Source organism: Canis lupus, chromosome 10, assembly GCF_048164855.1.
Source record: "Canis lupus baileyi chromosome 10, mCanLup2.hap1, whole genome shotgun sequence".
Lineage (NCBI taxonomy): Eukaryota > Metazoa > Chordata > Mammalia > Carnivora > Canidae > Canis > Canis lupus.
The window spans coordinates 28190792-28334970 of record NC_132847.1 but is presented as its reverse complement, the minus strand read 5'-3'; the positions used below and the strand labels follow the sequence as shown (position 1 = coordinate 28334970).

At 36.1% G+C, this 144179-nt stretch overlaps 2 protein-coding genes across 6 annotated transcripts; both read left to right on the top strand.

Moving 5' to 3' along the window:
* Positions 1-18053: 18053 nt before the first annotated feature.
* Positions 18054-22695, top strand: RANBP6 (RAN binding protein 6). 2 transcript variants are annotated; one of them, XM_072841272.1, is made up of 2 exons: positions 18054-18257; positions 19373-22695. In XM_072841272.1, the coding sequence occupies exons 1-2, from the start codon at positions 18122-18124 to the stop codon at positions 19441-19443; spliced, it is 207 nt and encodes a 68-aa protein (XP_072697373.1). In that variant the 5' UTR covers positions 18054-18121; the 3' UTR covers positions 19444-22695. The 2 variants fall into 2 exon arrangements, with proteins under 2 accessions (XP_072697373.1, XP_072697372.1); XM_072841271.1 differs by having other exon boundaries at positions 18057-22695.
* A 2825-nt stretch (positions 22696-25520) lies between these two features.
* On the top strand, positions 25521-141760 carry BRD10 (bromodomain containing 10). Of its 4 annotated transcripts, XM_072841267.1 has the most exons (8): positions 25521-26370; positions 51042-51242; positions 86795-88200; positions 96972-97051; positions 105824-105913; positions 120897-121012; positions 135849-136036; positions 137473-141760. In XM_072841267.1, exons 1-8 carry the CDS (start codon positions 25778-25780, stop codon positions 141111-141113), a joined length of 6315 nt encoding a protein of 2104 aa, XP_072697368.1. In that variant the 5' UTR covers positions 25521-25777; the 3' UTR covers positions 141114-141760. The 4 variants fall into 4 exon arrangements, with proteins under 4 accessions (XP_072697368.1, XP_072697370.1, XP_072697369.1 ...); XM_072841269.1 differs by lacking the exon at positions 51042-51242; XM_072841268.1 differs by lacking the exon at positions 105824-105913.
* Positions 141761-144179: the final 2419 nt, after the last annotated feature.

Sequence of the window (144179 nt, the reverse complement as noted above, 5' to 3'; positions counted from 1 at the left end):
ATCTTAGGATGATTTGTTCCAACTCTGTCCATGGTATTTCAATAGAGATTGCATTGAACGTGTAAATTGCCCTGGGTAGCATTGACATTTTCACAATATTAATTCTTCCAATCCATGAGCATGGAATATGTCTTCATCTCTTTATGTCTTCCTCAATTTCTTTCAGAAGTGTTCTGTAGTTTTTAGGGTATAGATCCTTTACCTCTTTGGTTAGGTTTATTCCTAGGTATCTTATGTTGCTTTTGGGTGCAATTGTACATGGGATTGACTCCTTAATTTGTCTTTCTTCAGTCTCATTGTTAGTGTACAGAAATGCCCTGATTTCTGGGCATTAATTTTGTATCCTGCCACATTGCTGAATTGCCATATGAGTTCTATGAATCTAGGGGTGGAGTCTTTTGGGTTTTCTATGTACAGTATCATGTCATCTGCGAAGAGGGAGAGTTTGACTTCTTCTTTGCCAATTTGAATGCCTTGTATTTCTTTTGGTTGTCTCATTGCTGAGACTAGGACTTCTAGTACTATGTTGAATAGCAGTGGTGAGTGTGGATATCATGTTCCTGATCTTGGGAAAGGCTCTTGGTTTTTCCCCACTGAGAATGATATTTGCTGTGGGCTTTTCATAAATGGCTTTTAAGATGCTGAGGAATGTTCCCTCTATTGCTACACTCTGAAGAGTTTTGATCAGGTGTGGATGCTGTATTTTGTCGAATGCTTTCTCTGCATCTATTGAGAGGATCATATGGTTCTTGTTTTTTCTCTTATTGATGTGATCCATTATGTTGATTGTTTAATGAGTGTTGAACCAACCTTGGATCCTGGGGATAAATCTCTCTTGGTCATAGTGAATAATCCTCTTAATGTATTGTTGGGTCCTATTGACTAGTATCTTGGTGAGAATTTTTGCATCCATATTCATCAGGGATGTTGGCCTATAATTCTTTTTGATGGGGTCTTTGTCTGGTTTTGGGATCAAAGTAATGCTGACCTCATAAAACAAGTTTGAGAGTATTCCCTCTTTTTCTATTCTTCAAAACAATTTTAGTACAATAGGTATTATTTCTTCTTTAAACGTGTGATAGAATGTTCAGGGAAGCCATCTGGCCTTGGACTTTTGTGTCTTGGAAGGTTTTTGATGACTGCTTCAATTTTCCTTGCTGGTTATTGGCCTGTTCAAGTTTTCTGTTTCTTCCTTCTCCAGTTTTGGTAACTTATGGGTTTCCAGAAATACATCCATTTCTTCTATATTGCCTAATTTGTTGGCTTATTCTTGCTTACAATACGTTTTTGAAATCATTTGTATTTCCTTGGTATTGGTTGTGATCTCCTTTTTTGTTTGTGATTTTATTGAGTCTTTTTTCTTTTTAATAAGACTGGCTAGGGGTTTATCTATCTTATTAATTCTTCTAAAGAACCAGCTCCTGGTTTTGTTGATCTGTTCTATAGTTCTTCTGGTCTCTATTTCATTGAGTCTTTATTATCTCTTTATTATTGAATCTTTATTATCTCTCTTCTTCTGCTTGGTTTAGGCTTTTTTGCTGTTCTTTCTTCGATTCCTTTAGGTGCGAGTTTAGTTTGTGTATTTGAGTCTTTTCCAATTTTTTGGAGGAAGGCCTATATTGCGATGTATTTCCCTCTTAGGACTGCTTTTGCTGTCTCCCAAAGATTTTGAACTGTTGTATTTTCATTTTCATCAATTTTCCATGAATCTTTTTAATTCTTCTCTAATTTCCTGGTTGACCCATTCATCTTTTTAGTAGGACCCTCTTTATCCTCCATGTGTTTAAGTTTCTTCTAAATTTCTTCTAGTGATTAAGTTCTAGTTTCAAAGCATTGTGGTCTGAAAATATGCAGGGGACAGCCCTACTCTTTTGGTATTGGTTGAGACCTGATTTGTGACCCAGTAAGTGGTCTATTCTGGAGAACATTCCATGTACATTTGAGAAGAATATGTATTCAGTAGCATTGGGATGGAATGTTCTGTATACATCTGTGAAATCTATTTGGTCCAGTGTATCTTTCAAGGCCCTTGTTTCTTTGGTGATGTTCTGCTTAGAGGACCTGCCATTTGCAGAAAGTGCCATGTTGAAGTCTCCCACTATTAGTATATTATTATCTGAGTATGTCTTTACTTTGGTTATTAATTAATTAATATACTTGGCAGCTCCCACATATGGGACATAAATATTCATAATTGTATGTCTTCTATTTGGATAGACCCTTTAAGTATGATATAGTGTCCCTCTTCATCTCTTATTACAGTCTTTGGTATAAACTCTAATTTACCTGATATGAAGATTTCTACCCCAGCTTTCTTTTAAAGACAATTTGAGTGATAAATGGTTCTCCACCCCTTCATTTTCAGGCTGGAGGTTTCCTTATGTCTAAAACGAGTCTCTTAGGGATCCCTGGGTGGCGCAGTGGTTTAGCGCCTGCCTTTGGCCCAGGGCGTGATCCTGGAGACCCAGGATCAAATCCCACATCGGGCTTCTGGTGCATGGAGCCTGCTTCTCCCTCTGCCTGTGTCTCTGCCTCTCTCTCTCTCTCTGTGACTATCATAAATAAATAAAAATTTAAAAATAAATAAATAAATAAATAAAACGAGTCTCTTGTAGACAGCATATAGATGAGTCTTGCTTTTTTGTCCAGTCTGATACCCTGCATTTTTTGATGGGATCATTTAGCCCATTCATGTTCAGAGTAACTATTGAAAGATATGAATTTAGTGTCACCGTATTACCTATTCAGTCCCTGTTTTTGTGGATTGTTTCTTTGGGCTCTCTCTTTCTTTTACAGGGTCCCCCTTAATATTTTTTGCAGAGCTGGTTTGGTGGTCACATATCCTTTCAGTTTCTGCCTATTTTGGAAGCTCTTTATCTCTCCTTCTATTCTGAATGAGAGCCTTGCTGGATAAAGTATTCTTGGTTGCATGTTCTTCTCATTCAGGATCTTGTATATATCATGCCAGCCTTCCAGGTCTCTGTAGAGAGGTCTGCTGTTAATCTGATATTTATTTCCATATAAATTAAGAATCTCTTGTCTGGAGCCGCTTGCAGAATTTTCTCTTTATCTTTGAAATTTACAAATTTCACTATTAAATGTCAAGTGTTTAAGCAGTTTTTATTGATTTTTTTGGGGGGGTCCTATCTATCTCTTGGATCTGAATGCCTGTTTCTTTCCCCAGGTTAGGGAAGTTCTCAGCTATGATTTGTTCAAATATATTTTGTGGTCCTCTCTCTCTCTCTCTCTCTCTCTCTGCCCCTCCTGGAATCTCAATTAGATGTATATTCTTCCTTCTAAAGTTATCATTTATTTCCCTAAGCCTTTCCTTGTGGGTTCTTAATTGCTTTTCTTTTTTCCTCCGCTTCTTTCCTTTCCATGAACTTGTCTTCTATGTCACTCACTCTCTCTTCCACCTCATTAACCCTAGCAGTTAGAACATCCAGTTTGGACTGCATCTCATTTAATCTATTTTAAATTTTGGCCTGATTAGATCTCAATTCTGTAGTAACAAAGTCTCTAGAGTCCTTTATGCTTTTTTCCAGAGCCACCAGGAACTTTATAATTGTATTTCTGAATTGAATTTCTGACTTCATATTTAAATCCATGTTTAGTAACTCTGTTGCAGAATATTGCTTCCTGTTCTTTCTTTTGGTGAATTTTTCCTTCTAGTCGTTTTGTCCTGTGCAGAGTGCTTGCATGAGTGAGTTGAGTCAAGAATTTCAACTACGACCTAAGTAAAATACACCCTAGATGATTCCAAGAGGTCAGAGACCAGAAAATAAAAGAAAAAGAAGAACAGAACAATATAAAACAAAAGGACCACAAAAGAGGAAAAACAAATTTTTTAAACAAAGTAGTAAAAATTAAAAAAGAAAAAACAAAGAAGAAGAAAAAGAAGGAGGGGTTCATGGTGAGGAAGTGGTAGTGGAAAGAGAACATAGTCTCCCCAAGGGGACCTAGAGAGTTATCCACCTGGTTCTGAGTGTATTTTGTTCTGTATCCTAGAGGATGCTCAATCCCAAATTTATTTTATTTTTTTAATAATAAATTTATTTTTTATTGGTGTTCAATTTGCCAACATACAGAATAACACCCAGTGCTCATCCCATCAAGTGCCCCCCTCAGTGCCTGCCACCCATTCACCCCCACACCCTGCCCTCCTCCCCTTCCACCACCCCTAGTTTGTTTCCCAGAGTTAGGAGTCTTTATGTTCTGTCTCTCTTTCTGATATTTCCTACCCATTTATTCTCCCTTCCCTTCTATTCCCTTTCACTATTATTTATATTATATATATATTATATTATATATATAATATATAATATTATATTATTTATATTCCCCAAATGAATGAGAACATCTCCATCAATCCCAAATTTATATAATCCCCAAAATTTATATGAAGACCCAACATTGACCACAAAGCATAAACAAAATAGAGAGGGGCAGAATGGCAAGGAAAAGAGAATATAATCTCAGAATGAACCAACGTGGTGTTCTACATGCTTCTGGGTGTATTCTGGTCTTTGTGTTAGAAGGTACTAACTTCCACCATTGTAAAACAAAATGAGACAGAAAAAACAAAAAACAAAAACCCATATCCCGTATATCTACCAAAATTAAATTGAATATGTTGAAGGGAATCCAAAAGTGAAAAACATATCTAAGACATGTAATTGTAGAAATATGAAAGTCAAAAAGGAAAAAGCTTAAAAACAAAAAGAGTTGGTAAAATATTGTAGTTAAGGTGGGAAAAGAGAAAAAATATTGGAAATTTTTAACCTGATATAAAAAGAAGTCATAATGAAAAAAAAGAAAAAAACACTTTCTACATACTATTTTCCCTCAGTCCTGGAGCTTTCCAGTGCTGTTTCTTTAATAAAATTTCTTTTCCCTTGTTCTTCCAGCAGTTCTTCTTGGGGGGAGGGGGTCTGCTGTGCTGATTCTCAGGTTCCTGGGTAGAGATATCCCACCCCTTGCCAGGTGCCAGGCTCAGTGTGAGCTGTTTATCCTGTGAGGCCTTTGTTCTCTAGAGGCCCCTCCTCCCCCAGGTGAAAGGTGAAAAGAAAAAAAATATTGGCAGTGGCCAGCCTTCCAGCTCTGGAGCCAAGAGCTCCCTGCAAGTACCAAACCACAGTCTCCCAGTCCACACTAGCCTAGATGCTCCTGGGTGCAGGTGTGGGTGCCCTGATCTGCACAGCTTGTGGGGCGCCCAGCAGCAGGAGAGTTCTCACTTTCCTGTGCCCTCCTCACTTCTGCCTGTCCCAGGGGGAATGGAGGATAAACGGCTTTGTCTACTTAGGCACCCTCTGATTATGGACCTGGACTCCTGGGGACCACCCATCCCTCCTGAAGGGAACAGAGGACAGCCGCCTCCATCTGTTGTTGGGCTCTAGGGTAAAGGAAGCCCCTGAGCCAGTCTGCATAACCAGCTGGCTTCTCTCAAATGCCCTGGAGGGTTGCAGCACTCCACTCCTTTACTGATATGGGACCTCAGTTTGCTGTGAGCTTTCTCCCGGGTGCCACTACTCTTATTGTGTCTCCAGGAATCTTGAGGTTTCATTGCTGCTCCTGCCATTCTGCCCAATTTCCTTGCTCAGCACTTTTCAGTCAGGGAAAACTCAGGCACGAATTTTCAAAGTTCTCCCTTGTCCAGGGCTGGGCTTTCAGGCCCCAGAGGCTTTCATGGCTCAGCTTTTGCCCAGCTTGTCACGGCTCCTCTCCCCTCCACTTACTTACTTACTCTATCATCTATCTATCTATCTATCTATCTATCTATCTATCTATCTATCATCTATCTACCTTCCTACCTTGTCAGAAGCAAAAACTTTTCTCTCTGTAGTGTTCCAGCAGTTCTCTCTTTATATCTCAGGTTGAACTCTTAGGTGTTCAGGATATTTTAAAAGTTATCTAGGTGAGTTTGTGGGATCAGATGAGTCAAGAACCCCTAGTCTTCTGCCATCTTGCCTCCTTCCAATAGTTCTCTTTTTTAGTGGAGTCTTGTCTGGTTTTGGATTTAGGGTAATGCTAGTCTCATAGAATGAATTTGGAATTTTTCCTTCCTTTTCTATTTTTTTGGAACAGTTTGAGAAGAATAGGTATTAAATTCTTTAAATATTTGGTAGAATTCCCCTGGGAAGCCATCTAGCCCTGGACTTTTGTTTGTTGAGAGATTTTTGATTACTGATTGGGTTTCTTTGCTGGTTATCAGTATTCTCAAGTTTTCTATTTCTTCCTCTTTCAGTGTTGGTAGTTTACATGTGTCTAGGAATTTATCCATTTCTTCTAAGTTATATATTTTGTTGTCATATAGTTTTTTATAATATTCTCTTATAATTGTATTTCTATAGTGTTAGTTGTTATTTCTTCTCTCTCATTGGTGATTTTATTTATTTGGGTCCTTTCTTTTCTATTTGATAAGTCTGGTCAGGGGGTTATTAATTTTATTATTTTTTTCCTCAAAGAACCAACCCCTAGTTTCATGGATCTGTTCTGCTGTTTTCTTAATTTCTATGTCATTTATTTCTGCTGTAATCTTTATTATTTCCCTTCTTTCATTGCTTTTAGACTTCACTTGTTTTTCTTTCCCTAGCTCCCTTAGGCGTAAGAGTGTAAAATTAGTTGGCTTATTTGAAGTTTTTCTTGCTTCTTGAGGTAGGCCTGTGTTATATGCTTATGATGCTTTTGCTGCATCCCAAAGGTTTTGGACTCTCCTGTTTTCATTTTCATTTTTTTCGTGTAGTTTTTAATTTCATCTTTGATTTCCTCATTGACCCATTTATTATTTGGTAGCATATTCTTTAACCTCCATGTGTTCATGGTCTTTCCAAATTTTTTCTTGTGGTCGACTTCAAGTTTCATAGCATTGTGTTTGGAAAATATGCATGGTGCGATCTTAATCTTTTTGTACTTGTTGAGGCCTGATTTGTGACTTAGTATATAATCTATTCTGGAAAATGTCCCATGTGCACTTGAAAAGAATATGTATCCTGCTGTTTTAGGATGGAATGTTTTGAATATATCTGTTAAGTAATCTCACCCAGTGTTTCATTCAAAGCCATTGTTCCCTTGTTGATTTTATTTGTAGATGGTCTCCTCATTGATGTAAGTAGGGTGTTAAAGTCCCTTACCACTATTGTATTATTTTTTTAAGATTTTATTTTTATTATTTATTCATGAGAGAGAGAGGCAGAGACACAGGCAGAGGGAGAAGCAGGCTCCATGCAGGGAGCCCGACGTGGGACTTGATCCCGGGTCTCCAGGATCAGGCCCTGGGCTGAAGGCAGCGCTAAACCGCTGAGCCACCTGGGCTGCCCCGACTATTGTATTATGACCAATGAGTTATTTTATGTTTGTTATTAGTTATTTTGTACATTTGGGTTCTCCCAAGTTGGACGCACAAATATTTACAATTGCTAGATCTTCTCATTGTACAATCCCCTTCTCCATCTCTTATTATAGTTTGGTTTAAAATCTAGTTTGTCTGGGGACACCTGGGTGGTGCAGTCATGTGTCCAACTCTTGGCTTTGGCTCATGTCACGATCTCAGGGTTATGAGGTTGGTTCCTCATTGGGCTCTGTGCTCAGTTTGGAGTCTGCTTAAGCCTCTCTGCCTCTCTCCCCTTAAATAAGTGGATAGATCTTTTTAAAAATCTAGTTTATCTGATATAATTTTTTGCTATATACTTTAGCTCTTTTGATTTCCACTTGTGTCATAAATGTTTCTCCATCTTCTCACTTTCATACTATAGCTGTTTTTAGGTCTTAAATTAGTCTTTTGTTGGCATTATATGGATGGATCTTCTTTTTTAAATCCATTCTGACACCCTATGACTTTTGATTGGAGCACTTAGTCCATTTACATTCAGTGTAACTATTGATAGATATGTATCTAATGCCATTTTATTACTTGTTTTGTTGTTGTTCCTGGAGATTTTCTCTGTTCCTTTCTATCTTTCTTTGTCACTTTCTTTCCCTCCCACTCAGAGTCCCATTTAATACTTCTCGCAAAACTAGTTTAGTGGTCACAAACTCCTTAGTTCCCCTACCCTGGGAAACTCTTTATCTCTCTTTCTATTCTGAATGATAGCCTTGATGGATAGTATTCTTGGCTGCAGATTTTTCCAATCCAGTATGTTGAATATATCATGCCAGTATCTTCTGGCTTGCCAAGTTTCTGTGGAGACATATGCAATTAGCGTTATTGGTCTTCCCTTGTAAGTTAGGGACTTCTTTTGTCTTGCTGCTTTTAGGATTTCTTTCTTTATCAATATATTTTCAAATTTAACTGCAATGTGTCTTGATGTTAGCCTGCTTTTGTTGATTTTGATAGGAGTTCTCTGTGCCTCCTGGATTTGGATGTCTATTTCCTTTCCCATATTAGGGAAGGTTTCAGCTATTATGTCCCAAAATAAACCTACTGCCCCTTTTTCTCTCTCCTTTTCCTCTGGGACTCATAGATACAAATGTTATTATATCTGATGTAGTCGTTGAGTTCCCTAAATCTATTTTCATGATCCACAATTTTTTATCTTTTGTTCAGCTTCATTATTTTCCATTATTCTATTCTCTTTATCACTTATTTGTTCCTCTGCTTCTTCCATCCTTGAGGTCATTACATCCAGTAGGTTTCAAATCTCAGTTAATGCATTTTTCATTCCTGAGTGTTTTTTAACTCTTTTTTCTCTGTAGTAAGGGTCTCTCTGATGTTTTCCATGCTTTTCTCTGGGTCAAGCATCTTGCTTATATCTGTTTTGACTAGATCCCTGGCATGACATGACCTTTTCTTGTTCATTCTTTTGGGATGAATTTCTCCATCTCGGCATTTTTGTCTAGGTCTATGTCTCTGTGTATTAGAAAAGTATGCTGTGTTTCCTGCTTCTGAGAGTAATGGCTTAATGAAGAAGAGGTCATATAGTGTTCAGTGCCCAGTGCTTTAGGGAATATTTCTGGTGTGTGCTGCATACACTCTGCTGCTGTGTTTTGGCTGCTCTATGTCTCAGGTGTGTTCTTGAAGAGTTTCTTCTTGCCTGTAGTTGGCAGTGTCTGGACCTTAGCTAGAGTGTGGTGAGTTTTAACTATGTATGCTCTGATCTGCTTGTTAAATGAGAGTGATGCTAGAACTGAAGACTGGAAGAACTCTCTGGTTAGTAGACATAGTCCTGTGGGGTCTCTACTGGTCTCCTGGGAAGAGGCCTCCTGTGCTGGTCCTTAGACACACTTTCCTGAGAAAAGCAATATTTGCAGAGCACAGGAGGGGAGTGTGGAGGGGTGGGGGTGTGTGTGGGATTTGATGTTAGGCAGCTAGTGGTATTGTCACAGTGCTGTTTACTGAAATTGGTTTATGCTAAAGAGCAGGGAGTAAAATGGTGCCCATCAGCTTCTTTGTCCCCAGAGAGTGGTCTTCAGACCCCTCTCTTTGCTTGCTGCTGTCAAGGAAGAACTCTCAGAAGAATGAATAATCCCCTTCGTGAAACTCAGGCATTTTAAAGGTTGCTTTTTCATGCTTTCTCCAGGTTGCTTCCCTGCCTGGAGCAGTACAGTGCACTTTGCTCTATCTAAGCCAAGCTTGCTGAATTTTAAAACTCCAAATTTTAGGGATATGATGTGGCAGGGGTTTGTGCTAGTCCTCTGAGGAGGGCCTTTCCACACTGGGATGGATGCAGGTTTGATTATAAAGGGCAGTTGCACCAGAGTGTAGGTGCATGGGATTCAGAACAAGGATGGCTAAAGAGCCAGTGTCCTTGTTAACCACCCTCAGTAGGTGTTTCTGCACCTTTGCTGAGGGGTTGAGGAGGGAAATGGAACCCACTGCCTCTTTTGTCTCTGGAGAGGCATCTCTGTGAACCCCACTTCTCACAGATACACTCGAAGAAAAGCAAGCGGTCTCTCCCTGTGTCTCTTAGGTGATCCTCAGATTGCCCCATCTGCCCCCAGGTTGCTTATATGCCTTCTCTCCAGGAGTAGGGCAGCACCCTCAAGGTTCTATCCCAGCCAAGCCTGGAACCTCTAAAACTCCAGTCTTTGCACCCAAGTGGTTGCAAAAACTCATGGAAATCAGCCCCTCTTGTTTTCCTAGCCAATGGCTTTGGGGAAGTGTTCTCTTTGTGTGATCCCCCTGTTCTCTCTCTCTCTCTCTCTCTCTCTCTCTCTCACACACACACACACACACACACACACACACACACACACACCTTTCTCTGCGCTGAGCATTTCTTCCCCCCTGCAATACTCACGATCTATTTCTCCCCCAAACCACATCTCCATACCTCTTACTTTCCACAATTTGGCCTCTTCTCTCCATCTAGTTATCCACAGGTCAATTTCTTGGGTATTCAAGAAATACGATTTGATAACTATCTAGCTGTGTTCATGGGACAAGGCAAGCCTAGGATCATTCTACTCTGCCACCATCTTAATTCCTATTCAGAATCTTATTAACAATGATTCTTCACAATAAATCTAGAAAAAAAAAGACCTACATTAATAAGTTGGATTATAGATGTTTCCTATTTACTTTAAAGGCAAAAGTAGAGCACTGAAAGGAGATGAGCTCATAACAAAACAGATATTAGCAGAATGAATGGCTGAAAAAACAAAAATAAATATCTTCACTAAGTTAACATTTTCAATGGGAGTGGTGATTTTATATCTTTTCTGTTTCTTTTATTCTGTAACAATTTTCCTTCCCTTTTTTGACGAGAAATTGGGTCATTATTACAAAAAACAGAATGATGGAAGAGTATAACTAGTTGGGTCAACACTTATCATAGAGCTACAGTAATTGAGACAGTCATTGTGATATTGGAGTAAGTATAGACATAGATAAATGAAACAGAATAAAAGGCTCAGAAATAGATCTATGTATATATGGTCAACTCAACAAGGGTATCAAGAGAATTCAGTGGGGGAAAAGTGGTGCAACTTTTAAGTCCATATGCAAAAAGAAATGAACCTCACAAGCCTCACTCCATCTACAAAAATCAACTTGAAATAGATCCCAGAATTAAATATAAAAAATAAAACTATAGAGTTATTGAAGAAAACATTAGAGAAAATCTTTGTCATCTTGGGTTGGGTAAAGATTTCTTAAATATGTTATAAAAAGCACAAACCTTAAAATTTTTAAATTGATAAATTAAACTTCATGAAAATTTAAAACTTTTGATTTTTCTAAAACATAATTAAGAAAAAGGAAGGGAGAAAATATTTGAAAATATGTATCTAGTAAAGGATTTGTATACAATACATATAAAGAACTCAACACCCAGTGTCAGCTCATCAGCCCCCGCCCCCAGGCCTCCCCCCCAAAAAATAACTCTCAAAACTCAAAAATAAGACAAAAAAATTTAGAATTTTAAAAATGGGCAAAGGAGGAGCTCCTAAGTGACTCAGTCAGTAGAGCATGTGACTCTTTAACTCAGGGTCATGAGTTTGAGCACCATATTGGGCATAGAGATTATTAAAAATAAAAATGGGCAAAAGTTTGAATAAACACCTAACCAAAGAAGATATACAACTGGGTACTCAAATAAGCTCATGAAAAGATGTCAACACTGTTAGTTCTTAAGAAAACGCAAGCTAGGGATGCCTAGGTGGCTCAGCAGTTGAGCATCTACCTTGGGCTCTGGGCATGATTCTGGGTCCAGGGATTGAGTCCTGCATCAGGTTCCCTGTGAGGAGCCGGCTTCTTCCTCTGCCTGTGTCTCTGCCCGTCTCTCTGTTTGTCTCTCATGAATAAATAAATAAAATCTTAAAAAAAAAAAAACCCGCAAGCTAAAATCACAGTCAGATTCCACTGCATACTCACTGGAATGACTAAAATTTAAAATACTGGGATCCCTGGGTGGTGCAGCAGTTTGGCGCCTGCCTTTGGCCCAGGGCGCGGTCCTGGAGACCCCGATCGAATCCCACGTCGGGCTCCCGGTGCATGGAGCCTGCTTCTCCCTCTGCCTATGTCTCTGCCTCTGTGTGTGTGTGTGTGACTATCATAAATAAATAAAAATTAAAATAAAATAAAATACTGACAATCCCAAGTGCTGACAATGATGTAGAATAACTGGCGCTTTCATACATTGCTGCTGGAATGCAAAATAGTACAACTACTTTGAAGAGCACTTCTTATCATTAAACCAAACAATTCCACTCCTAGTATTTGTCAAGCGAAATTAAAACATATTTTCACATAAAAACTTGTTCTAGTATGTTCATAGGACCTTTATTCATAATAACCTAAAATTGAGAACAATTCAAATGTCTCTTAGTTGATGAATGCACAAATTTTGGCAGATTCATATGATGGAATAAAAAGAAACAAATATGTAACAGAATGGATGAATGTCAAAAGCATTGTGCTAAGAGAGAGCAGCCAGACACAAAAAGCCACAAACTAAATGATTTCATTTATATGAAATTCTGGAAGAAACAAAGCCATAGCAACAGAAATCAGATCTGTAGTGGCTTGGAGCCAGGAGTAGGGGAAGGAGATTTTCTACTGAGGGACCCAAGGGAACTTTTTTGGGTAACAGAAATGTTATATATAATTGTGGTCATGGTTACTGGACTTGGTGAATTTTATTGCATATAAATTATATCTTAATAAACCTGATTTAAAATACAAATGCTTCATAGTTGGTTCAGTATACTTTCTATTGTATCACTTAATGCCTGGCATGAGTCAAGGTCTAGTTAGGAGAACAAATCACATCCCGGGTCTCTACTTCAAGAAGAGATTTTATTTAAGGGATTGGTTATACAGGTGTGGGAGATTTGAAAGAGTAAATCAATAGAATTGAGATAATCAAAAGATGATAGCTGAAAGAACTGTTAAAATCCCTAAAGTTGAGGGAACAAAATGGAACTGGTCTTGTTAAGCTCAGAGGAGGGACTTCCCAGAGCTGTGGGTGAAACTTCTGAGGAAGGGGTACCCGCCCCCCCCCAGACTACTGGTGGTATCTCTGCATAGATGAGAGAGATTAGATTTTCTGAGTGTTGCACGACGGAGGAAATGGTTGCCACCAGGAGGAAGGGCCATTGCTGGGACAATGACAAGAAAAGGAAAAACTGGAACGATTAATACTTTTTCTGTCCTTTTTTAAATCCTCCAAATCTCTAATGGCTCCTATGGGTGAAATCATCAGGAACTCGGCTATGGAAAATAATATTTTTGAAGATTTTTTATTTTAATATAATTTATTTATTTGAGAGAGAGAGAGAGAGTGTGTGTGTGTGTGTGTGTGAGAAAGAGAACATGAGCAGGGGAAGGGATAGAGGGAGAAGTAGATTCCCTGCTGAGCAGGGAGCCCTGTACAGAACTCAATAGCAGGACCCTGGGATAATGACCTGATCCTGACCTGAGCCAAAGGCAGACGCTTAACCGACTGAGCCACCCAGGCACCCAGAAAGAAAATATTTTTTTTTCAAGAGCCTAATCTCAGGATCAGAGAACAAATTATAGGAAGTATGGATGTGGAGCTGAAAGACAACAGGTCAATGACATGTCTGATTTATCCCACTTTAGTAATAAGATTAATCAGTAATTTCAGGTGATTTCAGCTTAATCCCTCTATTATTACATTCCCAATCATTGTTTCACTTAATGGTTTTAACATCTATTGGTTATTATTACCTAGATTCATGATTTCATTTGGGGTTACAACACAGAAATTTTCTGATTTTAGTATTATTTTCACCCTCATTAGCTGCAGTTCTGTAAAGAAGAATGTATTCTCATGAACAATTTGTTTATCCTAAAATACAATTTGTACAGGAAAGACAGGAAAAATCTTGATTATTTCTATTGATTTCATGGTGACCTAGCAACCTCTAAAAATAATCAATGAATTAGTGGCTTTTGTTAATATTAGAGACTCATCACTTTTGTTTATATACTTGATATTTTTAAATCCGTTATAGGCATTGTTCTTTTTAAAAAAAGATTTTATTCATGAGAGACACACAGAGAGAGAGAGAGAGAGAGAGAGAGAGAGGGAGGGAGAGACACAGGCAGAGGGAGAAGCCGGCCCCATGCTGGGAGCCTGAGGTGGGACTCTATCCCAGGTCTCCAGGATCATGCTCTGGGCTGAAGGTGGCGCTAAACCGCGGAGCCACCCGGGCTGCCTCAGCATTATTCTTTTTGTCATTCAGATTGTCCCATCTTAGGCCAGTGGGCGCCTTCCTGGTATTTTTGTTTGTTTGTTTCCTATATATTTATTCTAGGTTATTCTTTTTTTTTAAGATTTTATTTTTATTATTTATTCATGAGAGAGAGAGGCAGAGACACAGGCAGAGGGAGAAGCAGGCTCCACGCAGGGAGCCCGAAGTGGGACTCGATCCCGGGTCTCCAGGATCAGGCCCTGGGCGAAAGCAGCACTAAACCGCTGAGCCATCCCGGGCTGCCCTATTCTAGGTTATTCTTACAAAAATATCAACTATGTCCAATTTAATTCTGTCCCCTCTCCCATTTGACTCTAAATCTGTCAGATCTTGGAAGAAATTTGCAACTTATTTCGCACTTTTTCCACTTAGTAAGCTGCTAATAAACACTTGAATTGTCTGGTGTTGAGCTATCTTATGGAAACATTCTTAAGTGGCCTCTCAACAGTACAAACAATTTAAAAAGCCAACTTTAATTATAAAATTTAATAAAGTTTCTCAATTCTAACCAACTCTGCAAGTCTAGTCTTGAAATCTTGGCTATTATATGTGTTCCTGGGGCAGAAGTGGAGGGGGGGAAATAACAGAGCAACGAGTAAGTAGAAGAAAATTATACAACATAGAGAGGAAGTACTTTAAGATTTTAAATCAATGTGTGGTTTTTCTAAAATAAAAGATCATAAATTTCCTAAAATGGATTCAGTTTACCTCCTACTATTGAAATGATGACTGTCACTATAGCATGTGGAAGCAACTAGAGAACTCAATATAGATTCTGGGACTCAACTTTTTAAGGAAGCCTCTTTTTCATCTAGAGTTAGTCGTCTTTTGGTCCACATTAACACTTCTATCTATCAATGTATAGGTAAATAAATAGATAAATGTTAGTACCTCCAGCCATGCCCCGGTTAAAACTTGGGGGAAAATTTCCAAAGCTTCCCCTTCTCTAAGTGCCACTGACATTCTTTCTTAAAAACTCTTGAATCCTTGCCCTCTTTTTTTCCCCCTCCACATTGTTATAGTTTAGACTTTCAGCTTAACTGAACTATGTTAATTGGCCTCCTATTTGCCTCCAATCTTCACACTATTATCAAAGTAATCTTTCTGTAAATTGATTATATCACAGTCCTTGATTAAAATCCTTAAACAGCTTGTTGCCTTTAGAAAATAAATCCACATTTTTAAATAAAGATTTTATTTATTTATGAGACACACACACACACACACACACACACACACATACAGAGGCAGAGACACAGGCAGAGAGAGAAGCAGGCTCCACTCAGGGAGCCCCATCTGGGATTCGATCCCAGGACTCCAGGATCATGCCCTGGGCCAAAGGAAGGCACTCAACCGCTGAGCCACCCAGGCATCCCAAAATCTACATTTCATTTCTTAACACGGAATATAAGACCCTTCATGATGTGGCCTTTATTTAACTTTCTGTGTTCCTCCTTTCTGCCTCCTGTGGCATCTCAGGCCCCCTCAAGTCCTGTCCTCAGTGCTCCAGCAATTCTGAAATACTGGCAGAACATTTAACTACACCAGGCTCTAATGCCTCTCTGCCCTTAAATAAAGCTGTTTCCTCTATTTAGAACAACTTTCTTCTCTTTTTTTTCCCAAATAGTTAATGAAGATTCATCCTTCAAAAGAAGGCCCTGCTATCACTTCCTCTGGGAAGCCTTACCTGATCTCCTTCACACTCAGAGAAGATTAGTTGCCTCTACAATCTCATTTGGTTCCTTGGCCAACTTGGCATCCCCACAGTGATAACTATGCTAAGTGGCATTTACTGTCTCTCCTGAGCATCCTCATGTATTTAATATTTAACCCCAGCACCCAGCACCATGCTTGAGTATACCTCAATGAATGTTTGTTGAGAGATTGAATGAATAGTTGCATAATCTTAGCCCAGCATTTTCCAAACATTTTTTCAAAGTAGTTGTACCAATTTATACTACTACCAAAAACATAACTGAGTTCCTTGTTCCTCTGCATTGTCACCAACCATTGCTATTGTCAAATTTTAAAATTTAAAACATTGTGGTAGGTCTATGGTGATATTATTGTATTTTTAAATAAGTCTTTAATATACTAATAGATATGGTGTTAAGAGAAGCCTCCTCTCCTTCCCCGACCCTCATATAATTATTAACGTTTCCTAAAATAGCAAATGCAAAGGCCCTGCAGTTAAACTTATTTAAGAAACAGTAGGAAAACCAGTAATCTGGAGAAAGATATAAAATTGTAGTCAAGATCTTGGAATCAGAACCAGAACTAATCTAATCAGGGGTTCTCAAATTTTGGTGTAAAATGAAAACCCAGTATGTTGTTAAAATTAAACATTCTTGGGTTGCATTCCCCAGAAATTCTGCTTCAGTAGTTTAGATCTTGGGCCCTAATATGTATATTTAAAAGTAAGTACCTCAAGTGATTCTGATGCTGTCGGTTTTAAGTCCACAGAATGAGAAACAGTTTAGAGAGTAATACTTCTTCCTAAATGAGTATAGTATTGCATATTACAATGTAATTTATGAGACTGTTTTGTCTATCATCTGGCTAATCTTAAAGCTGGATCTTCTATCTCTGTGGGTATATGCAGTAGCATTTTACAAAATTAAAATTAAGCCCGCTTGGAGAAATTTACAATAGATTTTGCAATAAGTGAAGACCTCTGATCATTTGCAAAACCAAGAGCGATTATGGGGAAGTGGCATGGTGGAAGATCATTGGTGTTCCTTTCAGAAGTGGATTTGATATTCAGCTGTGCCATCTTAGGCAGGTCCCTTAACTTCTCTGAGTTTCTATTAATTACCTAAAATTAGTATTATATCCAGCCTACCAGATTTGCAAACCTGTGTAAGGTTCAAAATTACACAGTGGCAAAGTGCTAATACAAATACGATTTAATCATTGTTAGAGGAATGATCGTTGTTTTTGATTGATTCATCTGCTTAAAGAAATAATATTTAGCTTCAGGGGCATTTGTTTCTTGGAATAATCTCAGCATCTTCCTACTAAAAGGAAAACTGTAAAAGCATTTTAAGTTAGGCAATATACAAAGAAAACCTTGAGTGACATGACCACGGATACAAAATTAATATACAGATAAGACCAGGATTCAAGTCTTCTGATTACTAGCCCAGGTCACTGTCCACTATATTTAGTTGTCTTCCTCATTCTTTATTATCATCCATAGGCCAGGTGATTGACACACTAGAGTTTGAGCACCACTGTTCTTACTCATTAGATGTGGTAGTGGGATGGTAATCATTATCTTTTATCGCACTTACTTGATAAACGGATTTATTGAGGTATTATTATTCATACTATACAATTCACCAGTTTCAATTGTATAATGCAGTGATTTTAAGTATAATCACGGAGTTGTGCAACCATTACCACAATTAATTTTAGAACATTTCATTACTCCAAAAGAAACCCATTACCTGACAGCAGTCATTTTACATTCTCTCGTTCCCACTGCCTCTGGCAACCACTAATCTACTATATAGATTTGCCTTTTCAAGACCTTTACTATAAATGGAATCATACAATATTTGGCCTTTTGTGACTGGCTTTTCACCTGGGGAGTTTTCAAGATGTAATTATCGTTTTAAAATTATCAGGGTAACAACAGTTTAGAAATAAAGCCGGAAAAATCACCCATAATCCCATTCTAATACGTTCAATATCATAATTTTCTTTTTTTTCTCTCTCTCTCTTTCCGCAAGTGCTTTTTTTTTTTTTTTTAAATCTGATTGGCCAACAGCTGGAGGACGGCGGCCGCCCCCACCGCATCCTGCTATCCCCGGACGCCCGGCGGCCCACCCCCGCCGCGCAGCCAAACCGCCGGCCGCCTGGGCCAGCGGCCCCGCCCATCCCCGCCGGCGCTCCGCTGACGTCACCGCTTCTGGCCGCAGACCCCCTCTTTCCTTCCCGGTCGCGATTTCTCTGACAGAGCGCGATGGCGGCGGCCGTGTCTGCAGGGGGACCGGCTACTGTGTCGGGAAAGCAAGAGTTTTATCAGCTTCTGAAGAACTTGATCAATCCAAGCTGTATGGTGCGGAGGCAGGCAGAGGAAATCTATGAAAATATCCCAGGTCTGTGTAAGACTACATTCCTCTTAGATGCTGTCAGAAATAGAAGAGCAGGTTATGAGGTGAGACAAATGGCTGCCGCACTGCTACGACGGCTTTTGTCCTCTGGGTTTGAGGAAGTCTATCCAAATCTGCCTTCTGATGTTCAGAGGGACGTCAAGATTGAACTGATACTGGCTGTTAAGTTAGAAACACATGCTAGCATGAGGAAAAAACTTTGTGATATTTTTGCAGTGCTGGCCAGGAATTTGATAGATGAGGATGGCACTAACCACTGGCCCGAAGGTCTGAAGTTCCTTATCGATTCAATCTACTCTAAAAATGTAGTTCTATGGGAAGTTGCACTTCATGTTTTCTGGCACTTTCCTGGGATCTTTGGGAACCAAGAGCGGCACGATTTGGATATCATCAAACGGTTGTTGGACCAGTGCATTCAGGATCAAGAACATCCAGCAATCAGGACATTATCTGCTAGAGCTGCAGCTGCATTTGTACTTGCTAATGAGAATAATATTGCTCTTTTCAAAGACTTTTCAGACTTGCTTCCTGGAATCTTACAGGCTGTGAGTGACTCATGCTACCAGGATGATGATTCAGTGCTAGAATCCCTTGTTGAGATTGCAGATACTGTACCTAAATACTTGGGTCCTTATTTAGAAGACACTCTGCAGTTGAGTCTGAAGTTATGTGGAGACTCTAGACTTAGTAATCTGCAACGCCAGCTGGCCCTTGAAATAATAGTGACCTTGTCTGAAACTGCAACCCCAATGTTGAAAAAACATACAAATATAATTGCACAGGCAGTTCCTCATATATTAGCAATGATGGTTGATCTACAAGATGATGAGGACTGGGTAAATGCTGATGAGATGGAAGAAGATGATTTTGACAGCAATGCAGTTGCTGCTGAGAGTGCACTAGACAGACTGGCCTGTGGGCTCGGTGGAAAACTTGTTTTACCAATGACTAAGGAGCACATCATGCAGATGCTTCAGAGCCCTGACTGGAAATATCGACATGCTGGATTAATGGCCTTATCTGCCATTGGAGAAGGATGCCATCAGCAAATGGAATCAATTCTAGATGAAACAGTTAACTCTGTTTTGCTTTTTCTTCAGGATCCTCACCCAAGGGTGAGGGCTGCAGCCTGTACTACGCTTGGACAGATGGCTACAGATTTTGCGCCTAACTTCCAAAAGAAATTCCATGAAACAGTGATTGCAGCTCTGTTGCGTACCATGGAAAATCAAGGTAATCAGCGTGTGCAATCACATGCGGCTTCTGCACTTATTATTTTTATAGAAGACTGCCCCAAAGCATTGCTAGTTCTATATTTGGATAGTATGGTGAGAAATCTACATTCCATCTTGGTGATTAAACTTCAAGAGTTGATTCGGAATGGAACTAAATTGGCCTTGGAACAGCTTGTGACAACCATTGCCTCAGTTGCAGATACAATAGAAGAAAAATTTGTTCCATATTATGATATATTTATGCCATCACTAAAGCACATTGTTGAGCTTGCTATTCAAAAGGAACTCAAGCTTCTGAAAGGAAAAACTATTGAGTGCATTAGCCATGTTGGTCTTGCTGTTGGGAAGGAAAAATTTATGCAAGATGCATCAAATGTGATGCAGCTATTGTTGAAGACACAATCAGACTTAAATAATATGGAAGATGATGACCCTCAGACATCTTACATGGTTTCAGCATGGGCCAGAATGTGTAAAATTCTTGGAAGTGATTTTCAACAGTATCTTCCACTGGTTATTGAGCCTCTCATTAAGACTGCTTCAGCAAAACCTGATGTTGCTCTCTTAGACACACAAGATGTGGAAAATATGAGTGATGATGATGGATGGCAATTTGTAAATCTTGGAGACCAACAAAGTTTTGGAATTAAAACTTCAGGACTTGAAGCAAAAGCAACTGCTTGTCAAATGTTGGTTTACTATGCTAAGGAATTAGGGGAAGGATTTGTGGAATATACAGAACAAGTTGTAAAGCTTATGGTTCCTTTATTGAAATTTTATTTCCATGACAATGTTCGAGTGGCAGCAGCAGAGTCTATGCCTTTTCTCCTGGAATGTGCAAGAATTCGTGGCCCAGAGTATCTTGCACAGATGTGGCAATTCATATGTGATCCTTTAATCAAGGCTATTGGGACTGAACCTGATACAGATGTACTCTCAGAAGTAATGAATTCTTTTGCAAAATCCATTGAAGTAATGGGAGATGGGTGCCTTAATGATGAACACTTGGAAGAACTAGGAGAAATACTGAAAGCAAAACTTGAAGGGCATTTTAAAAACCAAGAATTGAGACAGGTTAAAAGACAGGAAGAAAACTATGACCAACAGGTTGAAATGTCTCTACAAGATGAGGATGAATGTGATGTTTATATTCTGACCAAAGTATCAGATATTTTGCACTCATTATTTAGTACTTATAAGGAAAAGATTTTACCGTGGTTTGAACAGCTGCTTCCATTAATTGTAAATCTAATTTGTTCAAGTAGGCCATGGCCAGACAGACAGTGGGGATTGTGCATTTTTGATGATATTATAGAGCACTGCAGTCCAACCTCATTTAAATATGTAGAATATTTTAGGTGGCCAATGCTACTAAATATGCGAGACAATAACCCTGAAGTCAGACAAGCTGCTGCTTATGGCCTGGGTGTTATGGCACAGTTTGGTGGAGATGATTATCGTTCTTTATGTTCGGAAGCTGTTCCACTGCTGGTAAAAGTTATTAAGTGTGCAAATTCCAAAACCAAAAAAAATGTCATTGCTACAGAGAACTGTATTTCAGCAGTAGGGAAGATTCTGAGGTTTAAGCCTAACTGTGTAAATGTAGATGAAGTTCTTCCACATTGGTTATCATGGCTTCCACTGCATGAGGATAAAGAGGAAGCTATTCAGTCTTTGAGTTTTCTCTGTGACTTAATTGAAAGTAATCATCCAGTTGTACTTGGTCCAAATAATTCCAATCTTCCCAAAATAATCAGTATAATTGCAGAAGGAAAAGTTAATGAGACTATTAACTATGAAGATCCTTGTGCCAAACGCCTAGCTAATGTTGTGCGTCAGGTACAGACTTCTGAAGAATTATGGTTGGAATGCATATCCCAACTTGATGATGAGCAGCAGGAAGCTTTACAGGAGCTGCTAAATTTTGCTTGATGCACTTTAATGTCACTTGACTGTCTTTTACCATAAAAGTAATTCTAAATAACTATTGTGAATGTATTCCATTATAATTGAGAGAACTGTTCTTTCCCTGCCAAACAGTTATATTCCTTTCCTATATGTTTCTCCAGAATTAGTCAGTGTTCTAGCCTGGTGTTCACCTTGCATGTTTTATCTCTTAAACACAGAACTTGGTGATAACCATGCTTCCATTGTCTTAGAATGTTTGTCAACTTTCCCCTAGTTGATGTGAAGTGTATAAATTGTTGCTGCTTGTATGAATTATTGATGCTGGGCAAACAATATACTTGTGTTAAGATGTCATGCTGCCTATCACAAGATGCTGAGAGCTTAACAAAGATAGGAGAACTTCCAGGACAAATATCTTTGGAATTGTGGATGAAAAATAGTGTCAAGCTTCTTCCTCCTTGATGATACTATCATGGTAATGGGAGGATGCTGAAATTGGGAGAGAGTTTTGAGATATTGCCATGGATGTAGGGAGTCTTCTCCATGTAGTATGTGAACTTTTTCATATTGTCCTCCAGGGAACGGGGTGAGGCATATTCATATTCTAGTCCCCCAGGTGTCCAGCTGAGAATTAAGAGAACTTTAAAATCTTAGCCTGACTGGTCTCTTATTTTTCAAGTTATTCAGGACTCTTAAGAACTATGTTTACTGAATAGGCTGTCCTGGTACATGTAACATTGGTAGCATGTAACACTATTACTCAGTGTTTACAAATAGTAATCAATATTTGTGGGAGTCTATCAATATTATGTGTTTGAGCAGAATATTACATTGTGTATGTATGCCATTTTCCCCATGCAAAGCAGCCCAACAAAAAGAGAAGCCCTGGTTCAAAATGGGGCTTAGATAGATTTCTATTTAGAAGTTCTTAATAGATACTATTGTATGATGAAAATGAAAGGGAAGCAAAATTAATTTTATCTTTAAGCATGAAAAAAAAGCTTTGAGATCATTTAGCAGTATATGTGCATTTTAAGAAAACTGTTCTATAAATCTAGAGTTAATTTTGTTAATTGGAATGTTGATCTTTAATGTCAAGCTTTTTATATGAAAGAAAAGCTTTCTAGTCAGCAAATCATTGATCCAAAACTTAAAAAGAAATATATGTCATGATTTCCTGAAGTTATTGTGAGTACTGTGTATGTAAAGTATTTAGCAAATATTTAAGACCAAGTAAGTGCTTAATAAATGGTACCTGTTAGTGCTGTTGTTTGTTTGTACCACTACTGTGTTTTTTTTATGGTTTAGAATTCCTTTTTCATTAGATTTTCCCTGATTCACTCCCTGCCAGTTAAACAGGCCATCTAGGCTGTTGTGGACTAAATATGAAGTTGAGGTTTTAGCTATGGAATTTCTGTCTATTTCTTGCAATGATTTATTGTTAATATGGGGAAAAAAGGAAAGGACATTAAGTATGGTATAGCCTTAATTTTATTTAAGATAGATAAAAGTATACATGAATAAATAGAAAAATCCTACCACAAAGTATTAATAGAAGTTTTCTCTGGATGGTGGGATTAAATGGCAATTTTCCTTCTAATCTATATTTTCTAATTTACCTACAACCAATGTATTTCTTGTATGATAGTCTTTTTTTTTTTTTTAAGTTTAAAGACCCAATCTTACTTTTGTAATAGCTAAGATCGCAATCATCTTGGCTTCTCCATGACTTATAGCTGATGTTCCTTCAACTCAAACCTATTTATCTTAATATTCTTTCAGAAGCCCTTGATCAAATTTCTAGCAATTCCCTACACTCTTGTGCATGAGGAACTGGAAATACTGCCAGATGACTTGGAATAAGACATCATAGAGAATTTTTAAGTATGATAGACGTAAATTTGAATTTGGCAAACTACTTTTTCAACCTAAGCATCAGTTATAGTTTCTACATCTGTAAGATAGGCATGATATCTAGGATTGTTGGGAGAATTAAAGGAGATAATCACATAAAGTGCTTGGTGGCACAGGGTTCAATAAATGCAATCTATATTATATAAAATAGGGTTGGTAGATAAAGATGAGGGGATTTGCTGGGGGAGGGTAGGTCCAGATTCTTGAGCTTTGTCAAAAGAAATGAGGGATGTCCAGTCAGACACATTTTTTTCTTTGCCTGTTGCTGAAGTTAGACTGGTCCCTGGCTTTGTTCCTGTGAGCTGAGATACATATAAGGGCTCTGAGGAGAGAGAATGCTGTAAATGCCTAATAAATTACGAATGTCTGATGAGAGACGACCTTGAAAACTGGATAATGGATGTGTCTATGGGAGTGTTCCCATTTAACTATTTTACCTAATATTGCTATTTAACTTATTGCCCCCCACCAAGCTTTGAAGTTTTGACTTTTATCAGTACTTTGAAAGTTCACAATAACTAAAAATTAAATATCCTGACCATTTGATTAGATAGCTTGTACTTATTTTTTTTTGTACTTATTTTATTTTAAAGATTTTATTTATTCATGAGAGACACAGAGAGGCAGAGATATAGAGGGAAAAGCAGGCTCCTCACAGGGAGCCCAATGTGGGATTCAATCTCCAGACGCAGGATTACACCTTGAGCCAAAGGCAGAGGCTCAACCACTGAGCCACCCAGGCGTCCCAGATAGCTTGTACTTTTAAAATGCTTGGTTTCTAGGACAGTTATTGCAGGTTTCAAGCTAGAACATTCTGTGTAAGTAGAAAGATATGTGCATCTTTCTAAAAGAACATGAGAAAATAGTAATACCTGCTTTATGGAACCATTAGCTCCTTTTTCTCCACTTACTTTAAGCAAATATAAATTAAAGTGAATGACAATTCCACTTATTAGACATTGTCTCAACAGTAATTTTTAAATGGGTAGTGACGTTTTAAGGCTAACGACTTGACTAAAGCTGTACAACTTAGACTTGAATTATTTGAAGACTGCTTTTAATCCCAAGGATTTTCAATAAGCTTCCATTCCCTTCATTTATTCTTAGCAAATCTCAAGAATCGAGGTGATAATAGGTTTTTAATTTTAACGCATGACATGATTTTACTTAAATAGGAACTGACTTTAAGAACCGGGAACCGGAGTTTTAGAAATTTGAGTTCTACAAATTATCTCGTTCTTTTGCATGTGAACGTAGGATTCAGCTGGTTGAGTCCTTGAACCTCCTAAACTTTTGAAAATTCTAGTTTCATATTAAAAATCTGGCAGTCACAAAGGGGACGGCGGGTGCAGAGGATATAAAATTTACAACAGGATAGGATTTACATTTTGTGCCTTCTCACCATTCATTTGCCCTTAAGGAGAGTTATCTAGCAAGTTCCTTCAGAATTAATCTTAGTTTTCAGGGCTAATTAGGTTCTCGCAAAAGAAAGAAGGGCTTGCGGTACACGTTTTTAAAAGCCCTTTTTGGCCTCTGGCAGCGACGAGTACAGCTGCGACCCTCTCCATTCCGTCCTTAACAGTCGTCTACAAACTGATGACATCATTCGGCTGCGCCACCTACCAAGCCTCGGGGCGGGCAGTTGAGCCGAAGCCTGTGCTTTCGCGAAGCCCGGCGGGACGCGAGAGGGTGGGTGGGGCTGTCCTACCACGCATGCGCACCACGGATGGCGACAGGGTCTCTTTATTTGCGTCTTTCCACAGCCTGCCCCAGAGCCCGGGAGTAGCTTGAGGGCCCTCCCCCTTCCCTCCTTGCCCCTCCCCTTCCTCCCCCGCCCCCCCGCCCCCGGCCCAGCGGGACTTCTAACTGACAGTTGCCGCCGGGCCGGGTCCGCGCGCCGCCTCCTCCTGCCCGGGTACCCCGCAGGTAGAGGGGCGGGAGAGGGTGTGAGGGAGAGGAGGAGCCCAGACGCCGCAGCCCAGTCCTGCGGCCCCCTCGGGGGCGGTGAGAGAAGAAGCCCCACTTCCTTTTCGCCCCCTCCCAGCCGTCCCGGAGGGGGTGGGGCGCCGAGGCCTCGGCCGCCTGGCCCTGCGGGGCCTGCGAAGAGCGGGCGGGCGGGCGGGCGGGAGGGGCGCGGAGGGGTGAGGCCAAGGAGGGCCTGGCGCGCGCCGCCGCCGGGGGGAGGGGGGGAGGGCACCTCGGCTCTCCTCTTCTCTCCCCCCTCCCCCGCGCGCCATGTAACCCCGCCCCGCCGGCCGCGAGCTCAGGACCCCCCCACTCCCCCCCACCCCACCCCCGGCGTAGTGAGCGGAGCGGGCGGCGGAGAGAGAACCCGATGCGGCTGGGGCTGCGCTGCACCACCGTGCCCTGAGGAGGCGGCCCGCGCTCACGCGTCCCCGGCGCCTCGAGCGGCGGCTCCACACCGCCCCACCTGATCCCGCTGGGGCCATGAGCGTGCCCAGGACGCCGGGGCAGATGGAGCCGGCCGGGGAGGAGGAGCGGCCGCCACCCGCGCCCGAGGAAGAGGACGGCGAGGAGGCGATGGCAGCGGCGGTCCCGGCCTCAGGGCCGGCCCAAGGGAGGAGTGCCTCGTCGCGGGAGAATGAGGGCGACCAGGAGGAGGAGGAAGAGGCGATGGTGGTCGGGGGCGGGGGCTGCAAGGAGCAGGAGCTGACCTATGAGCTGCAGCAGGGCTACCGCATCCTGGGCGAGTTCCTGCAGGAGAAGCACCGGGGCCTCACCGCCCCCTTCCTGCAGCCCTTGGGGGGCGTTGCCGCCGGGGAGGAGGAGGTGGCCGAGGGGCCGCGCAGCTGGGGCCGGGGCAGTCGCGCCCTCCCGCCGCAGCTCGGGCAGGGCATGTGTCTGCTGAAGATGGAGGAGAAGTTCGCCAGCGGCCTGTATGGGGGCATCACCGACTTCGTGGCGGACTTCAGGTTGATGCTGGAAACGTGCTACCGCCTGCATGGGGTGGACCATTGGATCTCCAAACAGGGCCAGAAGCTGGAGATGATGCTGGAGCAAAAGTTGGCGCTTCTCTCTCGGTAAGTGGGACTGATCCCCGTTGGGACTGATGGAGTGACACAAACTGCCTCGCACGTGTCCGAGGATGGGTTGGGCCAGGGGCCGGGGGCGTAGCTGATAGGTGCTGAGCTGGTGCCCGGGAGCCCGAGGAGGAGGAGCGGCTCTGATTGGGGGCCTTCAGGGCGGTGCTGGAGGTGGACACCCAGATGAAGACCGACCTGAAAGGGATTAGAGCCCTGAGCGCCGAAAAACAGGTCAAGTTTGTAGGTGTAAAGTGATGCCCACGGGAAGAATGACGGGGATAGGATAGGGTAGAGAAAAAGTTTTAGTGGGTTAGAAGATCACAACTTTTAGACAGTTTTCACATGACATTTAAAAAGTTTCTGGAATGAAATACTGTTAGAAAAATGTGTTTGGCTCATGTAAAAAGGTAGTCGTTTCAAACCACTCAAAAAATGTTTCACTACCTACGTCGGCCGTCGTAAATTTATGGATTGTTTTTAAATGATTAATAATTACTCTGGCGTGTTCCTGATCTTTTCCCCTAGCTTCATGTGAGCAGACTACAGTTTGGCCGTAATGGTGGATACATCAACAAAAAAATTTTAAGACGTTTAGACATTTGTGTTTATTCGACCAGAAATCATAGTCAATTCAGGTGGCACTGTGCTCTTGGTATTCTACACCCATATATTCAATTATTTTTCTTAACTGAGAGGAAGTAATGTAACACAAGAAGTACAAAATAAACGTATTTATAATTATATATTTGATGTGACCAAATTGATTTCTCAAGTGGAAATGCTTCAGGAATAGAAAAATAGAATAGAATAGAAAAATGATTCAATGTTGGAAATGGTAGTTGAAGTGGAATACTAGTTTGATTTTTTTTTTTTTTTAATGGGCTGAGTGAACTTGAGCAAGTCACTTTACCATTTTGGCTTCAGTTTCTTCTGTAAAATGAGGATAGTACCTCATGGGGTTTACTGTAGGATTAAATGAGGTAATAAATGTAAAGTCAACAGTGTCGATTCCATAGTCTCATATAAATTATAATCATGACAGTATTAGTAATAGTTGAATAAAGTGAATATTTTCCTCATATCTGAAACCGGGCATTATACCAGTACTTTTATGAATAGCTCCTGAGAACTTGTAGGTTTTTGCTCCTTAATTTATAATGGTAATTTAAAAGTAGTCTAATCTGTCACTGGCTTCCCATATGATGTTTGCAAGACTGTCAATGACGACTTTTACTGAAAACACTAGTTAACATCGTGCCTGACTCACTAGAGGGTCTCTATTTAAGGAATCCCTTCTTGAATTCTTTCATAAAGTAGAATTATTCAGTAATAATTATTCATGGGTTTTCTTTTAATATTTTATTTAGTGATGTTATATTTGTGGGTTTATTACTCTTGTCTCCACAGTCATTATAGTTATGACTCCTTTAAAAATTCCATTCACATGTCATTTTTTTAAAGTAGTAAGGTATACTCCAAATTGATGTCACAAGATTTTAGACCTGGAAAGCACCATAGAATTCATCTAGGCCCAGCATCCAGTTTTATAAGTGTGGAAACAGGGATATAGAATGAGAGAGAATGGTTGCTAAGAAGTAGCATATTGGTTTGGATGAATTACAGGTGTTTTCAGAGTCAATGTGTGTATAATAAATACGTCTTGAGTCTTACAAAAAGCAGGGGGATTATTTCTGTTCTTCATAAACTTAATTTCTGAATGCTTAGAATGATTCCTGGTGGCCAGTGCTCAGAATACTGTATTCCCATATGATCTAATAGTTAAATCCATACTTAGAAATTAAACTTAAGGGCAGCCCGGGTGGCTCAGCCGTTTAGCACTGCCTTCAGCCTAGGGTGTGATCCTGGAGACCCGGATCCAGTACCAGGCTCTCTGTAGGGAGCCTGCTTCTCCCTCTGCCTGTGTCTCTGCCTCTCTCTTTGTGTCTCTCATGAATAAATACATAAAACCTTAAAAAAAAAAAAAAGAAATTAAACTTAAAATGTTATGTTGTTTATAAATGTAATAATGTATTTCTGGCATTCTTAATTCAAGAGAGATAAAATTCTTGCAATTTAGTAGCAAAAAATAATATGATGGTCTCAGATTTAAGTTTTGAGTCCCTTGCTTTTATTGTATTTGATGTATGTAAACATTTTGTAAATAATAGGTTTGCTGGTCCACACTTGTAGATATTAGGAATTCATTTCTTTTTCTCCAAGAGCCTAAAATCTGAGTTATTACTAAATAAATACTTTGAATGGGCATAGCTTTGAGAAAAGCATTGTTTATAATGCAATTAAAATACATAGACATTCCAGAACAACATTCTATAGACTGGACACATGAGTATGATTTTCAGCAGTTGATTCAGATACTTTATTTGTAAATTATGTGGTGTTTTAGTAATTTAAAAAATCACTTAGATATAATTTTTCTTTTGTTTTATATATATTTGTGAAATACTGAATTCTTAGTTTTAGATTATTGTAAAGAGAACTTTACAGCTGCTTCATATACTGCTGAGCTTTTATGAGTATTTTATGAATAAGAAATGAGGTACATTAGAGAAGATGCCACATTATTATCATAGAGCAGCCCAATGGCATTAGTACCCTGGACTGGGGACACAGTGTTTAATTTGAATCTCAGTTCAGTCATTCATACTGTGAAAGTGTTAGGCTAGGTTAGTTAGTTAATTGTACAGATATGAGAGTATTTGCCAAAGGTAGACGTTCAAGTCCCTGAGATCAAAAGATAAGTCCCCTGCTCTAAAGTGATTTATAGTGAGTAGGGAAACAGAAACTTAAAAAGATAATGATTCTATAGTGGGCATATGAAAAGGTGCAAGGAGAATTTAAGAGGGAGACCTAAGTCTGAAACATGGGCATGGCAAATGAGAGGAGGAAATGAAAAAGGGGTAAAGAGATTAGGTAAAAGGTTTGGTAAAGAAGTTTATACGTGGGATGCCTGGTGGCTCAGCAATTGAGCCTCTGCCTTCGACTCAGGGCTTGATTCTAGAGTTCTGGAATCGAGACCCACATCAGGCTCCTGCAGGGAGTCGGCTTGCTTCTCCCTCTAGCTATGTCTCTGCCTCTCTCTCTGTGTCTCTCATAAATAAATCTTAAAAAAAAAAAAAAAGTTTATACGTGACCTGATTATTAAAGAAGTTGAAGATTGCTGCTGGATATTTTTTAGAGGGCTTGAGGGGGGCAGTCTACTAGAATGCTCAACTACAGTGAATGCAAGCTATGAAACAGTATAGTGTTTCTGGGAATTACAAGTACCTCTCTATGGCTACAGTGTGGTCTCTAGAGTAGTGTTTGCACCACAGCAGGTATACAGGATGATTGAATGATTGAGGTGAGAAAAGAAAATATTACAACTATAGTATAATGTTGTTTTTTAAATTCTTTTTAAATATCTATTTTTGTTTTGCCTTTCGTGTATATAATAGCATTACGTGTATAAAAATCTATGAATTTATAAATATAATTTTATATATAAATATAGCAATAAATAACAATATGTTTTATATGTATAATTTGTGATAGAACTAGGACTAAAACAACATAACTATTCTCAAAGTTCTATTTTAGAAGGGCTCTCATTCGTTTATTTGAAACAACTGAGAGAAATAGCAATTAGCATTAGAAATAGGGAGAAAGTCATCTACTAAGTGAAAGAGAATAAAAAATACTTAATAGAAAGTTATGTGCAGAGCTGTAGAAACTGTCAAATATGAATAAGAATTTTTGACTCCTCCAAATTTTAAATAATATATTTGAAAGCTTTTAAATTTTAAAATATTGTTGAAAGCTTTTTTTTTTTTTTTTTTTATTTAGACACAGGCAGAGGGAAAAACAGGCTGTCTGTGGGGAGCCTGATGTAGGACTTGATCCAGGGCACCCAGTATCATGCCCTGAGCTGAAGGCTGACACCCAACCACTGAGCCACCCAGGCATCCCAAAATATTGTTGAAATCTTTAAGAATATTGCTATGTAGCCAGAAGATGGCTTTTGTAGTTTTAAAAGGTTATAGCTGTAGAAGAGTTACCACCTGTGACCCTCCAACAGAGCTGAATTTAAATTTTTAATTTTGGCAACTTAAAATAATGTTTTGGCAAAACAAGCAAAAGTAAAAAAAAAAAAAGAGAGACAAACCAAGAAAGAGACTCTTAACTATATAGAACAAACTGATGGTTACTAGAGGGAGAAGTTGGGGAGGAATGGGTTAAATAGGTGATGGGGATTAAAAAGTATACTTATCCTGATGAGTACTAAGCAATGTAGAATTGCTGCATCACTGAATTGTACACCTGATATTAGTAGAATACTATATGTTAACTATACTGGAATTAAAATTTAAAAACTTAAAAAATAATATTTTGGTGAAAGTAATCTGTAATACTTCCTTGTTAAAATTATTTTTGATTTCTGAATTAACTTGCTGTTAAAAAATGGTACATGTAATGGACTTAAATGTTTTCTTAAAATATAGCTAAAGGTTATTAGTTTTGTGATTGCTTTTTGACAGAATGTTTTTCTTGGGGGTGAGAGTACAACAGCATCATCATAAACCTCAAAAATGTAAAAACACTAGAGGTTTCCAAGTACACAAACTGAAAAATAAATTTTATAGACCAATTTTAATTACTTCCTAGGTAAAATTTTGAATTTTGTTGACTTGCTTATTCTCAGTTGAGATCAAATTCCAGAAATTAATTGGGAATTTAGACAGGATATTTCTCTCCCTAGTAATCTAACTTCCCCCACCTCTACTGGATTCTGTAATTCTATCTTTTTAATGTAAATCTTTAAAAATTGGGGACCTTTGGTAATAGAACTTGGATTTACCTCATGTTCAGAACTATAGAATGTTAGACCTTGAAACTCCATGTAGTTCTATTTATTACAGTTGCATTCTAAAAAAATTACTGTGTTATTGAGAGAAGAGTCAGAAAATGTTTCATTTTTTTTTCATTTTTTTTAAATTATTATTTATTTATGATAGTCATACAGAGAGAGAGAGAGAGGCAGAGACACAGGCAGAGGGAGAAGCAGGCTCCATGCACCGGGAGCCCGATGTGGGATTCCATCTCGGGTCTCCAGGATCGCGCCCTGGGCCAAAGGCAGGCGCCAAACCGCTGCGCCACCCAGGGATCCCCAGAAAATGTTTAAGTGTACTGATGAAAGGATGAAGGATTTCAATTAATGAGACATTTATTGAGCACCTGTTGTGTGTTAGAATTTAGAGGACAGTTCCTGTCCCCAAAAGATTTACTTTTTTTTTAAGAATTTATTTATTTATTCATGAGAGACACAAAGAGAGGCAGAAACATAGGCATAGGGAGAAGCAGGGAGCCTGATGCAGGACTCGATCCCAGGACTCCAGAATCATGCCCTGAGCCAAAGGCAGACACTTAACCACAGAGCCACCCAGGCGTCCCGCCCAAAAGGTTTAAAAGGTGGTACATACACAGTTATAATAAAAGGTTAAATATGTTAAAACTGTGATTCTCTAACCTGTGCCATTGTCAGATCTGGAAGTATGGTACCATTTGCAGAACACTGAGAAATATTGATAAATTATGTTTAATTGTATTATGAGATTTTTTTGTTAGGGGATCCAAAAAGCTTAAACAGATTGTGGGATGAAACCCTTAATTGAAGAGATTCTATCTAGTACATTAGTTTTTTTCCCCCTACAAATGGGGAGAACATAATCACTTTTGGATTTTTGATGGCGTATAGTTTGAAGACTACTGTGAAGGAGGTGAAAGTGATCAAATGGCAAGCTGTTGGATGTGGGGTATGAAGGAAAGGATGATATACAAAGTGAACTTGAGCCCAGGTGATAGTAATGCTAAGGGAACATGAGGCATTCATTTGAAGATACGCAACTGAGAATTATTAGAAGGCTGCAGATAGAATTCAGCAGAGTGACTAGGGTTAGATTAGAGATGTTTAATTAGGAATTAATTTGGGCAACCCCAGTGGCTCAGCCGTTTAGCGCCGCCTTCAGCCCAGGATGTGATCCTGGAGACTCGGGATCGAGTCCCACATCAGGCTCCTGGCATGGAGCCTGCTTCTCCCTCTGCCTGTGTCTCTGCCTCTCTCTCTCTCTCTCTCTCTCTCTCTCTCTCTCTCTCTCCCCCCTCTCTCTGTGTCTCTCGTGAATAAATAAATAAAATCTTAAAAAAAAAAAAAGGAATTAATCTGTGGAAGGATAGTGGTTGAAGAAATGGAGTGATTAAAATTGCTGAGGGAAAAAAAATAAAATAAAATAAAATTGCTGAGGAGGGAATCTAGTAAAAATACAAGAGGACCAAAAACAGAACTTTGTGTGAGGATTGACTGTCTTCAAATTGGAAAGATGAGACATAAGAAGAATGCAATTAAAATCTGTATAACGTATACTAAAAGTTGAAATAATTAAGGATAGGCAATTAATAAAACTGAAGTGAGTTCACTCTGGAATAAGTAAAAGGTATTATTGGGAATATTGTAAACTTATAGTCTATTATTTTAGGAGATTTTGTTCCACTTGTTAATTTGAGAATGATTTAGGTTTAGTAGAATAAAAATCTTAATAGATTCAAATATGTTTTGCCTTTATGGCATGTTTCTCATTGTATTGTGTCTTTTTATTATTTTTCCTAAGGAAAAAAACTAGAGCAGGGAAAATTCATGTTTCAGAGAGATTGGATCCCTTTCATAGTTGTATTTCAACTTTCAAATCATCTCTAGGCTATCTCCATAAAATTATAGATGCCCATAGCAAATAATAGCTGTTTTCATTTCCAAGGAACTTGCATAGTAATATGAGTCTTTGAAATTATTTGAGGCTCTTCTTTTTTTAATTGGGAAAGACCAATAAACCCCAGTGGTAGTATTATCACCATGCTCTTTGTTATATCATCTTCCACTTGGGACCTCGGAGTGTTCCAGAATTAATTGTGCTTAAAAGTTAGTATATTAAGTATGTTCACTTTGAAAAAAGACTTAGGAACATGAACAAAGTGTTTATAGTGGTTATTGCTACGTAGCAAGATTCTGAATATTTTTCATTTTCTTCTTTTAACTTTTCTGTATGTCCTAGATTACCTGTAATAAATATATTACTTTCTGGTTAAAAAAATATTTTATTTAAAGGAAATTAGTATTTACAACTAGAAAAAGTGTGTAGGTTAAGAAATTAGATTAAAAATTTGTATCCCCAAAGTTGTAAGGTAGTATATACATGTAAAATGTCATAACTGGATAGTGGAACTGTGGGTGTTTTTAATTTTCCCTTCCATTCCTAATTTTGTTTGTTTATAATGAACATGTATTACTGTTGTTATTTTTGTACTACCATTCAAAATATAAAATATATAGATTTTGTAAGTATATTTTTAAGGAGTTGAAATAGTTAATGATAGTTCACCCCAGAATTTTATTTTAAAGCTTTGAGTATAGCCATCTATCTGAAAATATGTTCACAAAAATAACTTCTCCTATAGCTCTTTTATATCTCTTTAAATGTCTTAGCATATCTGGAAATATATACTTCCAAGTGAATTCAGGGGCTTTTCTCATGTTTGTTCTAAAAATAAGAACAGAGTCCACTTCATTTGCATTGAAAGAGAGGAACAGGTCATCTGAAAAACTTACAACATAGAAATGTTTTCCCATGGAAACAATTAGCCTATAAGCTTAAGTTTTTATTTTTGCTTTATTTTTTTTTTAAGATTTTATTTATTCGAGAGAGAGTGGGGGAGAGAGGGAGAGAGAAAGCACAAGCAAGGGAGCCAGGTGTGGGGCTCTATCTCAGGACCCTGGTCTTATATCATGACCTAAGGCAAAGGCAAATGTTTGACTGAGCCACCCAGGTGCCCCTAAGCTTAATTTTTAAAAATCTGAATTACTATAATTGGAAGGTAAAAATATTAGAATATAATCAATAAAATTGAAGATATATTTTATATTTGTCTTAAATACTTGTACTTGAGGAAAAGTAGGTTTAAATTTAGACCCTTCCTAGAGATAAACTCATTTCTCAACTTACTCACTTCTCTGATGCTACCTTATTTGCAGGTCTTTCCTAAGCATCCTAGTGGATGGAACTGGAGGTATTATGCTGAATGAAATAAGTCAACCAGAGAAGGACACTTATCGTATGGTTTCACTCATGTGGAATACAAGAAACAGGGCAGAGGATCATAGGGTCAGAGAGGAAAAACTGAATGGGAAGTCATCAGAAAGGGAGAAAAGCCATGAGAGACTCTTGACTCTCATAGACTTGCATTGACTAGTAGGAAACAAACTGAGGGTTGCTGGAAGGGAAGTGGGTAGGGGGTGGGATAATTTGGTGATGTGCATAATGGAAGACCCATGAAGTGATGAGCATGGGTGTTATAAACAACTGATGAATTATTGAACACTACATCTGAAACTAAGTATGTACTATATATTGGCCAGTTGAATTTAAATTAAAAAAAAATGTTCGTCTCCCTAGTCATTATCTATCCTCCTTAACTTTGTTTTCCTTCCTATGAAGGAAGCATTTATTGCAACGTAGCATTAAAATAGGATTTAATTACGTATATCTTTAAAAAAATTTTCTTAACTTAAATTCAATTTAGTTAACATTATAGTTTATTATTAGTTTCAGGAGTAATTACATGTACCTTTTTCTCCTCTCTTGCTAGAGTGTAAAATCTATGAGGGCAGGGACATTTTCTGCTTGGTTTGTTGCTGTTTGACTTCTATAAATGTTGGCTTGCAGTTAAGCAGTACATGGTTATAAGTCCTAAAGGTCATTTTCAAAGGTATTGGGGGCATATCCCTCAAAAGGTGTTTCCTAGATCCCCAACATAAGAATGGTGTTAAAAAGCAGATTTCCTAGCTGCAGAATAGCATATTTAAATCTGTTAACTGAGATTCTCAGAGTGGAGATAAGGAAATCTACCTTTTTAATAAGCTCCCTGAATGACTTTTATGCACAATGAAGTTTGAGGACTGTTACTTCAGGATGTAGTAACACTGTGTCATGTTTGATTTCTCCTCAGAATTTAGAGTTTTGGTTGAAGTATTTACTACTGCCTTTACCCTTGTCAGCCCTTATTTGCATTGCAGTTTGGATTATAGTTGGAATGAAGGGGAGGCAGGAGAGAAGTGAGAGGAGAATCCTATACTCATGTTTTCATGTGGAATAGTGTTTGCAGAAATAACTGGTAAAAAGTGAGTGTGTTGGGGATGGGGTGAGGAGACAATACTTGGTATTTGTATTATTCCTCTGAAAAAAAACTGAGAGACCTTGAAAGTCATGTTTGTCACAAATTATTACACAGAAGAATTTGATTTTAGATTTTTTCACATTGTGTTAAAACCTTTTATTAGAATATTTCTAATATACATGAAAGCAAAACAGAATGTTTGAACCCCTACATGCCTATTACTCAGTCCCCTATAGTATTTATTCGTGGCTGGTTCTGCCCCATCCATACCTTTTGTATACCTCCTTTCTGTATTGTTTTGAAGCAGATCATTGACAACAGATTATTCTGTAAATGCTTCAGTTTGTAACTTTTTGATTTAAAATGTAACTATAGTACCATAATAAGCCAAAAAAAATTTTCCTAATAGCAAAAATCACATTTCCAGTTTTTTCAAAAATTGTAATTTTTAAATTTTTGTATTCTTTCAACATGATTCAAACGGAAGTCCACACGTTTGTGATCGGTTTGTATGTCTCTTTATAGATTTCTCTTTCTTCCTTCTCTCTCTTATTTCTCCCCCACTCTTCCCCTTCATTCTTGCATTGGTTTTGTTGAAGAAACCAGGTTATTTGGAGTCGTCTTGGATTTTGCTGATAGCATTTCATTCTTTTGTTCTCTGTATTTCCTATAAATAGGTAGCTGGTTCTGGAAGCTCCATCAAATTTAGAATCAATTTTTTTTTTTTTTTTGAGGCAAGGGTCAAGATTACTTCCTGAGCTTATGATGAGTTTATCAGTTTCTAGTTTTGCCTTCTAAATCAGTTATGAATTTTTAGGGGAATCCTGGGTGGCTCAGCGGTTTGGTGCCTGCCTTCAGCTCAGGCTGTGATCCTGGAGTCCCAGGATCAAGTCCCACATCGGGCTCCCTGCATGGAGCCTGCTTTTCCCTCTGCCTGTGTTTCTGCCTCTCTCGCTCTGTGTGTGTGTGTGTCTCATAAATGAATAAATCTTTAAAAAAAATTATGAATTTTTAGATTTAGCGTGATGGCATAATGTAATTTGGCTGACTTTGCTAAAGGAGTATTATGAGTAGTGATTTTATGAGGTTTTTGGAGTTTTTTTCTTCATGTTTAAAATTAATCTATTGAACTTTATATGACAAGTAGTTTTTTCTCAGTTTCTTCCTCTAGTGGAGTTTAGAACATGAAAGTAATTTGAAGAGCAAGCTACTTTATATATAATCTGAGAAAATTTTTAACTTAGAATCATATTAAAACATTAATTCTAGGAGTAATTCCTTTTACTACATTGGGTTAATATTATCATGTTATGTTACTATAAAATAACATCAATATTTTTAAAAGTCTGAAGTTAAAGACTCTGGGTTTTATTCTCATCTGTTTATACCCATTTAAATTTGTTTGTATGATCTTATATATCACCTTTGGACATGAATACTATTCTTTGTGTTTCTCCTTTTATTTTTTTTTTAAGATTTTATTTATTTATGAGAGAGAGAGAGAGAGAGGCAGAGACATAGGCAGAGGGAGAAGCAGGCTCCATGCAGTGAGCCTGACGTGGGATTTGATCCTGGGTCTCCAGGATCATGCCCTGGGCTAAAGACAGGCACTTAACCGCTGAGCCACCCAGGAATCCCTCTTTGTGTTTCTTATATTATTTTTGGGAGCAGTGAAAGGAGATCCAAGGTTAGCTATTGTAGCATTGCTCTGCACTATATCAGGTAAAGTATTATATTAATTGACCTCATAGCCTTTTGGCTGATTTTTAAATTTTGTGTTTCTCTTTTGTTGTTCAGTATGAGTTCCGAGCCTTTATAAAATGTGAACTTTTTAACCGGAGTTCTACACACCCCCATCCCTCTATACAGTATGCAGAAGAGTGTGTGTATTTGTGTGTATATTTAAATTTTTCTAGGGAGAGAATGGAAAAAAAAAAAAAACTTTATTAGGTCAGCAGAGTCGCATAGACCAAGAAAGATTAAGAAGGATAGGTTTAAACCACAAAATTAGTAAGTATCCAGTAAGTTGTAATAATGTTTGGTTAAAGTGGAAAAAAATTCCAGTTAACTAAATGAAGGAAAAATTAGGCCTTTAACAGAAATAATACCCAAGTGTCTGAATTATACCCGAAGGTAAATATGTTTACATTATGCCCACATTTATACTATTAAGTGTTTAAAGAGACTTGTATAACTCTGACCTTTGAGTAATGTTTTACTATGCAGTTGAGTTAGAGGAAGAATGTCTTTAAAATAGTTTTCTTGATATTCTAGAATCTAGTGATAGTGAATGTATGACTTACTATACTAGAGATGTCATACCTTTGTGAGTAAAGTGAATTTAATTCTGGTTTTGCCACCGACACTTGTACTAAATTAGACATTGGTTTTCTCTAGAATTCCATTTATAGTCATTGACAATTAACTTTATCAAATTCAGAACAATTTCAAAACATCTAGAGTACCTTTTTTTAATTAGAAGTCTCTTTTTCCTATTCCTAATTATTATTTGAAACTCGGTTCAGATCTTAACACCTCCCCAAAGCCTGATACAGAATTAATTGCTCTTTCCCCTGTACTTTGTGATTCTTCGTTTTGCATCTGCTTGTATATAGCATGTAAGAAAATTGTTAGGGATATATCTGGCTATCTTATTGTACTCTCCAAGAGATCAGGGAATATGTTTTATTCACCATTGCATCTTCAGAGTCTAAGGCATATATAATAGTTGTTTGGTAGTTCTTTTTTTTTTTTTTTTTTTTTTTTTTTTTTAAATTTTATTTATTTATGATAGTCACATAGAGAGAGAGAGAGAGGCAGAGACACAGGCAGAGGGAGAAGCAGGCTCCATGCACCGGGAGCCCGACGTGGGACTCGATCCCGGGTCTCCAGGATCGCGCCCTGGGCCAAAGGCAGGCGCCAAACCGCTGCGCCACCCAGGGATCCCTGTTTGGTAGTTCTTAAATTGATGAAATAGATGAGCATATGGAAAAAAAAAAAGATCAAATGAAATATTCTGTTACATGAAGTCAAAATTCCTGCTTGTTCTTAAAGACTCAGCACAGTTGTCATCTCAAGAAAACTTCTTTGCCCATCTCTTCTCCTCTCTCTTCTTTTCAGCATGGGGTAGGTGTACTTCTCTGTTCTTACAGGGCATACCTTTTGGATTCATATGGTTTGTATTGAAGTTTTTGAATACCATGATACTGAAGTTGTCTGTTTGCATATATATTTGCCTCATTAAATTTTAAGATTATGTCATGCATTTTTGTATCGCTAGAAGCTGGCTCTTCAAGTACAGAGAAGTTCAGTAGATAATGGTTAAGTTTAATGCAGATAACCGTGTCTTCCCTTAGAGGATGGATATAGTATTTAAAAGCATAATAGAAGGTAGTGTATGTTAATGTATTAAGACAGTTAATTATATTCAACATGTATTTACAGTGCTTACTATTTGATAAGGCACTGTAGAGGGATTCAGAGATAAATATGGAAAGATAGGAGTTGATAAACTAAGTTGATGTGAAGGTCATTCAGTCAACAAGAATAGAATATTCAAAAGTATAAAGGCAAAAAAAGCCACCATATGCTAGGGAATGACCGCCATTTACTGGGAATGACCAGCAGTTTGGCTGGAGTGTAGTTATATATAGAAAAGTAGTGGCAGGTGTTATGCAGTGCAGATTATGGAGCCAGATCACATAGGGCCTAATGTGCTGTCCTAATACAGAGTTTGATATTCTAAATTAGTTATTAAAGCTTTTAAGGTGGAGAATTACAAAGGACACTTAAATGACATGAATTAGAAAAGAAAACTTACATTAATTTGATTGTTTTCTATCCCTTAATTTTTGGCTTCTCAATTTTAATTTTGCATTTGACTTTATTTCTCTTCAGTAGCAAGTTTGGTGGAGGATTATATAGAAATCTATCTGGAAAAATTTGTTTTATATTAAGAAATCCAAGAATAATGCTAGAAAGAAGAGAAAGAGTACTGTTTTTGCCAAATAATTTAGATTAGATGCTATATTTAAATATCTAAATAATGTTACGTTGGACTTTGGGTGTTTTTTAATTGAATAATTTCAGTCTTCTCCCAGTTCACAGGAAAGAAAAGGTAGGTACAATACAGAATTCTACCAATATGTCATTCTGTCTACCAAGTTTTATAAGTTATTTTCAACAATGTTGTTTGCCAGGAAGCAAAAAAAAAAAAGAATATGGCAAATATAATTAATAAATTGCAAATACACATCGACAGTATCAGCTAATTATGGTAATTTGACAGTTTTTATAGACCCAAATCTGTATGTGTAATGTAATCATAAGAATATAATCTCAAAAAAAAGAATATAATCTCAAATAACATGTTAAATAAAAGGTTTTAAGAAACAGTTAAATACGACAGTATTTCATGGTGATCCACAGAGTACTGAACAAGTAGAACCATTTATATCCTTCACTATAGGATAACTGAGATCTAGTTTAGTTTTTTTTTTTTTTAAGATTTTATTTATTTATTCATGAGACTGGGAGGTTGGTGCGGGGGGGGGGGGGGGGTGCGGCGCAGAGACACAGGCAGAGGGAAAAGCAGGCTCCATGCAGGGAGCCCGATGTGGGACTTGATCCTGGGTCTCCAGGATCACACCCTGGGCTGAAGCCGGTGCTAAACTGCTGAGCCACCGGGGCTGCCCTAGTTAAGTTTTTTAATAGCAGTTTAAATCTTTTTTCTCTAATAGTTCAAATTTATTCATTTCTTTCCATATTCTATAAATACTCTGCCAAGCATACTCTTTTTTGAAGAAGATTTGAAAAAAATAGAAAGTTGTCAAAAAATTAAAATAAAAAAATCACCCATCCCATCAGACAGAGGTAATCACTAATCACTTGGTAGCCTTTTTATCTCATCTGTATCATATGTATTATTTACTCACAAGTTGTTTTCCTTTTTTTTTTTTTTTTTTTTTAGAGACCCATTTTCTACTTAGCAGCCAGAGTGAACATTTAAAAATGTACAGTAAGGGAAGTCACTCTCCTGCTTAAATTACTTTATTGGCACTTAAACTATAGTGAGGAGTTTGGTTTTCTGTTGTACCTACCAGCCAATCCATTCCTCACCTGAAAGCCTTGATACTTATTCTTTCTTTTATCTAGAATGCTCTATCCTCAAGATTTTATTTATTTATTTTTTTTGGTTTGTTTTTGTCATGGCTGCTCCTCCTGTCAGTTCTTGACTGTCTTTGTTCTTGACCATTTTCCCAGAACTTACAGTATGTAACTTACAGTTAGAACTTATGTTTGTATGTATGTGTTTGTTTTCTCACTTTTTGTATATTATTTTGTATATTTTCAGTAAGGATAGGAATCTTGCCTTTGTTGATCTTGTGTTGCCAACACTTAGTCCACTACCTATAAGTAATTAATATCGAATGAAGGAATACATGAATGAACGAACAAATGAATGGATCTCTCTGGAATTTGTTTTGTTCAAGGAGTGAGGTTGAAATCCACCTTTATTTTCTCTCACGTTCAGCCAGTTGTTGCAGCGTTATTTTTTCCATTGTTTTGTTATACCATTTATATAATACATTGAATTCCTAGTGTGTTCCAATCTATTTTTTTATGTTTTTATGTAAATACCATTTAGTTAACATACAGTGTAATATTCGTTTCAGGTGTACAATATAGCAATTCAACACTTCCATACATTACTTGGTGCTCATTACAAGTGCCCTTGTTAATCCCTATCACCTACTATTTAACCCATCCCCCTGCCCATCTCTCCTCTGGTGACCATCAGTTTGTTCTCTACAGTGAAGAGTCTGTTTCTTGGTTTGCCTGTCTTTTTTCCTTTTGCTCATTTGTATTGTTTCTTAAATTCCACATATGAGTGAAATCATATGGTATTTATCTTTTTTGACTTAGTTCACTTAGCATAAAAACTCTCTAGCTCCATCTGTGTTGGTGCAAATGGCAAGATTTCATTCTTCTTTTATGTCTGAGTAATATTCCCATGTATATATATCCTACATCTTATTTATCGATTTATCAGTTGATGAACACTTGGGCTCTTTCCATAATTTGGCTATTGTATTGGGGTGCATGTATCCCTTTGAATTAGTATTTTTGTATTTGAGGGGTAAATACCTCGTAGTATAATTGTGGTTTATGATTTGTATTTCCCTGATGATCAGTGATGTTGAACTTAACAAAACTCAACACCCAAGAAATGAATAATCTAATTGAAAAGTAGGCAGATAACATGAATAGACATTTTTCCAAAGAGAGCTGTTTGCCTAAGGTCAGGAAGAAGACAGGGATGTCCACTCTTAGGACTTTAATTCAACATAGTCCTAGCCACAGCAATCAGACAATGAAAAGAAATAAAAGGAATCCAAGTCTATAAGAAAGAAGTCAACTTTCACTATTTGGAGATGACATGATACTATGTATAGAAAACCCTAAAGACTCCACCAAAACACTGTTAGAACTGGTACATAAATTCAGTAAAGTCGCTGGACACAAAATCCAACATAGAAATCTGTTGCATTTCTATACACCAGTAATGAACCAGCAGAAAGAAAAATTAAGGAATCAGTTCCATTTATAATTGCACCAAAACCGTAAGAGCCTAGGAATAAACCTAACTGAAGAGGTAAAAGACCTGCACTCTGAAAACTATAAAACAATGGTGAAAGAAATTGGACATGACACAAAGAAATGGAGAAGCAGTCTATGCTCATGAATTGGAAGAACAAATATTGTTAAAATGTCTATACCACCCAAAACTATCTACAGATTCAATGCAATCCCTTTCAAAATACCACCAGCATTTTTTACAGAGCTAGAACAAAGAATCCTAAAATTTGCACAGAACCACAGAAGACCTTAAATAGCCAAAGCAATCTTGCAAAAGAAAAGCAAAGCTGGAGGCATCACAATTCTGGATTTCAAGTTACATTATAAAGTTGTAGTGATCAAAACAGTATGGTGCTGTCACAAAAATAAACACATGGATAATAGGAAACCCAGAAGTGGACCCAAACTTACATGGCTAATTAAAGTAGGAAAGAATATCAACTGGGGAAAAATTAAATCTCTTTAACAAATGGTGTTGGGAAAACTGGACAGCAACATGCAAAAGAATGAAACCTGAACCATTTTCTGATACCATATAGAAAACTAAATTCAAAAGACCTAAATGTAAAATATGAAACTCTGAAAATCCTAGAACACAGGCACTAACTTCTTCAACATCAGCTGTAGCAACTTTTTTCTGAATATGTCTCATCAGGCAAAAGGAAAGAAAAACAAAAATATACTTATGGAACTATCTCAAAATAAAAGCTTCTGCACAGCAAAGGAAACTTCCATCAACAAAACTAAAAAGCAACCTACAGAATGGGAGAAGATACTTGGAAATGACATATCTGATAAATGGTCAGTATTGGATATATATAAAGAATTTGTGAAACAACACCAAAAAAATAAATAATCCAGTTAAAAATTGGGGAGGACATTTCTTCAAAGAAGACATACAGATGGTCAAAAGACACCTGAAGAGATGCTCAGCATTACTCATCATCAGAGAAATGCAAATCAAAACTACAGTAAGCTATCATCAGAAAGATTAAAATCAACAACACAAGAAACAAATGTTGGTGAGGATGTGGAAAAAAGGAACACTTGTGCACTCTTGGTAGGAATGCAAACTGATGCAGCCGTTCTGGAAAACAGTATTGAGTTTCCTCAAAAAGTTAAAAATAGAATGACTGTGATCCAGTAATTGAATTACTGAGTATTTAACCAAAGAATATAAGAACACTAATTCAGAGGGATACATGTGCCCCTATGTTTATACCAACATTGTCTACAATTTATGTAGATAATTATGGTGGAAGGAGGAATTATGGAGGAAGCCTAAGTGTCCATCAACTGAAAGATGAATAAAGAAATAGTGGCATGGATCTACAGTGGAATATTATTCAGCCATAAAAACGAATGAAATCTTGTCATTTGCAATGATATGGATGAAGCTATTAAAATAAGTCAGGAAAAGATAGATACTGGGATCCCTGGGTGCTCAGTGGTTTAGCGCCTGCTTTCAGCCCAGGGCATGATCCTGGAGTCCCAGGATCCGAGTCCCACATCGGGCTCCCTCTGCCTGTGTCTCTGCCCCCCCCTCTCTCTCTCTCTCTCTGCGTTTCTCATGAATAAATAAATAAAATATTTTTTAAAAAAAGATACTGTATGATTTCACTCATAGGTGGAATTTGAGAAATAAGACAAGCAAAGGAGGGGGAGAAGACAAAACAGAAACAGACTCTTAACTATAGAGAAACTGATAGTTATCGGGGGAGGTGGGTGGGGAATAGGTGAACTATGTGATGGGGATTACACAGTACACTTAGGATAATGAGCACTGAGTATGTATGGAATTGTTGAATCACTATTTCATACACCTAAAACTAATACAATAGTGTTTGGTAACTATAATGGAACTCAAAAAATTTCATTAAAATATTGTTTGAGGTTTAAAAATAGATCATTTGGAATAGTGATTTCAGTAAGTGCAGGCAAATGCCAGATTGGTATGTGAATGAAACATGAAATGGCAGAGAATTTAGATGTCACTCTTTTCAAGGGGAATGGTTTTTTTTTTCATTTAAAGATTTTATGTTAGCATGAGAACAAGAGCTGGAGGAGGGGCAAGGGAGAGGGAGAGAATCTCAATCTCAGGGCTCAATCTCATGCCCTGAGATCATGAACCTGAGCCAAAACCAAGAGTCAGATGCTTAACTGACTGAGTTGTCCCATCAAGGGGAATGGTGGTTTATTTTTTTGGGGGGGGCGGGGGGGAGGATGGTTTGTTTTTAAGATAAAGTTTTACATGTTTGTATGCTATAAAGACAGCTAGCATGTAGATGTTGAATTTGTAGAAGATAGTAAATGGAATATGAATTCTGAAAACTTGTGGTGGGATTAGCTTTTGGCAAGAGAATGAAGAGCACATTTTTTCACTGCAATTTAAAGTAACATTTAGATAATTTTGTTCAGTGAGAAGTAGGAAGTGGGAGCTCTTCCATAAAAACTTCAGGGCTTCTGGGTGGCTCAGTTGGTTAAGCGTCTGACTCTTGATATCAGGTCTTGATCTTAGGGTTATAAGTTCAAGCCCCGCATTGGGCTACATGCTGGGTATGGAGCCTACGTAAAGAAAAAGACAAAAAACCTTCCGTTCTCTCTATGAAACAAGTGGTGGGGAAAATCAGTTACTAAGTTTTATGATAGGTAATGGAGTGAAGTGTTTGATTATATTTTGAAATTGCTGTTTGAATAATAATTGTGTTTTTAAATTGCTGTTAAAAAAGTCCTCTTAGGTGGGGTTGAATTCAATTTAGGTTATACAGGCAACCAAGTACAAGGTGGTGATTTTTCCTGTAGTGCTTAGTGATTGGAGGTATTAGGAATGAAGGAGTTTTTGGCTGAGATGCAAGAAAGAGATGGAATGCCTGAGACAGATAATTGTTAAGAGAGGTAAGAGGTTTGTCTTAATGTTGGTCCCAATACTTGTCTATTTGAATGGCTAAAAGAGGCTGAATTATCATTAGAGCAAATGAAGGAATCGAATAAAGGATTGGAGGTCTGGATGACACGATGAGTTAAAAATGTAGGGGCAGAGGGGATGCCTGAGTGGTGGCAGTTGGTTAAGTCTGGGACTCTTGGTTTTGCTGAGGTTGTGATTTCATGATTGTGAGATGGAGCCTCCTGTGGGCTCTGTGCTCATTGTGGAATCTGCTTGAGACTTTCTCCCTCTGCCCCTTCTCCCCTGTGCTCTCTTGCTCTAAAATAAATAAAGCCTCTTTAAAAAAATGTGGGGGGGGGGATAAAAGTTAACTGGGAGAATAGAATGTAAAGAATATCAAGTGAAAATAAATTTCATAGTCTGATAAATGCAAAAATACTTTTTGTAGGTATGAAGACTTATTTTTTTCTGAAGACTTTTTTGAGTATTTGGTGCAGCTGAATCTGAGAGCAGTGATTTCCAAACTTTAATGATCTGGTTTCCAAAGAAGAAAATATTTTGACTATGTACCCTCAATTTTTCTATATTAATCATTTAATCATATTCTGTACTATTATGTTTTATATATTGTAAAGTGTTACAGTCTAGATACTTAAACATGAAAGTTTAAGCTTATTTTAAAAATAAGTTTTCACATTAATGTTACAAAACATTAGTATGGGTGAGAGCATTGTGATACTTCATTAGTTTTGAAAATCTTGGTTCAATAGTTGGCTATAAAGCTATTTGAAAGGTTTCTTTTAAGTTTATTTTGGTGCTTGGTTTTAATAGCTTTTGTAGTTCAGAACTCCTAAAGATGCATAAATCCAGGTAGAAGAAGGGCATTGTAAGCTGGGCTGACTACAGTGTGATGCTTATCAAACAGGCAAAAGTTTTTGTTGAAATTCACCAGTAGGAGTCCTGTCGTCCCTAATTTTAATTAGTTGCTCTTGAATACTGATGTGAAAGTTCTGTTTTGCTCGATAATTTTTATTTGTCCCTCCAAATCTATTCTCCATCTTTGTGCAATGTGCTCTGTGCTCCGTGTTCCAGAAGGTTGATTTCCAAGGACTGCATCAACCGGTCTGCCTGTGCTCTGGCATCTGATTGGGTTCAGTCGGTGGGAGGCACTGACAGGAGGACAGAGCAGGTTGGGGTATTCTAACAGCTTTCTCTTTGCTGGGCAACAAATTGTCAGTAACTGTGCTCCATCATTCTGTGGCCCTCTTCGATACTTATAGGATTCTTTGTTCCCTAACTATCCCTTCTCTTTCTCCTTTTGAGCATAGCTACCTACCTGGCCCAAGAGTGGCATCCCTTTCTAGTTTTTCCTTAACCTTGGCTATACATTTGTGAATAGTCTCTTCATTAAACATCACCTCCTTTTTTTTTTTTAAAGATTTTATTTATTTATGCATGAGAAACAGAGGCAGAGACATAGGCAGAGGGAGAAACAGACTCCACATGGGGAGCCCGATGTGGAACTCTGTCCCAGGACCCTGAGGATCATGACCTGAGCCGAAGGCAGACGCTTTACCACTGAGCCACCAGGCATCCCTAAGCATCGCCTACTTTTTAGTTTATCTTGCCAAGACCCTGAGGGCTATAGTTGTATTGAAAAAATGTTTAAGTAAATAGGTTACAAAAATGACTGAAACACTATAGTATTTTTAAACAGATTAGATAATTATTTCCAAGTTATAATTATGCAGATAGAATTTTTATAGGTGACAACAACAACAAAAAAATCACATAATGAAACCTTTTCAAACATCTGTTTTTAGTGGGGGAGGGTAGTGTTAGTACATACATTAACCATAAGTAAAGCTTAATATCAATTCACTTTCTTACTACTTTAATAATTTGAAACAGAATTAAGCCTCTGAATTCTGAAATTTGGAATGTATTAGCAACACAGAAAAGACATTTCATGCTTTGTGAAAAAGAAAAAGGATAACTAAAACTCAGTGAGTCAACTGTAATTATTGCTAAGCTTTTGCTAATAGTTAGCAATCTGTTATTTTCAAACTATTGTCAGACTGATTTTATAAAATAATTTTCCTAATAGGTAGGAAAACTTGAATTTTAGAAAAGGAGAGTTATTTTAGTGTAGTGTTTTGATTGTTAATTATCTGACAAGTATTATTTGGAGGTGAGACTTACTTATTTTTATCTTTCTGCATTTTATTCTCTGATAAATGAAGACTAGGTAGTTAGTAACAAATATTTAATAGGTATTTTACTATAGAGAAAATAGTTGACTGGAATTTTTCATCTTAAATTATGTATGTAAATTTAAAATGACGAATAAATTGCTTGTATCCTTCCAAATATTGCGTGTGGGGGTGTGTGTATGTGTATGTGTTTGAGGCTCTGAGGTTACATCCATTACAAACGAAATCTTTATCTTCTGGAACTTTCATTCTGGTAGGATCGAAAATTACCAAATAAATAGATAATTATACAGTATAATGTAGTGATAAACAGGGAAAAAAATAAATGAGTAAGGGAACAAAGAGGAGTGACAGGGAATCCTTTATTAGTTATGATGGTCAGGGAAGTCCTTTCAAATAAGCTGGCATTTGAACTGATTTGGAAGAAATGTTAATACCTAACCATACAGATATTTGGGAGAGGAGTGCCTTACATGAGGACAAGGGGAAAGGCAAAGCTGATGTTGGTGTGACTGAGAATAACACAAACATTTGTGGCCAGAATACAAAGCTGTAATGAACGGAGTGGTAGAAAGTGAAGTCTGAGGTAGATAAGGGTCATGTTACACTGGATCTTGTAGGTCTTCAGAACTATGGATTTTAAGTGTAACTGAAAGTCTTTGGAGGAGACAGAGTAGGGGAATGATATGATCTGATTACCTGGGTTGCTGCATGAAGAATAGATTGTAAGGAGATCAGAATAGAAGCCGGGATGCCTGTCATGAAGAGATTGCAATAGTCTAGGTGAGAGTTAGAACTTCAAACAAACACACATACTGCTTAGTGCCATATGTATGTTTACATTTACATATACTTATATATAATTCCTTTTGGGTTAAAAGATATATTCAGAAACTGTTTTGCATTCAGTAGTGTAATACACCTTTTACAGTGAGTATATACAGACTTCCTAATTCCTTTTGATGAATGGATGTTATTCCATATTATGGTATACATTGTTTAATCCATGTTGTATAAAAGGACATTTATGTTTACAGGTTGTTCTTTTTCAATAATACTCTGTGTGGGAGAAGAGGGGGCAGAGAAAGAGATTGCTCACAGTTGTGGAGATACGTCTGTAGGGTAAATTCTTAGGACTGTGATGGGTCAAAAAGATATGTGCACATTAAATCTTAATGATCATTACCAAATTGATTTCCAGAAATGCTGTGCCAATTTTATATATCCAATAATGTTTTATGAAAATTTTTCTTTTCATATTCTCCCCAACACTGAGTGATATATCTTTTTAATCTTTGCACGTTGATATGAAAGAGACATCATAGTTTTCTCTCTTGTATTTTAATCTTGAATGACAAATATCAAAATACATACATTTTTATTTCTGATGACAAGTGAAGGATATTAATTTCTCTTTGGTCTTTGTTCTGAGAAAATAACTATTTAAAAAAGTAGGAGTGAAGTTAAAGGATAAAGTTTCTGACTCATTTATTACATAATAATTTAGCCATGTGACTTAACTATTTCCCTCAACTCCTTTTATCCCCAGTGCTCTACATACACTGTGACCTTTGAGCTATCATGTTTCAATGCAATATTGTTCATTAATGTTCTCTTCCAATAGTATTGATGAAGAAGTAATTAAAATTACAGAACTAGGGATCCCTGGGTGGCGCAGCGGTTTGGCGCCTGCCTTTGGCCCAGGGCGCGATCCTGGAGACCCGGGATCGAATCCCACGTCGGGCTCCCGGTGCATGGAGCCTGCTTCTCCCTCTGCCTGTGTCTCTGCCTCTCTCTCTCTCTCTCTCTCTGTGTGACTATCATAAATTAAAAAAAAAAAAAATTACAGAACTAGTTAGTTCACCTTTAAAATGATCTCAAATATACTCATTCAGTGTCTGTTATTGCCAGTCAGCTTATTTTCTTTTGGCCCACATTCCTTTTGGCCCAGTTAGCCATCGTACAGATAGATATATGCTACTGTACATAAAAAAATCACAGCCTGAAACATTATTGCTCGATCAGCCCAGGTTCTTCAGGATTACTTGAAAACTAATTTAAAAGTTCATGTGTTACTTAAAGCTGAATTGGTTACAACATTATGTCCTTATAACAAAGAAAACATATAGCAGTGCCATAGTTCAAGAGCCTTGTTTTAGATGGCCTGAGACTGAGATTACTATAAAAGTTCTTCCTGGGGTAATAAACCACTGTGAACAAAGTCCAAGATGGAAAGGCATTTGATTGTGTTTCATGCTGTAAAGGTTTGTTTTGTTAAACCTTACCCTATTTTGTATTAGAAAAAGCCTACAGGAAAGCAGGAAAATTTGATTACAGGGTCAACTTTTAATTTACATACAATTCATCTAGCCTATTTAATACTTACTTGGGGTATTGACTTGACTTTGCCCTTGTAGAAACAACATGTTTAAAATCTTCAGATGTCATATGCCTGGGTAGCTCAGTGGTTGAGCATCTGCCTTAGGCTCAGGTCATGATCCTGGGGTCCTGGGATTGAGTCCCACATCAGGCTTCCCTCAGGGAGCCTGCTTCTCCCTCTGCCTATGTCTCTGCCTCTGTGTGTGTGTGTGTGTGTCTCATGAATAAATAAATAATCTTTTAAAAAGTGTATATACCATTAAAAAAAAAAACTTCAGATGTTCTGGCATATTTTACAAAGGTAGAAAAGCAGATGTTTTCCCTGATGCTTTTTTTATGATAAGCCCTTTTTATAGATGAAAGTTCAGAATCAGGTTTTGATTTAGACTAAAAAACTTGATAAGATTAATGTTTCCTTTTTAGTATAAATGTTTTTAATCAATTATTTCAAATTCACTAAGGGGATTTATGGATAATTAAACTACTGAGAAACTTTTCTATCAGTATTATTTTCAAGTATTAGATTAGTATCTTAGTGCATTAATAGAATGACTATTACAGGGTAGGGAGACATAGGTGTGACATTGAAGAGAGAATCCTGATTCCTAGATTCTTTTTATAGGTAAGTCAGGTTTCCAGATTTGCAATTACATATTATAATACTTAATATATTGTAGTACTTATTTGTTTATAATTTCTCCCAAGTGTTTATGTACCATGAATTTTCTTTTAAAATGTTTTGATAATATTCTACATTTTCCTATACTAATCATAGGTAGTATGAAATATATGAAGAAATGTATAGATAAGCTGCATTTAATTTTGCAAACAATAAACTTTTTTCCCTTAAGAGATAGTGTTTTAATCTTTAATTTTAATGTGAAAGATTTATATATTTCTTTTTTTTAAAGAAAGTTTTTTTAAAAAATTATTAGAGAGGGAGCACACACAGGGGAAGATACAGAGGGAGAGCGAGAGGGAAGAGCAGACTCCCCACTGAGCAGGGAGCCCACTTAGGGCTTGATCCCAGGATCCCAATATCATGACCTGAGCCAAAGTCAGACACCCAACCAACTGAGCCACCCAAGTGCACCAAGATTTGTGTATTTCTTAAATGTAGGGAAGGGACTGTCTCTTAGACTGATTTTTATGATATGGGTATAGAAAATTAGAAATTAAATATAGGGCAGATAAAAATCTTGAGTGTAGCGAAGTAGGGTTTAACTATATACTTTTTATACAGTTAGCAAAAGAGATTATTAAGATGCTGGTTAAGGGGACTTGTTGCTTACCCAGAAGATTTGACCTTATGAATTGACTTATTCTTCTCCAAGGCACTTGAGAGAAAAGACAACGATAGCAGTTACATCTAAAGGCTATTATGGATTGGAGGATGAAAAGGGAACTGCATGTACCTCAACGAGGCGTCGGTCAACACCACGAAGTTTGGCAGGCTTGACAAGTGGAGTTTTTGAATCTATAATGGTCCAAGTTTTGAGACAGGAAGAACAGCTGAGAGCAAAAGAAGAAAAAAGGTAAATGTTAACGAAAAAAAGTTTCATGTTTAGATTTCTAGGACTGGTTTTCAAAGAACAGCTATATAACCTTTGTGTGCTTGTATCAAATTTGGGTGCATTTTATAGTGTTGCAAAATATATTGCCACCCTAGTATGAATTCATAATGAAATTTGTTTAAAAATACAGTTTTAAATTTCAAACCAAATTACCTTGAAGCTATACAAAAATAATTTTTACAGAAGATTTCAGAATGCTTCCTAGATTTCTAGAAGTATTACTAAATGAATTATAAATGAATATAGAAGTGTTACCAAATTTTAAATTAGAAGAGTTTTATATAGATTTGTATATCTTTAGAATAGATTCACAATCTTTAAAATTAGAAACTTCAGAGATTATGTAGTTCAAAATGATGCATAAGTTCACCTCTCCCAGTTCCTCCATTGGATATTAACTTTCTGGCTAACTCAGCTTACCCTGGGCTCATCAGAAATGTTGTGCTTAATCAGTGTTACCTTCTACTGTCTGGAAGCATAGATTGATGGCATTTATATAACTATTTATAACAAAAGAGACTAGGGCCCTAAGAAGTAAGTGATTACTCAAAAATGATTGGTGATTTTCATACTAAATCAAATCTCAAACTCAAACTATAGTAGGAGTGATTGCTGATGTAATAGGGAACTGCTATTGCTACTCAAAGACAATTTATATGTCTTTGCTACTTTCATAATTTAGCTTGCTTTGATATTTGTATGATTAAAATTCAACCTTGAGACTTTATCCCCCATACTTTTTATTCTAGTGATTAATTCAGAACCCCTGGAAATCCTTTTTTTCCCCTTCTACAGAACCTCACAGAACTACTCCTGCTGTAGGAAAGGGGATCTTATGAAAAGGGATAATGATTAATCTGACAATAGTATATAATAGATTGGAATAGAGAGAAAATAGAGAAAAGGCCTGTAGGAAGAAAGCTATAGGAATCTAGATCTTCACTACTGATGACCAGAAATAGGGAGAGAGAGATCAGATTGTTGTGTAGTCAAGTAAAGACTTAGTACCTTCCTTAATACTAAGGGGGAACAAAGGAAGAGACAAAGATAAGTCAGGATATAGTTGTAATAATAGTTATAGCAGCAATAAGAAGATAAAAAGAATAGTTAATAGTTACGGAACATGATTATTTGCCAGGTTTAGCTCTAATGTACTTAACATTTACCCTGAAGCACAGAGAGATTCATTAACTTGCCCAAGGTCAGGCAACTTTTGAATGGTAATCAAGATTGGAACCCAGGCATTTTGGCTCTAAAGCTCGTGCTCCTAAGTAATACACTGTCCTTATGACTTACAAAGATGGAACCAGCAAAGAAAAGAGAAGAGCCTGAGTCTATAGTATGAGGAAAGATCAGTGAACTCTTTTCAGTAAGTTGTTTGAAGCAATGAGGGAAATATCTAGTAGGAAACTAGGAATCTAAGTCTTTTTCTTTTCTCCAGTTTTACATATGTTTGTGTGTCCTGTGCTTAATGTCAAACATAGGTGAATAAGATACAGGCAAAAATCCACTAAATATCTTAGGGTCTACAATAATTTCTTACAGTAATATGAATTAAACTTTTTATTTGGGTTTAGTGTTAACTTTTAAGTTTTATATTATAAATATTTTAAACATGAAGCAAGGAATAAATAAAATTGTAATAAAAGTCTGTGTACCTACTATTTAGTAATTTTCAAAGAAAGTAACATAGTTAAATCAGTATTCCCTACATTTTTCCTTTGTCCCCAGAAGAAACTACTCTAACTTTATCATTCCTGTGCATTTTATTATTGAATTTTAAGAATTCTTTTATATATTATGGATGTAAGTACTTTGTCAGATATATATTTATTCCAAATATTTTCTCCTAGTCTTTTGCCTGCCTTTTCATTTTCAGTGTTTTTTAAGAAACAGAACATTTTCACTTTAGATTTATTCTTTTTTTAATGTTTTGTGCTTTTTATGACCTAAGAAAGCTTACCTAAGATTATGAATTTTCTCCCTTTCTCCCCCAGAAATCTCTAAATTTTATTTTATTTTGATTGATTAATTTATACTTAGAAAGGGAGAGAGAGTAGGGGTAGGAGGGCCAGAGAGAGAATCTTAAGCAGGCTCCATGCCTAATACAGAGCCTGCATGGACTTCATCTCACAACCTGAGATCATGACCTGAGCCAAAATCAAGAGTTTGACAACCGACTGAGCCACCCAGGAGCACCTCTAAATTTTATTTTTTATGATTAGGCCTATGATTCATTTGAAGTTAATTTTTGTGTGTGGTTTGAAGTAAAGGTAAAAATTTATTTTTTTCCATATGGTTAGTCCATTTACTATAGCTTTATAGTAAGCTTTGAAATTTGATAATATAAGTCTTCCAGCATTGTATTTTGTTGTTTGTTTTCAAAATTATTAGGCTATACTAGGATTTTCTCATTTCTGTGTAATTTAGATCATATTATAAACTCCTACCAAAAAAAAAAAAAAAAAAACAGCCTGAGGAAATTTTGATTGAAATTGCATGGATTTTGTCTTTTATATATTATGGATGTAAGTACTTTGAATATAAGTTTCTGGATAATTGTAAATTTCAGTGATATTTTTTAGTATTCAGTGATTATATTTTCCACATATTTGGTTATCTTTATCCACATATTCATATTTTTGATGAAACTATAAATCATTTTTATATTCAGTTTACAATTTTTTGTTGCTAATATGTAGAACTACAATTGATTTTAGAGTATGGACCTTTGTCTCTTTGTCTTTGAATTCTGAAAGATTTTGCTTCATGTAGTTTGAAAGTCTGCTATTGCATGCATATCTTTTTATGATGTTTAACCCATCCCCCATTTTACTTTCCTTCTAAGTAACTCTCAGTATGTTCTCTGTAGTTGATAGTCTGTTTCTTGGTTTGTCTCTCTCTCTTTTTCTTTAACCTTTGCTTGTTTGTTTCTTAAATTCCACATATGAATAAAATCATAAGGTATTAGTCTTATTTTGACTGACTTATTTCATTTACTATTAATACTCTGTAGCTCTATCATGTCCTTGTAAATGGCAAGATTGTGTTCTTTTTTATGGCTGAGTAATATTCCCTTGTATATATACCCCACATCTTCTTTATCCATAAATTAGTCAGTAGACACTTGGGCTGTTTCCATAATTTGGCTATTGTAGATAATGGTGGTATAAACATGAGAGTGCATATGTCCCTTTGAATTGGTATTTTTGTATATTTCAGGTAAATACCTAGTAGTACAATTGCTGGATCATAAGGTAGTTCTATTTTTAACTTTTTGAGGAACCTCCATAATATTTTCCAGAGTGGCTGCACCAATTTGCATTCCCATCAACAGTGCAAGAGGGTTCCGTTTTCTCCACACCCTTGCCAACACCCGTTGTTTCTTGTTTTGTTTATTTTAGCTATTCTAACAGGTGTGAGGTAATATCTCATTGTAGTTTTGATTTGCATTTCCCTAATGATCAGTGATGCTAAGCATCTTTTCATGTGTCTGTTGGCCAATCTTAATGTCTTCTTTGGAAAAATGTCTTATTCGTGTCTTCTGTCATTCATGTCTTCATGTCATCCATATTTTAAATTGGATTATTTGTTTTTTGAGTGTGGAGTTTTATAAGTGCTTTATATATTTTGGATACTAGCTCTTTATCAGCTATGTCATTTCCAAATATCTTCTCCCATTCTGTAGGTTGCCTTTGAGTTTTGTTGATGGTTTCCTTCACTGTACACAGCTTTTTATTTTGGTGTAATCCTAGCAGTATATTTTCCCTTTTGTTTACCTAGCCTCAGTAGAAATAGCTAAAAAGAAGTTGCTATGGCTGATGTCAAAGAAGTTACTGCCGGTGTTCTCCTCTAGGATTTTTAAGGTTTCAGGTCTCACATATAGGTCTTTAATCCATTTTCAGTGTATTTTTGTATATGGTATAAGAAGGTGGTCCAGGTTCATTCTTTTGCATGTTACTGTCCAGTTTTCCCAATACCATTTGTTGAAGAGACTGCTTTTTCCCATATTCTTTCCTGCTTCTTTTGAAATTAATTGACCATATAATTGTAGATTCATTTCTGGGTTTTCTATTTTGTTCAATTGATCTGTCTGTTTTTATGCCAGTACCATACTGTCTTGATCACTGTAGCTTTGTAATGTAGCTTGAGGTCTGGAATTGTGACACCTCCATCTTTCCTTTTCTTCTTCAGGGTTGCTTTGGCTATTTGGGATAGGGGTCTTTCATGGTTCCATGCAAATTTTAGGATTCTTTGTTTTAGCTCTATGAAAAATGCTGCTGTTATTTTGATAGGGATTACATTGAATGTATAGTTAGTTTTGGGTAGTATAGACATTTTAACAAAATTTCTCTTCCCATCCAAGAGCATGGACTGTTTCTCCATTTCTTTGTGCATTTCCAATTTCTTTCACCATTGTTTTATAGTTTTCAACGTACAGGTTTTTTACCTCTTTGGTTAGGATTATTCCTAGGTATCATATGGGTTTTGGTGCAATTGTAAATGAAACGAATTCCACTTACTTAATTTCTTTTTCTGCTGCTTGATTGCTCGCATGTACAAATGTAATAGATTTCTGTATGTTGATTTTGTGTCCTACGACTTTACTGAGTTGGTCTGTTAGTTCTAGCCGTTTTTTGGTGACTCTTTTAGCTTTTCTGTATATAACATCAGCTCCTTTTCAGAGAGTGAAAGTTTGACTTCTTCCTTGCTGATTGGGATTCCTTTTATTTCTTTTCATTGTCTAAATGCTATGACTAGGACTTCTAATACTATGTTGAATAAAAGTAGTGAGACTGGACATCCCTGTCTTGTTTCTGATAATAGAGAAAAAGTTCTCCGTTTTTCCTCATCTAGGATATTGGTTGTGGATCTTTCATGTATAGTTTTTATTATGTTAGATTTGGAACACACTACTTTATTGTGGGCTTTTTATCATGAATGGAGGTTGTACTTTGTTGTATTTTGTCAAATGCTTTTCCTACATCTATTGAAATTATTGTATGCTTCTTATCCTCTTGTTGATGTGTTTTATCAAGTTGATTAATTTGTGAATATCAAACCACCTTTGCAACCTGAGAATAAATCCCACTTGATGGTGGGTGAATGATTTTTTTAGTGTATTGTTAAATTCCATTTGCTAGTATTTTATTGAGAATTTTTGCATCTGTCTTCATCAATGATAATGGCTTTAGTTCTCTTTTTAAATTATATCTATCTGGTTTTGGAACCAGGGTAATGCTAGCCTTATAGAATGAATTTGGAAGTTTTCTTTCCTTCTCTTATTTTTTGGTATCGTTTGAGAAGAAAAGGTATTAATTCTTCTTTAAATGGTTGGTAAAATTCCTCTGGGAAGCCGTCTGGCCCTGGACTTTTGTTTATTGGGAGTTCTTTGGGTAATGATTTGGTTTCTTTGCTGGTTATTGGTCTGTTCAAGCTTTGTATTTCTCCCTGTTTCACTTCTGGTAATTTATAAGTGTCGAGGAATTTATCCATTTCTTCTAGGTTGTCTAATTTGTTGAAATATAGTTTTTCATAATATTTTCTAAGAATTGTATTTCTCTGTTGTTGATTGCTATTGTATCTCCTCTCTCATTGGTGATTTTATTTATTTGGGTCCTTTCCCTTTTTTGATAAGTCTGGCTGGAGGTTTATTAATTTTTTCAAAGAAGCAGCTCCTGGTTTTTTCTATCTGTTCGGTTGTTTTTTAGTTTCTACATTATTTATTTCTGCCCTAATCTTTATTATTTCCTTCCTTCTACTGGCTCTAGACATCATTTATGGTTCTTTTCTAGCTCCTTTCAGTGTAAGGTTAGGTTGTTTATTTGAGATTTTCCCTGCTTCTTGAGGTAAACCTATATTGCTATATACTTTCTTCTTTGGACTGCTTTTGTTGCATCCGAACGATTCTGGACTTTTGTGTTTCAATTTTCATTTATTTCCACATGTTTTTAAATTTTTCTTTGAGTTCCTTGTTGACACATTCATTGTTTAGTAGCATGTGTTTAATCTCCATGTATTTGTGGTCTCTAAGTGTTTTCTTGTGGTTGATTTCTAGTTTCATAGTGTTGTCAGAAAAGGCGCATAGTATGACTTCAATCTTACTGTATTTGTTGAGGCCTGTTTTATAACCTAATATGTGATATATTGTAGAGGATGTTCCATGTGCACTTGAAAAAAATATGTATCTTGCTCTTTTAGGATGGAATGTTCTGAATATATCTGTTAAGACCATTTGGTCCATTGTGTCATTCAACACCATTGTTTTGTTGTTGATTATGTGTTATGATCTGTGCATTGAAACAAATGGGATGTTAAAGGCCCCTACTAATATAATTAATGAGTTCCTTTATGTTTGTTACTGTTTTATATATTGAGTGCTCCCATGTTGTGTGCATAAATATTTACAATTGTTATATCTTCCTGTTGGATTGTCTGCTTTATAATTATAGAGTGCTCTTCTTTGTCTCTTGTTACAGTCTTTATTTCAAAGTCTGGTTTGCCTGATACAAGTATTGCTATCTGGCTTTCTCTTGACTTCCATTTGCATAACTGTTTCTCCATCTTCTCACTTTCAATCTGCAATTTCTTTAGGTCTGATATGTGTCTATTTTAGACAACATAGAGTCGAGTCTTATTAGGAGTATTTAGTCCATTTACATTGAAAGTATCGATAGATAATATATTTATTGCCATTTTATTACTTGTTTTGTGGTTGTTCCTGGAAATTTTCTCTGATCCTTTTATATTTTGCTGATACTCTTTTTTTTTTTTTTTTTTTTTAAGATTTTACTTATTTATGCACGAGAGACACACACTGAGAGAGAGGCAGAGAGAGAGGCAGGCTTCCTGCAAGGAGCCTGATGTGGGACTCAATCCCGGATCCTGGGGATGTGGGACTTGATCCCAGGTCCTGGGATCACGCCCTGAGCCGAAGGCAGACGCTCAACTGCTAAGCCACCCAGGTGTCCCATTGCTGATACTCTTTAGTAATATATTTGGATTTCTTTTTCTTTATTCTTTGCATATTTATTAGTGGTTTTTGATATATAGTTACCATTAGGTTTGTATATAACTTCTTCTGCAAATAGCAGTCTACATTAAGTTGATGGTTGTTCAAGTTTGAATCTAATCTTCCCCTTGCCTCCCCACAACTTTGGTATATATTATATTCCATCTTTTTTTAAATGAGCTCCTTGACTGATTTTTACAGAAATACTCACTTTTACTGTTTTTATGTTTCCTTCCTTCTTACTGTCACTTTTGGTTTTTCCCTTCCACTCAAAGAATCCCCTTTAATATTTCTTATTTTTTTAAGATTTTATTTATTTATTCATTCATGAGAAACACAGAGAGTGAGAGGCAGAGGGAGAAGCAGGCTCCATGCAGGGAACCTGATGCAGGATTCGATCCTGGGACCATGCTGAGCCACTCAGACGTGCCCCCTTTAATATTTCTTGTAGGGCTGGTTTAGTGGTCACAAACTCCTTTAGCTTTTGTTTGTCTGGGAAATTCCTTATCTCCCCTTTTATTCTGACTGATAACCTTGCCTGATAAAATATTTTTGGCTGCAGATTTTTCCCTTTCAAGCCTATTGAATATTATATCATGCCACTCTCTTCTGGCTTGCCAAGTTTCTGTTGAGAAATCTACAAGTGGCCTTATGGATTTTGCCTTGGAAACTAAGGACTTCTTTTGTCTTGCTGCTTTTAAGATATTTTCTTTATCACTATATTTTACCAATTTAATTACAACGTGTCTTGGTGTGGGTCTGTGGTTGTTGATTTTGTTGGGAGTTATCTTTGCCTTCTGGATCTGGATGTCTGTTTCCTTCCTCAGACAAAGGAAGATTTCAGCAGTTATTTCTTCAGATAAATTTTCTGCTGTCTTTCTCTTGCTTAGGTTTCATTTTGTTTTCTGATGTATAGGCTTTCAATTTTCTCTGTGAAAGTTTTTAAATTTACCAGTTTTCTCTTCTGCAGTGTCTAATCCAGAGAACTTTTTCAGATTTGTATTTTTTTCAACTCTAGATACTTAGTTCTTTTTAAGAATATAGAAGTTCTCATCATTAAGTTTGGGTTTTAATGTCCTCCTCTGTTAGCTCCATTATCTTAGTTTTTTCTAGGTCTTCCTTTTGGCTAGTTTTTTTCCTGGTTATGTTTTCTCCTGGTTTCTGTTCTTGGCATGTACAGTGATTTTTTGTTTGTTTTTGTATTTTAATTGGAAGTTAGACAATATGAATGTTACCTTGGTGCATATCTGAAATTTTATTTTCTTTCTTTAAAGAGAATTGGGCTTGGGACACCTGGGTGGCTCAGCGGTTGAGCTTCTGCCTTCGGCTCAGGGCGTGATTCTGGTCTGGGGATCAAGTCCCAATCGGGCTTCCTATGAGGAGCCTGCTTCTCCCTTTGCCTATGTCTCTGCCCCTCTCTCTGTATCTCTATGAATAAATAAATTAAAAATCTTTAAAAAATAAAAAAGAGAATTGGGCTTTATTCTGGCAAGCAGTTAGCTTCTTTGTAGATCAGCTTGATGATCATTTCAAGTCCAGATTTTAAGTTCTATAGTGGATTTAGAATAGTATTCCCTCCAGTTTGGCCCTATTTACTAATGCATGACCTCTGGGGCTTCTCCACAGAATGCTCCCAAGGGATGAGGACTTTCTACTCCAGATGCTTTCCTCATTGTCTTTAAGCTTCTGTGCTTACAGTGTCCTGGTCATTCTTGTTAAACTTTTTGGAGTTTTACACTGTGTAGTCACAGGCTAGTACTCAGCAAACCTGAAGATCTTTGTGTAGATTTCTGAAGCTCTTTTCTGCATAGCTGCCTTCTTTTCAGAATTATCTCACAACTTCTAGGTGCCTTATTTTCCCCCAGTGCTCATTTCCATCTCTTTAGCTGAAATCCATTGGACTGTTTGGGTTGCCCTGTTCTTGTATTCAGAGTTTGGAAATTGTCTTTACTCAGAAAGCTTGTCAGTTGTAAGGATCACTTAATTTGCTTTATTTCTTGGAGATCACAGTCCTGAACTATTTAATATTCAGATCTGAAAACATTTGATTCATTCATATATATATATAAATTTTTATATATATAAAATATATAAATATATATTTATAATATAAAGTTTTTATTTTAATTCTAATTAGTTAACATACAGTGTTATATTAGTTGGGGGTATATAACATAGTAAGTTCACAGTGCCATACATTACCCTGTATTCATCACAAATGCTCTCCTTAATCCTCATCACCTAATTAGCCCATCCTCCCCCTCCCTCCCAACCATCAGATTGTTCTCTATAATTAAGAATCTATTCCTTGGTTTGACTCTCTCTTTCATCTTTCCTCTTTGTTTGTTTTGTTTCTTAAATTCCACATATGAGTGAAATTGTATGATTTTTGTCTTTCTCTGGCTGACTTATTTCACTTAGCTTAATATTCTAGCTCCATGCGTGTTGTTGCAAATGGCAAGATTTCATTATATTTTATGGCTGAATAATACTCTATTGCATGTATTAACACATCTCCTTTTTCCATTCATCAGTTGATGGGCACTTGGACTGCTTCGTAACCTTGCTAATGTAAATAGTGTTGCTATAAATGTAAATGTGTATATATCCCTTTAAATCAGTGTTTTTGTATTCTTTGGATAAATACCCAGTAGTGCGATTGGGATCATAAGTTAGTTCTATTTTTAACTTTTGGAGAAAGCTCCATACTGTTTTCCACTGTGGCTCCACCTCATATATTTTGTTCAGTTTTGTAATTGTTTATAGTCAGAAGGTAAGTTTGCTCCAGTTTACTCCTTCATGACCATAAAAAGAGGTCATTTCTATGCAGTTTTTGTTTTAAGCATATGTATGTATTTGTAGATAATATATAGCATTTTTTGCATGACTTAACTTTTATATAAATGATTTAACAGCTTTCTGTTTACATTGAACATTGTGTCTCAGATTTATCTGTGCTGAATTATTCATTCTAGTTTATTTCAAGTGCTACTATATTATGTTATTGACTGTATTATAGTTTACTTACCTGATGGGATGGATATTTTTTATTTTTTGTAGTGTTTTGTTCTTAGAGAATGCTACAATAGACATTTTTGTACATGTCTTCCTTAAGGATGAAGATAGAGATAGCAGTGTGTGTGTGTGTGTGTGTGTGTGAATTCATTATGTTTTTAATTAAATGTTGTAGCAAGTTCTTTAATATTTTAAGGAATGTTGCCATAATCATATACTTTTTTTTTAAGATTTTATTTATTTATTCATGAGAGACACAGAGAGGCAGAGACATAGGCAGAGGGAGAAGCAGGACTCCTGTGGGGAGCCTGACGTGGGACTTGATCCCAGGAGCCCGGGATCACGACCTGAGTCAAAGGCAGATGCTCAACCACTGAGCCACTCAGGTGCCCCACCATTATAATATACTCTTAAGGTTGTGAAGATAAAGTAGTTACCATCTTACTGGTTCTCTGTATAGTGTTTAATACACTATAGCAATAAAATGTCTCATTATGCATTGTTAATTTAGAAAGTAAATTTAATATACCTACTCCTTCCCAGCAACACATGAATCTTCCAACTTTTTAACTCCATTCACTTTCCCTTGGCCTTAAGTGTCATCCTTGTCCAATATTTTAGTTCCATCTAGTTCTTACTGCCCAAATGTTGCCAAATCTCAAGTTTTTGTTCAAGAGCTTTCCTTTTCTCATGTTTTACTTTCTTTGTAAGTGATCTCATCTATTCCTATATCACCTATTGCAGAAGACTCATAGATACATGTCTTTTGCCCAAATTTCTCCTCTAAGTTTCAGATCCAATTGCCTACTTCACACATTTTCTGGATGTGGGCTCTTTCAGTGCCAGTGTCTCTCATCTGTCTGGAAATAAGTGCCACATTCAACTTAAGATCATTTGAAGACGGTTTCTTTTCAGAGGTTGAAATATAGCAGAATGTTAGGAAATAACGCTATTAACCAGAATGAGGAAAAGGGAGTAGTTACTCATACCCAGAAGAGAGTTACAAAAAAGAGACTGTATTGAGATGACACCTCCTATTGAAGGACACAGCCCAAAACAGCCTCACAGAGAAGGAGCCAAGGGAATAACTATTTCACCCTACTTTCCTCTTGGATCATCTGCCGGGGTTCCCTTGACTGAACCAAAGGGAAGCTAGTGGGTAAGGTTGCCTGCTGACATGGATAAGCTATACAGAATATACAGATAAGCTATACAGAAGGATAGAGTGTAAAGCTGGTGGCAAAGAAAAGATACTGTAGGTATTCTCTTCAAAATGATTATGTCCAAAATTAAATAAGAAAGCATGATTTTCCCTGAAACTTTGTCCCACTGTAGTGTTCCCTACCTTGGCAGAAGGCACCACCATCTATTTGATCATTAAAGTTAGAAACCTGGGATGCATCCATGACACTTTCCTTTCCCTCACAAATCCATCCCCAAATCCTGACCATTTTATTTCTTAAATCTTTCTTGAATTTGCCCACTTTCCTCTCTGTTTTCTACCACCGTCTAGTTCCTTTATTTCTCACTTAAGACTGTGGTAATCTTCTCTTAATTGGTTTAACAGTGTCCATGCTTACATAATTCCAGGCTGTTTTTTACATTAAAGCTAGAGTGAATTTTCCCACATGCAAATTTGATGGTGCCACTTACCTATCCTAGTACCTATGATCTCCCCAAAACAAAGCAAGTACACACAAAAACTATTAATGGCTTAATATTATTAATAAGACCCTCTTTCACCTTTAAGTTTCACCATACCTGTCTAACCTCTTATCATTCTTTTCCTGATTCTTGCTTCCTAGCTGCAATGGCCTTTTGCCTTCTTTTCAGTGCCAAGAAATTATTAACTTATGTGGAACCAAATTGGAGTTCACATAAAAACACATGAATGATGAGACTTTTTTTAAACTCTGTTTTCTAAATTTTCTGACCTAAGCATGCTTTTCTTTCATAAATTAAACATAAAATAAATATTGAATTTGTAATGTGTCATACAGATAGTGGGATAGGCAGGTTTTTAAGGTTTTTTTAAGCCTATCCCAAGATTTGAGTCCTCAGAAGGGAAGTGTGACATTTAGGCAACAACATGTTGTATGATAACGTGGGAGTGCTAAACAAATCTTTCCTCCCCGTGTATAATTAACCTGCCACCTATCATGATACTTGACATTCTGTCACCCTTTTAATTCTTCTGTCAAACGGTCAGAGAGTGCCTGAGAATACTATAAAGTCAGTTCTAGACAGGGACTTTGAAATCCTCATAAGAAAGGGTCATATTGGGAGACATTGAAGTATGGAAAGATCATATGACTGTAGTTCTACTTTAGCCATGGGCTTAGGCGGTGGTGGTAGCTGCTGCTGCTGCTGCTTTTTTGTTCTTCCTTTTTTTTAATTTTTAAAAAATATTTTATTTATTTATTTATTTTTTTTTTTTTTTTAAAGATTTTATTTATTTATTCATGATAGTCACACAGAGAGAGAGAGACAGAGAGGCAGAGACACAGGCAGAGGGAGAAGCAGGCCCCATGCAGGGAGCCCGATGTGGGATTCGATCCCGGGTCTCCAGGATCGCGCCCTGGGCCAAAGGCAGGCGCCAAACCGCTGCGCCACCCAGGGATCCCATTTTATTTATTTATTCATGAGAGACAGAGAGAGAGAGAGAGAGAGAGAGAGGCAGAGACACAGGCAGAGGGAGAAGCAGGCCCCATGCAGGGAGCCCGATGTGGGACTCGATCCTGGGTCTCCAGGATCAGGCCCTGGGCTGAAGGCGGTGCTAAACCGCTGAGCCACCCGGGCTGCCCTTCTTTTTTTTTTTTTTTTTTTTTTTTTTTAAGTTTTATTTAAATTCATTTAGTATGAATTAAATTCACTGTATTAAATTCACTGTATGTTTACAGTGAATTATTAGTTTCAGAGGTACAGTTCAGTGATTCAAGAGTTATTTGTAATACCCAGTGCTCATTATATCATTATTGCCCTCCTTAATGTCCATCAGTGCTCGCTTCAGCAGCACATATACTTAATGCCCATCACCTAGTTACCTCATCCTCCCCAGCCCCTCCAGCAACTCTCAGCTTATTTCCTATGGTTAAGAGTCTCTTAGGGTTTATATCCCTCTCTGATTTTGTCTTTCTGGATAAAAGGAAAGATTTTTCCCTCCCTTCCTTTATGCTCCTCCGTTTTGTTTCTGAAATTCCTCATATGAGTGAAATCATGTAATATTCTTTCTCTGATTGACATATATCTCTTAGCGTAATACCTTCTAGTTCTATGTCGTTGCAAATGGTAAGATTTCATCTTTTTCATGGCTGAGTAATATTGTGTATATATGTGTATGTATGCATGTATATATGTATGTGTAAGTATATATATCTTTCATCAGATATTTATATATATATCAGATATTTATATATACATATATATATCACATTTATTTTCTTTATCCATTCATCTGTCCATGGACATCTGGGATCTTCCATTCTTTGGCTATGTGGACAGTGTTGCTATAAACATTAGGGTGCAGGTGTCCCTTTGGATCACTATATTTTATTTTTTGAGTAAATACCTACCTAGTAGTGCAATTGCTGGGTTGTAGGGTAGCTCTATTTTTAACTCTTTGAGGAACCTCCACACAGTTTTCTAGAGTGGCTGTACCAGTTTGCATTCCCACCAAGAGTACAAGAGGGTTCCCCTTTCTCCACATCCTCTCCAACATTGGTTGTTTCCTATCCTGTTAATTTTCACCATTCTGACTGGTGTGAGGTGGTATCTCATTGTGGTTTTGATTTGTATTTCCCTGATGTTGAGTGATATGGAGCATTTTTAATGTGTCCTTTGGGCATTTGTATGTCTTCTTTGAAGAAATGTCTGTTTATGCCCTCTGCCCGTTTCTTGATTGGATTATTTGTTTTTTTGCATGTGTTGAGTTTGGTAAGTTCTTTACAGATTTTGGATACTAGCCTTTTATGTAATGTGTCATTTGGAAATATCTTCTCCCATTCTGTCAGTTGTCTTTTGGTTTTGCCAACTGTTTCCTTTACTGTGCAAAAGCTTTTTATCTTTTTTTTTTAAAAGATTTATTTATTTATTCATGAGATACAGAGAGAGAGAGAGAGAGAGAGGCAGAGACATAGGCAGAGGGAGAAGCAGGCTCTCGAAGAGAGCCTGATGTGGGACTTGATCCTGGATCCCAGGGTCATGCCCTGACCAAAGGCACATGTTCAACCACTAAGTCACGCAGGCATCCCAAAAGCTTTTTATCTTGATGAAGTCCCAATAGTTGATTTTTGCATTTGTTTCTCTTGCCATTGGAGATGTATCTAGCAAGAAGTTGCTGTGGCTGAGGTGACAGAGGTTGCTCAACGCCTGTGTTCTTCTCTAGGATTTTGATGGATTCCTGTCTCAGTTTAGATGTTTTATCCATTTTGAGTTTATTTTTGTGTATGGTGTAAGAAAATGGTAGAGTTTCATTCTTCTGTATGTGGCTCTCCAATTTTCTCAACATCATTGTTGGAGAGACTGTCTTTTTTCCTTTGGATATTGTTTCCTACTTTGTGGAAGATGAGTTGGTGATAGACCTGAGGGTCCATTACTGGATTCTCTGTTTTGTTCCATTGATCTGTTATTTGTTTTTGTGCCAGTACTGTACTGTCTTGATGATTAAAGCTTTGTAATACAGCTTGCAGTCTGAGATTGTGATTCTACCGGCTTTGGTTTTCTTTTTCAGCTTTCCTTTGGCTACTTGGGGTCTTTTCTGGTTCCATACAAATTTTACAATTATTTGTTCCAGCTCTGTGGAAAAAGTTGATGGTATTTTGATAGGGATTGCATTGAATGTGTGGATTGTTCTGGGTTATGTAGACAGCTCCAATTCATGAATATGGAGTATTCTTAATATATCTGTGAAGTCCATTTGGTCCAGTGTGTCATTCAAAGCCTTTCTTTCCTTGTTGATTTTCTGGTTAGATAATCTGTCCATTGGTGTCAGTGGAGCGTTAAAGTCCCATACAATTATTTTATTATCAGTGTATTTCTTTAATTTTGTTATTAATTGGTTTATATATTTGGCTGCTTCCAAGTTAAGGGCATAAATATTTATAATTGTTAGACCTTCTTGTTGGTTAAACCCTTTTATTATGACATAATGTCCCTCTTCATCTCTTATTGTAGTCTTTGGTTTAAAATCTATTTTGTCTGATATAAGGTTGCTACCCCAGCTTTCTTTTGATGTCTAATAGCATGATAACTGGTTCTCTAACCCCTCACTTTCAATCTGGAGGTATCTTGAGTCTTGTTTTGATTTTGTTTTTGTTTTATCCACTCTGATACCCTGTTCCTTTTGACTGGAACATTTATCCCATTTATGTTCAGAATAATTATTGAAAGGTATGAATTTAGTGCCATTGTATTACTTGCACAGTCCCTGCTTCTGTATATTGTCTCTTTTCCCTTCTGGTCTGTGTTACTTTTGGGCTTTCTCTTTGCTTATAGGGTCTCCTTTACTATTTCTTGCAGAGCTGGTTTGATAGTCACAAATTCTTTTAGTTTCTGTTTGTCCTGGAAGTTCTTTATATTTTTGTATTCTGAATGACAGCCTTGCTGAATAAAGTATTCTTGGATTTGTATGTTTCACATTTAGCACCCCAAATATATCATGCCAGCCCTTTCTGGCCTGCCAGGTTTTTGTGGATAAGTCTGCTACCAGCCTTATGTTTCTAACTCTGTAGGTTAAGGCCCTCTTGTCCCAAACTGCTTTCAGGATTTTCTCTTTATTTCTGAAATTTGCAAGCTTTGCTATTATATGTCAAGGTGTTGACCTATTTTCATTGATTTTGAGGGGGAGTTCTCTGTGCCTCCTGGACTTGAATGCCTGTTTCCTTCCCCAGATCAGGGAAGTTCTCAGCTATAATTTGTTCAGATAAACTTTCTGCCCCTTTTCTCTTTCCTCTTCTGGGACCTCAATTATTCTAATATTGTTTTGCTTTATGGTTTTGCTGATGTCTTGAATCCCCCCCTGGTGATCCAGGAGTTATTTATCTCTCTTTTTCTCAGCTTCCTCATTCTCCATCATTTTGTTTTTTATATCACTCTCTCTTCTGCCTCATTCATCCTAGCAGTTAGAGCCTCCCTATTTGATTGCATTGTAGTAATTGCCTTTTTATTTTGACTTGATTAGGTTTTAGTTCTTTGATTTCTCCAGTAAGTGATTCTCCAGTGTCTTCTATGCTTTTTTCAAACCCAGCTAGTATCTTTATAATTGTTGCTTTGAATTCTAGTTCTGGCACCTTACTTATATCCATATTAATTAAATTTCTGGCATTGAGTACTGCCTGTTTTTTGGGATGAGTTCATCCAACTTGTCATTATGTCCAGAAAAGAGTAAATGCAAGAGAGGGAAAATAAAAAAAAATAATAATAACAACAGTGACACCAGGAAAATATATACTACACAAATCAGAAGAGAACAGAAACCCAAACAAAATCAAAACAAAAGGAAACAAAAAGGAAAAGAAAAAAGAAGAAAAGGAAAGAAAAGAAAGGAAAAATGAGAATAAAAACAAACAAGAAATTTTATAGAACAGAATAATAAACTAGATTTTGGGTGTATTTTGGCCTGTTAGAGGAAGCTAGAACCTAATATAGGTGTGTATGTGGATACAAAAATGAAGTTGAATCCAATGAAAGGAAGCCAAAAATGAAAATATGCGTATGTGTGTGTATGTACATATAAAACTGAAATATATATATATATATACACACACCATAACTGTAACAATAAAAATTTTAAAAGTCTTAAAAAATAATTGATAAAATAAGATGATTGCTGAAAAGGAAAATAAAATATAAAACTGGAGGATTAAAGACTAGTAAGAAAAAAAACATGAATGCTATGTAGGTCTTTACCCAGGAATTGGACTTTTACAATTCTGTATGATTGATAAACTTGGTATTAGCGAGAAGTTCCTGCTCTTCTTCTGGGAGAGGGGCCTTTTGTAGTGATTTTCAATTTTTTTTGCCCAAGCAGAATTTCACTGCCTTTGGCAGGGGGCTGAACTCAGTGTTTGTCTCTCTGGAACTGGTGTGGAGGATTGAAATGGCAGTGCCTCCATCTCTAGCCCTGGAATTGTAAGTTTGTGGCCCCCTTCTTCAGTGAGCCCTTGCAGAAAAGCAATAGCTCTTGTCTGCGTGGTTTCCATTGGAAATCTGTGTTCACCTATCCGTGACCCAGCGTTTTTTTTTTTCAGGCACAGGACCCCCTTTCAAGTCTCCAAACTTTATGGACTCTTCCAGCACTCCCCCTAACCACTCCTCCTGAAGGAAAGAGAAGATTCTCGCTGGGGTTCTGCCTCTTGCTGGCCCCCAGCTTGGAGAGTGGTTGCACAGGTGTACTGCGATTCATGGTTTATGGCAATACTGAGCAGAAAGGAGGTGCCTGGCCTCACTGCTTGCAGCTGGCTTCCCTACTTCAATGCCTGTAAACTCTCACTCTCAGGCACCCCCTTTCTTTTTGTGACTCTGGGGAGCCTGATATACCATGCTGTCCCACCTGGGATTCTGCCCTGCTTTGCCTCCTGAGTGTCTTTCAGGCAGACTTCTAATAGTTCTGATTTTGCTCTCTACTGCTTATAACACTTTCTGGTACCCAGCTTATGGAGGCTCCCTCCCTCCCTTGCGTGGCTTATCTTCTGATATATCTCCTCAGAACCACGTTTCCACACCTCCTACTTTGTAAAAAAGTGGTCACTTTTATATTTGTAGAATTGCAGCAATTCTTTTCTTAGATCTCAGGTTGATTTTGCAGGTGTTCAGAATGATTTGATGAGTATCTAGCTGATTGCTAGGAATCAGACGAAATTAGGCTCCTCTACTCCTCCACTATCTTACCTCTCTCCTAAATGTACATTCTTTTAAAAAAAGAAAATATTCATTGATGTATAGTTGACACAATGTTCTGTTTGTTTCAAGTGTATGACATAGTGATTGAACAATTCTGTATATTACTCAGCGCTTACTATGATAAGTACAGTCACCATTTGTTTACATTCAGTGTTATTACAGTATTACTGACAGTTCTGTACTGTACTTTTCATCTCTGACTTACTTATTTTATAACTGGAAGATTTTATCTCTTCATTCCCTTCAGCTATTTTCTCATTTTCCCACTCCCTCTCCTTTCAACCACCAGTTTATTCTCTTTTTTAGGATTCTGTTTCTGTTTTTGTGTTAATTCTTTTGTTTACTCTTTTAAATTCCACATTGTTAGTGAAATCATATGGTATTTGTCTTTCTCTGTCACACTTACTTCACTTAGCTCATACCCTCTAGATCCATTCTTGTTATTGCAAATGGAAAGATCTAATTCTTTTATGTAGCTGAATTTTATTCCTTTGTATATTAACTTGCCACATTTTCTATTTATTCAAACTCTACTTCAGTTGCTTTTATATCTTGGCTATTGTAAATAATCCTACAATAAAAATAGGGTGCATATATCTTTTCAAATTAGCGTTTTCATTTTCTTTGGGTAAATACCCAGTGGTGGAATTAGTAGATCACAGTACATTTTTTTTAATTTATTTTTTATTGGTGTTCAATTTGCCAACATATAGAATAACACCCAGTACTCATCCCATCAAGTGCCCCCCTCAGTGCCCGTCACCCATTCACCCCCATCCCCCCCACCTCCCTTTCTACCACCCCTTGTTCATTTCCCAGAGTTAGGAGTCTCTCATGTTCTGTCTCCTTTCTGACATTTCCCACTCATTTTTTCTCCTTTCCCCTTTATTCCCTTTCACTATTTTTTATATTCCCCAAATGAATGAGACCATATAATGTTTGTCCTTCTCCGATTGACTTATTTCACTCAGCATAACACCCTCCAGTTCCATCCACGTGGAAGCAAATGGTGGGTATTTGTTGTTTCTAATGGCTGAGTAATATTCCATTGTATACATAGACCACATCTTCTTTATCCCTTCATCTTTCGATGGACACCAAGGTTCCTTCCAGTTTGGCTATTGTGGACATTGCTGCTAGAAACACTGGGGTGCAGGTGTCCCAGCATTTCACTGCATCTATATCTTTGGGGTAAATCCCGAGCAGTGCAGTTGCTGGGTCATAGGGCAGATCTATTTTTAACTCTTTGAGGAACCTCCACACAGTTCTCCAGAGTGGCTGTACCAGTTCACATTCCCACCAACAGTGCAAGAGGGTTCCCCTTTCTCCACATCCTCTCCAACATTTGTTGTTTACTGTCTTGTTAATTTTCCCCCTTCTCACTGGTGTGAGGTGGTATCTCATTGTGGTTTTGATTTGTATTTCCCTGATGGCAAGTGATGCGGAGCATTTTCTCATGTGCTTTTTGACCATGTCTTTGTCTTCCTCGATCACAGTACATTTCTATTTAATTTTCTGAGGAGCCTCCATACTGTTTTCCACACTGATTGTACCAGTTTACATTCCCACTATCACCATTTATTTAAAAGATTATCTTTTCCTCATTGTAAATTCTTGCCTCCTTTGTTGTAGATTAATTGACGATGTAAGTCAATGTAAGTGTGGGTTTATTTCTGGGCTGTCTTGTTCTGTTGATCTATATGCCTGTTTTTTGCCAACGTAATATTGTTTTCATTACTGTAGCTTTATAGTATAGTATGAAATTGTGGGTCATGATTCCTCCAGCTTTCTTCTTTCTTAAGAGTATTTGGTTATTTAGGATCTTTGTGGTTCCATACAAATTTTAGGATTATTTGTTTTATATCTGTAAAAAAATAACTATTGGTATTTTGATAAGGCTTGCACTTAATCTATAGATTGCTTTGAGTAGGATGGACATTTTAACAATATTAATTACTGCAAACCATAAGCATAGTATATCTATTTCTGTTATCTTTAGTTTCTTTTATCAATGTCGTACAATATTTAAAGTATAGGTCTTTTACTTCCTTGGATAAATTTATTTACAAGGTTTTTTTTTTGGTGCAGATGTAAATGTGATTTTTTTCTTTAATTTCTCTTTCTGCTATTTTGTGATTACTGTATAGAAATGCAACAGATTTCTATGTTAATTTTATATTTTGAAACTTTACTGAATTCACTTATTCTAATAATTTTGTGGTGGATTCTTTAGGGTTTTCTATATATAGTATTACATCATTTGCAAATAGTAAAAGTTTTACTTCCTTACCAATTTGGATGCCTTTTAGTTTTTTCTCTTATTTGGTTGCTGTGGCTGGGACTTCCAATAGTATGTTGAATAAAAGTGGTGAGACTGAATATTCTTGCCTTGTATCGGATTTCACATTGATTATGATGTTAGCTGTGAGACTTTTTTCTTTCTTTTTTAATGGCCTTATTATGTTGAGGTATTTTCTCTCTAAAACCATATTATCGAGAGGTTTGTTTGTTTTTTTTCTATCATGAATGGACGTTATATTTTGTCAAATGCGTTTTGTACATCTATCAAGAGGATCATATGGTTTTCATCCTTCTTGTTAATATGATGTATATCACATTGATTTATTTGCAAATATTAAACGATCCTTGCATCCTAAAATAAATCCCACCTGTTGGTGGTGAATGATCCTTTTAATGTATTGATGAATTTGGTTTCCTAATATTTTGTCGATATTTTTCCATTCACAAGGTATATTGGCTTCTAGTTTTCTTTTTATATATATATATATATATACATTTTTATTGAAACTCGATTAGTCAACATATACTATGAAACCCAGTGCTCATCCTTTCAGGTGCCCTCCTCAGTGCCCATCACCCAGTCACCCCCATCCTCCCCCGCCTGCCTCCCCTTCCACAACTTGTTCATTTCCCAGAGTTAGGAGTCTCTCATGTTCTATCACCCTCCCTAATTTTTCCCTTTAATTTTCTTTTCTTTCCCTTATAATCCCTTTCACTATTTCTTATATTCCTCATTAGAGTGAAACCATATAATGATTGTCCTACTCTGATTGACTTATTTCACTCAGTATAATACCCTCCAATTCCATCCACGTTGAAGCAAATGGTGGGTATTTGTCGTTTCTAATGGCTGAGTAACATTCCATTGTATATATAGACCACATCTTCTTTATCCATTCATCATTCAGTAGACATCAAGACTCCTTCCACAGTTTGGCTATTGTGGACATTGCTGCAGTAAACATTGGAGTACAGGTGTCCTTCTGTTTCAGTGCATCTGTATCCTTGGGGTAAATCCCCAGCAGTGCAATTGCTGGGTCGTAGGGTAGTTCTAGTTTTAATTCTTTGAGGAACCTCCACACAGTTTTCCAGAGTGGCTGTACCAGTTCACATTCCCACCAACAGTGCAAGAGGGTTCCCCTTTCTCCACATCCTCTCCAACATTTGTTGTTTCCTGTCTTGTTAATTTTCCCCCCTCTCACTGGTGTGAGGTGGTATCTCATTGTGGTTTTGATTTGTATTTCCCTGATGGCCAGTGATGCGGAGGAGCATTTTCTCATGTGCTTGTTGGCCATGTCTATATCTTCCTCAATGAAATTTCTGTTCGTGTCTTTTGCCCATTTCATGATTGGATTGTTTGTTTCATTGCTGTTGGGTTTAATAAGTTCTTTATAGATCTTAGATATGAGCCCTTTATCTGATATGTCATATCTTCTCCCATTCTGTAGGTTGTCTTATATTTTTGTTGACTGTTTCTTTTACTGTGCAGAAGCTTTTTATCTTCATTAAGTCCCAATAATTCCTTTTTGCTTTTGTTTCCTTTGCCTTCTTAGATGTATCTTGCATGAAGTTGCTGTAGCCAAGTTCAAAAAGGGTGTTGCCTGTGTTCTCTAGGATTTTGATGGATTCTTGTCTCACATGTACATCTTTCATCCATTTTGAGTTTATCTTTGTGTATGGTGTAAGAGGTTGGTCTAGTTTCATTCTTCTGCACGTGGCTGTCCTATTTTCCCAGCACCATTTATTGAGGAGACTGTCCTTTTTCCAGTGGATAATCTTTCCTGCTTTGTCGAATATGAGTTGACCATAGAGTTGAGGACCCATTTCTGGCTTCTCAATTCTCTTCCATTGATCTAAGTGTCTGTTTTTGTGCTGGTGCCACACTGTCTTGATGACCACAGCTTTGTAGTACAACCTGAAATCTGGCATTGTGATGCCCCCAGCTATGGTTTTCTTTTTTAATATTCCCCTGGCTATTCAAGGTCTTTTCTGATTCCATATAAATCTTAAGATGATTTGTTCCAACTCTCTGAAGTAAGTACATGGTATTTTGACAGGGACTGCATTGAACGTGTAAATTTTCCTGGGTAGCATAGACATTTTCACAATATTCTTCCAATCCATGAGCATGGAATATTTTTCCATCTCTTTGTGTCTTCCTCAATTTCTTTCAGAAGTGTTCTATAGTTTTTAGGGTATAGATCCTTTACCTCTTTGGTTAGGTTTATTCCTAAGTATCTTATGCTTTTGGGTACAATTGTAAATGGGATTGACTCCTTAATTTCTCTCTTCAGTCTCATTGTTAGTGTATAGCAATGCCACTGATTTCTGGGCATTGATTTTGTATCCTGCCACACTGCCGAATTGCTGTATGAGTTCTAGCAATCTTGAGGTGGAGTCTTTTGGGTTTTCTATGTACAGTATCATGTCACCTGCAAAGAGGGAAAGTTTGACTTCTTCTTTGCCAATTTGAATTCCTTTTATTTCTTTTTGTTGCCTGATTGCTGAAGTTAGGACTTCTAGTATTCTGTTGAATAGCTGTGGTGAGAGTGGACATGACATCCCTGTCATGTTCCTAATCTTAGGGGAAAGGCTTCCAGTGTTTCCCCATTGAGAATGATATTTGCTGTGGGCTTTTCATAAATGGCTTTTAAGATGATGAGGAATGTTCCTAGAGGAGAACACAGGCAACACCCTTTTTGAACTTGGCCTCAGCAACTTCATGCAAGATACATCTAAGAAGGCAAGGGAAAACAAATGCAAAAATGAATTATTGGGACTTAATGAAGATGATAAAAAGCTTCTGCACAGCAAAAAAAAAAAAAAAACAGTCAACAAAAATATAAGACAGCCTACAGAATGGGAGAAGATATGACATATCAGATAAAGGGCTAGTATCCAAGATCTATAAAGAACTTATTAAACCCAACAGCAATGAAACAAACAATCCAATCATGAAATGGGCAAAAGACACGAACAGAAATTTCACCGAGGAAGATATAGACATGGCCAACAAGCACATGAGAAAGTGCTCCTCCGCATCACTGGCCATCAGGGAAATACAAATCAAAACCACAATCTCACACCAGTGAGAAGGGGGAAAATTAACAAGACAGGAAACAACAAATGTTGGAGAGGATGTGGAGAAAGGGGAACCCTCTTGCACTGTTGGTGGGATGTAAACTGGTACAGCCACTCTGGAAAACTGTGTGGAGGTCCCTCAAAGAATTAAAACTAGAACTACCCTATGACCCAGCAATTGCACTGCTGGGGCTTTACTGTCAAGAATCAGATGCAGTGAAACGCTGGAACACCTGCCCCCCAATGTTTATAGCAGCAATGTCCACAATAGCCAAACTTTGGAAGGAGTCTCGGTGTCCATTGAAAGATGAATGGATAAAGATGTAGTCTATATATACAATGAATTACTCAGCCATTAGAAACAACAAATACCCACCATTTGCTTCAATGTGGATGGAACTGAAGGGTATTATGCTGAGTGAAATAAGTGAATCGGAGAAGGACAAACATTATATGGTCTCATTCATTTGGGGAATATAAAAAATAGTGAAAGGGAATAAAGGGGAAAGAAGAGAAAATGAGTGGAAATATCAGTGAGAGTTAGGAGTCTCTCATGACAGAACATGAGAGACAAGAACTCTAACTGGGAAAAGAACTCTGGGAAAAGAACCAAGGGGTAGTGGAAAGTGAGATGGGCAGGGGTTTGGGGTGACTGGGTGACGGGCACTGAGGGGGGCACTTGATGGGATGAGCAGTGGGTGATACGCTATTCGTTAGCAAATTGAACTCCAATTAAAAAGTACTGTTGGATCCTATTGGCTAGTATCTTGTTCAGACTTTTTTGCATCTGTGTTCATTTTAGGGATATTGGTCTATAATTCTCTCTTTGGGTGGGGTCTGTGTCTGGTTTTGGAATCAAGGTGATACCTTGATAAGTTTGGAAGTATTCCAGCGGTCTCTATCCTTCAGAACAGCATTAGTAGAATAGATATTATTTCTTCCTTAAATGTTTATTAATCGAATTTCTCAGGGAAGCCATCTGTTCCTAGACTTTTATGTATTGGGAGGCCTTTGATGACTGCTTCAATTTCTTCCCTGGTTAATGGCCTGTTCAGGTTTTCTATTTCTTCCTGTTCCAGTTTTGGTAATTTGTGGTTTTCGAGAAATGCATCCATTTCTTCTAGATTGCCTAATATATTGGCATATAAGCTGCTCATAATACATTTTAAAAATCATTTGTACTTCCTTGTTATTGGCTGTGATCTCTCCACTTGCATTCATGATTTTATTAATTTGAGTCTTTTTTTCTTTTAACAAGGCTGGCTAATGGTTTATCTATCTTATTTTCTCAAAGAACCAGCTCCTAGTTTTGTTCATCTGTTCTACAGTTCTTCTGGTGTCCATTTCATTGAGTTCTGCTCAAATCTTTAGTAACTCTCTTCTTCTTGGTGTAGGTTTTACTTGCTGTTCTTTCTCCAATTCCTTTAGGTGTGAGGTTACCTTGTGTATTTGATTTTTTTCCAATTTTGTGAGGGAGGCTTGTATTACAATGTATTTCCCTCTTAGGACTGCTTCTGCTGTATCCCAAAGATTTTGAGCAGTTGTATCTTCATTTTCATTAGTTTCCATGAATCTTTTAAATTCTTCTCTAAGTTCCTGGTTGACCCATTCATCTTTTAGTAGGAAGCTGTTTAACCTCCATGTGTTTGAGTATCTTCCAAATTTCTTCTTGTGAGTTCTAGTTTCAAAGCATTGTGGTCTGAAAATATGCAGGGGACAATCCTAATCTTTTGGTATTGGTTGAGACCTGATTTGTGACCCAGAATGTGTTCTATTCTGGAGAAAGTCCATGCTCTTGAGAAGAATGTTTTCAGTTGCGTTCGGTTGGAAAGCTCTGTATATATCTTGAAATCCATTTGGTCCAGTGTGTCATTTAAGGCCTTTGTTTCTTTGATGATGTTGTGCTTAGAAAGTCTGTCTTTTGCAGAAAGTGCCATGTTGAAGTCTTCTAATAGTAGCACATTATTATCTACGTATGTCTTTACTTTGGTTATTAATTAATTCATATATTTGGCAGCTCCCTCATTAGAGGCATAAATATTCATGATTGTTAGGTCTTCTTGTTGGAAAACCCTTTAAGTATGATATAGTGTTCCTCTTCATCTCGTACTACAGTCTTTGGGATAAACTTATCTGATAGGATGGCTATCAGCTTTCTTTTGAGGACCATTTGGATGGTAAATGGTTTTCCACCCCTTCATTTTCAGGCTGGAGTTTCTTAGGTCTAAACTGAGTCTCTTGTAGAGAGCATATAGATGGATCTTGCTTTCTTTTTTAGATTAGATTTTTTTTTTAATTTTTATTTATTTATGATAGTCTCACAGAGAGAGAGAGAGAGAGAGAGGCAGAGACACAGGCAGAGAGAGAGGCAGGCTCCATGCACCGGGAGCCCGACATGGGATTCGATCCCGGGTCTCCAGGATCGCGCCCTGGGCCAAAGGCAGGCGCCAAACCACTACGCCACCCAGGGATCCCATGGATCTTGCTTTCTTATCCAGTCTGAAACCCTACGTCTTTTGGTGGGATCATTTAGCCCATTAACATTCAGAGTAACTATTGAAATTTAGTGTCATCCTATTACCTATTCAGTCCCTGTTTTTTGTGGATTATTTTTTGGGGGCTTCTCTTTCTTTTATAGGGTCCCCTTTACTCTTTCTTGCAGAGCTAGTTTAATGGTCACTTTTTCTTTCAATTTCTGCTTATCTTGGAAGCTCTTTGTCTCTCCTTCTGTTCTGAATGAGAGCCTTGCTGCATAAAGTATTTTTTGTTTCATGTTCTTCTCATTTAGTACCCCTAATAGATCATGCCAGCCCTTTCTGGCTTGCTGGGTCTGTATGGTAAGGTCTGCTGTTAATCTGGTATTTCTCACCATATAAGTTAAGACTTTCTTGTCTCTTGCTGCTTTAAGGATTTTCTCTTTATTTTTGGAATTTGCAAGTTTCACTATTAAAGGTGAATACGAAGTATTGAATGGTTTTCATTGATTTTGGTGAGGACCTCGCTAACTCCTGGATCTGAATGCCTGTTTCCTTCCCCAAAGTAGGGAAGTTCTCAACTATGATTTGTTCAAATATAGTTTCTGACCCTCTCTCCCCCTCAGTGTTTTCTGGTACCCCAATTATACATAGAATCTTTTTTCTCAGGCTATCATTTATGTCCCCTTAGCCTTTCCTCATGGTCTCTTGATTGTTTTTCTCTTTTTTCTTTCAGTTTCCTTCCCTTTTTTTTTTTTTTTGATTTTTTTGTTGTTGTTGTTGGAGTTCAATTGCCAACATAATGTATAACACCCAGTGCTCATCCCATCAAGTGCCCCCCTCAGTGCCCATCACCCAGTCACCCCATCTTGCTCAACTCCCCTTCCACTACCCCCTGTTCATTTCCCAGAGTTAGGAGTCTCTCATGCTTTGTCACCCTCTCTGATTTTTCCCACTCATTTTCTCTCCTTTCCCTCAACTTCCTTCCTTACCATCAACTTGTCTTCTATGTCACTCACTCTTTTTTACACTTCATTAACCCTCGTCGTTAGGACCTCCAGTTTGGATGGTATCTCATTTATTTGATTTTTAATTTCAGCCTGATTAGATCTAAATTCTCCAGTCATGAAGTCTCTAGAATCCTTTATGCTTTTTTTCCAGAGCCACCAGTAGCTTTATAATTGTGCTGCTGAATTGGCTTTCTGACATTGAATTGTAATCTATATTCTTTATCTCTGGCAGAGAGTACTGTTGCTGATTCTTTCTTTTGCGATGAATTTTTCCTTCTAGTCATTTTCTTCAGTGCAGAGTGGCTGTATGAGCGGGCTGAGTCAAGAATATCATCTATGACCTAAGTAAATTTTCCCCTAGATGATTTTGACGAGGTCAGAGCCTAGAAAATGAAATGCAGATCAGAACAAAATAAAACAAAAGGACCAAAAAGTGAAAAACAAACTTTAAAACAAATAGTAAGAAATAGAAGTCCAAGAATCCCAAAGAAGAAGGAAAAAAAGTAAAGTGGAAAAATAGAAATTACGAAAAAAAGGGAGGCGGTACTGGGAGATGGTGGTGGTGAAGAAGTTGTAGTGGAGGGAGAATGTAGTCTACCTGAGGGGTCCTAGAGGGTGATCTTGGTTCTGAGTGTATTAAGTTTTATATGTTAGAAGATGGTCAATCCTAAATTTATATAAACCAGCAATACTTGTAGAAAGCTGCAACATTGACCACCAAAATATAAATGACAAAAGAGGGGGGCAGAATGGGAATGAAGGGAGAATATAATCTCACAGAATGAACCAGCTTGGTATTCCACTTGGTGGTTCTGTGTGTATGATGGTCATGTTTTAGAAGTTACTAATCTCTGCCATTTTAGAAGAAAATGAGGCAGAGAAACAAAAGACTCAAAAAAACATATCTTGTATATCTCCCAAAATTGAATTGAGTACGTTGAAGGAAATCCAGAAGTGAAAAATATATCTAAGACATGTAATTGTAGAAATATGAAAGTCAAAAAGGAAGAAACTTAAAAATGAAGTGGTGGCAAAATATTGTAGTTAAGGTGGGAAAAGAGGGAAAATATTGGAAATTTTTAGTCTGATATAAAAACAAGTTGTAATGAGAAAAGGAAAAAAATTTTTTAAAAAGAGGGGGACGGACCCTCTAGTTCTATATACTATATTATTCCCTTAATATTCCCTTGGCCCTGGAGCTTTCCAGCTCTGCTTTGTCAAGAACTTGGCTCTTACCCTGTTCTTCCAGCTGGTCTTCTGCTATGCTGATTTTCAGGTATCTGTGCCTGGGCAAGGATGCCTGGCTCCCTGCTGGGTGCAGGGCTTAGCGTGAGCTGTTTATCCTATGAGGCCTTTGTTCCCTGGCAGCCCCGCCTCTCCAAGGTACACGTGAAACAAGGAAGGAAAACAACAATGGCTGCACCCAGATTTCCAGCTCTGGAGTCAGTCAGCTCCCTGCTAGTAACTAATGCAGTCTCCCAGTACTCACTGGCCTAGATGCTCCTGGCGGTGACGCAGGTGCACTGATCTGCACGGCTTATATGTCGCGCAGTTGCAGGAGAGTCCTTGCTGTCCCATGTCCTCCCCGCTTCTGCCTGTTCCAGGGGTAATGCAGGATCACCAGCTTTGTCTGCTAGGGGGGCGTGGCTCCCGAAGTCAGGAGACTCAGCCACTTCTGTCCAGAGCCGGCCCACCTAACCAATCGCCTTCAGGGCTGCAAGCACCAACCCTTTACCAAGATCCGTAGGCGGTTTGTGATGCACTTTCCTTTTTGCTCCCGTCCTCTAATAGTGACTCGGGAAATCTGGAGGCTTCACTGCCCCTCCTAAGATTTTGCCCGATTTCCCTAAGTACTTTTCCATCCAGGGAAAATTCCGGGACACATTTTTAAAGTTCCTGCCTCTCCAGGGCTGGGCTTGACTGCCCTGGAGGCTCTCGCCACTCTGCTTTCACCTGGGTCCTCAAGGTGGCCCTCCCCCACTTGATTTTTTATTTTTTTCCACCTTCCTACTTTGCTGGAAGTGAAAACGTTTCTGTAGTGTTCTGGCTGTTTTCTCTTTAAATCTAAGGTCAAATTCGTAGGTGTTCAGGAAGTTTTGAAAGTTGTCTAGGTAAGCTGGTGGGTCCAGGTGAGTTGAGGACCCCTATTCTTCTGCCATCTTGCCCCTCCCTCCCTCTTTCTTTAGTATTGTGCTTGAATTCCTTTATTTTTTTGTATGTCTATTACAGGTTTTTGTTTTATGGTTACCAGTGGATTCATATATTACATTTTGTGTGTATAGCAATCTATATTTAAGTTGATGGTCATTTAAGTTCAAACACATTCTAAAAGCACTAAGTTTTTATTTCTCCATGTAATGTCATATTTTACATCTTTTTATTTTGTGTATCTCTTGACTAATTTCTAGATATAATTTATTTTTCTACTTTTGTATTTTAGCCTCCATACTGGCTTTCTAAATGATTAATCTATTACCTTTACTATATGGTTGCATTTACCATTGAAATGTTTTCCTTTCATAATTTTCTTTCTTCTAGTTACGGTCTTTTCTTTCCACTTAAAGAATTCTGCTTAAATATTTCTTATAACACTGGTTTAATAGTGATGAACTCCTTTAGCATTTGTTTGGGGGATTTCTTATCTCTCTCAACCTTGTTGGATAGTTATTCTTGGTTGCAGGTTTTTTGCTTTCAGCACTTTGAATGTATCATGCTATTTTCTTCTGACCTGAAAAGTCTCTGCTGAAATAGCCTTATGGGTTTCCCTTACATGTAACTGTTTTTCTTCTGTTGCTTTTAGCAGTCTCTCTTTATCTTTAATTTTTGCCATTTTAATTATAATGCATTTTGATTGGACCTCTTTGGGTTCATCCTGTTTGGGCTTTTTTTGAATCCTGGACCTGGATGTCTGTTTTCTTTTCCAGATTAGGGAAGTTTTCAGCTATTATTTCTTCAATAAGTTTTTTGCCCCCTTTTTCCTCTTCTCCTTCTGGGATCCCTTATAATGTGAATGTTACTATATTTTATAATGTCAAAGAGGTCCCTTAACCTGCTCTCATTTTGTTTTTTTGGTAGATTGTTTCTGTTTGGTTGCGTTCAGTTACCCTGTCTTCCAGATTACTGATCTATTCTGCATCCTCTGACTTGCTTTTGACTCCCTCTAGTGTTTTTTTCATTTCACTGATTGTATTGTTCCTCTCTGACTGGCTTTTCTTTATATTTTCTATCTTGTTGAAGTTCTCATTGAGTTCATCCACTTTTTCTCAAGGCTAGTGAGTATCTTTATGACTATTACTTTGAACTCTATTAATCATTTTGCTTATATCTGTTCTGTTTAGCTGTTTTTCTGTTATTTTTATCTTGTTCTTTCATTTAGGACATGTTACTCTGTCCTTATTTTTTTTCAAACTCCCTGTGTGTCTTTGTACTAATTAAGTAAGTCAGCTGCACTTTCTGGCCTTGTAAGAAGTAGCTTCCTGAGGGGCGTCTAGCTGGCTCCGTCAGAAGAACAAGCAGCTTTTCATCTTGGAGTTGTGAGTTTGAGCCCCATGTTTGGTGTAGAGATTACTTAAATAAACTTTAAAAAATTTTAAAAGAAGTGGCCTCCTGTAGAGGTCCTGAGGGTACCCTGTAACACAATCCCCCCCCAGGCACCCAAACTAGGCGCTCCATCGTGTCCCCCATGTGGAGTGCACATTCCCTCCAGTTGTGACTGAGCCATTGCTGTGACAGCAGTGGTAGGAGCAGTGGGGCCCTAAACTAGCTGGCTGCAGTTAGCCTCTGTAACAGCTACAGGTGTATTGAAGATCAGGGCTTGCTCATTGTACAGCCAGCTAAGAGGTCTGGCTGCAGAAACTATGGACACTATGGACACACTGGCATATAGGGTTATCTCGTCCTCCACACATCCCTCACCCCCATCCAGGGAGTCGTTTGGAGTGGTGTCAGTCCCAGCTGGAACTGCCTAATGGTATGGCAGGGCAGGGGCTGTTTCGGAAGGTTGCATTCTTGTGTAGGCAGGTTGAGTGGCTTGGGTCTGCAGGGTAATGCCAGGGCAAGGCCCATTTTGCTAGAAGGACTGATGAAGAGTGATAGCACTACCTCTCTAACTGCATCTGACTATCTACACTGGGAGAGGGTAAGAAAAATGGTGCTTGGTAGAGCTTTTCTCCCTGGAGAAATCTACGTATCCTTGCCGTTCTGGCAAAGGTCCTAAGATTAGTCAATAAATCTTCCCAGGCACTTTTCAAAATACTACTTCTGTGCTGTGCCTTGGCCAAGCTATTTAGCATACTGGCTTTTAGGGGCAGGGACATGGTCTTGCTGTCACCTTCTTGCTCTCCTGGAGTTAAGCTCTGTTTATTTTTAAAACTCCTGGAGTTAAGCCTCACTAATTTTCAAAGCTAGCTAGATGTTACGGAGACTTGTCTTACCCATGTGGATCCCCAAGGCCAAGGTGTAGTGACTAATCCCCTCACTCCTCTGTCCTTGTGATATCCCTCCCATTTGTGGTTAGTTTTGCCAGGGCTTTGGTTCCTGATTGTGTGTCTGCCTCTCCTACCTTTTTCAATGGGTGGCCATTCAGTGACTACCTATAGAAATCTGTTCTGCCAGTCTTCATGTCATTTTCAGTTAGTTCCATGAGTTAGATGTAGTTGCCTTGGTGTCTAGGATGAGGTGAGCTCAGGATCCTCCTGCTCCACCATCTTAAATATATTCTTCATTTATAAATTTCCCTCAAAATACTGCTTTGGCTGCACCCCACCACTTTTGAATATTGTATTATTTTTTCTTCCATATTTCCATCTCTGCTACTCTGAATATCATAAAGTCTATTATTTTAGTAGTTACCCTAGAAATTTTCACATTCGTTATTTACTATCAAAGCCTAAAATCAATCTATCAATCCATATTTTTACCCTCTTTCTGATTAATGCAGAAACCTTGGAATACTTTTTTTTTTTTAAGATTTTATTTATTTATTCATGAGAGACACAAGGAGAGAGAGAAGCAGGCTCCCTGCGAGGAGCCTGATGTGGGACTCAATTCCAGGACTCCAGGATCATGCCCTGAGCCGAAGGCAGACACTCAACTGCTGAGCCACCCAGGCACCCTGGAATACTTTAATAGTTTTTTGCACAGTTTATTTCCTATTGTTATAATGTATTTTAATTCTATCTTCTTTTTAAAGTCTATAAACAGGGGCACCTGGGTGGCTCAGTCAGTTAATCTTCAGCTCCGGTTGTGATCCTGGGGTCCTAGGATTGAGCCCCATTTTGGGCTCTCTGCTCAGTGGGGATCCTGCCTCTCTCTCTCCCCATCCCTCTGCCCCCTCCTATTCATGTTCTTTATCATTGTCTCTGAAGTAAATAAAACCTTTTTTTAAAAAAGAAAGTCCACTAAACATTTTTATCATTATTTTATACCATGAGTATTTAGATTATATATCACCACTTTTTTGCTCTTTTCCTGTCTCTGATCTTTAGGCAGAGAGGCCTGTCTTCCCATCTGAAAAACATCTTTTAGAATTTCCTGGGATCCCTGGGTGGCGCAGCGGTTTGGCGCCTGCCTTTGGCCCAGGGCGGGATCCTGGAGACCCGGGATCAAATCCCACGTCGGGCTCCCGGTGCATGGAGCCTGCTTCTCCCTCTGCCTGTGTCTCTGCCTCTCTCTCTCTCTCTCTCTCTCTCTGTGTGTGTGACTATCATAAATAAATAAAGAAAAAAAAAATTAAAAAAAAAAAAGAATTTCCTATAGATGGGGTCTGTTCATCACAAATACTGAGTTTTTGTTTGTCTGAAATATTTTAATTTTGTCTTCCTTTTTGAAAGTTATTTTTACTCTGAATATGAATTTACATTGATAGTTATTTTTTAAGTATATTAACTATATTCCATTGTCTGTTGGCCTTCATTATGGCTATTGAAGAGTTAACTTTTTTCATTTTTTGTTTTTCATGTTTAGAAGTTCTCTTCAGTTTCTTTCCACAACTGCTTTGTTGTTTTTTGTAGTCTTTTTTCAACCATGTTTTCAGTTTCTTTTCACTAAACGTCGTATTTTGTATGTTCTATAATTCCTATATCTATAGTTTTGAGGGGCCATTATTTTTTTCGTGCCCTTCATAGTACCTTATTTCTTTTTATATTTTGTTAATCTTTGTGACCTACGTTTTTGTCACTATATCAGTGGGGATTTTTAAAGATCTAGGTGTAAGTTACACTTCCTTAGAGATTTTTTTTTTTTTCTGTTTGAGTACCAGACAACAAATTTGGCTGAGACCACATTAAACTTCTTTCTTAGTGTGATGTTTTTCTGAGCTCCCAGAAATGTGAATGGCAATAGATCCATGTGAGAATCAGCTTATAGTTACAATTTCTTAGGAGAGATTTTATTTTTTTCCATCTACCACATCTATTGTGAAGACAATTTTTCTTATAGCCCCTTAACTGGGGACGGGAAGGGGCTGTTGTTTCTGGTACAACCTTCTACTGATTGTATGGGGTTTCAGAGTCCCAGCTTTGTATTTAGGAAACCAGATTCTACCAGCCCACCAGCATCTCCATTTAGTAAAAGGTTTAAAGTCTTCAAAACTGTAAGTACATTTGAAAAAAAATTGAATTTTATGGAGATTATCTAACATTGATTGTTTAAATATAATCAGTACGCATAAATGTCCAATCACTTATGAAAGGTTTTTTTTTAATTGTTTAAAATAAACCAGGACTACTTGATAAGATAATTTGTTGTATCTGTAATACCAAGGTAGCTATAGTGTGATCCTTTAGCTAGAAGTATATAAGTAGGCTTGTTTTGTAAAAGAGAATGTTCTGATATTGCCAGAGGGGTATTCTTACTGTGTATTTGTTTTGCAGATAACACTGTGAGAGTACAGATGAATAGCCAGTGGTCAGATACCATGCCTATTATATTTTCCCTCCTTTGTTGTTGTTATTTCTCCTTCCCAAACTTTATGTTTTCTTTTTTTGGCAACTTTATTGAAATATAATTGATGCACCATACAATCACCTATTTTAAAGTATAAAATTCAGTTGCTTTTATTGTATGCACAGACTTGTTCACCCATGGCCACAGTCAGTGTTAAAACATTCATCACTGGAAAAAGAAAGACCACTAACAAGTCATTCTCAAAACAAAACCAAAATACCCATTTTCCATTTCCCTCAAGCTCTCCAATCTTAAGAAACTATGAACCTACATTCTATCTCCATAGATTTCTGGACATTTCGTGTAAATTAAATTATACAAATGTAGTCTTTTGTGGATGGCTTCTTTCACTTAGTATCATAGTATCAAGGTTCATCTATGTTGTAACATATATCAGCACTTTATTTTTCTTTTTAATTGCCAAATATTCTATTGTACAGATATGCCACATTTTATTTATTCATTGTGTAATTGATGGACATTTGGGGTGTTTCTATTCTTTGGCTATTGTGAGTAATCCTGCTATGAACATTCATATACAGGTTTTTGTGGGGATAGATCTTTTCATTTCTCTTGGGTATGTACGTCCCTTAGATCATGTGGCTACATAATAATAGCCAGCTTATTTCCCAGTTGTGTAATATAACTTCTTTCTTCCTTTCTTTCTTTATTTAAAAAGTTTTAAAATTTAAATTCAGTTTAGTTAACATATGATGTATTAGTTTCAGGGGTAGAATTTAGTGATTCATCAGTTGCACCAGTGCTCATTACATCAAGTGCCCTCCTTAATGCCCATCATCCAATTACTCCATCCCCTCACCCACCCACCCCCTACAACCAACCCTAACCCTGTTTGTTCCCTATAGTTAAGTCTCTTACGATTTGCCTCCCTCTCTGTTTTTATCTTATTTTATTTGATAAAATAAGTCCCTTCCCTTCCCCTATGTTCATCTGTTTTGTTTCTTAAACTCCACACGAGTGAAACCATATGTATTTGTCTTTCTCTGGCTTATTTCATATAGCATATAATACCCTCTAATTCCATCCCTGTCATTGCAAATGGCAATATTTCATTCTTTTTGATGGCTGAGTACTATTTCATTGTCTATCTGTCTCACATCTTCTTTATCCATTCATCTGTCAATGGACATCTGGGCTCTTTCCATACTTTGGCTATTGTGTACAGTGCTGCTATAAACATTGGGATGCATGTGCCCCCTCGAATCACTATTTTTGTGTCCTTTGGATAAATACCTAGTAGTGCAATTACTGGGTCATAGGGTAGTTCTATTTCTAATAGTACAACTTCTTTATAATTTTGCTTTTGTCATATGGTTAAAAGCTAACACTGACCAGTTAGCCCTGACAAATACAATCTTAGTATAATTTTCTAAGAGTGGAATTACGGAGTCGAAGGATGTAAATACCTTTTTAGCTCTTAAATGACAACATATTACTTTTAGAAAGTAATCTTTGCTTTTGTTTAATAAATATGCTTAAAATTTTTTTTCATTTATTTGGAAGTTTATACATATCATAAGGTGAAGAATTTTACTTTGGGTGGCAGTTATGTCAATGATAAAACCCAGGATCAAATTATATGTATATTTCGTCATCTAAAGACAAAGAGTGTACATCTTAATGGGACACTGTTCTGATGCTAAAAACTGGAACAGCTAGTTGCCTTGTTAACTGAAGATTAATGTTACACTAAAAACTTAGTATTTTTAGTATTTTCTATTTTAATAAGAGTATAATTTGTCAAATTTTCTTTAGGCTTCGGGAGCAGGAAAGAAAAGAAGCAGAAGAAGCTAGTCAAAAGGAAATGGAAGAATGGGAAAGAAAACTACTAGCTCAAGCAGCTCCAACTTGTATGGAGACCTTGTGGGAAATTCCAGCTATTGGGCATTTTCTTTGTTTAGCCCAGCAAATTCTAAATTTGCCAGAAATAGTCTTTTACGAACTGGAACGTTGTCTTCTAATGCCTCAGTGTAATGCTTTTCTTTCTAAAATAATGACTTCTCTGTTAAGTCCTCCTCATCGCAGACCTACCTTACATCGAAGACCTACTTTGCCTTATAGGACCTGGGAAGCAGCACTAAGGCAGAAAGTACAGCAGTGGTACACTGCTGTAGGGCAGACTGAAAATCCCGATAACTGTGCTGAAAAGCTTGGGTTATGTCCTCAGTTTTTTAAAGTTCTTGGAGAAGTTAATCCATTGGAAGAAAAACCTTTTCATGAACTGCCTTTTTACCAAAAAGTGTGGTTACTTAAGGGTCTCTGTGACTTTGTTTATGAAACACAAAAAGAAGTTCAAGATGCTGTACTTGGACAGCCTATTCATGAATGCAGGGAAGTTATCCTTGGTTATGATTATTTGGAAAATGCTTATGTGCATTTTCCACAGTTTTGTGGTGCAGATGTACGGATTTATAAACAGAGACCTTTTCAGGCCCCAGAATTTCCAATTCCACCCATTAAAATACAAAGAGTACCTCGGATCAAACTGGAGAAATTAAAGTGTGACTATGTCAGTACAAGCAATGGTGAACATAGGTGTAGTAGAGGTCTGTCCTCTGGCTTCAAAAAAGAGCAAGAACTTAATTTTGATGCAACTTGGGGTTCTACTAAAATGAACTTGGATAATCATGACATCTCTGATGAAATGGATGTGAAATCTAGCTGTGAAATTAGAATTCACAGGCCCTGTGAAATTAAAAAAACTGATTGTTATAAAGAAAATTTAGAGGAACCAGGGAGTCCAGGGGAAGTTACTGGCTTTGGAGAGCCTCTTAGTCCAGGTGAAATAAGGTTTATAGAAAATCAAGAAAAATATGGTGAAGCTTCCAGAGTAAAGCCTGAACCCAGTCCATTAAAAGAAAATGCTCTAAAATCTTGCCAAATACATGTAAATGGAAGTCACAGTGATCATCCAGAAATTAACTGCCACAAAGTTGTAAGGGACATTCTGTTAGAGCAGAGTCACAAGAAAATCAAGCTAACTAAAATGAGGGCAAAAAAGAAGAAAAAGAAAAAAAAGAAATTGAAAGATGTTTTAAATGAAAACTTACAGAGAAAGCGTGAAAGTCTTCATTCTCTGGCATTCAAATCTTACAAACCTGAGATCCAGAATAAGTTATTGATCATCAAAAAGAAAGCAAAACACAAGAAGCACAAATCCGGTAAGCTAACACAAATGGGTGAGGATTACATTTAAGCATACTTCATGTTGTTCTTTCAATTAGGCATCATGGAAGACTCTGATAGAATGAAAAGTGTGCGCGCGCGCGTGTGTGTGTGTGTGTGTGTGTGTGTGTATTTAAGGGGTGAAGTTTTATATTTTGCCACATGATTAAAACCCAGAGCAGAAGAGGTTTTGTATACTAAGAAAAAATACTAAGAAAAAATAAAACCACTTCTCATAAATGATAGGAACCAATACTTCAATGCTTGGTTGTTCTTTTCTTTACTCAGATGTTTTTGCTTTTCCTATTGCTTGCCTTTTAATCAGTTTATGTCTTGTTTGTCGAGAAGATATGTGAGATAAAAACAGATGATTAACTCCATGTATTAAAAAGTTACAAAAAGTTGTCTGGTTGGGAAAAACTTGAATTGTTCACTAAAATGAGTTTCGGTTTATCGTCATTATTTCTGGATTTCAGTTTTTATGTCTTTGCTCAGTAACAAAGATAATTCAATAATAAGTTGGCAAATGAAGGAGTGAATTTTGTTTAGCTGATGTAGTCACTGTTATATCTTAGTTATTTAAATAAATACAATCAAATATATTTTATAATATGTAATGTATCATTGATAAGGAAGCATAAAAGTACTATTAACAGGCTTAATTTGTTAAACTGAAAATCGCAAAGTGGTCTACATTGACCCAGGTGATGAAAAACTACAGTTGCTTAAAGTAACTTTCAGAAATAAGCCTTTTAACTTTTATAATAACCCATTAAGTTATATAAATTTAGTTTGATTTGGCAAGTTCTCTTTGAATTGTTAGCCTCTAAAATATTAAATAATTGTTTTAAATTAGAATTATTTTTCTAGTTCATACATAAGTATGCAATATTGTATTATTTATTACCATTGTCATCTGAAATCTTTTATTAAGTGTTTATTCATGACCTAAGGTGATTATGACTTACAGGGGTAGGTATTGATGTAATTCCTATACAGACTATACCAATATTAACTGCTAGGCATTGGATTAAAAGGAATTTATATTGTAAGCAATTAAAGTGTTACCACATTTTTTAAATGGAAGTTCAGAATATTTATAGATCAGAGAGAAAATTTGTGGGAGTTTCATGTCCAGTTTTAGAAGAGTGAATGAAAAAAAACTTGGAAGCAAATTCAGCAAGTTATTTATGTACCCTCTCTGAGCATGTTTATTTAGGTGGGTACAGAAGTCTTACAGGTATGAAATAAAATAATGCACTTGCCTCTACACTTTCTAATTTTATCTTCAGAGCAAATTTTAGAAAGTCTTCAGTAACAAAAATTCTTAAATCTGGCAAATACAGATTTGTATTTCTCTTCTGTTATAACAGTGTTACATAAAATGTTATGACAACAACAAAAGATTTGTTTTAGATCATTTTCTACACTTGTCTTTCTGAGGCTTTGCCCTGGGCTCCTTTATTAGTTGTGAGACATTGTGGCTTTTTACAGTCAGTTTTGGGCAAACCCTAATTCAGTGTTTCCTCTTTCAGTCTTTTTAAAAGTGGGCTCCATGGTGACAAGTTTGGAAAATGTGGAAATCCTCCTCTGATAAGTTCACTTTGTGCATTAGTACAGGTCCATGCACTTTACAAAACTCCTGTATCGGGTATGTTTTGGAATTCAGAAATCATTAGATTATAGAAGGATATTATGATGTATGTGTTTAGTAAGTAACATCTCCTGTTGAGTTTGGGTAGCACCTGTAAGTAAACATAATTTCTACAGAAAAATGTGTGAATAGATTAAATGAGATAAAGACGAGAAAGAACTGTAGAACAGTTTGTTCAGGTTTTGCTACCATACAAATTATTCTTAAAACTTTAGTTTTGAGAACCATTAAAAAACAAAAGATTTCATTTATTTATTCATGAGAGACACACAGAGAGAGAGAGAGAGAGAGAGAGAGGCAGACACATAGGCAGAGGGAGAAGCAGGCTACATGCAGGGAGCCCAATGCAGGACTTGATCCCAGTACTCCAGGATCACGCCCTGAGCCAAAGGCAGACACTCAACTGCTGAGCCACCCAGGTGTCCCAGTTTTGAGAACTCTTTGAACTTAAGAACTGTGGATAGGTGATTCTGGGCCTGTGTTTTAAGGACTGTGGGAAGTCTTCAAGAAAAGGAACTGTTTAGTTTTGTTTAACCTGGTATTTTTCAAGTTTATTTGAACATAGAACTTTTTTTTCAAGTAATAGCATTCTTGTAGAACATGCTATGGGTTAAGTTATGTCATCCACGAACCTTCACTTAGGATGAATCAAATTCTGTGTGTAGTTAATATCCATCTTACATTAATTACTACAGGCTTTAATTTTTGGTGGAATCTCTGCATTTAGTAGCTGGGAGATAATTTTTAATAGAAAGTACAAAGAAAAATCAATTGAGAATGATTGGATAATTTTAGAGCACTGTGAGGCAGTTTTGCAACTTTTAAGCATTTTTATCTATTTTTCAGAGTTTTCTTTCTAGTTCTTAATTTTTCAGTTCATTTTAATTTGGTTATTTAAGCCTGGTTTTTTTTTGGTATATGTTTTTATTGGAGTTCAATTTACCAACATATAGCATAACACCCAGTGCTCATCCTGCCAAGTGCCCCCCTCAGTGCCCATCACCCAGTCACCCCATCTCGCCGGCCACCTCCCCTTCCACTACCCCTTGTTTGTTTCCCAGAGTTAGGAGTTAGGAGTCTCTCATGTTCTGTCACCCTCACTGATATTTCCCACTCATTTCTCTCCTTTCCCCTATAATCCCTCTCACTATTCTTTATATTCCCCAAATGAATGAGACCAATGAAGCAAATGGTGGGTATTTGTCATTTCTAATGGCAATATTCCATTGTATACATAGACCACATCTTCTTTATCCATTCATCTTTCGATGGACACTGAGGCTCCTTCCACAGTTTGGCTATTGTGGACATTGCTACTATAAACATTGGGGTGCAGGTGTCCTGCCATTTCACTGCATCTGTATCTTTGGGGTAAATCCCCAGCAGTGCAATTGCTGGGTCGTAGGGTAGTTCTATTTTTAACTCTGAGGAACCTCCACACAGTTTTCCAGAGTGGCTGTACCAGTTCACATTCCCACCAACAGTGCAAGGGGGTTCCCCTTTCTCCACATCTTCCTGTCTTGTAATTTTCACCATTCTGACCGGTGTGAGGTGGTATCTCATTGTGGTTTTGATTTGTATTTCCCTGATGGCAAGTGTTTAAGCCTGTTTCTTACTCTTAGAAACATTATAGAAGAGAAAAACATTGGAATAGTTTCTGTTGTACATGCTTATAGCACCATATACTTCTACTTTATAAAATTTGTAAAATTTATTTATAATGGTTGCATTTATTTCTACATTATTTTGATCATTGTCTCTCTTATTTTATAACATTCTTGAGGACAGAAGGTTAGCACAACACATTGTTTAGGAATCTGTTGAATAAATACATGAATACACATAATATGGTTAACTCAGATACAACTAAGCTTAACCCCTTAATATGTCTTTTGTATCTTTTTAAGCATTTATATTTTTGAATAGGATTGGATTAATACATACCATTTTACAGTCTATTTTCTGCATAACAATATACTGTAAATATCTTTGTGTGATAAATAGATTTCTGTAGCATTTTAAATGATTGCATGGGATTCTGTTATGTGTGTTTTGTAGTTATTTAACCAACCTTTTGGTTGTTTTTGATGTTTTGTTATAGATTGTGTAGAGCAGGTAGAGTTGGCTGAAATCAAGTAGATTTTAAAAGTTAGAAAGCTTTTTATAAAATCTGAAAAAATAGGCAAAATGATTAAATATACATCAATTGTTAGAAAAAGCTTACTGTGTTTTAAGTTATTCATTTAAACCAATTTGGTTTGGAGGGTCTTTTCCCCCTCCTCACATGGTCATTATTTTTAATGAAATCATTTTGTGGTAGCTTCTCTAGACTGCTTAAAATAAGTAAGACAATTGGTGTTATTCTTTCATAAGTGTGTAAACTAAGGTTCAGAAATGGTGCCTGAACCATAGTGCCTGGCATGTGATTTGTTTTAATAATTGTTAAGTATATAATAAAAGATCAAGCAGAGGGTAAATCAGTGTGCTATCGTAGTCTCAGAAGGTTTCACGGAGGATAAAGGACTGAAAAATAATGGGGATGGGATAAATGAAAATTGGTTACTAATATGAGCAAAAGTGTGGAGGTATAATTAAGCTGGTGTCACTGAAAAAAAAACACAAAAAAAGCTTAAGGAAAAAGTTGCAAAGTTGAGGTTTTAGAAGCAGTTTGAATGATGAGAAGAATATGCCAATTTGGGGTGATCTCTTTTTGGGCAGGCAATGCTATTTTAAATAATTGCACCAGGTGCCCAGTGCAAGGAAATGAGCTTAAAATAAGACTTAATGTGCAAAAAGCAGTAAGCTTCTTTATGGGGAATAACTGAGACAGCAATGTAATCTGCAATATTTGATCACATCCAGGCCCATTACTATAAGAAATTTCACAGTATTTTGTTGATAAACATTATAGAACCTAACTACAGGTTCTATGTGGCTTTAGATACACATAGGAAAATTTTTAGAGGACCAACTTAAGGTGCCAAGATACAAGAGAATGAAAGAATTGATAGAACACCTTGTCCTTTTACTTTAATGCTTTGTGCTCTTTTCCTCTTCAAAAGCTAATACTTGTAATGCTAACTGTATACCAGGCAATAGTCTAAGCCTTTTATACATATTGTCTCATTTAATTTTCATAAAAACTCCGCTAAATGCTATTGTTATTCTCCAATATATAGATTTTATAGAATTAAAAAACTGAGGCACATCTTCATTTTTCTAGTTAAGAGGTGTATCCCCACATTCTGAAAGACTAGAATTCTGAGTCTAAGTTAAAATGTAAAATATATTTTTAGTTACATTGTTTTTCTGTCAAGTCAGGCTTCCTTACTATAGCGGTTATGGTTTTAAAAAGCTTCCTTACGCTGCATTGAACACTAATTACTAGGCCATATGTCAACTTGTGCCTGGAAAATAGATAAGGAAAACTTAATATGGCCTAGTAATTAGTGTTCAAGTGCAGCCTAAGGAAGCTTCTTAAAACTATATTGCCCATGTCTATGTGTTAGGCCCAAGGATTGTGTTGAAATTCTGTAAATGCTTTAAAGTGACTTCTGACTTTAGTACAATCCTAGATCTGAGAATTGTAATCTGTTTTATGGGACCAGGTGACTTAGGGCAGTGGAGGTGGGTAATATGATCAAGCTTTTGGTAGAGGAATGGAAGCCCACTGGGGGGCAGTATGTAACTTGCCTGTATATATCTTGCCATGGAATAAAAACAGATTACCAAATAAGGCTATGTGGTTTTGTAGTTTCCCATGCTCCATTTTAAAAGTAGTATAATAAAAAGGAAGAGCAGATTTTTACTGAAGAATACAGAAAATTTGTATTCAAATTCTTATGAGGGTAGAGAATGAAGATATTAATAGTATATGCATATCTTCTCACCAAAAGAGATGCTGTAAATCAATCAGAAGCAGATTATATTCCTGCAGAACATTTGAAGGAATACAGTATTTTATCATAAAAAGAGCACAGCTTTGAAGTGAGACAGATCTAGTGCAAATATATGTTCCAGTGCTTATTAGCTACAAGTCCTTTATCAGTTTATTTACCTTATTGGTAGTCTGTTTCTTTATCTGTGAAAAATGAGGTTAATACCTACCTTGCTACAATCATTAACAGAGATTAATTGGAATAGCAAATGCATACTACTAACATAGTGCCTGGCATGTGATAGGAATCAATAAATGGTAACCATGATTTTCAAGAGGTAAATTACATAATGGAAAGAACTTGGACTTTGGAGTTAGAATCCCTGGCTATGGTGCTAACTTACAGTGTCACAGTTGGGTGACTTGAGGAATATTTTTTATCTTCCCACATTAAATTTTGTTATCCCACATTAAAGTGAGGTATTGCATACCTTAGAAGATTGTTTTGAGAATTAACTGAGATAATTTACATAAATTATCTTGCTAAATGTCTGATATATAATAGGCTCTCAATAAATGTTAGTGTTCTTACTACCACTCCTAGATCATGTTATAAAACTCTTTGGTAAATTGTGTAAACTATTTATTGTCAGTGTTTTCTTTATTAAAAAATAATGGACTCAGATGGGCCCTAAGAATTATAGACAATTACCTGCTTTCCTTTTCCTATCTCCAGATTGGTGAAATTTCTGTTGAAATAGAAAAATAGGGTTATTCTATTTAAGGATCATTTCTCATAACTTCTTTAATGAAAAATGCTGTAAATACAAAATGAATAATGTGATTTCTGTTAATAATTCAGCCTAGTAAGAACGAGAAACACAAATCATTATAATACTGCATGATAAATGTACACTAATATACATACAAAGTAGAGTGGTAGCACAGAGGACATATGAGCAAGAAGGGCTAAGAGCAGGAGTAAGTTAGTAAAAGAATTTGAAGAAGGTTAAAGATAATATTTGGTTTAGACCTTTATCATCATGGCTTACCTAAGGGAGATAACAATTAACATTGACCACTTAACCATGTGATTAACAGTAGTCTAAGCTCTTTACATGTCTTAATTCCTTTAATTCTCATAAAGTAGGTGATATCATTATCTCTGTTTTCTAGATAAGAAACACACAAGAAACTACACAAGGAAATAAAGTAACTTGCAGCTAATAGTTGATTAGAACTGATATTCAAACTCAGGTAGTTTAGTTCCAAAACTCAAGCTTAAACCAGAATACTACTTCTGTTTACTTAATCACATTTAAATATACTAATGATATGGTGAAAGGAAATACCCAGTAACCATTTGATGTGCTTAATCCATTAAAATAAGAGTGACTTCTAGAATTAACTGAAAATGTACCTGATATTAGTGCCTATGGAGCTACAATATGGAATTTATTGGGAATATCAAGGGTGACCTCTTGTGCTTATGAATAAAAACAAAATCAAATGATTTTTAAAAAGCTAATTAGAACAGTGCTGTGGGGAGGAGGAAGGGAGGATAGGGAAGGATTTCATCTCCTTCAAATTGTTTTTATAACTTTCCCAGACTCAGGCAATTAAATCTTTTCCTATGAACTTTAAAATATTGTAGTTTATAGAGGAAAGGCATTCTTCTCTCTGGAGTCGTGAGATACCTTCAGAGGTATCTATTGCACCCAGTTTAGAAATTACTCTAGCTGTATTATAGAGATACCAGGAATTTAATCACTTCTCCCTAAATATTGGTTAAACAGACCACTCCCTAACCTAATTTTGTAGAAGTTTAATTTTGGTATAGGTTCTGTGTAAGCACAGAAACAAATAATAGTGATAAGGGTTATGAATATGACAGGTCATTTTAATTAAAAGTAAATGTTTGACAGCAGTTGATACTTATTAGAATAAGAGTAAAATCCATGTGAACCTCAGTAACTCAAAATTTGTAGTAGTTCGGACATAGTATACATGCATTTGATTGAGTCAAAAGTTAGAAATTATCAAATTATAGTTCTGTGATATGGTTAAAAAGGGAATACAGAAGAAAATACAATTATATTGTAAATGGAATTGTGCCTCCACGTTGAATAAAATGTTGCAATCAAAAGGACTGTTTGCATGACAGATCATAATCTATATAGAATACTTAGAAAGGAACAATAGGGGTTGTGTTGAGCAGTTACTTTGTGTACTCATTTTCCCTTCTGCAAAAAATAGTAACTTTTAAACTGGTTTTAGTTTACAAATGATTGTGGACTAAAATTAACTTTTAAGTGTTTCCGGTTAATTTTTTATTCCCATACATAGATTTTCATCTCCTGCAGTACAGGGTTTCCATTTTATAATTCTTTGTTTTCCCCATCAGTTGTCCAGTGCCCTGTATCTCATGTTTGTAGAATAATTAACAGCCAGTTTGTTATTGATTTTGCTAAATGCTAGTGGAAACAAAACATAATTTAAGATGTTCCTTTCAAAAAATAGAGATTATATGCATATAGTATCTCTTTTGTCATGTTAAATACACCAGAGTAGATATACTTCAGTATATGGTAATGAATTAGATTTCTTCAAGAATGTGGATTTATTTTCCCCAGTGTTTTCTGATTGCACAAATGAATAGTTGCACTTTTTAAAGGGATATTTTTACTTTGTTTTAAATCTGGTTATTGAATACTTTCAAAGGCAGCCCATTAGGTGAGTGCAGAGCTAAAGGGATAGAAAAATCTTGTTTCCTAAGCTGCTGAGAGGATTTTCACATTAGGTTGGCTTAAGACCATAGTCTTCAGAGTATAGTTTTATGCAAGTTTCCAACTGTGGAAGTCATTGTTAAAAGGTAAGTTTTTTTTTTTTCTTATGTAATCTCATTTTAAATTGTGAATTAGATTTTAACTAAGCAGTAGTAATGTGACATTTTTTTTGCCAAATCTTATTACAGTAAATTCTGATACTGTGCAAGTCATCGCAGATTTTGATAGTTTCATTCATATGTAAAGAAACCGTGTTTGTTAATATGTCTGTTACAGGTAGTTATAGTTTAATGTTTGCTTTTACTAGGACTTGTCTTGATTCATCATTTTTATTTGACTCACTAGCAACCATCTGTTATATTTTAACTTTCAAGGTTCTATGTAATTTGTTTTTTGTTAATGAAGTGCTATAAACAGTATTATGAAGCTTTTCTCTTTTAATCTTGAAAGGAAAAAAATCCATATCTAAAAAAGCAATCACAAAGAAGAGGAAAACTGTCACAAAGTCACCTACTGTACCAGAATTTCAGGTAATGTTTCAATTTTGTCTTAGCATTTTTTAGTTTAAATTTCTGTTTTAGTGTTTATATTGCTCCTCAAGAGATTGGCTAAATTCCACTGTAACTCACATACTTTCAATGAAATGTTTCCATCTTTGACTTTTTTCCCTTCAAGTGCAAGGCATAGCTAAGATTTAATCTTCAATATTTTTTACCTCTGTTTTTGTCCTTGATAGCCAAAAATTTCTTTGGTTTTTTTAATATGCTGTGTTGCTTTGTAGAAGTAGTTTAATAGAATATATATTATATATTATAAATTTTATACATTTATATATTTATATATTAAGTGTTTATATATATGAAAATAAATGTGTACATGAAACTCTTCAAGAACAAAGCGTAATTGTAAATAGGCAATTTACTTTTCATTTATTTGAACACTGTAGAAATGGTTAGATGTATTAGCTCAAAACAAATCTTTCAACTCTTAGCTATATATGAACTTCAAAGAGAATACTAAGTAACATTTAATTGAATGGTCTTTAAATATTTCTGCAAAAAGAAAACAGTATATTTGTTATATTATTATGTGAAGAGTTTTTCATTTGTAGCTGGTACTAGGATAAATAGAGAATCTAACTCTAAATAATACTTTTATTTCCTGTTTTATAAAAGATGTATTTTCTTCAAATGATTCTTTTTAAAAAATTTTGTATTACTGTGTCCAATCCAGTTCCAAAAGTTTTATAACCTAATACTTAATTGCCAAAAAATAAAAGTGATGTTAAAATTAATTTTTGTCGGTCTCAAAAAGAAAAATAAAGGAGTAATAACTATGAAAATATTGGTAATTTGTAATGTGAATTTAATATATTTATTAAAAAATGTAGACCTATTTTTCAGTAAAAATCTTATTTTTGGAAGTGTTTTTATAGAAGTTGATTAGTAAAAATTTAATATTTTTAAATAAGCAGTGAAAGAAAATAGACATTTTCTTTTAGTTTTTTATGATAGAATATTTTTAATGATCTTAGAATGAATTAAAAACATTTTTACAAAATCATTTTATATAATGTAACCTTGGTTACAGAATATTTAGTGAAAAATATGTATTTACTGTTTTACTGGGAGGCCTTTCTGTTGTTTGTATCTCTCATTCAGTACTTGAATAGTATATTGTCATTCTGTCACTGATATCATCATAGCCTCTGCTATGCTATTTTTCCCATTCACTATCCCTCTCAATCCCTTAAAATATTGGTCCAGGGATATAAATCTCAGAAGAGATCTGGCCTGCTGTTGATATTTGTCTCCATTCCTGTCTTAGTGAATGGACTTTCATATGTTATAAGTGGCATAGACAGTGTTAAAATGGCAAATGGTATTTATTAGTGAGGCATGAAATTAATCTAGTAGATTACATGACCAGCATTCCTTTTTTAAACTAACAGTTAAAATAGAAAAGAAATTATGAGTGTGTCAGATATAGCAAGGGTAATATTGTTTCATGAAAGTTTGGTTTTGATGTTGTGTTTATTGTACTGGCATGCAACGTAAAATATATTTTTGACCATGGGTCATGAGCAAAAAAATTAGAAAGGCACAATACTAAGTGATGCTTTGTCAGTTACTGACCATTTGCTTACCACTCTCAGAAACTTAAAGTGAAAGTATGTGTTTTGCCAAATTGAGGTGTTTAAAATAAATAAGTAAAATCCCCTTCCTGGTTCTTAAGGTGTCCTAGAGAGAGAGAGAGAGAGAGAGAGAGTGTGTGTGTGTGTGTGTGTGTGTGTGTGTGTGTGTGGTTAGGATGGGGAATAGACTCATGAGAACTGGTTCTTATGCCTAGTTTATATTACAAATACCATGGTATCACTCAAAAAAGAAAATTGACAGCTGTCTCCTAGGAAATACATCATTTGCTTCAAATAAAGAACAGGAGATAAGACAGTATTAGTTACTAGTAAACTTTGTTGTTATGGATGAAACCTACAGTTTTGCCTTTCAAAATAACTTTATATAGTTTGTTTCTTTGATTATTTGGAAATTCCCCACATGTAAAAAACTGATTATTATATAATAAAGAAGTGAATTTATTTCCTTCCCAAAAGCATTTCAGATTCTGCAAATTGTTCTTTTTTTTTTTCTTTTTTTTTTTTTTTTTTTTTTAATAGAGAAGGAGAGAGAGAAAGGTGTCGGGGAGGCTATGGGGCAGAGGGAAAGGGAGAGAGAGACAGTCTTAAGCAGGCTCCATGCCCAGCAAGGAGCCTGATGTGGGGCTTGATCTCACAACCCTGAGATCACGACATGAGCCGAAACCAAGAGTCGGACACTTAACCAACTGAGCCACCCAGGTGCCCCTGCAAATTATTCATTTTATCCAAGTTCTTTAAAGATCACATTTCTAGCATTAAATATAAAAACTTTATAGAAAAGTATTGCTGGAAGATTTTCTTTGTAGTATATATTCTAAACTATCTTATTGCTGAAAATAATGAAGCTGTTGGTGGGTAGATCTTAGATCCCCCTTGCAAAACCTGACTTATTTGCCAAAGGACTAGTACATCTTTAAATTGATTTAAACATGCTAAGAAAAAAAATTTTTTTAAAAACATGCTAAGAGATAAATGTGTTGAGGAATTAAATTGTGAAGTTTATTTTTGTTAAGTCCTAATGAGTGAATCCTGTTTTGGCCTCAATTACTTTTTTTTTTTTTTTAATTGGAGTTCAGTTTGCCAACATATAGCATAATACCCAGTGCTCATCCCGTCAAGTGCCCCCCTCAGTGCCCGTCACCTAGTCACCCTAACCCCTCAATTACTTTTTAATTTGGTAGTGTTTTTGTTGACTTTTTTTAAAGCTAGAAATTAACCTTGTCTGCCTATTTGCTTAGGAGGAATCCATGTTTACTTACATGTATACCTAATATCTGTATCTCAGTTTAAGAAGATAATTATCCCACCTTTATTTAAGGCATACACTATAGGTATTCAAATGGTGGATTGGATCTGTTTTTTTGTATTATAAAAGGACTAACCATATCTGTGCCATTTATTCCAAGAGTTATGTCAGTGATTCTCAAACTTTAGATAGCATAAAAATAATCTAATGCCTTTATTAAGAATGAAAATTCCTGGGTTTATCTTCCAAGATTCCATCCTTGATTTAGTGGATCTAGGTGGATACCAGTAATGTGCATAGTGGTTAAGCATATGGATTATGGGACCAGGCGATATAGGTTCTAATGCCAGCTTTACCACTAACTCTGTATCCTTAACCCCTTTGTGCCTCCAATTCCTTATCTGTATAGTCAGGTAATAATAGTACCTACTTCATAGGGTATTGTGAGGATTAAATGATAGAGCTTACTATTTTATTTATTCTTATTTTTTTCAAAAAAGCATGCAGGTGCTTCAGACATAAATAGTGTTATGAGTAGGAAAATCAACTAAGAACTGGCTTAAAAGCATCTATTATTGACCTTTAACACTTTTTTCAGCTACTTAAGACCTTGAAATCTTGAAGTTGGTCATGTTTCATAAATCATGAAATGTCATGATTAAGCCTACAAGAATTTGAAAAGTGACAAACCAAGTAATATTATTTGCATCATTATGTCTAATCAGAGGGAAAACTTATGCTTAGCCCTACTGTAGTGTTATAGTGGTTATATATTTGGCATGTAGGGGAATTTTTAGATTTTTTTTATTTAGTAGTAGTTGCAAAAAAATTTGGAAATATTTTTATTTTTAGTATTTAGCATGTTGGTGATTTAAGCTTTGATATCTTTAACAATTACGACTTTGTTAAATTGACTTTTTAAAATCAGTTTTATAAGACTGTTAAACTGAAAACTAAATATCAATTTTCTTCATAAAATTAATTTTTGCCAAAAGCCTTTTATTTTAATATTTAAAAGAGGAATCTAATATTATGTGAATTTTCATTTTGTATGCAATTGTTTCAAAGTCATAGAAAGTATTTTTAAAACTTAGTGTGCCAAGTCTCAATGAGGTCAGTTTCTAAAATAATGTGAGAGCCTTAGTTACCTTGACTTTGCTTTTCATTGGTAACCAAGATCTTTGAATGTAATGCATACTCGCTACTGTAGTATACGTATGATTTGCTGTAAAGCCTATTTTGCAGAGGAAATCCAGAATCCAGCTGCTAAGACTTATGTATTAGTATTGTTTTCAAACATAAGCATAAACTCACAGATCCTTGACATACCTCTGAAAAAAACTGTATTTCTCCATTTAACCAATGGCAAAACTAAAAGATATGAAATAGGGATGCCTGGGTGGCTCAGCAGTTGAGCCTCTAGCTTTGACTCGGGGCATGATCCCAGGGTCCAGGATCAAGTCCCTCATTGGGTTCCCTGCAGGAGCCTGCTTGTCCCTCTGCCTATGTCTCTGCTTCTCTCTCTGTGTCACTCATGAATAAATAAATAAAATCTTAAAAATAAAATAAAATGAAAGATATGAAATAAAGTAACAAATTGAGGCCCTCAGTGTAACAAAATGAGACCAAAATTAAAGTTGGAGTTCAACTACTTCACTGTGTTAAGGACCTTTTGATTATATTATTATTTTGAATTGCTACCTCTTAATGTAAATGTTTTCAGCTTCATCTTTTTCATTTCTAACAGGATGGGCTTTACTTCCCTTTTTAAATTCTTTCAATTTTTAAATATTGTGCATTGAGAGAAACGTATCTCATTAATAAATATAAAACATCTTGTTAATCAGACTTACTTTTCATATCACACAATACTGCATTTGCAGATTTTGAAGCAGTCATTCTCCTTGGTACGGTGATCATAAGGAATGAGAAGGAATTTTCCTGTCCTCATAGTTCTAAGATGTTAATGTAATTTTAGTTTAAATACAATATGAAATTTAAATTTATACCATGAATTTAATATTTTGCTTATAATTTTTATAATAAAGTGTAGGTTTGCTGTATTAGCATGATACTGAATGAGAGGTCCAGTTTGCACCTATTAATGTTGACTTCTACATTACTTTCCCTTCGTGTTTTAATATGATTTGCTCTATTGCTCTAGTTTTGTATGCTACCTATGTCCTTTTTGGAACAAATGAAGTAAATATCTCTCAGATCTATTGAGTATAAACCCTAAGAGCACAATTTCTAGTTTGAAGTAATGCTAAAGTAAGAAATGATTTATCTTGTAATTTTTCTGAGATGTGTCATGGAATTCTTTTTACTTCCATAGGACCTCCCCTCTCCCTCTATATATAAACATTCCTGCTTCTTGAGTTGAAGATATTTACCACTAGAATACTAATAGAAATGAAATAATAGAAATGAAAGCTTAGGTATAAATTAAATCCTAAAACTATTATACATGTTCAGTTGTTCCTAGATTTTTTGGTTTTGTTTAGAAAGACTCCTTAAAGAACATGATAGAGTAGGAGGTGGATGAGTCCTATGTTTTGTGGTCTCCTCTACCAGTGTGTCATCTTATACTTTGCCTCTGTTAGTTTTAATTAGTTCATATATGAAGTGGAGAGGTAACCTTTTTAGTCTAAAAATTACATATTTTTAGTCCTTTCAGCTCTAAGATCGATGGTTTTGTGGCTTTGTAATGGGTTGCCTCAAGTGAAAAGTTAACTTGAGGAAGAGTGTGATAGCTTTCAAGAGGTTTTCCTGGGTGATTCTTATTGTAACTTCTGCAGTATGACTGAAAAGCCTTCTCTCTTGAGTGTTGGCAGTGTGATCCAACTGTAATTTGATCTACTGGGGAGCTTTCCTTTTCACCCCTGGAGGCCCTGAGTCTCAGATTGGTTTTTCCAAATTCAAGGCAACGAGAAGGATGTTTTAATATAATGTTTTGCTTTGATCAAAAAAATGCATCGTTCTCCCTTATATAGGTGAAGTTTTGGATTGATTCTGTTTATAAAAGCACCCATTTGAAGCTGAGTCAAGTTTAAAGGCCACACATACACCTTACTAGTAAAAGAGAAGGAGTAGAGGGTATATTGACATGAATCAGATTATTTTTTTCCTTCAGTGTTAGTAACACAATCAGAATTATGCTCCTAGGGCAGCGCCGGTGGCTCAGCAGTTTATTTATTTATTTTTGGCTCAGCAGTTTAGCACCACCTTCAGTCCAGGGCGTGATCCTGGAGACCTAGGATTGAGTCCCACGTCAGGCTCCTTGCATGGAACCTGCCTTCTCTCTCTACCTCTCTCTCTCTGTCTCTCATGGATAAATAAATAAAATCTTTAAAAAAAGAATTATGTTCTTATACAAGAATTTTCTCAGACCTTACTTGGCTGTATATGTTGAGTATCTCTACTAGGTGTATATCATATCTAATTATAGAGAGTATAGAAAGAGATTATAAGTTGTTATATAGCTATTAACTCATTTTAAGAGAAATTCAAAGTAAATATTGCTAAAAATATTTTCACCCTCAAATTCAGCAAAATTTATATTTGAGTCATGTCATTTAAGGAATATTTATCTTATCATTGTGCATTTAAATCAGTATTTCATCCCCTATTTGGAAATTAGTCTTTTGGAATCTTCATATTCTTTAGCTACATAGTACCATAATGTTTCAAGAGCCATGAAGATTTGGAATTCATAATCATTTAGTACCTTTACTGCTTAAAAGTATGATCTGCAGCCCATACCTGGGAATTTGTTAGAAATGTAGAATCTCAGGTCCGCACCTCAGACTTACTAAATCAAAAACTCTATTTTAACAAGATTCCCAGGTGATTCTTATGCACATTAAAGTTGGAGAAGCATTGATTTTGTACAACTTACTAACTAGGTAAGCCACTTCAACGTACTGTTTTACCTAGCTCTTAAGCTGTGGAAATCATTCAGAGTTTGCCTTCAGAACTGTGTTACCTCTTCTTTCAAATGAAATATTATTTGTTGATCCCGTGAATTGAAAGGTTTTAAGTGTCTTAGAGTGTGTCTAGTTGTAATGGTGTATGTTTTCATTGTTACTGTAAGTTTCTACAAACTATATATGTGCAAAATGTACCTTTATTCTTTGTATAATGAGATACCTAAGATGCAAGTAAAAACAACTCTGAGTTTTGCTATGTATGCAAATGAGGAATCTGTGCTGTGATATTAATTAGTGCACCAAGTTCAGTGAAAAGGCATGTAACCATCTGCAAGCTCTGGGGCAAATTTGACATGACAATCAAAAATAGCAAATTATACAATGGGAAGTTTTAGTTCCTGCTGAGTACTTACTGAAAACCTGATGTAGGGCCAACAAAATAGAAGTTGAAGACATTATCAAGTTTTAGAGCAATTACATAGTTGTCCAGTCCCCTATCAGCATTTCTTCTATACCTCTAGATTTGGCAAATGGCAATGTGTAATTTATAGTAAATAGCAGTAGCACTATTATTGTGAACTGTTTTCTATTCTGGAATTATTTAAGTTGGGTTACTTATGCATATTTTCTCTGCATTGTCAGGTCTGTGAGTTTGAAATTATGTAAACATTTCTAATAACAATTGTTAATACTAATTATAATTTATAATATCTGTGATATTTTTTCTTAGCCTATTAGATTGAGTAGGCCATATATTGCCATTTATGTAGATCAAAGGCATATCAGTGATTTCATATGGTTTAATCTAATAAAGGAAGTTTAAAGGAGTCCTGCTTTCCCATTTTTGTCACAGTAGTCACTAGGAATGATCTTGCTGTAACTTCTTTTCTTTTGTTGTTTTTGTTTTCTCTTACAAGAAATATGCCTTTTAGGAAAACAGTACCCTTACACAAAGATTAATGAATGTCACAAACATGGAATAATAAAATCTTATAATGATTAATAGTTTTATAAATGTAGAATTTTTTAAAAAGTTATCGCAGTAAGCATTACAAGACTTTCATTAATCTAAAACTTTTCCTCTTTATGTGCTTGTAGTTTTGTTTTAGAAACATTTCTTTTTCATAATAGATTTTTTAAAATATGAATTTAAATTATTTTAGGAAAAAAGTTAAATATATTAGGGGGAACTCCATATAATTTTACAAGAACTAAAATGTAGTTATTAATATTTTTGTTGTTGCTGACACTTCACTGTTTAAAGCTTTAGTAGTTAAGCCAAACTAGTTTGATTATTCATAACTAAAACCCAATTATTTTGGTGATTTGCCAAAATTACCAAGGTGAAGTAAAATGAGCCACAAAATTGTGAGAGGAAATACTTGCTATCTATGGAGATGGTTTTATTAAAGACTACTAAGATGATATTAAGAATGTGTACTTAATTTCATTTACTTCTTTGAATATATTACAGACCATGGAAATCCTTTTTTCTGAGCAATGCCAACAGCAATACAATTAGTTTAATCGTGTATAGTTAGCAAACCAAAGCAAAGGTATAAAGACAGTTCTCCAAGTGTGCATTATTCACCAACTAGGAGACTGCCTGATGATGATTCTTAAAGGTGATTCAGTAACCTGTGAAATCTAGGGTGAGTTTCCAGATCTTTGTCATTCTGGGCTGAGAGTTAATAATGTTAAGAAAGTACCTGGATTATAAAGCAAACTGAGACAGGGGGGTGTGGTATGAAACCACCAATGTTGAAATTTCAGCTATTTTTACTAAGCCTGGAGTTTATACATTATAAAAGTAATATCTTTTAAAACATAAACTTGTGGGGCTTTCTTTGCTTTTTGCTATGACAAATACAAATAATTGTGAATTTAGTGTATGTTAAAACAACTTCTGTTACCACATTTTGGGTGTTTTATATTATGTGTTATCAAGCTGTGTTTTTGTGTTTTATTTTAGCTTATTTGCACTAATCTTGATGAACTCAGGGAATTAATCACAAAAATCGAGAATGAACTCAAAGATCTGGAAAACAGTAGAAAAAAATCGGTAGGTGTTGATCCAAAAGTTCTATCTGTTATTGTCAGCATTAAAACTTATTCCTGCTTTTTTCTAAAGCTTTTTTAAAAAAAATCTTGTTCTCTGGATTACATAAAAATTTGCAATGAAAAATAGAAACATTGTTCCTTTTATTTCTCCTGTGTGGTCTAGTTTTTATTTTTCATAGAAAAAAATGGTACCAAGGCAAGTAATTTAATTTGTTTGCCTGGTTTATATCAGGTATAGTTGTAGATATTTCCCAATATACTGGTTGGTTGTTTTCTGACTGGTAGTTTTTGGGTAATGCTTACCTTGCAAATATTCTTAGTTAATAAGCATATGCTTTTAATGGAAGTTTATCACTTAGTAAAATAAAAACTTTAGTTAATTGTGACATAAATAACAGATATAAATTGTTTAGTCCTGCCCCAGATGTTTTTTATATATATTTAACAGTATGTCTTCTTAAAACACCTTTATTAGCTAGAGGTCATTTTTAAACTTTCACTGTATATTCAAAATTCACAATTTTAGCTTCATTTTTTGTTCTCTGAGAGTAGAGTATAAACCATTATATTTATTCACTCAACACTTGGTAAAACACTCAATTATGCTATTAAATCAGTAATACTTAACTGACATTCAGTGATATTACAAATTTGAAACACAGATATACATCAGTAAATAAATAGGGAAGTCTTGAAGCACTGAAGAAAATAAATCATTATTTTAAAAATCCCTTTATTTTATGTCTTAGGAATGCCCTGAAGCCAGTTTTAGTTAGGTCTTTGCTCAAACCTATTAATCTAGAATTATGTATAAAATAAAGATAGTGATACAGCAAGCTTCATATCAGCAGATTTGTGGTAGTCATTTGATATGCTGTTTAGAAAAGACATATTGGTAGCACTCTGAAGGGAGGAGACTTAAGTGCCATAAAAGTACAACCTTCTGAGGTTATTTAATATAGGCGTAAAACAGCCTTAAGGATTTCAGAAGTTTCATGTGATATCTCTGAAAATATCAGTATAGTCTAAGAGAATACTGTTTATAGTGATAAGCCATTACTTAACAGGAAAACATTATGTTCAATGTACAATCCAAGAATACAGAAAACTGTATATTTTTAGAAATATTTCTATTAAAAATGGTTTAAATCCTTATTAAATTCTTCTATGTTCGTGTGTGTGTGTATGTGTGTGTGGTGTATGTACACATACTTTGGTATGTGGGCAGTTACTTGATATGGAACACCAGGGGTTGTTTTAAAATTTACCTCTGTAATATATTTCTCAAACAACATTTTACATTTAGAATATTTTCTCAACAAAGTTTTTTTAGTATATTTGATATTATATCCTCATAAAGGACTGATTCTCTTCTTTAATAGGAAAGAATAGTCTTTTAATCAGGCTATTATTTATAATTTTTGCAGAAGCTGTTTATTTTTAGTGAGTTGTCTATTCTTCATGAGTCTAAATAGAATTGTTAAATATGTTTGCTAATTGTTTTTTATGCTGCAGGTAAACATAACATATGCATCTGAACTTGTTCCCATATTATAAATTAGTGTTTTATTTGTTTTTAATGAATAGTTTTATGCATAATAGATTTATGTAATTATAGCATGCATTGTAAGAGAAAAAGACTTCTGCAAGCATCCTAGAATTTTTCTGTAAAGCCTTCCACATCACTTACATTAGTGATAGGAGGTATACACATACTGCCTTCCTTTACAGAAATGATTAGAAGGGTAAAAGAAAACACAGATTACAAATACTTAACACTGTAGTCTTTGAAGGCATGTTTATAAGAAAATTTCAGGTTACGTATTGGGTTTAATTAATTAAATTTTGTGACTCTAAATTTTTAACTTGTCCATGACTCCTAGTATTTGCATATTAGTTTTTTCTTTTTAAATTTATTATTTGAGAGAGAGAGGTCTAGTAAGGGGAAGAGCAGAGGGAGAGGGACAAGCAGACTCTGGGCTGAGTGCAGGATGCTGATCATGACCTAAACTGAAACCAAGAGTTGGACATTCAACCGACTGAGCCACCCAGGTGCCCCACATATTAGTTTTAAAATATGTTTTCTGTTCTTCAAGAAATAGAAATTCTTAGGACTGTACTTAGTAGGGATAATCTTCTTGAGATTACTAACATATAAGCTATTTCCCTTTGAACTGCCTAAAAGGTTGTTTTCATGGAGAACTTATAATGGCCCCAAAGCATAAAGGTAGCAATAGACAGTAAATGTTTACATTTTAGTATCATTCCTTGTTTTTCTCCAGAATCTAATACTGATTGTCATAGATGGTGTAGGAATTAACTTTATTGAATATTTATAGTAATATTAAATACTAGGTTATTTGTCTGCCATTCTATCATTTGGGAATAAAGTGTTTTACTTAACTGAATTTTCTAGATAACTGAAACCTGAACTTTAGGACTAAATTTCTTTCTTTTTTAAAAAATTTCTTATTTTAATCATTTAATGAGAAACTTCCATGCCTCCCTTTACTATATTGAACAAAATTTTAACCCTTTTTTGATGACTCAAGGATCATTATGAATATCCATAATTGTACTGATACCCTAAAAATGTATTGATATCAGTAACTCTAATTAAACATTTACCAAAAGACCTTTATATTTTTAAGGTACATGTTTGTATTTTTGCTTTTGTTCTCTTTCCTCATTGTCCGCCTGTTGTTTCTTGTGTTTGTCCATGTATTTGCCTAGCTGATACACTATAAATTACAAAACAAGTAACAATATTTATAAGAATTGGACTTAGAGTAAGGACCCAAGAGACTTTCTTAATAATTAAATGCCTGACCTTAGCGATAGTGATAGCCATTTTGACTGATTCATTGCCTCTCAGCTTTCTTCACTATTGCCAAATAGAGTATTAATTTTGATCTTCATAAGAACATGTCACTGTCAAAATAGTATTTAGAGTCAAAACAATTCTTTTACTCATCATCAACCTTTATATCTATAATAATGACTCTAATAACAAAAAGGTTGTATTCCATATGGACATTTGGTTGCCATGAATGCCATTGCTAAAGATGGAAACATTTGTGTGATAGAGGATTTAACATGGATCCATACAAATACTTCACTTCTTTAGAGGATTTTTTCTCTGCAGGGCCTTTCCACCAAAGCAACAAGGAAGAATTATCCCATTTCTTTACCCGTTGTCAACATTCCATTATAAAAGCTTTCCTAACCTCTTAGAGTTTTTGCCATTGAGCTACTCATTGTATTGGAAGATTTATAGTCTTATAAAATCTAGATTGTTTATTTTTGCCAGACAACTGATTCCACTTATAGTTAATAATATAAGGAGAGAAAAAATAATAATAATATAAGGAGAGAAAAATAGTTTTCTTGAGTTTGTTCTAGCACACTTGGTGGTACCATTACTTCATTTAGCAACTTATTCTAAAAAGTCTCAACATCCTTTAGATCCTGCTGAGTTAGACTTAATTATCTACCTGAGATTTGTTTAAAGTGAGACATCTGGTTGAGATAAATTAGAAGTATGTAGTTTTTAAATTTTATCTTTCTCATTATTATTTAGATCATAGGATTCTTTAGTAAGTTAAAGGAGAAATAACATTTTATTTTTGTGGTTTTAGTTAAGAGAGAAAATTTGCGTTTTGCCCAATTATTTGGAAAATATCTTTTTAAATTGAGGAAATATATTAGTTTTCCAGAAAGATAGAGCTAAAATATTGATAAGTTTGCCTGATCCTATTGTGTTTGAAATTTATTAGACATTGTTGCTTTCTAAATCATCAAAATTGGAAAACTCTGCCAAGCTTACAACAGAAGTGGTTGTATTTCTGAGTTTTTTGTGTGACCCTTTTCCCCCCCTCATATCTGCCTAATTTCCTTATGTTTTATATCATGATTTAGATTTTCAAAGAGGTTTCAACCTATTTTTCTTTAATAAGGAAAGATCCACATAGAAATTGGGTATAAGGAAAAGTGTGAACAATTTGTCCAAAAAAAAAAAAAGATGTTATTTAATAGAAAAGAAACCTTGTCTGGATTATATAATGATGAATAATAGTCTTATTAATAGAGAGAAACTAAAATTTAAAATGTAAGACCTTTTTCTCTTCTAATACATCTTTTAGCAATTAAATAACTCAACACTTAGGATAAATATCGTAATCAATATGTAAGAAAAGCTATAAAACTGCCTAGCTCTTTGATCTTGTAATCCTGTTTGGAATTTCACTTTCAAAAAAAAAAAAAAAAAGGAATTTCACTTTCATTTTTCCCATTTCATTGCCCCTTCTCCCCAAAGAAAGCATTTTACACAGTGGTGTTCAGCAGACTACCTCTAATAGTGGAAATTTGGAAAAAGCTTATATGACCAACAGTGGTGAGATGATTAGCCAAACAATATTAGCACAATGGTATATCATATAGCTAGAAAAATAAAATACTTGTTACTATATGGAAGTATTTGTGACATGTTAAATTTTTTAAATACACAAAATAATATGTGCCTAATGATTACAACATATAAAAAGACTTAAGAATGGAAAAGGAATTTCAAGTAATGGATAAAATTAATCTTTATTATGTTTTTAAGATAATTTAAATTCATCATACAATAATAATATTTCCCTTGCCTAACCAAAGGCTGTACATTAGCAAGACCAAATAGAGAATTCAGAAGCTTGGATCAGATTGTGACACCCCATTTTTTGGTCACAGAGTTCTGTGTAAGCCACTGTTATGAATCAGGAATGATTCCCCCACCCCACCCCTCCACCCCCAAGGAGACTTCTGACAATGTCCAAAGACATTTTTGGTTGTTGAAGAGATAATACTGGCATTTAATGGATAGAGGCCTGCAATGCTGCTAAAAATATCCTACATTATAATGACCCTATAATGCAAATGATAATCCCCTGCAAAAAAATTACCTGGCCTCAAATGTCAGTTGTGTGGAAATTGCAAAGCCCTAGCATAAACATGTATTTGCTAAGGGCCCTATTCTCTCACTTTGCCTGCCACTGCAAATTTACTGTGGGGAGAAAACAAGTTGATATTTTGAAAGTTAGAAGTAAGTGGAATCAGACATCTGATCCCATAATTGAGAGTACTTTATTAGATCATATACTTCTAATTCAGACTTACATTTGGTGAAACTTGTGAATGTTAGTTTTAACCTTTACCCTTTGTAATTCCATCAGTTTAAAAAGATTCTTGACTTTATAGCCAACTATTTTCAATTTATTATGACTTACGGCCTCTCTCAAATATGTTCACTCTTTATCTTCCTTTGTATAGGAAATGAAGAAGTTACAAATAACATAATTGCATATGTATTTTATTTTTAGAAAGATGATGTGATAAATTCTTTTAAAAATGAAGATGTAGTAAGGAATAGAAACAGATAAATAGAAAAATATAGTCAAATTATGTTTAAAACTTAACATGAGTTTATATGGATCTCCAAAACATAATTGCATGTAGTATAATGTAAGACACAGGGACTATTTATACATTAATCTTACTTTCTAATACCATAACAGAAATTTTATTATAATGAAGGATTATGGGGTTTTTCCCTCCTCTCTCTATTCCATATCCATTATTCATGTGTTCACAGTGAGGCATCAAATCAAAATTACTTTATAGCTCGCTGCTGTTGAGTACAAAATCTATTTTACTAGAGTGTAAGAAACACTGGATACATTGAGTCCTGAATATGCACTAATTAACTTTATTTAATGGATTTTCTTGTAGATATGGTTGCAATAATCTCTAAATTGACCTTAAAATGAGTTTTATTTAAGTTTTTTACAATTACATCATTATATATATATCATTTTCTTATTCTAGATTTCTGGTAAACTGCTGGTTAAGAAAACAAAATAATCTCAGCTGTTGGGGAACAGGGATCACTTTGTCGTTAAAGAGCTATATTTAAAGCTTTTAAAAATTAAAACACCGTTTTTGGAAGGCCTGCATCACAGACAAAAATATTTCTTTACCTATTTTAATTACAGATTCAAGTCTTATTCATAAGACAAGTACTTGCTTAGTGTCTTCTGTTTGTTATGGTAGTACCAGGAACTTGGTAGGGATTCAGAAATTAAAACAAAGTCCTTATCCTCAAAGAATTCTCTTACAGAGCTTAAGATTTTATCCCCAACCCTAGGGATAAATTTTTAATTTTAATCAAGGTAAATTGGGCCAGCTTCTGTCCTTTTATAAAAGACTTAATCTTTTCAAGCAATGTTAATTCAGAAGTCACCAAACAACTCCAGATACTTGCTCATTTCCCTTAACTACATGTTTGGGAGTAGGGTGGAGGAAAGTAACATGCATTTTATAAAGAATCAAATGGTAACTGACATACTCAAAATAATAGAAAAGAAAGCTAGATGACAGGAAATGTGAACCAGCAGTATATGACTGGTAAGACAAATCTTCAGTTAGTCACTGAATTATCTAAGAATGTATTGTCTGCATTTATCTATGGTAAATTTTGTTCTTTGGGTATTTTTTAACGTTTTATAACTACTCTGCTAAGAAATGGATTTTAACCCTCATCAGTAGTGCTCATTGTTTCTACTTACTACAATTTGGCATAGTTTGAATCCCATTAAGGAAACTTTGATAAAAAGAATTATTTGAGGGGCAGCCTGAGTGGCTCAGTCAGTTAAGCATCTGTCTTCAGCTTAGGTCATGATCCTGGGGTCCTGGGATTGAGCCCTGCATCTGACTGCCTGCTCAGCTGGGAGTCTGCTTCTCCCTCTCCTCCTCCCTGCCCCACTTGCTTGTTCTGTCCCGCCCCCAAATAAATAAATAAAATCTTAAAAAAAAAAAAAAAGTATTTGAAAATCCCTTTTCTTCCAAAGAAAGTTGCAATTAAAAGGGAAAAGGGCTATCTGGTATTTTTACATCAGGCAAATTGATGCTGTATATTCCCAGCATGGAGTGAGCTTCAAGGAAGGGTTGAAGTTGACAGATCCCTCTGTACCTGTAGCTTTTATAATTTGCCTTAAACCCTTCTGAATTACATATCATACACAAATATAACACTTACATGTCAAATAATTTTCAAAGAACCAACTAAATTTGCATTATCCACTTAATAGTTACTTACACTGAAAAGAGTTCTGGAAAATTGAATTGAAATCCTTCGGGTACTTAAGGCAAAAAAAAAAAAAATTCCACATCATTCTGGTTTTTTTATATTAGAGAAGATATTGAAATCTTGGGAAAGACCCCAAAATTTAAAAGTAGAATAGTTTAGGGGTACCTGGGTGGCTCAGTCGGTTGAGCATCTATCTTTGGCTCAGATCATGATCTTGGGGTCATGGGATTGAGCCCTGTATCAGGCTTTCTGCTCAGCAGGGAGTCTGCTTCTCCCTCTCCCTCTCACTCTCTTGTACTCACTCACTCTTTCAATAAATAAAAAAATCTGAAAAAAAAAATAAAAGTAGAATAGTTTAATGCATTTAATGAATTGGGGAAGAATATTATTTAAAAACTGAGAGGATTGGACACTAATAAAACTTGTCTACTACCATTTTCATCAGACTGTAAAAGAAGAAAAAAATGATACATTATATATTAAAGAAAAATCAGGAGCTCCTGAGTGGCTAAGTTGGTTAAGCATCTGCCTCCACTCACATCAGAGCCCCACATCTGGCTCCTTGCTCAGCAGAGTCTGCTTCTCCCTCTCCCTCTGCCTGTCTCTCCTGGGTTGAAAAGTCAACCCAGAATCTGCAGAGTGACAAAAAGGAGGCTCATAGGGGGCACAGAGTCCATAAAAGAGACAAACCAAAAAACAGACTCTTCCTAACTATAGAGATTAAAGAGATGGTCACCAGAGGGGAGATGGGCGGGGGGATGGGTAAAATGGGTGATGGAGATTAGTACACTTATCTTGATGAGCACCTGAGTAATATATGGAGCTGTTGAGTCACTATATTGTACACTTGAAACCAATATAACACTGTATTTAACTACACTGGAATTAAAATTTAAAAATACTATAGGAAAAGGCCTACCTGGAACTATTTTTTAATTGAAAATGTGATTCTAACAAGTAGTAGCAGGTGCTTTTATTAGGACAGGAACAGTTTTATGGACACATGAAACACTGACAGGCAATTGAAAAAAGAAACTATAAAAGCATCTTTTGGGAGTCTGAATGTATAAATTGTCAATAACCATTTAATATAGAAATATAGATTGTAGGGGTGCCTGAATGATTCAGTTGGTTAAGTGTCTGCCTTTAGCTCAGCTCATGATCCCAGGGTCATGGGATCCAACTCCAAGTCGGGCTCCCTTCTCAGCAGGGGAGTCTGCTTTTCCCTTTCCCAGGGCTTCTCCCCACCCCCACCCCTGCTTGAGGTTGATCTCTCAAATAATTAAATAAAATATTTTTTAAAATATATAGATCAGAGAGAAACTTGAACAGGGCCTGAGAGTCAGTGTATTAAAATGTAACATAATTTGTTCATAATGATCAAGAATTAAATTATATTCATCGTTTGTTCAGAAAATCTGGCAGACATATTTCTCTCAATTTAAAAAAACCTTTGCATGTAAGGAGAAAACCTCAGTTAACTAAGAAATTTACTCGTGTAGTTTCAATACTTTTTGTGGGCCCACTCTGTGCTAGGCTTTGTGATATAGTCTGAGAAAGTGAAATTAGGTAAGCTACTGTCCTTGCTCTTAAGATATTCCCAGTCTTCATGTCACTTATGTGGAATTTTTATGCTCCGATGACACCAAATATAGCATTACTTAGTGATTTAGATTGTGTAGTGACTTGCTTGAGAACCTACCTTTCTGATATATCAAGTATAGATTTGATCAAATGTTACCAACTTAATTTGCTACCCCTAATGTAGTGAAATGGGTCAAATTCTAGTCCAGGATTCTAATCTAGTCCAGGATTCTTTCTTCTTTGTAAATGAAAGTGGTTATATACCATCAATATGTATATATTGTTAGATTTTCTTCCCCAGTAGTAGTAACTACCTTACTAGGAATATGATGTCATCCAGTTTTTCCTCTCTACAGAGCTAAAGGACCTTGAAATTTGCAGTAAATTCTAATCACTAATATAGTTGTTTGTTTTCATGCTTTCTAGCTAAATGCTAATTTAGAAATAATATGGAAATGTTCAATATGGGATGCCTATAGGGGGATCCCTGAGTGGCTCAGTGGTTTAGCGCCTGCCTTCGGCTCAGGACAGTCCTGGAGTCCCGGGATCAAGTCCTGCATCGGGCTCCCTGCATGGAGCCAGCTTCTCCCTCTGCCTGTGTGTCTGCCTCTCTCTGTGTGTCTCTCATGAATAAATAAATAAAATCTTAAGAAAAAAAAAATATATAGGATGCCTTTAAAATAAAGTACAAATGCTTTCCTTTTCTGTTAAATTAGTCTTAAATGAAAATGGATGAGAGAAAATACTAGCATGTGATAGTTCATATTAAAACTTCTGGCAGTGTTAAAATACCTTTTGACTTTTCCCATGTTAATATGCGTACATTTCACTGTTCCGTCAAACTAGCACTTTTTCAAAGGACTGTATATCAACAAAATGAATGTGATGTTTTACACCTAAAACTGAGTATGGTGATAGTTTTCTTTAGGTAAACAATTTTAAAAAGTAAATACTACCTTTTCATTTAATATTGTTTAGACTAAGGAAAATGTCAAATAATTGGTTTACTAATATAGTTAATTTTATTTGTGCTGTTTTTATACATATGTTTTTAAATTATTTACAAGCTATCTTCAGATACTGCTAGTGATTTTAAATGAGACATCTTTGTGCATAGATCTGTGTGGCTTTTCTCAGAGTTATTTGCATTTTATTTGAAAAGTAAGATCTATTGTTATTTAATCCCTTTTCCACAATGGGATTTATGCGACAAGAGCCAAACCTGGAAAAAAAAAATATTTTGTTATATGATCCAGTTTCTGTGATCTAACATTTATAAGTAAAAGTGTATATAGAAAAAATGGCATTGATACTTTTGTTATGTACATCTTGTTTTTGTACTGTTCCTTAATAAAAATGTTTTTTTTACTATCTCCACAGTAATGGTGCTTACCCTTTCAATTTATAAAAGCATTCTTTGTTTACTTTGTATATTTATATATGATTTTAGTTTTCTTCATATAGCTATTGATAGCTATTTTGTTTACATATAATGTTATAAGAAAATCTACATAAGTAACAGGATAGTTTGGGTAAACAAGTTACTGTCACCTAAGTTTAACATTCAAAGCATCTAAATTTATGAAAATGTATAAAATATGTCCATGATGATGAGACATATAAGAAACCTGGAATTTATTTGTTTTCCTTTTTTTTCTTCCTTTTAGGTGTCCAATGTCTCCAGCATCAGTAGATTGCCAACTCCCTGTCCTTGCAGCACCCCAGCCAGCATTTATGCTGGTTCTGTCATGCCCACCCCCGATTACTGCAGCAGAATGGAGTCCTTCTTTAGTTGAAAGGTAAGTTTCCCTCCCCACTCATTTCACACACATTGACTCAGCTTTTTGTTTTATAATATTGTGTAGTTTTGTAAGTTTTTTTAAAGTTTCTTTTCCCGTATGGTTCCTTAGGTTACTAATGTATCATATTCAAAAACTTATAAAACTGCATAATATAATAAAAGATTTATCTTGTGACCATAGACCAGCTTCTTTTTGTAATAATCCCTATGAGGTTATAAAACCTCCATTGTTTGACATTTGGGGCATCTCATGGAAAGGGAGCTGGCAATCTGCAGCTGCTGTGGACATTGGATGAGAAAGTATTGAAAGGTAAGCTTCAGATTTAGACCATATTGTATGTCTTTGGTTCCATGGTATATATTCATACTTTATGTTAAACTTTACAGTAAATGCATAAAAGAAATACTACTCTCCTCTTTTTTAAAGTGATCCTCAATAAAGTTTACGTTATTAATTAAGTTCACATAATACATCAGAATTACCTTAGAAGATAATTTTTATCCCTGAATATTGTGAGAATTCTAATATCGAATGAAATAGTAAATGAAAATAATATCAAATGAAAACAGTTCATTTATCCCTATTTTCACATAACTGTAAAAAAATGTTAAGGCTACGTTTATATACATAAAGCTTATTAGATATATTTTTTATTAGAGAAATGATTATAACACTGTTCCACAAATGACCTTTTACTAATCTAATCCTCATACTTGTCTTTGATTCTTATATTGATCACTACAGATAAAGATTATAAGAGCTTTCTGATTTTTATTACATCCATATGCTTTCTTATATATTTGAAGAATGAGAAACTTGTATTCCTTGTTTTTTAATTCACTTTTAAACTTTAGAAACTGTAATTTTAAGTACTACTGTAATTAAATGAAAATAAATTATATAGATTTTAAATTTTGCATTACAGAGGCACATACATGTAAAGATAAGTACTTATGCAATATGATCTTTTATTCTTTAGGAATTGTATATGTGTAGACCAAGTGGGGGACAGCATTATGTAGTGGATTTTAACATTCAGAAGACCTAGAATTCTAACTGAAGGTGTACTTCTATCTAAAAATTCTTCTCTGTGATTCACTGAGCCAATTTCCTTCTAGAAAATTATGTTCACCTCATTCTCTTTAGCTTTAATAATTTCACCGTACAAGAAACACAATTAGTTGTTCTCAGTTTTTCCTTTCTGTGTAAGTAAAGTTAATCAGTCAGAAAAGCTATTGCTAGCTTTTAGTTATTGACTTGCTTTAAATTCAGGAGATATTTGTTTGATTTTACATTAAACCCAAGTTAAGGCAAATCGTTGCCGTGTCTGACTAACTTCTTTTAAAAATTCACAACTTTTTTTTCTGTTTATATTAGTCTCCTTGTATATTGTAACACTCTAAGACTATCTCTAGGTAGAAAGGGACATGTTTTAATTCCATTTTGGTTGTATTGACCAAAGAAGACAAATAATGAAGCAGGCAGTGTGAGTTTCTTTGTTACTGTCAATTGGTTAAAACACTTTAAAATACCAGTCCCAGAGCAGTGATTCCAAACTTTTTTAAATGTATAACCTGTTTTGATAAACATAAAAACTGTGGACACACATAGCCATGGGGTATGTGTGATATATAGTATATCACACATACCCCATGGCTGGATATGGTGATATCCTTCACTGAGGTCACTGTATTCTTTATATGTATCTTCTAGTTTTATCAATCTTTACTTTCTATAATTTCTCTTATAAGAATAATAGACTTTTTGTTTTCCAAACACAAAATTATTACATGCATTTTAAAATAATGAAATAACATACTATCACAACCCCAAGTTGAGAATATACAATAAAAGGAAAGGGAAGGCCAAAAAGCATTATATAAAATTAGAGGGCCATAGACATTTTCAAATAGGTCAGCAGATAAGACAGAATTATATGAAAGATAGAAATCTACTCTGATTAATATTTATGATCCCTTCTCTATATATTTGGCTAGTTTAGTAATATATTTTCTGGGCATTGGATTAATTAAAATTTAGTAATCAGAATAAAATCAAAAGACAACAAAAAAAAACGACAAAATCAAAAGACAAAATCTTCTAATCTTTTTAGAACTCTTTTGTACAAAAATTAATGCTGTAATTTAGAGAGACATAAACACAACTGACAGATGTCTTGAAATAATGACTTTCAGCCACGCAGACTCCTCTTCCTGTGCCTCAATCTACCTAGTCCCAAGGTCTGACAGTACCACTAGTCCTTCTGCATTTCCCACACCATCACCACGACACTAATCCAAACAGCAGCATACTGCCCAGGTTAATGTTGCATCTGCTTCCCCATAAAACTCTCAGATACAAAGAATTCGATATGCCTGTCACTCTCTAGTCTTTTAACACTTTTCCAAATAATTATATCACAAAGGTGGTATATAATTCATTACTCATACCTTTTTCTGCTTTCTTTAGCTTAGTAAACATTTACTCTCACCATTTCATTTTGAGCCAAATAATAGTTGAAAAGTAAAGACATTATTATGTTGATGTGCCTTTTTTTTTTTTAACCGAAACAATACTACATCATTCTGCAAAGGATTTTAGTGTAACTATCATCTGCCTTTTCATTGTCATCACTTAGTTCTCCCTAGAGGAAAGTATCGTTTTTTTGTTTATTGGTTTTGTTTGCATGGGTTAGAATAAGTGCTTTATACTGTCTCCTACCCTTTTTTTTTCCTGGAGAAAAAGAAACATTTTTTTTTTTAGAAAAAGAAACTTTTGGGATCCCTGGGTGGCGCAGCGGTTTGGCGCCTGCCTTTGGCCCAGGGCGCGATCCTGGAGACCCGGGATCGAATCCCACATCAGGCTCCCGGTGCATGGAGCCTGCTTCTCCCTCTGCCTGTGTCTCTGCCTCTCTCTTTCTCTCTCTGTGACTATCATAAATAAATAAATAAAAATTAAAAAAAAAAAAAAAAAGAAAAAGAAACTTTTAAGGTATAACTTACTGTTAGACCCTTTGAGAAAGTATTTGACAAGCAAGAAGGTCTGTCTAAGTTATTATATGAAATATTTACTTTCCTTGAAATTTTTTTCACAATACTATCATTTGTCATGCCATTAAGAAGACACAAGAATTAGTCATTGAACCTAGGTTCCATATTCATTATATGCACATACACATGTAATTCCACATCTTCCTGCTCTTCTAATAAACAATTTAAAAACCTCAGAAGTAGAAATGTAGTTGTTTATTTACCTGCCTTAATGTTCTACATATGTGCAAATTAACTGAAAAGTTGATGAGATGAAGTCTAATTTTTGCATGTTAAATATGACCCGTAATATATAGTTGTGTATTTTTTGTTACAAAAGAAAAAAATGAGTGGACTGAATGGTATGTGAATTATATCTCAAAAAAAATACAATATGGTTATATAATGGTAAATAAAGATGGTGATGATGATGATGGTGGTGGTGGTGGTTGGTGGTGGTGGTGATGTTCATAGGTATATACTAACGTGGGGAAGGGGGAAGTGGGGCTACCTTAAGATACAACTTCTATAGACTTAGTGTTTCTATTGTATTTGAATAACTTTTGCTTACTGGTGAAGTGTGTTTTTTTTAGAGATTTTTATAACATATGTCAGATTGAATTATGTGATACAGCTTTTAAGAGGTGGTGATGTAGTTCTAAGAACTTGGACTTCAGCATCAGATAGATCTGATGTCATAGGACCTTGAACAAGTCATTTAATCTCTCTGAGCCTTAGTTGCATCATTTAAGTGAGTCTAAAATGCACATACATTAGAAAGGTTTTCATAACTGCTTGAGTACATGTGTGCTCCGCCCCTTCCTTCCTCCTCTCCTCCTCACTTTCTTCTTCCTCTTCACTCCTTTCCTTTCCCCACTAGATATAGATATATAAATGAAATACTTAGGCTAATACTTAGCAAATGGAGAAGGGGGTGTCAGTAATTATTAACTCCTACTGTAGCTATAGCATTATAATATTAAAAATTATGACCACTTGTCTTCTTGTCTGGGCTGGAAACATTTTTGAATGCAATAATTGTAAAATCTTCTAAGGAAGTTTAAGACTGCTTTTGGATAATTATAAAAACTTTACAGAAGTGAGCCATATCAGTTACATGTTTAGTGAATTTATATACATCTATTTTTACATGTACTTGGTAAATGATTTATTAAAATATTTATAATTGATCCAATTAAAAATTGTTTTAAAACTTGTCTCCTTGTTTGATTAAATAGGTTTTAGATTGCTCCTGTAGAATTGAGAATCTTTAAAATATTACAAATAAGATTTATTGCAGGTTATTTTTCCCCTTTACAACCTTCTGCAGAAGATATACTCATTTGAGTATTGGCATTTCATTTTGTGTTTTACTCAGAAAATAAGGCTTAACATTCACTTTGGATTAAATCTAAAGGATTTACTTTAACATTGTGTTTTTAGGGCAAATGGTATCATCGGAGGCAAGCTGTAAAAGAATTGCATGGTACATTGATACGCCTTTTAAATGAATTGCTGCCATGGGAACCAAAGTTGATGAAAGCTTTTCAAAGAAACAGGTAATTTGAGCTTTATAATTCGTTTTACCTGTTTTAGGGCTCTTAATTTATGATTATGGGAAGATATCCTGGAATCATTTTGTAACTTTCCATTGATAAATAATTCAACAGATTTTTTTCATTTTTTTAATTTAAATTCAGTTGGTCAATATATAGTGGAATACCCAGTGCTCATCCAATCAAGTGCCCTCCTCTGCCCAGCACCCAGTCATCCTGTCCCCCCACCTTCCTCCCCTTCTGCTACCCTTTGATTGTTTCCCAAGGTTAAGAGTTTCTCATGGTTTCTCTTCCTCTTTAATTTTTCCCACTGAGTTTCTCTCCTTTCCCTTATAATCCCTTTTAATATTTCTTATATTCCACATATAAGTGAAACCATGTGATGATTGTCCTTCTCCACTTATTTCACTCAGCATAATATCCTCCAATTCCATCCACGTCAAAGCAAATGGTGGGTATTCGTCCTTTCTAATGGCTGAGTAATATTCCATTGTGTGTGTGTATAATATATGCGCGTATATATACATATATGTATCTTCCCTATCCATTCCTCTGTCAAAGGACATCATGGCTCCTTCCACAGGTTGGCTGTTTTGGACATTGCTGCTATGAACATTGGGGTGCAAGTGTCCTATCATTTCACTACATCTATATCTTTGGGTTAAATACCCAGTAGTGCAATTGCTGGGTCATAGGGCAGTCCTAATTTTAATTTCTTGAAATTAAATTTCTCCACACCGTTTTCCAGAGTGGCTGTACCAGTTCGCATTCCCACCAACAGTGCAAGAGGGTTCCCCTTTCTCCACATCCTCTCCAACATTTGTTGTTTCCTGTCTTGTTAATTTTCACCATTCTCACTGGTATGAGGTGGTATCTCATTGTGATTTTGATTTGTATTTCCCTGATGACAAGTAATGTGGAACATTTTTTCATATGCTTTTTGGCCTTATGAACGTCTTCCTTGGTGAAATTTCAGTTTACGTCTTTTGCCCATTTCATGACTGGATTGTTTCTTTCTTGGGGTGTTGAGTTTAATAAGTTTTTATAGATCTTGGACACTAGCCATGTATCTGCTACATCATTTGCAAATATCTTCTCCTATTCTGTAGGTTGTCTTTTTTTTTTTTTTTTTTTGTAGGTTGTCTTTTAGTTTTTTTTTTTTTTTTAATTTTTTTTTTATTTGTTTATGATAGTCACAGAGAGAGAGAGAGAGAGGCAGAGACACAGGCAGAGGGAGAAGCAGGCTCCATGCACCGGGAGCCCGATGTGGGATTCGATCCCGGGTCTCCAGGATCGCGCCCTGGGCCAAAGGCAGGCGCCAAACCGCTGCGCCACGCAGGGATCCCTCTTTTAGTTTTTTTGACTGTTTCCTTTGCTGTGCAGAAGCTTCTTATCTTGATGAAGTCCCAATAGTTCACTTTTACCTTTGTTTCCCTTACCTTCATAGATGTATCTTGTAAGAAGTTGCTGTGGCCAAGTTCAAACAGGGTGTTGCCTGTGTTCTTCTCTAGGATTTTGATGGAATCTTGTCTCACATTTAGATCTTTCATCCATTTTGAGTTTATCTTTGTGTATGGTGTAAGGGTGTAAGGGAATGGTCTAGTTTCATTCTTCTGCATGTGACTGTCCAATTTTCCCAGCACCATTTATTGAAGAAACTGTCCTTTTTCCAGTGGATATTGTTCCTGCTTTGTCAAAGATGAGTTCACCATAGAGTTGAAGGTTCATTTCTGGGTTCTCTATTCTGTTCCATTGATCTGTGGGTCTGTTTTTGTTCCAGTACTGTACTGTCTTGATGATCACAGCTTCATAATACAGCTTAAAGTCAGCCATTGTGATGCCCCCAGCTTTGGTTTTCTTTTTTCAAACATTGCTCTGGCTATTCGGGATCTTTCCTAGTTCTATGCAATTCTTAAGATGATTTGTTCCAACTCTGTGAAGAAAGCCCGTGGTATTTTAATAGTGATTGCATTGAACGTGTAAATTGCTCTGGGTAGCATAGACATTGTCACAATATTAATTCTTCCAATCCATGAGTATGGTATGTTTTTTCATCTCTTTACATCTTCCTTGATTTCTTTCATAAGTGTTCTGTAGTTTTTGAAGTACAGTTCCTTTAGCTATTTGGTTAGGTTTATTTCTAGATATCATATGGTTTTGGGTGCAATTTTAATTGGGATTGATTCCTTAATTTCCCTTTCTTCAGTCTTCATAATTCAACAGATATTTTTCAGTGCTTGCTGTGTCCAAGGTACTTCCTAAGCCTTGAAAAAGTAGTGTTGATTAAATAGAGCCCTACTCTGTCACTTACATTCCTTCTTTTCCCCCAATATTTTTCCATTGCAATAAAATGCACAGACAAAATTTACCCTCTTAACCAGTTGTAAGTGTACAGTTCTTTAGTATTAAATACATTCATAATCAATGTTATTATTCCCAATGTATCTCCTGAACTCTTCAGTTTGTAAAACTGAAAACTGAAACTCTGTAACTATTAAATAACTCCCCATCCTCCTCCCCCACCATTCTACTTTGTCCATATGCTTTGACTACTCTTAAGTACCTCATGTAATATAAAACATTTGTGGTTTTGTGACTGTATTATTTCACCTATTGTATTTTCAGGGTTCATCCATGTTGTAACAGGTCAGAATTTTCTTCCTTTTTAAGGCTTGATGATATTTCCTAAGTATTTTATTCTTTTTGATGCTATTAAAATAATTGTTTTAGGTTGCTTTTCAGATTGTTGTTACTGTATAAAAATGCAACTGATTCTTTTGTGTTGACTTTGTATCCTGCTACTTTGCTGACCTCATTCTAACAATTTTTTCCTTGGAATCTTTAAGGTTTTCTACATATAAGATCATGTCATCTGTAAAAAGAGATTTTTTTTTTCTTTGCAATTTGGATGCTTTTTCTTTTTTCTTGCCTAATGCATGGTCTAGAACAGTTAAATGTTGAATAGAAGCAGCAAAAGTGAACATCTTTGCCTTGTACCCAAAGTTAGAAGAAAAAGGTTTTAATCTTTCACCATTAAATATGTTCACTATGGGTTTTTCTTGTATGGCTGTTCTTAAGTTGAGTTAGCTTCCTTCTATTCCTAGTTTGTTGAGTGTTTTTATCATGAAAGAATGTTGAATTTTGTCAAATGCTTTTTCTGCTCTTGAGATAATCATGTGGTTCCTTTGCTTTATTGTCTTAATATAATGTATGACATTAATCAGTTTTCATATGTTGGACTATCCTTGCATTCCAGGAATAGATCTCATTGCATCATGATATATAATCCTTTCAGTATGCTGCAGAGTTTGATTTGCTTGTATTTTGTTGATTTCTGCTTCTGTTTATAAAAGATACTGATATGGGGGAGCATGGGAAGATGGCAGAGTGGGAGGACCCTGAGCTCACCACCCAGTGTTTACAACTAGATATCATCCACATCCAAGTCAATAAACCAGAGAGCAATCTGAAGATTGGCAGAACAAACTCCACAACTAAATATAGAGAAGAAGCTGTATCTGAAAGGTTAGGAAAGTCAGAAAGAAAGAATCTACCTGCAGAGGGAGGGAGCTGCGCATGCAGAGAAGGCAAAGAAATAAACACTTGTTTGGGAACTCATAAGGGGAAGACTAATCCCCATAATGTTTGGCTTTAAAACCAGAGGAGTGGGATGCCTGGGTGGCTCAGTGGTGGAATGTCTGCCTTCTGCTCAAGTTGTGGTCCCAGGGTCCTGGGAGTGAATCCCACATCAGGATCCTCGCAGGGATCCTGCTTCTCCTTCTGCCTATGTCTCTGCCCCTCTCTCTCTATGTCTCTCAAGAATGAATAAATAAAATCTTTAAAAATAAAATAAAACAAAAAACCAGAAGAACTGAATTCTATGAGTTTGTAAACCAGTGGGAATTGGATCTGTACCTTTAAAAGTCTGCTGACTCAGCACTGGGGGAGCCTGAAGGGAAAATGATAGCTGGGCTGCTGCCCTTAAAGAGACAGCAGCCTGTTCAGAGAGGCAACATAAAATTGGCAGTTTACACAACACCACCAGCCAACAGGAGACAGATTTGTTCATACGGATTTCAGAGCATTTTGGTGGACTTCTTTAAAAATGAGGAAACTGGTTCTCCCAAACTCCCAGCATTAAACATAAACTTTCTGTGGGAGACGGGGCTGCATAGACACTTATAGCCTGGACCAAGGGCCCAGAGCAAATTTTAAAGCTGCCTGTGCAACCTGCCCAGACTCTGAGTGCAAAACTGTTACTGCTACAGACCATGACCAGTCATTGTCACGCACTGTCAATCAGCTCCATGTCCCCAGCAGCCACAGCACTTTGGGTGATCTTGCATAGGAGTAGTGGTCCAAGGCAATCTGGCTAACACTGATGCCCTATTCCCAACTTCCCTGGTGGGCATGCCCCCTGAGAACAGGTCTGTCTGAGTCCTTCTAACCACAGAGTAAGCAAATTCCACAAGCAGATGGGCAGTGCAGACAACTGCACTGAAAGGAAAAGTGACTCAGACACAACAGCAGGATGTAAGCAACACATATAGAATACTCTCCTGAAGTGTCAGGTTCTGATAAACAGGGGACACTACACTGCAGAGGACTCTAGGACCTCCTCTTCATGAAATCCCTTCTTTCAAGAGCAGGTGATATAGCTGACTTTTTTAACACAGAGAAATAGACACAGAGAGGCAAACAAAATGAGACAGAGAAATTTGTCCCAGATGAAAGAACAGGACAAGGCCACAGCCAGAGATCTAAGCCAAACAGATATAAGGAACATACCTGATAGAGAGTTTAAAGCAATGATCATGAGGGTACTCACTAGACTCAAGAAAAGAGTAGAAGACATGAGTAAGACCCTTAATACAGAGTTAAGGACTAACATAAAAGGGCATCTGATTGGCTCAGTCAGTAGATCCTGAGACTCTTGATCTTGTGAGTTCAAGCCCCACATTGGGTATATAGATTAATTAAAAATAAAATCTTAAAAAAAGAAGTAGCAGAGATAAAAGGCTCAATAAACAAAATGAGATATACTCTTGATGGAATATAGCAGGATGAAAGAAGCAGAGGAATAAATTAGTGACCTTGAAGACAGAGTAGTGGAAAGCAATCAAGCTGAACAAAAGAAAGAAAAAAGAATTACACAAAACAAGAATACACTTAGGGGACTCAGTGACTCCATCAGATGTACTCATCAGAGGACAGAAAATTTCTTTGAAGAAATAGTAGCTAACTTTCCTAATCTTAGGAAGGAAACAGATATCCAATCCAGGAAACACAGAGAACTCCCATCAAAATTAACAAAAACAGACCCACACCAAGGCATACTGTAATTAATTGTCAAAATGTGATAAAGTGCCTTAAAAGCTAAGGCTAGGAAAAGATTTTTCAACAACTTTGCAAGCTACAAGGAAGTGGCATAATATATTCAAAGTGATAAATGGGAAAAATCTGCAGCCAAGAACACCCTGTCCAGCAAGGCTGTCATTCAGAACAGGAGAGAGAAAAATTTCCCAAGCACTGAAGGAGTTGTTGACCACTAAATTAGCCCTGTAGGAAATATTAAAGGGGACTCTGAGTGGTAAAGAGAGACCAGGAGTGACAGTGTAAAGGAATGAAAACACAAAAGCAATAAAAATGGCTATTTGTTAAAAATATCAGTCAAGAAACTCACAAAAGAAAGAATATAAAATATAATAACAGAAGAGAATGGGTTCAATGTATGTATGCAGAAGAGATTATATATAACCCCAATGGTAACCATATATAAAAACCCACTGATAACAACATGCAAAGAATATAAAGAAATCCAAATACATCACTAAAGAAAATCAGCAAAACATGAAAGACAGCTGTCAGAGAAAATCCTCAGAAACAACCACAAAACAAGTAATAAAATAACAATAAATACATACTATCAATAATTACTTTGAATGTAAATGGACTAAATGCTCCAATCAAAAGACATAGAGTGACAGAATTTATATATAAAAAAAAAGTCCCATCTATATGCTGCATATAAGAGACTCATTTCAGACCAAAAGACACCTGCAACCTGAAAGTGGAGAGATGAAGAAAACAACAATCATGCAAATCAATCCCAAAAGAAAGCCAGAGTGGTAATACTTATATAAACTAGACTTTAAAAGAAAGACTTTAACAAGAGACAAAGGAGGATACTATATGAATATAAAGAGAACAATAGCAAGAAGAGATAACAACTGTAAATATTTATTAACCCATCATAGGAGCACCCAAATACATAAAACAGTTAATAACAAACATAAAGGATTAATCAGTAATAATACAATAATAGTAGGGGATTTTAACACCCCACTTAGATCAACAGACAGATCATGTAAACAAAATCAACAAGGAAACAGTGATTTTGAAGGACACTTTGGACCAGATGGATTTAACAGATATATTCAGAACATTCCATCCTAGAACAGAATACACATTCTTTTCAAATAGACATGGAACGTTCTCCAGAATACATCACATATCGACCCACAAAACAAACCTGAACAAACTGAAGAAGATCAGACTCCTACCATGTATCTTTTCTGACCACAATGCTGTGAAACTAGAAGACAGCCATAAGAGAAATCTTAAAAGACCACTAATACATGGAGGTTGAATAACATGCTACTAAACAACGAATGGGTCTACAAGGCAGTCAAAGCAGAAATGGAAAAGTACATGGAAACAAATGAAAATGAAAACACAACAGTCCAAAATCTCTGGGATGCAGCAAAACCAGTTCTAAGAGGGAAGTTTATAGCAACACCTATCTCAGATAAGCAACCTAGCTTTACATCTAAGAGAGCAAAAAAAGAACAACAATCAAAACAAAACCAGCAGAAGGAAGGATAGAATAAAGATTAGAACAGAAATAAATGATACAGAAACTTAAAAAAAAAATCAATAGAACAGATCAGTGAAACCAGGAACTGGTTCTTTGAACAAATAGCAATAAAACTGATAGACATTTAGCTAGACTTATCAAGAAAAAAATTCAAAATCACAAATGAGAGAGGAGAAATAACCAATACCACAGAAGTACAAATACTTGTAAGACAATATTATGAAAAACTATATGCCAACACTTTGGACAACTTAGAAGAAATGGATAAATCCTAGAAACCTATAAACTACCAAAACTGAAACAGAAGGAAATAGAAAATTTTAAGACTGATAACCAATCAAAATTGAATGAGTAACCAAAAAATTCCTGACAAAGAAAACTCAAGGATCAGATGAATTCTTCACAGGTGAAAATAACTAGACATTTAAAGATCTTTTCAATAGATGCAAAAAAGAATTTGACCAAGTACAACATCCATTCATGATAAAAACCTTCAACAAAGTAGGTTTAGAGGGAACATACCTCAGCATCATAAAGACCATACATTAAAAAACCCACAGCTGACATCATCCTTCTTTTAAAAAAAAATAAATAAACATCATCCTTAATGGGAAAAAACAGAGCTTTTCCCCAAGGTCAGGAACAAGGGAAGGATGTCCCATCTCACAACTTTTATTAAACATAGTACAGAAAATCCTAGTCACAAAAGTCAGAAAACAAAAATAAAAGACATCCAAATCAGCAAAAAAGAGGTAAAACTTTCACTATTTGCAGATGACATAATACTCTACATAGAAAGTCAAAAGACTCCACCAAAAGATTGCTAGAACTGATACACAAATTCAATAAAATCACAGGATACAAAATCAGTGTACAGAAATCTGTTGTTTCTATACAGCAATAATGAAGCAGCAAAAAGGGAAATTAAGGAATCAGTCCTATTTACATTTGCACCCAAAATAATAAGATACCTAGAAGTAAATCAAACCAAAGAGATAAAAGACCTGTACTCTGAAATCTATAAAACAGTGGTTTAAAAAATTGAAGAAGAAAAAAAAAATTGAAGAAGATCAAAGAAATGGAAAGATATTCCATGTTCAAGGATTAGAAGAACAAATATTGTTAAAATGTCTGTGCCACCCAAAACAATCTACACATTTAATGCAATCCCTATCAAAATACCAACAGCATTTTTTATAGACCAAGAACAGACAATCCTAAAATTTGCATGGAATCACAAAAGATCCTGAATAGGCAAAGCAATCTTGAAAAAGGAAAGCAAAGCAGGAGGCATCACAATTTTGGACTTCAAGTTATATTACAAAGCTGTAGTAATCAAAACAGTATTTATTGTACTGTTACAAAAATAGATACATCAATGGAAACCAATTAGAAACCCCAGAAATAAACCCACAGTTAATATGGTCAATTAATCTTTGACAAAGCAGGAAAGAATATCCAATGGGAAAATGACTCTTCAGTAAATGATGTTGGGAAAACTGGACCCCTTTCTTACACCATACACTAAATTAAATGGATTAAAGACCTAATGTGACACCTTAAGCCATAAAAATTCTAGAGGAAGACACAGGCAGTAACTTCTTTGACATTGGCCATAGCAGTGTCTTTCTAGATAATGTTTCCTGAGGCAAGGAAAACAAAAGCAAAAATAACTACTGGACTACATCAAAATAAAAAGCTTCAAAAAAAAAAAAAAAAAGCTTCAGCACAGAGAAGGAAACAGCCAACAAAACTAAAAGACAACCTTCACAATGGCAGGAGATATTTGCAAATGACGTATCTGATAAAGGGATAGTATCCAAAATATATAAAGAAGTTATACAACTCACCGAAAAAAAAACAAATAATCCAGTTAAATAGGCAGAAGATATGAACAGACATTTTTCCAAAGAAGACATCCAGATGGCAAAATGGACACAGAAAATATTCATCACCCCTCATCAGGGAACTACAAATCAAAACTACAATGAGGTATCACCTCACCCCTGTCAGAATGACCTAAATCAATAACATAAAAAAAACATATTGGCTAGGATATAGAGAAAGGGGAACCAGCCCTCTTACAGTGTTGATGGGAATGCATACACAGATACTGTGGAAAACAATATGGAGGCTACTCAAGTTAAAAATAAAATGACCTATGATCCAGCAGTGTCACTACTGGATATCCAAAGAATCCAAGAACACTAATTCAAAGGGGTACATGTACCCCTATGTTACAGCAGCATTATGTACAGTAGTGAAGATATGGGAGCATTTCAAGTTTCCATTGATTGATAAAGTGGCATAGACATACACACACTGGAATATTATTATTCAACTATAAAGAAGAATGAAATCTTGCCATTTACAATGACATGGATAGAGCTAGAGTATAATGCTAATTGAAATAAATCAATCAGAAAAGGACAAACACCATATGATTTCACTCATGTGGAATTTAAGAAACAAAACAAGCAAAGGGGAAGAAGAGAGAGAGAGACAAACCAGGAAACAGACTCTTAACTATAGAGAACAAACTAATGGTTATCAGAAAGAGAGTGGGGGGGGGGGGAGTTAAATATGTGGTGGCAATTAAGGAGTGCACTTCTGGTGATAAGCGCTGGGGGGTCATGTATGGAATTGTTGAATCACTATATTCTACACTTTATATGTTCACCAACAAGAATTAAAATATAAACAAAAAATGAAATAGAAAGATCTAGCTTTCTTGTGATGTTTTTGTCAGGCTTTGGCATTAGTGTCATGCTAGCCTCAAACAAGTTAGGAAGTGTTTCTTCCTTTTCAGATTTTTGAGGAAAGTTTGAAAAGGAATGGTATTAGTTCTTTAAGTTTTTGGTAGAATTCACCAATGAATCCATTAGATCAGGACTCTCTTCCTTGTTGAGAGATTTTTAAATTATTGATTCATTTCTCCTTTAATAGTTATAGGTGTATTCAGATTTTCTGAGGTTTTTTTGTGACTTAATCTTGGTAGATTTTTGTTTTTAGGAATTTGTGAATTGCATCTAGATTATCCAATTTGGGTGGCAATCAATTTTCATAGTACTCCTAAAATTCCTTTTATAGAATCAGTCATATTGGCCTCACTTTCACCTTTGATTTTCCAAATTTGAGTCTCTTTTTTTTCTGAGTTCATCAATCTAAAGGGTTGTTAAATCTGTTGGTCTTTCAGTTTCATTGATTTCCTCTTTTCTCTGTTTCGTTGATCTCTGATCTAATCTTTATTGTTTCCTTCCCTTAGCTTTAGATTTAATTTGTTTTTCTTATTCAAATTCCTAATGTTATAAAGTTAGGATGTTGATTTGAGATTTTTCTTGTTTTTTACCGTGTCCCATTGTTTTGGTATGTTGTTTTCATTTCAATTTATCTATAAGTATTTTGTAATTTTTCTTATAATTTCTTCTTGATCTATTGGTTGTTTAAGAGTATGTTGTTTAATTTCCATAAGGTTGTAAATTTTTCCAGTTTTCCTTCTGTTACTAATTTCTAACTTCATCTGTGGCTTGCATTCTTGGAAGAAACAGATGAACTCAAAATGTTAGTGATAAGCGCTGTGAAGAAAAATAAAGTGGGATAAGGAGAACAGGAAATGCCTGATTTGGATTAGATGATGGATACTCTTTTACTAAGGTTTCAGGGAAAGGCCCCCTGATGAGTTGATATTCAAACAGAGACCTACAAGTGAGGGATAAAGTCATATGAATATCTGAGGGAAAAGAAGAGGCAGAAGATTGAAGGTTGGCATTACGTTTGGCATTTGGAGGAAGTACAAACATAAATGTCACAAGAGCTGAGTGAGTGAGGAGTAAGAGTCAATAATCAGAATAGTATAGGAAGATGCAGTGAAACGCCGGGACACCTGCACCCCGATGTTTATAGCAGCAATGTCCACAATAGCCAAACTGTGGGAGGAGACTCGGTGTCCATCGAAAGATGAATGGATAAAGAAGATGTGGTATATGTATACAATGGAATATTACTTGGCCATTGAAACAACAAATACCCACCATTTGCTTTGACGTTGATGGAACTGGAGGGTATTATGCTGAGTGAAATAAGTCAATCAGAGAAGGACAAACATTATATGGTCTCATTCATTTGGGGAATATAAAAAATAGAGAAAGGGAATAAAGGGGAAAGGAGAAAAAAATGAGTGGGAAATATCAGAAAGCGACACAGAACATGAGAGACTCCTAACTCTGAGAAACGAACAAGGGGTGGTAGAAAGGGAGGTGGGCGGGGGGGGGGGACAACTGGGTGATGGGCACTGAGGGGGGCACTTGATGGGATGAGCACTGGGTGTTATTCTATGTTGGCAAATTGAACACCAATAAAAAATAAATTAAAAAAAAACAATAGTATAGGAAACCATAGACAGGTTGTGTATGTCTTTACATTTTGTTTTTACTCTAAGGTGACAGAACATTGAAGAGTTTTAAGCAGAGGAGGAACATGATCTGACTTATCTTTTAAAGCACTTACACAGCCTCTTATATTGAGATTAATGTAGTGTGGGACAACAGGGAAATCAGTTGCAAAAAGCAATAATTCAGGCAAAAAAAAAAATGATGGTGGCTTGGAACAAGGTGGTAGCTGTTGATTCACAACCCTCTTAGGAGTTTCCCTGGTATAATCTGAAACTGGCATTTGTATTCAGAGGGCAGGGAGAGATAAAGAAAGAAGCAGGCCACTCCAGGTTTGTTAGGTGTCTGAATAAGTAAATAGATCTTAAATTCAGTGAGGCTTGTCTTGGCTGGCAGCAAGACAAATGGATCTCTGCACCTGCCTGCCAGATCTTAAGTTTATAGGAGAGGTGTTAACTGGATGCAGCCATATAGTGTGCAGGTGTTTTCAGTATTATATCACTATCTCAAGGCTGTGTTCTTGGAACAGCCTCTGGGAACAGGAAAGGCAAGCAGAACCTACCCAGGTCCAGCTCATGGGTCACTTGGCCTTCTCATCTTTTTGATAATGTTCCCCAAGAGTAGCAATGCAGATGGCAAGGAATGGTTGGATTCTGGATGTGTCTTGAAAGTGGGATTGGCAGAATTTTCTTAAACATTGGATATAGAGTGTTAAAAAAAAAAAAATGAACAGTAAAAAGATGATGCCCAGTATTTTTGGTCTAAACAACTGATAATGGAATTGTTGTTAGTTTAGATAGGGGAAACTAAAGGAGTAGGGGGTCTGCAGGGCAGGAATTCTTCAAGAGTTTGAATTTCAAACTGTAGGGATACCTGGGTGGCTCAGCAGTTAAGCGTCTGCTTTTGGCTCAGGGCATGATCCTGGAGTTCCAGGATCGAGTCCCACATTGAGCTCCCTGCAAGGAGCCTGCTTCTCCCTCTGCCTATATCTCTGCCTCTCTCCTTCTGTGTCTCTCATGAATAAATAAAATCTTTAAAAAAATTTTCAACCTGTAAAGTTTGATAGGATTTTTAGATATCCAGTTGGATGCTGGTTGAGCCAGCACTTTAGTATGAGTCCCCGTTCAAGGGAGTAAACCAGACTGGAGGCATAAATTGAGGAATTGTCAGAATATGGATTATATTTAAGCTCTGACTGGTAGAAATTACCTAGAATGTGAACATACATAGGGAAGAAGAGAGACTGAACCCTGGAGCATTCTAACGTTTAGAGATGGTGAAGAGGAGTAGGACTCAGTAGAGGAGACTAAAAAGAAGTGTTCAGTAAGGTAGAGTCTATTCAAGAGAATTAAGGGAGAGGAATTAGAGTTTTGTTATAAAGTGGAGCAGAGAAATAGGGCAGTAGCTGGAATCTGGAATCAAGAGAGGGTGCTTTGTTTTGTTGTTTGTTTTCATTAATGGAGAAATAACATTTTCCAATACGTGTTACTTCTTGATTTTTTTATGTTAGCCATTCTGACGGGTGTAAGGTGATAATCACATTATAGTTTTGATTTGTATTTCTCTGATGATGCTGAGCTTCTTTTCATATGTCTGTTGGCCATCAGTATGTCTTCTTTGGAAACATGTCTATTCAAGTCCTCTGCTCATTATCAGATAGTTTGCTTTTTGATGTTGCACTGTGTAAGTTCTTTATATATTTTGGTTAGTAACCCTTTATTGGATATGTCATTTGCAAATACTTTTTTCCATTCAGTAGGTTGCCTATTTGTTTTGTTGATCATTCCCTTTGCTGTGCAGAAACTTTTTAGTTTTTTATAGTCCCAATAATTTATTTTTGCTTTTATATCTCTTGTTTTAGGAGACAAATCTAGAAAAATGTTGCCATGCCAATACTAGAGAAATTACTGCCTGTATTCTCTTTTAAGATTTTTCTGGTTTCAGGTCTCACATTTAGGTCTTTAATTAATTTGAGGTTAATTTTGATGTGTGGTGTTAGAAAGCAGTCCAGCTTCATTCTTTTACACGTAGCTGTTCAGTTTTTCAAGCACTATTTATTGAAGAGACTTTTTCCCAGTGTATAGTCTTGCCTTTTTCGTTGTAAATTAATTGACCATATAAGTGTGTGTTTATTTCTGCATTCTTTATTCTTTTCCCTTGATCTGTGTGTCTAGTTTTGTTTAAGTAACTTTTGATTACTTCAGCTTTGTAGTATATCTAGAAATCTGGAATTGAGATACCTCCAGCTCTGTTTTTGTTGCTCAAAATTGCTTTGGCAGTTTGGGGTCTTTTGAAATTTTCATATTGCTTCCTCTAGTTTTGTGGAAAATGATGTTGGTATTTTGGTAATCATATTGAATCTGTAGATTGCATTGGGCAATAAGAACATTTAACAATATTAATTCTTCCAGTCAATGAGCATGGAATATGTTTCCATTTGTGTCATCTTTAATTTCTTTCATCAGTGTTCTATAGTTTTCAGAGTGCAGGTTTTTTTTACCTCTTTGGTTAAGTTTATTCTGATGTATTTTATTCTTTTAAGTGCAATTATAAATAGAATTGTTTTCTTAACTGCTCTTTCTACTACTTGTTATTAGTAAGTATATGGAAGTACTACCAATTTCGGGGTATTAATTTTGTATCCTGCAACTTTACTGAATTCATTCATTCTAGTTTTTTGGTGGAGTGTCTAGAATTTTATTAACTTTTTTAAATGGCCCTTTCACCATATTATAATCAGTAATTATAAAACTATATCAAATCTATGTCTCATGCAGTTAGAAAAAAAACTACCTCTCTCTCATTTAATAGGTCTTATAGCAGCCTTTAGACAAATTGGTGATATGTTCAAACACTCTATTCTGAAATTGTATATATAATCTGAGTTAAGCATCTTAGACACATTTGAAATTAAAACATAGCTTTCAATGGCTTTTTTTTTTTCTTTCAAATTTGTACTTAAATCCTAGTTAGTTAACATAGAGTGCAATATTGGTTTCAGGAGTAGAGTTCAGTGGTTCATCATTTACATACAGTACCCAGGGCTCATCATAACAAGTGCACTCCTTAACACCCATCACCCATCTAGCTTATCCTCTAACCACCTCACTCCATCAACCCGGTTTGTTCTTTATCGTTAAGTCTCTTATAGTTTGTTTCCCCCTCTTGCTCTCTTTCCCCCCCATATATTCATCTGTTTTGTTTCATAAATTCCACGAGTGAAATCTCCTGGTCTTATTACTGCTATTCAGTTGCTGTTCTCTGACTTACTTTGTTTATCATAATACACTCTAGTTCTATCCGTGTTGTTGCAAATGACAAGATTTCATTCTTTTTTGCTCACTGAGTAATATTCTGTGTGTGTGTGTGTGTGTGTGTGTGTGTGTGCATGCACACCACATATTCTTTATCCATTCATCAGTCAGTGGACATTTGAGCTCTTTCCATAGTTTGGCTATTGTTGATAATGTAGCTTTTAGTGACTTAATTTCAAGATATTTTTTAAAATATTTAGTTTAGCTTCCAAGAGTTTAATACATGTGTATTATTTGTTATGTTGGGCATTTTATTTCAGGAGCCGCCTAAAGAAAGACTATGATGATTTCAGAAGACAGCCTGATCATGATAAATTTACTAGAGAACTGTGGACTACTGAAGAAGGTGAAGGAGATCCTGGAAAAGAATCTCCTAAATTAGAAATTATCAAGTGTGTAGATGCGACAGAACCTCTAGATATCCTGGAAAAAGAACACTTTGATTCAGGTAGTTTTTAAAACTTTTTTAAAATCAACACTGAGCACCAGGGTGGTGGCTCAGTCAATTAGTGTCTGCCTTCTACTTAGGTCATGATCCTGGGGTCCTAGAATGAAGTCCAGCATTGGACTCCCTGCTTGCTGGGAAGCCTCCACCGCTCCCCCTGCTTATGCTCTCTCGCTCTCTCTGTCAAATAAATAAATAAAATCTTTTAAAAAATAAAATTACTAATACCACAAAGAGAAGTTTTAGTAACTTTTGTTAACGTAAAGGGTAATCTGTGTTAATGATGTGTATTGATTAGGGAAATCTGGTATATTTTTAAGTGTCCTTTGTCCTTATAAAAAGGTTCCTTGGAGTCATTATTATATTTCTAGGAGTTTTTGGAGCCACTGCCTGTCTCTGAACTGTAGGCATGTCTTTGCGCATTATAGACCACACATCTTTGATCTACAATCATAGATCTCTAAAACAGCTTCATCCTCTTTTTATTATTACTATTTTGAAGCACTGTTCTTAAATTTGATTTAAATTGAACTTGACAAGTCCCTAATACTGTGAAGACTTTTATGAGGAATGACCAAGGTTGATGGCCAAATGAATCCTCAGAGTAGACATATCTTTCTAATAAGGAGGTTGGATTAGATTATCTGTAATTCGGGCAACCCCGGTGGTTTAGCGGTTTAGTGCCACCTTCAGCCTGGGGTGTGATCCTAGAGACCTGGAACTGAGTCTCACGTCAGGCTCCCTGCATGGAGCCTGCTTCTCCCTCTACCTGTGTCTCTGCCCCTGTGTGTGTGTGTGTGTGTGTGTGTGTGTGTGTGTGTGTGTCATGAATAAATTTAAAAAATTATAATTCATTTCAATTTATCAGATTATGTTATTCCATATATCTAGTTACTTTTTTCTTTAAATCTAGTTAAATAACTCCCTTTAGTTACATAAGAGTTTAGTATGAAAATTTGCAGTTAGAAATGTTGTTTTACATGTCTTTGGTGCATTGAAAAAAAGTAACTTCTCATCAACTCAGCTTGACCATATATGAACATAAATTTTTTACTGTAGGAATGAATAAGTAAGCACCAGGAAAAACTGGACATTTTCCATCTTTTAGAGTCTCTGAAATTGGATTAGAATTCTGAGCTCTAATTGCTGGCTTGAGTATCTCTTTAAGAGATGTAAATTTTCCTTTGTATTTGTATTGACAGCAGAATCAGTAGTTTGAACAAAAACAAATTTCTCATTATGGTTATGTCATCAAGATTGCTGTATCAAAGATCATGTTACATTAATTTCCAATCAGGGTGCTGAGACTTTTGAATCATCCTATAGTAAATTTAATAAATTGCCCGTTCAGAGATTGATTTGCTTTTTTATAATTGGTCTTATTACTGCTATTCAGTTGCTGTTTTATTTAAACAAAATACTTTTGTAATTTTTTTTAGATGATAAGAAACTGTCTGAAATAGATTTTCCTATGGCCAGAAGCAAGTCGTTGAAAAAGGAATTGCCTTCTAAAGATGTTCTGAAGATTCTGCCTAAAACACTTAAACGACAGTCCAAACAAACAAATTATCTGGATGATAGCACAAAAGAGCTTTCCCCAAGGAAGAGAGCAAAGTTAAGCACAAATGAGACAACAGTTGAGAATGTAGAAGGTGAGATGCAGATTGACTGTTTGAATGAATTAAAGCATACGGAGCCACTGTTTCCAGAGTCATTTGCCTCAATGGATTCAACACCAGTATCTATTCTCCAGAAAGGGACCAAACCTATTCAGGCCTTGCTTGCAAAGAATATTGGGAACAAAGTGACCTTAACAAATCAACTGTCCCCTTCCACAGGTAGAAGTCCTCCTGCAGTGGAAAAAGCAATTCTGTCTCCTCCAGAAGCAAGCCCCATAAAGCCAGCATTGACCTGCCACAGCAGTACAAAAGGTCCTTTACAAATGGTCTACAAAATGCCCTGTGGCCAGTGGTTGCCCGTAGATCTCCAAAACAGCTCTGTGAAGATTCAGATGCAACCTGTGCTAGATCCTAAAACAGGAGAAAAAATCATGCAGCAGGTTCTCATTCTGCCTAAGAATTTTGTGATTCAGCACAAAGAAGGGAAAGCAGTTGCAAAAGAAATACTGCCACTTGAACAGAAAGGTACAGAACAACATTGTTCATCTTTCCCACAGACAGCAAATGTAAACTCTTCTTTAGCATCAGTTCTTGTCAGCTCAGCGGGAACTGTTTCTAACCAACTACCTAATATAGTTTTCAATAGGACTATTACACCTTTGTCAAATGTGAGTAGTGGTAGGCCACAACCTTTGTCACCTAAAACCTCCATAAGTAATTTTTTAACACCACCAGTTAAAACTAGCCAGAGTGAGTCAGGAAAAGGCAAGCATGCAGTTTCAGCAGCTACATTCTCCCAGCCAGTTGCTTCATCCATTTCCTCAACAGTTCAGCCTCTGTTATCAGCATCTACACTAAGTAGATCTACAGATCCTGGTAGTTCCCTTAACTGTTTTGCACAACAAACTGCTGATTCTTCTGAAGCAAAGCAAGAACTGAAAACTGTGTGTATAAGAGATTCACAGTCAATTCTTGTTAGGACACGAGGTGGGAACACTGGAGTTGTAAAAGTACAGACCAGTCCAGATCAAAATTCACCTAATAGCTTATCTGCAAGTTCAGTTTTCACTTTTGCTCCTCAGCTTCAGGCATTTCTGGTGCCCAAATCTACAACTTCATCATCCTCTGTTTTTTCACCCGCAGTTGGAATAACTACTACATCTAGTCTCCCACCTTTTAGCCAAACACCAACTTCTGTTTCTATTCCAACTGGCTTTAATCCGTCAGTGGGGAAGAATCTCAGGCTTACATTAGGCCAACCTTCCTGCAGTGGTAATTTGGGCCACATGATAGATAAAGCTTCACACATGCCTTCTTCTCCCTTAAAGTCCTCTGTTTCTTCTGGCGTTCTACTACCATCAACAGCAAATAATTCACTAAGTGTAATTAGCATATCAACAGGAAATCTTGGACAAACCAATGCAAATGTTATTCATACTCCAAATAAACAGCAACAAGTAGATTATTTCATGAAAAATTTCCCTGTTACAAGATCAGAAGCAACAGCAGCAACAAATGGAGATGCGATCAGCGGGACTGCAGTTCACAAACTTATGTTGGTGTCAGCTCCATCTATTCTTTCTTCTGGCAGTGGAACTGCAATTAATGTGACACCTGCACCAACATCTACAGGTGTTTCTGCCCAGAAATTAGTTTTTATTAACGCTCCAATTCCTAGTGGCTCTTCAACTCCAGCTATTGTAGCAGAACCATTAAAACAAACTCTTCCTCCCCCTTTGAATAAAACATATGTTAAGAGTCCAGAACAACCCCAGATAGTGCTAATTCCATCAACAGTGGGAGCACCAATAAAAATAAATTCATCACCAACTGTGTCTCAGATAAAAGATGTGAAAATTGGACTGAACATAGGTCAGGCAATTGTAAATAGTTCAGGCAGTGTGCCTGCTGTACCATCAATTAACATATTGCAAAACGTAACCCCAAAAGGAGAAGAAAAAAGTACGAAAGGCTATGTTTTGCCATTGTCAACAAGTGGTAATTCAATTCCCGTAAGCTCAAATTTTGTGAGTCAAAATATTACTCCTGTTAATGAATCAGTGGTTTCTGCAACAAGAGCAGTAAACATGTTTTCAGTAACAGGAGCAAATATGTCTTTGGGTTCTCTTTCAGTGACCTCAACCTCTGCTTCTGTTGGGACACGACCTCCTGTTTTAGTCAGTGGAAATGATACCTCTTCAAGAATTATGCCTATGTTGTCAAATAGACTTTGCACATCAAATCTCGGAAACACTGTGGCTATATCAACTGTGAAAACAGGACATCTTGCATCATCTGTTCTGATTTCAGCTACACAACCAACAGTGTCTCCTAAATGTTTAACGTCAGCTTTGCAAATCCCTGTTACTGTTGGCTTGCCTACACCTGTGACTATATCCCCTAAAATAATCAACACAGTTCCACAAGTGGCAACAGTACCAGGAGCCACACGTCCTATATCTCTTTCTAAAAGACAATCTTGGACTTCTGTCCAGTTTCAGTCACCAGGGACTTCAACTACAGTGCCAACAAATATAAACACAAATAAACCTCAGACTGAATTGCCACCCCTTTCACCAAGTCCAGGTAAAGTAATTAATATTTCCAATTTTGCTTCTCTGCCAAACCAGCAAAAAATATCTCCTGCTTTAGTAAAATCAACTCCCAGTTACAGTTCGGCTCCAGGTGGTTCTGCCATTCACACTGCTACAGCACCATCTAATGTAAATAGTGTGATAGGGGGTCAGTTCAGTGAATCTTGTATTCAGCAAAAAATAGTCATCAACACCAGTACACCTTTGGCACCTGGCACTCAGATCATGATTAATGGAACCCGGTTTATTGTTCCACCACAAGGTCTTGGAGTTGGCAGCCATGTTCTTCTTATATCTACTAATCCAAAATATGGACCTCCCTTAGTTCTTAACAGTGGCCAAGGCCTTCCACCTACATCAGTAGATAACCCTGCCGAGATTACACTAACATCAAATAATTCTTTAAGTGGGCAGCCTGTGAAACAGTCTCTAAGAAGCTCCACAAAAATTGTAAACTCTCTTGGGAATGCCAGTCATCTACCCACAGTACATACAACTCCACAAATCATAAACACAACTGCTAAAGTTTCTGTTCCACCTCCCACACCAACAGTGTCCTTGACTTCAGTAATTAAGTCTCCTCCCGCTCCTCTTTTGGCTAAGACATCTTTGGTTTCTGCCATTTGCTCTACTAATCCTCCACTGCCAAGTAATACATCAGTATTTCATTTGGACACATCAGTCAAAAAATTGTTGGTTAGCCCAGAAGGAGCCATTTTGAATACCATAAATACTCCAGCATCTAAGGTTTCTTCTGTCTCTCCATCTCTGTCTCAAATTGTCGTATCTGCCAGTCGAAATCCTGCCTCTGTCTTCCCTACTTTTCATTCATCTGATTTAGAGAATCCCGACACAGCTGCATCTTGAATTTAGACTAAATGAGCCAGTTTTTAAATAATGGGGCATTGTTTTGACTCTCAAAAAAATTTTAACTTTATTATACTGTTGAAAACATGCTATACATAGTTGTGTGTGTGTGTGTGTATTAATGTATCTTTTCATTAGCTTGCAACAAGGCTTTGTTTTCTTGGGGAAGAAAAGATCTATTCCATTTCACTCATTGGTATGAGTATGTTTTCAAAGAATGCTTAAAATAGACAGTTAGGATTTACCTGTCTGTGTCGCATAAATTGAACAGTCAAGTTTCACTAGTTTGGAGTAAGCTAGCTGTTGCACATTTGCATTGACATGTTTCTTCTTGAATTTGGACTATTGGAACGTGTATCTACAATACGATATCTTGTGTCATTAGTGAAATCTTGTTTTTGTTTCTGTAAAAATATAAATATATATATATATTTATGCATTGTGAAAATGCAGTCCATTGTGTAAAATTGTACATATTCCTAAATCCCTAACAACCTGTACTAAACTATATGTACAAAGAACTATGTTGTCTTATTTATGTTTTGTTTACATAATGTATAGTTTTTTAAGTATTTTAGTAATTTTGGACCAGTGAACTGTTAGCAACAATGCAGAGGAATCTGCATGTAATAAATTGAGTTGCTGTATTTCTGCGTTTGAATACCATTTTTAAAGTGCGTTCTTATCCCGTTGAAAGAATACATTATATAAAATGAAGATAGACCTTTACAAAAAGGAATTAAGGCTGGGAAATTTGAATTAATGGCTAGCATTTGCACAATGTTTTGCAGTTTACAAACTTTACTTCACATATTTAATTTTCACAGTACTCTTGAAAGGTTACCCAGCTAGTGGGTGGTAAACCTGAGCTGGTAGTGGTAGACCTGATGCTTTAAATCTTTTTTCCATAGACTGTGCATTACTTCTGGTATAAAATTTCACTCTGGATTTCATTGTTTTAAGTTTTTTCTCTTATTTCACCACCAAATTCTACATTGACCAAAATAAGTAATCTTCTTTCAGGCCCAGTATATTTGGTATGTGTTTATGCACCTCAGATATGTTTTATTAACTTTTTATTTTTAAATCTTAGATTCACAAGAAGTTCTGATGCTAGTATGAAAAGGTTCTACATACTCCTTAGCTTCCCTCTGATATGTCTATTTTTATACTGAGGTGTTTTTTCATAATTAACTGATTTTCCAAAATGATAAAAACATGAATTTTTCTTTTTAAATTTAGAATAACAAATGAATATGGACACCTTCAATTATTTATAAGTATTCTTTGCTTTTATTGTATTTTTCGATCACAGAGCAGTTACTTATATTCTGTTGTAAAGCAAGCAATTTTTATTGGTCACCTTATTCTCAGGGTTTGACTTTGTGGTATTTCAGACTATGCCTCATTTTAAATAAAAGATAGATTTTATTTCACGAGGAACACTGAGTAGTGTATAGAATTGTTAAAATCACTATATTGTGTACCTAAACTATAACAGTGTATGTTAACTATACTGGAATTAGAATTAAAAAAAGAAGAACAAAGGAACATAGGGAAGACATGCGCGCACGCACACACACACAATGTGTAATTGTTTAGTTATAAATAAATATTTTTAAAAAGACAAAGCAAGAAGATAGATTTTATATTAAAAAGTAAAAAAAAGATTTTATATTTATTGAATCTTTATATCCATGATCTTATTTGGGATACTGATTGTATACTCTTTCACATTACGTTTATAATGATATTGTTAAACCTCGTCACGTGGAGTTATAGTCTGGAGTTGAAAATAGAGAAGAGTAGACCTAAGACTTTCTTTGAAACTACATTGAAATTTATTAGTTATCAAAGTGGAGAGGGCAGTGAGAGTGTTCGTGGAAAGTTGCTAAAGGCTCTCAAAAAATTATAGTTATGTTCTAAAACAGTACCTTTGCCAATTTTGTCTATGCTTTACTATGTGGTCACCCTCCCCCTCTCCCTATCAGTTTAGGAAGACCTTAGATTTCAAGGGGATTTGGGTAATGTTTGGAAATTCATTGAATTGTGCCTAGATGGTGCTCAATAAATGAATATATTTACATACTTTAAAGCCAAACAACCTGGAATTATTCATCTTTTGCCTGAAAAGAATTCTCTAAGTCATTTCCAGAAACTAATTTACTGAATTACCTATGGCCCAACTTTAATCCCAGTGAGAGACCTAAACTAATTATTAACCACTAATTCTTTTCTAACTCTTAAATACAAAATCCTAATATGACCTTTGAAACTCTGTGATCTAGTGAACTTTTTACAATGAAGCCCAGGCCCCTACCCCCATCCCCTTAGGGCTTAAAAAGCTCTTTAGTCTATTCCTGCTTACCTCACTAGCTTCTTTTTTTTTTTTTTTTTTTCCTCACTAGCTTCTTTTCAACATATTCTTTCCTTGCTGTTTGCACTCTAGTTTTCTTTTGGTTTCTAAAATTGTTCCAGACAAATCGGGGTCTTCCCATTTGTCTCTGACTTAATGTTTCATTACAGATCTCCTTACATATGACATAACTCCCTCTCCTTACCACACTCAGCATGAGATACCGCAGTCACTTACAGATTGAGGACATAGATTGAAAAGGGCATAGTACTATACTACTGTAACGAGATTATTTATATGCAATTATTTAAAGCCTATCTTCCTTTTTAAAGAGGGACCTTGTCAATTGTCTCTATCATTGTCACCTCAGCCACTGGCACCCAATAGACATTCAATAGTTGTTGAATAAATCAGTGAAAAATCTAGATAGCTTCTTACATTATCTAAGGTCTGGTTTACTTTTTAAAATTAATACTCCATTTTTTACTAGAAATTTGACTGAATTAATGGATTTGTATAATCAAAAGCCAAATTCTTTTTCCTTTGCTTCCAGTTTGGTAGGTCAGGTGGATTCCTGGGATCTTGGCCAACGAGTACAAAGTCAAACTACTCAGTTCTTTGTATTCAGTGTTATCATTAAGTATTCTTCAACAGTTGTTTATAAAGGCATTAATGCAAAGGAAGAAAAGTCATTACAATGCTACCTGAAT

Coding starts and splice junctions, on each gene's coding strand:
- RANBP6 (XM_072841271.1), top strand. CDS start 18,122: ATGGCGGCGGCCGTGTCTGCAGGGGGACCGGCTACTGTGTCGGGAAAG.
- BRD10 (XM_072841267.1), top strand. CDS start 25,778: ATGAGCGTGCCCAGGACGCCGGGGCAGATGGAGCCGGCCGGGGAGGAG. Junction 105,914..120,896: donor AAAACAGTAGAAAAAAATCG/GTAGGTGTTGAT, acceptor TTGTGTTTTTAG/GGCAAATGGTATCATCGGAG. Junction 136,037..137,472: donor AAAAGAACACTTTGATTCAG/GTAGTTTTTAAA, acceptor AATTTTTTTTAG/ATGATAAGAAACTGTCTGAA.